The sequence below is a fragment of the Triturus cristatus genome, chromosome 12, assembly GCF_964204655.1.
Source record: "Triturus cristatus chromosome 12, aTriCri1.1, whole genome shotgun sequence".
NCBI lineage: Eukaryota > Metazoa > Chordata > Amphibia > Caudata > Salamandridae > Triturus > Triturus cristatus.
In genome coordinates this window covers 736,399,298-736,543,476 of record NC_140595.1, presented here as the reverse complement: position 1 = coordinate 736,543,476, position 144,179 = coordinate 736,399,298, and the positions used below count along the sequence as shown (strand labels likewise).

The 144,179-nt window shown below is 45.2% G+C and overlaps 1 protein-coding gene across 1 annotated transcript; it reads left to right on the top strand.

Moving 5' to 3' along the window:
• The first annotated feature begins 83,110 nt into the window (after nt 1–83,110).
• Nucleotides 83,111–126,554, top strand: LAMTOR4 (late endosomal/lysosomal adaptor, MAPK and MTOR activator 4). Its single transcript, XM_085637307.1, has 4 exons — nt 83,111–83,500; nt 92,820–92,900; nt 119,356–119,473; nt 124,827–126,554. Exons 1-4 carry the CDS (start codon nt 83,354–83,356, stop codon nt 124,922–124,924), a joined length of 444 nt encoding a protein of 147 aa, XP_085493433.1. The 5' UTR covers nt 83,111–83,353; the 3' UTR covers nt 124,925–126,554.
• Nucleotides 126,555–144,179: the final 17,625 nt, after the last annotated feature.

The following is a 144,179-nucleotide window of genomic DNA, read 5'->3' as shown; positions in this document are numbered from 1 at the left end:
CAAGGTATCAAAGCTGGCATCGATGGTTCGGAATCCTGTTCTTAGTTCTGCCATGATAGTCACCCCTCCCTCGAGCGGGGGATGCGCATCCGACTTCACCTCGCCATCTGGGTCAAGAGTTTGTCTCGGCCGGTTTGGCACGCCAGGTCTGGTAAAGGTCAGACTTCTCTGCTTAGGTTCACAGTGGCCTTATTTGCTCTGAGGGGCTGTCAGTAAGTGACACCCAGGCACACGGGAGTGGGATTCCGCTTATGGACAGGTGAGGGATGGGAGGGTGCCAGTGACATAGCAAATCATCCATAAAGGCATCTGTATTGTAGAATATTCAGGCCACGCACTTCGCCAATGATCAGGGTCATCAACCCTCCGCTTGGTGATAGTGGTGGGGGATGTTTCACAGGCACCAACAGCGCTGCAGCAAAGCTGGCACGGAGTGAAGTGATACCACTTAGCGCCCAGTGTCCGCCTAGATTTATGCTGGTCACAGCGGCAGGTCCACGCTAATGGAAGAGGTCTAGGCACTGGGGGATGTTGGTTAAGCAGTGCAGTTCAGGTTATGGGTTCAAGTGTGGTCCCTGCCGCCACGGGGCCCAGCGGCGATATTGCCCTAGCTGCGCAGGGTGCGATAGTGCAGGCCTCAGGTCCCCGACCTCATGTGAGTGCACCGTAGCGCCCACGGTGTGTTTCCCACTGTCCAGCAGTTAATGACGGTTAGTAGAGAAGGGGGGGAGAGGAGGCCCAGCGGGGCTCTGCTGCCCCAACCTCAGACTCACCCATGGTCCCTGTTTCCGCTGGGACTCTGAGGCGGACTGGGCCGACTCCTACCCCCACAATAGGCGGCCCCAGCAAAGATGCTCCCAACCTGCGCTCCAAGCGCCTCCCATCCAGTTGCCAGGCAGATGAGGGGCAGATCAGGCATGACAGGTGGGGCGCTGGCGGTGAGGGACACGCAGGGGAAGGGGAGGGCAGCTCCAGAGTAGGCCCCAGCCACCACAACCCCTCGCGCCTCCCCCACTCTGTAAAACGATGGCCACCACGGCCGCAGGTTCCACCTCCTCACCTGGGTGTGTAGGAGCACCCTAGCAGTGCCTCTGAGTGCTCGGCCACTCGCAGTAGCGGTTGAAAGGTGTGGAAGGAGGGGAAGGCAAACCCAGTGGTGCCCCGCAGTGCCAGTTCCTGATGCAGACCGGGCCGCCCCCTACCTCCACAGCAGAGGGTCCGGTCCAAGCGGTGTTTGGTCCAGGTCCCAGGAGAGCTCCATTCATTCTGGCATCAGGCAGACAAGGGACAGATCCAGAGGAGCAGGCAGGACTCGCACAAGGAAGGGTGTGCCGGCGAGAGGGGGATGGCAGCCCCGAATTAGGCCCACCCACTTCGGTCTCTCATGCCCCCCTGCTTGACAGCAGGCGGCAGTCACAGTCTCAGGCCTCTCACCTAGGGCGAGCACGAAGGGGCGCCTCTGCAATTTCTCCGATCGCCCAGCCGTCCGAAGTCCAGAGCAGAGTATGAAGGGAGGGGAGCAGAGTATGGAGAGAGGGGAGCCCAGCGGGGCACCGCAGCCCTGGCCTCAGACTCGCCCACAGCCCCAATGCCTCCAAGGCGGGCTGTGTCACCTCCCACTCCGGTGGCAGCCGGCAGCGGCCTGATGGCACAAGCATGTCATTTGAGGGCCCGTGTGCCCGCCCGGTTAGCACCAGCACAGGATGTTCACTCCATTAATGTGGATGGAAGAGGGTTTAACATGCTACCTGCAGGATACAGTTGACGGGCTCCGTAGCTTCAGATTTCCGTGCGGCCATTTTGGTAGACGGCTAGAAACCGCCCCCCCCCCACCCCCATTTGACATATTTGACTTGCATACAAGTCCCTACTATAAGGTGTACAAAATACACCCAGAGCCTGGGTGTTACTTGCCACCTGTGGATTGTGGCATCTGTTGTGCCAACCAGAGGGTAGGTCTATAAATCATGGCTTCAGGCCTACCGACATAGCCTAACTGCTGCAGTTTCAACCTGCAGTCCGTCTTGTTAAACTAACTCTTTTTGTCAAGGGAAAACCCTTTGTTTTAAATATTAATAAGTCAGCCCTAAGTAGGCGTTGAAGCCCACAAGGTAGGGTGTTTTGTATATAAATGTGGGACATGTAGAAATGTCATGTTGGCATTCCCTACAGTGAAAAGCCCCAAAACCTATTCTCACTGCACAAAGCTCTGGCTGGCCTATGAGGAAAACTAGAGTGCAAAATATTCTACTAATTCTGCTATCTTGGGTTTGGGACAAGCAAGGAAAATAGTTCAACCATTATTTTTTTTAATTAATTAAAAACTTATTCCACTGTGAAATTCGATTTTTAATAAATATTTAGGAAACATAACCTTTAGATATTTAACTTTTCCCAGGCTGAAGCTTCTGGAGACTCAGGGGCCAATTACAATTTCGTGCGGAAAGCCTCCGACCGACAGTCAGATTCTCCTAGACCGTATCGGAACCCAACTGCCCAACTCAGTCGGAAACAATTCCGACCAACCGATTATGATGCTCGTGGTCGGAAGGGGAACCGTTCGGTCATTCCGAATTGATTCCGACCAGCAATCGGAGAATCCGAGTAGGTCGGAGCCGCTTCGTTCAGCTCTAAGGACAGCGTCTCCGACTGACCGATTACTATGTTGGATTCTGACAGCCTTTCCAACTCGATCTGTCCGACACGAAAAGGCTGACTTTGGGGTCCCCTAGAAGACCTCCCTTCATCCTGAGGCCTCCGGTTTGGGGCCAGGGGGGTACCATGCAGGCACAATGGGGTGCCCGCCACAGGATGCAAGGTTTTCTGCAGAAACCCCTTTTCCCCATAGGAGCCTGTGTTCTCGGTTGGAACACAAGCTCCCATTGAAGTCAATGGGAGTCCTTCCGAAAGGTGTTCTGAATCATCGTAATCGGTTGTGCGGAACCGCTGATTGCAAGTCGGTTGGAACCGAATCCGTCAAGGAGCTGGGGGGAAAGTTTCCGCCCCACATCATAATGAGGCCCACTGTTATGTTAGCTTGAAGGCAGCTTAAAAAGGTGTGACCAGGTTTAAGGTGGTGTTTTTTCATTCTCCTGCAGGAAGGACAGGATGAATAAGTTCAGGAACTTCATTAACTTGTAAAGAACCAAGGTGAGGCCTGGTTTCTCAGATGTAAAGTGAGAGCCGGAGGAAGGCAAGCCTTTTTTCCTTAGGCCCATACTAGCCAGTAGCCAGGCTACCTCCAAACCTAATGGGCAGGAAGCTGCCCCAAAACCAATTATATAGTAGACACAAAGAAGGGGACGACTCCTTTCCCTGGCCACAAGGGTGGAATGACTCTCCCATCTTGAATTCTAGGAGTCAAGTGCACTGTCAGATTTTTTGCATTGTGGAAAACAGAATCTGCTGAAAAAGTGGTTAGAGTTACCTCTGGTAACTCTTATGCCATTGGTTAGGCAGGAGCCAGGAGTCAAACAACCCAATCGATAGTGCTAGCCATAAATGTGGCACCTCAAGGAATCTTGGTCAGATCACTTTCTGGACTTGCAGAAGATCAGAAGAGGACTGGATCCTGCTTGCAGTCACCTGAGAGGAGCTCTAGAGGACTGGATCCTTTATACTCAGGACACAAAAGTGGGCTCTAAGGGTCACTGGGCTGATATTGTGTGTGACTACAGAATCACAAGCTGGAAAAAATACTTTTTCCTGGATTACTAGTTGCCGAGTCACAATTAGACAGCCACTGACCCTGCAAAAGGCCTTTGCTGGATCAAGCCCTAAAGTTCTAAGAGCCTCCCCTGAAGTCTAGGAACCTTACGTGAAGCTGGAGTTAAATGGACTTATTTCTGTAAAGTTTTGGGTCACAGAAAAATGTTCCAGCAGCTTCAGGGTTGGGGCCAACCATCAGAGCTGATCTAGTGAAGGGGTAATTTTGCTGGACTGAAGAAACAAGTTCATCCCACTTGGAGCTTTCCCGTAACAGCAAACCCATTTCAGAGGGCCCTCGATCACAAGGTATATGGGCTTGTGGATCCCTCATCCGATACAACCTGATGCCTTGCCACGCTCAAAGAAAAAGACTTCCATTTTGAAAGACTAAGGGGCATATTTACAAGGAGTTAGCACCACCGCAGTGTCATTTTTTTGATGCATCGGAGGTGCAGTCATTGCTCCACACTGCGCTATATTTACAAATTGACGCATTGGGCCCAATGGGTCAGTTTCTAGAGGCCTGCATCACATTATACCTGCACCAGGTATAATGCATTCATGGTAGGCATTCCCACTATAAAAGCCATGTAGAACTGATGCAGTGAAATTTACAACTTTTCACTGCGTCACTCTATTACTTGACTGCGTCAAAATCCCTACGCCTTCTCAAACCAGGCATAAGGATTGATGCATGGCTTTTATCATAGGACTCACCTCTGTGTTCTGACGTATTTTTGGAGTTGCGTAAGTCTTATGACCTAATCTAGCAATGTGTAATTTTAGCGCCAAAAGATTTGTCAGAATTTCTGATGCATTTGAGAATCCTTGTGCCGAGGAGCACTGTATCCATGGTGTCGTTGAGGCATTTGCGGCAGGGGCAAGAAATCTGCGCCAGTTCTTGTAAATATGCCCCTAAGTCATAATGAGAAAATCTTGACCGGCCAAAGGCATGAAAAGTATCCTGGTGAAAGTTGCGCATCTGTAGTCTGAACTTTTCCTGTCTACACCAAGGGCTTCAGCGGAACCTCATCCAGCGACCATCTAGTTTTGAGAGGGCTTCAGCAGCTATAGCCTACAGCTTTGCCCCTCTGAAGGATTTTGACTTCCATTCTGCTGACTAATTTGAGAGGTAAAATCCTTGACTGTGCCATCCTGCTTCGTGTATCCCACGCAGGATCCATCACAGTTGGCTTCGAAGCGTGCCTAGATGTCAGTCTACTGTGGCCACAGACTATCATTGGCATTTAGTGCTTTTTTGCGCTATTTTCACTTGAACGTTTTATAAATCATATCTTCAGGTCTCCTGATTGGATTATTGTTGTTTTGGTGTCATTTTCCCTAATAAAATTGGTGTGGGACTTTTACTGTTTGGTGATTTGACATTATTGCTGTTTTAATACTGCATTAATATTTTACACATTGTTCTAAGGAAAGCCTGCCTGCTCTGTGCTATAGTTACCAGGGAGTGAGTACTGGTTAATTTAGTGCCTTTTGCCGTTCACCTTGACAAGTTTCTGTTATTATTCCTAGAGATGGATGGCCGACCTATCCCAAATAATAATCCACTTTCTTACAGATATTGTGAAAAGTGTTACAGTATAATGTATAAACCATAGAATATAACTACTCATTTTTTACTCTGGGTTACCAGGCAGATGGACAGCAAAAAGACAGAAATGCTATTCTGATACAACTTTAAATATTGCATAAGAAAAAGTATTGCAATGGACACAGGATAAAAAGTATTCAGGCTTATAACAACCCAAAATATTATTTGACGTAGACAGTGCCATGAGAAAATGCAGAGAGATGCTGTATTTTAAGGCAAGGGTGTGCACATGACCATGAAGCTGGCAGTAGTACATTACTTTGGCAATTAATAATTGTTGTGCTAGTGGGCATACCAACAATGACACACCTATACAAGGAATTTGAAAAAAAAACATAAGGTGCTTCTTGGCTGAAAAAGTACAGGTTGTGTTGCAAGAAAACCGTTTTGTTTTTTTTAACAAAATGTTGTTTCTTTTGTACATTAACCACAACAATGCATGAATTACCTTCGGAGTAAAGGATGCAAAATTGCAGTAAGATTTGGCTCACCAATTAGGCACATCATACATTAGATCAAGCCATGATATGCCAGCTATTTCCCCCATACTTCTTTGTGTTTTCTAGGGCACCCTCTGGAAACATAAATGAGGTCTCCCTGCTTGGCACACATTCCAGTGTTATTCTGGCCTAGGAGGACTGGCTGGAGAGATTTCCAGAATTTAGCAGTGTCTCTCTTGGCAAATGTTGGTCCAATCCTCACAAGGGAGTGATCCCCTATGGTTCCCCCATTGTTTTCCATAATGTCCAGCAGTGCAACTCTAAATCCTTATACGAATGTGGTTCACAAATACTGCATATATTTTGCAACTGCTTAGGAAAACACTGGTTACAAAGATTCCGACTTCTAAACAACAATTCTCAGCTGCAGCAACAATGTATCACAGTTGCCTAGGAAGGACGCTATGGTCCACGAGGAAGGGTACAAGACTGCTACCACTGTTTGCAAGTCTTTTGAGAGTCTTGTGGCTGCGTGGGACATGTAGCCCTTCTACGCCTTACTCAGGTGTTTAGTGTAGCATGTCCTACTTAGATACAAGTCTTCTGTCCATGCGTCCCCACTCTTTGGGCACCCCTCTATCCTCTTCTTGTTCTGAAGACATGCATGTTCAGGAGATTCAGAGCAGCGCATCACACACTCATGCAGCGTAAGCACATCCTGCACCACACCCTGACAATCTGCTGTAGTCACAAGCATGTGCCATTGGTCCATCAAAGCAGTGAAATCAGCGTGGCCATGGTGTCGCAGGTATTTCTTCTCAAATTATTTGGGAAGATGTTTTTTGTGGTTCTGTTGCCTTGCATGGCTGACAGTTCACTATCAACTTCCCTTCTACTTACAGATAGAGGTTATGTAATCATACCATCTGTCTAAGATTCATACTTGTTTTTTAGAATCCCCTCATGTCTTGCATGGGATGGTTTCAACATCTGGGCAAATAGTGAGCTCAGTACAACTTTGAAACTGCCCCACAATAGCATCCCTTCTTCGGTCACTTAGAGCTTATTTCACACACTGAAGAGTATGTGCACAGTATTCTTTACTGCTGGGTTATGGTACGATTGTGCCTTCATCACCCATCACCAGTTATTGTTTTGAGTATCTTTTTTTGCTATTATTAGACAATAAGTGGCAGCTGTTTTTTTCTACTGTCAGGGGGTGAGGTTTCAAGGTAAAGACGATGATGCAAACAAACTCTTCAGTTTTTGTGTCTGGCGTGGTCTCTTGCTGCCTTCTGGGTGTGATGCGATGGATTATCCATTGGATTCCATCCCTCTGGCTTGTGGACCACTTCAAATGAATACTTCTGCCGCTGGAGCATCTACTTTTCTGTATATGGAGGCGGCTTTGATGCCGAACCCTTGAACAATGGAACCAATGGTTTATGATTGGAGCATACAAGAGAGTGATTTCCGTACAAATGTATGTGAAAATGTCTACAGCCCAAGAGGATAGCTATGGCCTCCTTTTCAATACAAGAGTATTGTTTCTCAGTGCTAGCAGGTGCCTGACTGGCATGAGCCTAATGAGACCATTGGCCATACTTTTGTTGCTTAAGGAGCATGGCTCCCATCTCGGTGGGACAGGCATCAACTGACAGTCCAGTGGGCTTGGAGGGTCATAGAACATCACTGTCTTTTCTACGAACAATGCATCTTTCGTTTTCTGAAAGGCGGTCTCTTGATGCTCAAACCAGATGAAGGGGGCATCAAATTTTAGTAGGTGCTGTATTGGCATCATCAAGGACATTGGGTTTTGTTTGAATATTTTTTAGGGGTTTCTTATTCAGAAATAGACATTGTGGTTACATTCCATTAGTCTTGTCAAGAAGGTCTTTTGGTATATAGTGAATAGAGCAGCAGGTAATTAGCTAAAAAGAAATGGGAAATCAATGTACCTTATCTACAGCTAAATAAACACCCCACATTTGTTTTTCAATAAGAGTTAATAGGAGGATGTCACTCATACAGGAGGAATCAGATTATCAACCTGTTGTCAAAATAGTACAGAATATATATTCATCTTTCTCATTTTAGTTTCATACTAATCACAGATGAACAGCGAATATTCCCTGAATGTTCTATTAATAAAAATTATCCCAAATAGTGTTAAATATTTGTAGCTGACTGTTAATCTTGTATATTATCCTTTCATTGGTTGCCACCAGCGTTAGCGATTCCATCCATAGCTCGCGTGTTGGTGGTGTTAGCATCTTCCATCTTCGAAGGACACAAGGTTTAGCTATTGCGAGGGCTGTGTCTATCTGGTTTTGTGATTGTTCATCCAACAGTATCCCCAGTGTCATGTAGGACTGCCAGTAACAGTGATGGGATGACGTTTAAGCTTCTCTTGGTATGCCATATCGGTTTCCAATAAGGATTGTATGTTTGCTCATTTCCACGGAATATGAAGCATGTCTCCACTCTCTTGGTCGCAGGTCCCGCATTGCGCTGTACATGCAATTTTGCCACTCTATAATTATAGGGAATCCAAAGCCAATTCTGCAGTATTCTGAAGAAAGTAGATTTCGGACAAGCTTCTCTGAGGACTTTATGATATGTCATTAATTACTCCCATTTTCATCTGTGTATGGTTTATCCAGGCTTTCTTGCATCTGTGCTTAAGAAGACATTACAAGGGTTAGGTAGGAGTTTTGTAGGAGTGGTCCAGATTATCTGAGAGTTGGTAACTGAACAGCTACAAACTTTATGTGACCTCATGACCCTCTTGAAAGTACGCCTAGCATCTTGTATGCCTCCCCAATGCACCCTAGCTCCTGCCGTCCGGTTTCCCAATGTTACCTCTTCTACCTACTATCCCTAGTTTTCGAACTTCCCCTGATGTGTCTGGTCCTACAATGGCCAGCCATTTAACATCCGTGTCTGAGGAGGGTTTCAATATCATTGTTGTGAAAAGTGAAACAAGAGGATGGCCATGAACGTTTGCCCCAAACCATTAATTTAATACAGACACCCCTTCTGGCTTGGGGGAATTACTTTGATATTGTTTAGAACATTGGATTTTTTTGTTAACTTAGACTTTTTTTAACTCTAGAACTTAATTTACGGCCTGATTTTTATACATTGTTTTCTATTTATTTTTGTAGGCCCCTTTATATTAACTTGCTCTCTGAGATTCGTTCACATGTTTCTATTTGCTCATTCACCCTCCTGGATGGTATTTTCCCTCTGCAAGAAGACTCTATTTTATTTCCTAATACCCAAGGATAGTTCCAATTCTTGTTAAACTATTTTTCTAACAAATCGATTTTATTTATTCTATTTTAAAAAGAAGAATCTCTCAACAATGATTTATAGCATTAATGCATTTTATATCATAAAAATTAAATGTTAGTTATATAGATTTTTTAGATCATCAACAAGCTCCATAACACATAGAGTGTCAACAAAAAACAGAACATAAATAACACTTTCCTAGGATCAAACTCAATATTTGATTAATAGTCTCCTCCTTTGAACTGCACGATGATTCGTCTAGTGACCGTGGATCGCTCATCAGACTATATTTAAACCACCGGCTTTTCCCGCGTTTTCCATCCCCAAGTCCCCTGCGGGCGTTCGCGGATTACCATTTGCAGCCGATCGATGCACTGACATCCACTATCCTGGCCTCTTGACACAGCCATGTGAAAAGAAGGCGGGGGTTCTCCACCTTTTAATATATGATTGGTGCCGCTCGGGATCTTCGCTTGTTGCCGCACAGGGGGTCAGCCCACAGGACTGCGAGGACCAGCAGCCAGCAGCCTGCTAACACACACCTGTTGCCTCTTCCTCTGGGGCTCTGCCTCTCCTTCTTGGACACTACAAGACGCCTTACGGCCCCCACTTCGCGGGAGCCGCTCGGGATCTTCGCTTGTTGCCGCACAGGGAGTCAGCCCACAGGACTGCGAGGACCAGCAGCCAGCAGCCTGCTAACACACACCTGTTGCCTCTTCCTCTGGGGCTCCGCCTCTCCCTCTTGGACACTACAAGACGCCTCACGGCCCCCGCTTCGCGGGAGCCGCTCGGGATCTTCGCTTGTTGCCGCACAGGGAGTCAACCCACAGGATTGCGAGGACCAGCAGCCAGCAGCCTGCTGACACACACCTGTTGCCTCTTTCTCTGGGGCTCCGCCTCTCCCTCTTGGACACTACAAGACGCCTCACGGCCCCCGCTTCGTGGGTGCCGCTCGGGATCTTCGCTTGTTGCCGCACAGGGAGTCAGCCCACAGGACTGCGAGGACCAGCAGCCAGCAGCCAGCAGCCTGCTAACACACACCTGTTGCCTCTTCCTCTGGGGCTCCGCCTCTCCCTCTTGGACACTACAAGACGCCTCACGGCCCCCGCTTCGCGGGAGCCACTCGGGATCTTCACTTGTTGCCGCACAGGGAGTCAGCCCACAGGACTGCGAGGACCATCAGCCAGCAGCCTGCTAACACACACCTGTTGCCTCTTCCTCTGGGACTCCGCCCCATTTTCTCAGGTAGATTACAACGTGCCTATAGTCACGCAGCGCGGGACGCAGCGTGGGCGAAGCCCGGGCCAAGGGCGGGCCCGTTTTAGCCCGTTATAGACCGTGCAAGACCGGACCGGGCCACATCTCTTGGTTGTACATTGTACTTTATCTCCTCCTGTTTGTAACCTGTTCCCCCTGAGATACTTTATTCTCCCTATCTAGATTATGTCGACTAGGGAGACTAGAAGTAAAGCTCTTTCTTCTAGTACCTCAATATCGGGGACTCTGGATTGCTTTTTACTGAGAGCCAACTCTTTGATCTCAAATGAAATTACTATCCTGGAAAGGCGTCTCTCGCATGGTATTGATAATGCTAAAAGATCATCGCTTGGCCATTTAGCAAATGCGAGAACACCTGACAGCCATGAAATGCAGCTAGAGTCAGTATCTCCTAGTGATTGTTTACAGGCAAATATGTCCTTGGCCACAGTGTGCCAAAATGATAAAAACATCGATACCCTCTCCCCTTCTAACAGTCTTAACCACCCTTCTGCACTTAATCAACGGCTCTATAGTGCTCCAAAAATTAATAGCAAGCAATTCGAGAGGGGGCCGTTTCCAAAAGAAAGTGGGGAGTACAGGTTGGGGGTGGTAAAAAGAAGTCAAGGGTGGCTGATGTTTTATCCCATACTGGCATCTCTCGAGGGGTAAAAGACAAGGTAGTCTCCACTATAGTAAATGATCCAACTATCCCACCGGCTCCCCTTTTTACTCTGAGCTCTCCGATAGTCCACCCACATACTACGAATATCAGTGATGATACTCCGTTTGGGGTCGATACTCAAATCCAAGTTTCTGTAGATCTTTTGAAATCTCTTTTGAACCCTCTTATTGCCAGACTGGACCAAATAGATCTCAGGCTGGCAAATATAGAAGGGTTCACTAAGCCAAGGTCTGAAATTCTCCATACCACGCAAACTACTGAAAGGGTCACGGGTGTCACTGCACCGATAGAGTCTTCATCTATCCCCTCATCTATAACAGCTGTCTCAAGTTTGGCAAATCCTCCTCCCCAATTATTGGCTGTTCGTGAAGTATCAAACCATGTTGTTCCCCCTCCTACTCTTGAGGTGACAGACAAACCCATCTTGGACATAGAGCAAGACAATCAGGAAATCAATGGTTCGGGGAAGGGCCAAATACTACATCTCCCTCCAGAAGCAGCGCCTCTGGTAGACGTCCTAGCTGGAGTCCCTAAACTTACTAATACAAAGGATGAATCATTTGTCTCTCTAAAGAACAAAGTAGTAAGCTGGCTAAATAAGTATAGACCTCTTCCCCCAAAATATTTGGGTGAAATAATAATGGCTAGAAGGGTTTCATGGCTGGGATCGACTAAGAAAAGTATCCCCGGAGATTGTGTTGTTGTAAACCTAAGGGATTCTGGAGCTGTTTCTTTTATTCTTGGCTGCCCACATCTAGAGGAAGAGTCTCTGATTCGAACACTCCCATTGGCATTCTTTTATCCACCATATGTTAGGAATCTCGGTGAGGTCTTGGAATCAGGGTGGACTCGGGTGGGCCGGAGAAGTCATTCTAGAGGGGTTATGAGTAATTATCCTCACCCAAGCACTGTCCCGTATTTTAGGGACAATAATAGGTTTAGATGCTTGAGTGAAATAGATTGACTAAACACTAACCCACCGAGTATTCCGCCCTTTGTCCCTATGGACAGTGATAAAATTCCTTACACATATTCTAGACTTACATCAGCCAGTAAGGGTGGTTCTGAGGGCTTTGATGTTCCCAAGAATTTAGTAACTAGAGCTCCTCTTCCTAAAATAACCTCAGGAGACTTGGATAACCTTATAGTTACTGCGGACACTGTAGGCCCAACCCCGGAAGTTTCACTTACTCTAGCACCACTAACAATTTTATCATGGAACTTAGCTGGTATTGGTAACAAACTAATGTGCCCAGATTGGGGTCTGTTTGTAGATATGTACGACATATGTCTTTTCCAAGAAACTTGGGCAAGGGACGAACATCACGTAGTGGTTTTGCCTCTTTCTCGATTTCAGCTAGATGGGCGGGGAGGGGCAGACCATCCGGAGGTCTGACAATTTGGGTCCGCACCCATTTGGGTTGCCAGGCGACGGTGGTGGATACTTCATCCTTGGATGTGCAATGTGTGACCTTGGCATGGCCGAATGATCTTAGGCTCACTTTGATTAATGTCTACTCTAGACCGGTAAACATTACAGCGGAGTCTAACACCATTGATGAGCTCTCCGTATTTTTAAATACTATTCCTCAGGGCTCTATTACTCTAATAGGGGGAGACTTCAATTGTCACTTTGAGCCATTACCGGGTTTGATAGATGGTGACATCCTGGAGGAGGATGCATTTTGGGCAATACCGCCAGTGGTGGGCTTGCCACCCACATCATGGACGCCTCTTGTTGTTCAGATTACGGCCCTAACTTTAAAACACTCAATTAGGGCGTGTAACGGTCGCTTCCAATCTGATATCCCCACCAAGTGTACCTATAATAAACCTGGCAAAGAGTCTAGGTTGAACTACATATTCGTTGATACACGTGCTTGGGATAAGGTTCAGGACTTTAGGGTTGAACCAAGGGAAGATAGTGACCACAACCCTTTGATTCTCCAGCTTCTGTACCCGGGGATTCTAACTGACTCAAATATTGGAAACAGCGACCCCGATACAGGCTGTGATTTATCAAGCAACAGGCGTAGGCTGAGGTGGTAAAAGTTAGTTAACCACCCTGCCTTATTACCTGAATTATATGGAAAGATAACCCCGGTCCTTGAAGTTGTTGCCTCTCTGCCATTGCACGTGCCTACCTCTGAAACCTATAAAAAACTTGAGGACTTAAATCAGGAGCTAAATACTATTCTGGCCAATGTTTTAAATCCTATAGTGGATAAAGAGCGTAGGAGCCGCAATACACCCACTTGGTACAATACTGCTTGTAGAAAATCAAAAACAGAACTCCTTGAAGCTGTCAAATCTAACAATAACAAGGTAATAGTTAGGCAAAAACGCTGGGAGTACAAGCAATTAGTTGAACACGCAAAATCTGAGTGGGATAGTGATAAATGGGATAATCTAATTGAGGCTCTCTATAAAAAAGACTCTCGCAAATTTTGGCAAATTGTCAACATGGGCTCGTCTGAACACGCCTCGGCTGTAGCTCCTAACATTGCTGCTAGTGTATGGGAAGCTCACTTTTCCTCCCTCTATGGTAGCGTGCCCTCCACCACTGATATTGAAAAAAGGACCACACTTCCCCCAGTCCAATATGGGGACGACTTTTTGGAACAGGAAGTTCTAGATATAATTTCTAGTCTTCAAGCCGGTAAAGCGCCCGGCTTGGACAAACTCCCTGGTGATCTTTTTAAAAACGAACCAACGATTTGGGCACCGTATTTAACGGCGCTATTTAACGCAGTTCAAAAGGGTATGGCAATACCCAGTACTTGGTTGGGAGCAGAAATAGTTCCAATTTTTAAGAAGGGCTCCCCCTACTTCCGGCAAACTATAGGCCTATAAGCCTTATTGATGTTCCTCAAAAGATCTTTGCAAAGTTGATTTTAGAGCGCCTTGTGGACTGGATAGAGGAGTTCTCTATCCTGAGTCCTTACCAGGCAGGGTTCAGGAAGAACGTCTCAACTCTGGACCAAATCTTCCGCCTCATGATGTTATATTGGAAAACTGTAAAGGTCGAGGGTGGTCCTTTGTATATTGTATTTGTGGATTTACGTGCGGCCTTTGACTTGGTCCCTAGATTAAAACTATGGTCCGTATTATCTCAGTTGGGTATCCCTCCATCTCTACTGAACATGATTATTCGCCTTCATACGGGCAACTTTGCACAAGTCAGGTGTGGGAAGAATGGGGCATTAACATCTAGATTCTCCGTTGACAAGGGAGTCAGACAGGGGTGTGTTTTGGCTCCAACCCTTTTCTGTTTATATGTCAACGGTGCTTTCTCACATCTAAACAAGGTTATAAATAATGATGCTCCCAAACTTGCCGGTAAAAGGGTACCAGCGATAATGTTCGCAGATGATACGCTATTACTCTCTAAATCCCCGATCGGTTTACAGCGAGTCCTGAACGGTTTTGAATTATTCTGTTTGGAATTGGGTTTAGAAATCAACACCCTTAAAACAAAATTTATGATTTTTAACCCATCCACTACGACTCGCTCAAATCCACTTATAGGTGGCACTGCTTTGGAAAGGGTCCATACCTTTGACTACTTGGGGCTCACTTTAAACGAAACAATGTCGTGGGCCCCACATCAAATTAAGGCCCAACTGAAATTAGTCCAAGCAATTGGGGATATTATGAAATTTTTTAGTACATCAACTGCAAAACCGCTTGCCCCGCCCCTTGAAATTTACAAAGCCCAGGCAAGGGGTCGAGTGGCCTACGGAGGTGAACTCTGGGGGACTAAATGCTGCCCAGAGATTACATCCATAGAAACTAGGTTTCTAAGGCAATTGCTTGCCCTCCCCTCAAGCACTCCTTTACTTCCACTGAGACTCGATCTGGGCTTACGATCAATTGATGAAGTTCTTGGTCTCAAACCATTATTATTTTGGCGGAGGATCTGGACTACTACAGAACTCCAGGTATATAGAAGTGAACTCTCAGAAATTCTGAGCCTACCAAATGTAGGGAGACACCCCTGGTTTAGCTATGTGAAGAAGGAACTAGGACTATTAGGCCTACCACAATTATGGTCGGACCCGTTGATAACATGCTCTACTGTTCCCCGAAAGCTTCTTATCAACTCCTATTATGAAGCCAAGTTAGCAGCCCTCATTCGTAAATCTCAATCTTCTATCCTAATATATGCTTTTGTAAATTTTAAAGATTCTTATCATTTTGAGGAGGCTGTGAGTGAGATTAGACCCCACCTCGCTAGGAAACTATATATACAGTGGAGGTATGGCACACTGCCCATAAGAGCTTTCACTATCAAATGGATGCCGCTCTCCCCCAAAAACTGCCCAGGCTGCGATGCAGAATCTGAAACTGATTTACACGTACTATTTTTCTGTCCTGCTTACAAAAAAATTAGGAAATGTTGGATAGTGCCTGTTTGTAGGAATTTGGGGTTTATTCTATGCATGCCTGCCTATCGGGTCTTTAAAACAGATCTACCCACTCCTATAGTTTTTGCTGTATCTTCATTTCTTGTGTCTATGTGGAGGAAGAGAAGATCTTGTGTAACCACAGCTTGAATTTTTAGGTATTTAGTTTAGGCAAATAATTTTTTATATGTATTGTGATGTATGTGTATGTGGATCACTAATTGTACTTTTAGCTAAATTGTCTGTACTTTTATGACTATGTGTCGAAATAAAGATTGAGATGAAAAAAAGTACATACTATTTTTAAAGTAATGGGGGTTTTTAGTGAGTATTTTAAGGAAAGAATAGAGAATACTTACAAAATACATTTTGGTGGAGTTCATCCTATGACTCTGCTTACATAATGCTGGTGGTTGAGAGTGTGGTTGTGTTGCAGGTGTTTGATTTGGCAGTGGTTGACGTGGAGGAGGTAAGGATGGTTAGGTTGTAGGTGGTGTGTCTCTCATTTGTTGCAGTGCCTCTGAAGATCCAATAGGTCTGCTTGTTAATAATCTGAGGGAGTCCTTACGGACAGCTGGACAGCCCCAATGCGTGGCCGACTTAAATGACCAGCAGGATGTTCATCATGGAGAGCGTTGTCATCCAGACAGTTGTGTGGTAGAGATTGATGAAGGTGAAATAATTGTTCCTCACCAATGGTGTTCTCTCCCACAGATGAACGAGAGGAGACTGGAAATTAACCTTCATTGGAGTTGCGTGTAGGATATTCTAGAGGTATCTGCCCATTGAGGGCTTTGTAGAGGTGAGTCTTGCATAGTCACAACAAGCATTCATGGCTCTTTAGCTGAAGGTGGAGGGCTGATAAACCTCAGAAAAGAGCATGTAGGAAGAGCACTGTCTGGCCATGATGGTCCTCTGTGTGAGGGCATTAATGTCCTTCTTTTCATCTCTTTCCTCTTCCTCCTCAACTAGATCTGGCTTCTCCTTCGCCTCTTTTTCCAGTGTAGTGTTGGCACTGAGATAGTTGCTTGGAGAAAGATTGGATTTCTCCTGGATTGCCCACTGTCTTCGGGTTATAGAGGGTTCAGTATCATCATCCAATAAAATCCACCAGCAACTACATGAAAAAAAAATAAAAACATGTTTCCATTTAAAAAAAAATATACATATAAATAACATAAAGAAAATCTGTGAAGGGTTTTGAAATGAGATAGAGAAGTAAAGATCTAGGCGCAGCCTAACCTGAGACCAAAACGACCCTCTTATAGAGTTCGATAAGACCAGCTGTGCTCATCGGCCTCTTCGAGCACAGAGCATTAAAACAGACGTCATAAGAGCCACGGAATGGAAGTAGGCCACATGTTGGTATTGATGGCAGGGTGGGAGTGATGGCGCATGAACCTGTTCAATCTGGAAGCAGACCACATCGTCATGGGGGCCTAAGGAGAGGTGTGAAAGTGCTACTTCTGATCGCGATGCTATCAGATAAAACCCGAGGGACATTAGGTTTAAATTAATCACTCACAGTATGTCACCATGCCCAGGAAGCTGTGGACTTCAGAGATGTTCTAAGGCGATGATGCTGTCTTTTTGTCACAAACTTTCTTTAGTTCAGGAGTGACACCTTACAAGGTGAATCTGATGTCGCTCAACTGTAGCTGCATCAACAAAAATTGAATGACTTATTGTTACTACTCCCTCAAGGACTGAGAGTACTTCTCGTACAGTTTTGAAAAACTTGTATGGTGCAAACTATTCAAAGGTTGTGGCATTTGTTTATTCTGAGGCCAGTGAGAATATGGTGATATGTCTGGATGCCTTGTGCAGTTTAACTAATGGATTTTAGATATCCACTTGGGTCTGTTCTCCTTTGCGATCAGATCATAAACTGTCGGAGCGATATGATATTCTCTTTTTATTGCTTTTTCGGTATTCATGTGTCCACACATATCCTCACTAAACCTGGCTGTTATGTTTTTCAGACTGAGCAAAAAGGCTATGTCTGGAGAGCAGCCTGGAAATGACATTTGAAACAAAACAAACTCAAATCAGTTCTGAAGCTTTAAACAGTGGATCCACATCCCCTGTCTGTAGTGGCTTTAAGAGTGGTGGGGCATAACACCTACCAGGAGCTCACCCCATTTGTTTCAAAATTGGGCTCACACATACTCACTCACTCTCACATTTACCCTCTTCCCCTCTGTCCCTCTAACTCACATTCTTTCGCTCACTCATTCTCACTGATGCCCCCTTCCACTCACTGTTACTCTCACACAAACGCACTCATACTCACTGGTTCTCATTCTCACTTACAAAAACACTTACACAGACTCACCCTTTCACACTCACTGACTCTGGGCCCTGCTGCAACTGCACCTGCTGCACCTTTCATAAATACACCTCTGGCTAGCCTCCACTCCCGCTCACAATCTCCAATCACTCACTCTTTCTAACACACTCACACTTTTTCACTCACTCCTTCGTGCTCACTTTCACTTATTCATACTCACTCAAACTCAGATTATCACTTACTTTCACTGATTAACACTAACTCACACACACACACTCACTTTCACTGAATTCCATACACTTTCAATCACCCAAAAATACATACATAAATGAATAGAAAAACAACATTTTTTTTTACTTACCTTGCTTCCTTTGCAGAGAAGCAGGAATCTGCCGCTGGACATGGAACCAGGAAGCCACGATTCCCAAAAAAGAGCCGGCCACAGCAGCAAGGGCAGGTTTGAAAAGGGAAAGAAGACCCAGTGAATTCCTTCACCCAGCTTCTTGCCGGGACTGGAAGCATAGCCCTATAAGAAGCTGGGACGGATCCGGGGATCCTGCCTTTGCTGCTCTGTGTGGCTTTTCATTGGCCTCAGGGATGCACTGATGAGCGCCCTGACAGACTCGTTTTAAGGGAATTATGTGCTGGCAGAGGCATGCTCGGTATGCCTGCTAAAGAAAATAGATTGTGCCTGTGTGAGGGGATAGCAGTGGAACTACGCCCCTCAGACATGCACAATACAAACATCCACCTACAGAGTGCTGTGTTTAACACCACTCTGTACCTGGATAATGCCTGCATGATGTCATTCGGAGCCTAAAGACGAGGCCAAGAGGGCTGACGTGTGCACTGGCGGTGTTTATGAAAACACGAAAGTTGTATTTTCATGAACGCTGCTACATTAAATAATGCCCAAAAGAGGCAAAGTGCAGGATGTGGGGCGTCACAGGAGACAGCGCCCTGAAGACCCTGACAAGGAGCCACAGTGGCCGGTACGGAGATGAGTACAAAAAGGGACCAAAACCACCACACTTTGAACCAGTTCCAAGTTATTTTGGATCAAGGAAGAGAGTGCTCCGCAGAGTGCCCGAAGGACTGCTGTGTGACCTAGGGGCTCCTCATGAAATAACTCTTTAAACACCCTACAGAACCCATTTTTCTTGATAAACTTTATACCCAGGTTCTGAGGGACACCAGGTTGCCCCTTTTCTTTGTATATACTCCTTCATGACAGCCAGTCTCCCAGTGGTGTGTGTACATCCCCTGAAGGGTCCAACTTTCTGGAGAAAATTGGGGTCTTCCTAAGTGCCTAGAAGCCAGCCTGCCTGCTTACTGAGGGGAAGAGAGTGTCTTGTCCTGTAGCAGGACAGACTGTCCAGCAGAAGGAGCTTAGAGTGCACGGGTTCCCAGGGTATGGAATACCCAGAAGTAGCTGACTACTGGCAAGGAGCGAAGTCTGGTGCTGACCCAAAGTGTGAGGAGTTCCTTGATCTTCCGGTATGGTCCCTGCTATGAACTGCATTATAAATGGTGCACCACATTGTCATTGTGCTGTCTAGCATTTACACTACAGACTACAAAGACCTGGTGCTGCAGCTGACACTATAGGTACAGATCTGTCATGCGCCACCTCATCGGTCTGGAGGCAGAGAGAAGTGCCCGTCTGTATTGGCCTGGAGCCTGCAACTGCTGAAGACAAGCACCTGCCTGCATCTATCTCAGAGGGTTGGAGCTTCCAAAGAGGTGGGTTCACCTACATCAGCCCCAGAGACCACAGCCACGGAAGACAAATGCCAGTTTCATTGGCCCAGAAACCGCGACTGCAGATGAGGCCGCCAAGCGCACTGCTCAATCCCAGCATCTTGGAAGGCATGAGACCGGTCTGTATTGCTCTGTCGCCGAGGATGAAGCGCGTGGATGAGAATGCACAGACCGTCTGTCAAGACAGATTATTCAGGAGAGTCTGGATACTTAAACATGTAGTTCGTTGGCAAATACAAGGAGCTCAGGGCCAGCATGTCCTCGCCTTGCGACCTCCATCTGCATCTGCTGAGCAGGCAGCATAGGAACTCTCAGCGAGGAGCCAGGACATGAAAGGTACAGTCAAGCATGAACAATTCCATAGTGAGGTAAGTATGAATAGACCATTAACTAAAAATGACAAAAATAAAGGACTAAAGTAAACACACTACGCCGCCCTGGCCCAAGACGCTGATTTTCCTTGAAACAGGTATTTGCAAGACTCTACCTGTTGTAACAGAATGACTGTGCCTAATACACACAAAGAGGAAGTCTGTCACTGGAACACTAACCTTTGCCAATAAGACCTAACTAACTTTGGCCAATATGAACTTGTTACAAGTTAATATATGGGTAAGAGACAGTGATTTACCCCTGAGTCTTTGCACAGTTGTTCTGAGATAGAGGGATCTTGCAAACGAAAGAGAGAGAATGAGAGAAAGAGGAACAGTATTTCACTAGGTCCCATATGTAGATTGCAACCTTGTACCTGAACTACCATTGAAGTGTGTAACATTTTGCTTTGCTGCAAATACATTCTTTTAACTAACAGATCCGCATTGGACTGGACATTATATTATTATATTTCTGTTTGACTTTTGCGGTCTGAGCTCTTGCTCTTCACACTACCTCCCTCAGGAGCCTTTGACTGCTTACCCTCGCTACCCAGAGAGTCAAGTGCAGAAAGGGTGCATAGGGGTGTGGAATTCCTCTTAACCAATGCCCAGGACGTGTTGTTTGGGGTCATGGGCAACACGTTTTCTTTTTTATTTTGTACTTACGACAAGTATGCCCCTCACAAACGTTTTAGCCGCCAATTCACAATACTGCATTATGGATATGTGAAGGAGCATTGTCTGCAGTTAAGGTAAGATTTATATATATATGTCATTCCTGTTAAAAACTGTATTTGTGGTTCATTAATGCAAAACTTTTAATACTAAGGTGGGAGCTCTAAGAAAGAGCTGCAAGCTCAGCTTGCACTACTGACAGTTGTTCCAGTATAAAAATTAAATTTTAATTGCAATTGTATTTATATAGCATTTACTACCCCTGACGAGGCATCAAAAAGCTTTTTCAGTGAGTAGCACGCTACTCCGGAACCCAAACAGGATTAGTGGTGAATTAGGATAGGGAGATATTAAATTAATTTGAGCGGTGCACATGTGAGTTTGTTATTTGGATTGAATTAGGATAGTGGAGGGATAGAAGAGGGAAGGGTTTGCACTTGTATAGCGCTTGCTACCTCTGATGAGGTGTCTAAGTGCCTTTCGTCGGGTAGCACGCTTCTCCAGAACCCAGAAAGGATTAGTGGAGAATTAGTATAGGGAAATATGAAATTAATTTGAGCGGTCGACATGTTAGTCTGTTAGTTGGATTGAAAAGGATAGTGGAGGGATAGAAGAGGAAAAGGTCAAGAAAGTGTTTTTTAAATTTTTTTAGGAGCTCATAGCAGTAGGTGGAGGTTAAGGGATGAGTAAAGGAGAGGTGGAGGGGGGGAGTCAGAGGGAAAGGTTTAGAAAGGCTTGTTTGGGAGATCTGAATAGTAAAAGAGGTACGAGATGATGCAAGGAGGGGTAGAAGAGGGAAGAGCCTAGAAAGGGTTATTTTGTGCACCATAGTAGTAGAATGGGGTTTCGGATGAGTCAAAGATTAGTGGTAGACGATATATTGAGAGAGGTAATGGGTGAGAAATAGGGTAGTGCATTGGAGAGAGTACAAGAATGAGGTGTGGGATGAGTCAGAGAGGATGTAGAGGATATATTGAGAGAGGTATAGGGTGAGATATGGGCTAGTGCAATGGAGATGCTGAATTAGAAGTACAGTAATAAATATAAAGATACATAAGTACATGGAATGTATATATGTATAAAGAATGTAATATATGAACATTTTAGTTGTATTTATTAAACTCAGACTTTCAAGTGTTGCTGAATATATTTGCTTTGTAATAGGGGTACTATGCGTTTTAATGGTATGCGTTGTAATGACATGCGATGTAATGCCTGCGTTGTAGTGACATGCGTTGTAGTGTCAGGCGTTGTAGTGACATGCAATGTAATGGCTGCGTTGTAGTGGCATGTGTTGTAAAGGATGTTGCGATGTAATGACTGAGTTGTAAATGTAGTGCGATGTAATGACTGCGTTGTAAAGGTTGTTTCCTGTTGTCGGGGTTAAGCGTGTCCAGGCTTGTTTTCTTTAGAAATGTGCGTATGTATGACTTTTTGGGATCTTCTGTAAATATTCCCATAGTTAAGGAATTGTTGATGATTCTTCTTACCTGTGTGGCAGCAGAGGTAGTTAGAAGAATTTTTTTAAAGGTTTGTGGTGGACACGGGTCAGAAGAGCTGCTGGCAGGCCTGCCTGTTTTGACCAGGTCCATAAATTAATTGTGTGATATTTGTTGGAAGGAATGGAGAGGCTGGGTTAGTGTACTCTTAGAGTGTTTTTGGGAAAGGGTCAGGGCTGGTGGTTTTTCTTTGTTTTAAATAGGAGTCCAAGGTGTCTGCTTTGTTCGTGTAATGATTTGCCGATTTTGTCTGTGAAATCTTGAGTAAGGTGATGAGCTCCTTCTAGGCAATTTGCTTTACTAAATTCAGTGAGAATTTTATAGAATTCTTTATTTGCATATTTAGCATTTTGAATTCTGTTTGAATAGTATTTTTTCTTAGCTTTTTTGATCGCTGATGTGTATAATCTGTTACGTTTCTGTAGGTGAAGTTTGTAATGATTGGTGTTTGATTTGAAACAGGCACATTGTAGCTTTCTAATTTGCTGTTTTATCTCTTTTATCTCTGTATTTCTCAAAGATGCCTGTTTTCATGTGTTCTGTTGTGTTATTCTTAGCTGTAATAGGATATCAAAAGCTTCCTGCAGTCACTCATATCGTTTTTTAACCTAATTTATTGTGTCCAGATCTATAATGGATGTTTGTTGCATTCCCAAGTGTTCAAAATTGAGTTTGTTCCACGGTGGATAGGTGGATGCATGTAAGGCTGTTTTAGGTGTATTGCTTTGTGTTGTTTTATGTTGGAAAGCAAGCAAATGGTGGTCTAACCATGTGACTGGAGTCATTGTTTGAAAGGTAACTAGTTCTGTATTGGCAACAATGACATCTAGGACGTGTCCAGCGATGTGTGTGAGTTTGTTGATTATCTGATGTAGGTTCAGTGACTCTAGGCCAGTGATGATTGTTTTTGGATGAAGCACATTGGGTTTGTCAAACCAAATGTTTAGGTCACCCAGAATGCATAGGTTGGAGTGTAGTGTTATAAGGTTTGAAACTGTATCCAGAAATGTGTCTGGGAATGTTGCATTGCTAGGTGAAGGTCTGTAAAGGAGCAGGAAGTTACAGGAAGGAGATGGCGTAGGGTTGTATCTGGTTAAGAAGGCCTCACAACCTTTTTGGAGACGTTAATAATGATATTGAATACAACAGCTAGGCCACTTCTTTTGCCTGTTCGATTTTGTGTGATAGTTTGATAGCCCAGAGGAACTCATAATGCTTCCAGAATGCTCGCTGATCAGATGAAAATACTTGCAGAAGATTGAAAGCAAGATTGATGATGCTTAGCTTTCAAAGTAAAATGTACACAAAAAATATGCAACTAGAAAAAATGCTTTGTTAAACTGCTTCACTGTTTTAGGTGCCATTTATTTGAAGCATCCTTTAGTAAAACATGTTTGAAGCAGTCTAGTATTTAAAAAAATAGTAATAATGGAAAGTCAGTGTAAAGCCAGTTTCAGAAGGATTGTAGGAAACAAAAATAAACAAGCACTGGCAAAGCCAATTGTCTGAAATTGGTTGTCAGCTTTGTGGAATTGTCAATGTGTCTTTTGTTTTAACATGGTTTTTGTAAAACATTATTGCTGTGGGAGATGATAGGCGCTCACAAAAAAGCACATGGTGCCATAGTAGTCCCTGGCATTGAAGGAAACTACTTTGGGTGCTGTGGTGCCTCTTGTGAAAGAGCCGGATGTTGTCCCTCACAGTGAAGGTAATCATGCATGAACTTACATGTAATTTTAGTGAAAATGAAAGGTCTTCGCTAATGCCAGTTCTAATTAGTGGCCTAATCCTTAAACATTTGCAACATTGCACTCAGTATATGTCCTCACATTATTGCAGATTTAAGACTTTCATGTATTCACAAGAATTTACATAAGTTGGCCTGTAAACTGTACTCCTAGAAAAAGTTTGAACTGCATTTTAGAATGACCAAGTATACATGTTTATATTTGCTCATGTGAAAATCTCCTGAACGTTTGCAAAGTTCATTTTCCCCACAACTCCTTATCCTCCACCCTAAAAAAGATTACACCCTGATAAAAGATCGACTTCTGCCCTTGTCAGGAGTACATTTTCAACCTTTCCCGGTGTGTAAAAAGATAAGAAAAGAAGTGGTGAAAACCCTTAAACATTCTAGTGTGTATGTGTGCAGAGACTCAAAAGGTATTTCCAACCCTAGTAGCACCACTTCTTGCAACTTCCAGCCCCATTATGTAGTTTTGCAGAAAGGTGATACTACCCTGCTATAATATGAATCCTGGCATGATCAGAGAAGCTGTCAATCAGTCAATATAGTTTATTCGGCACAAGGCCATAAAACATAGGAACATGCCATACGTACAAATACATTGATGTTAAAACCATAAAAACACAATCAAAACTCCATAAAATGTAAAATATAAAACATTTAAAATGAATATATAAGCAGCTGTCTTCGGTACTATATGTGCAGTTATCATTCAATAATTAAAAGGGCATAAAAAAGGGCCCACACTGCATACAAGTGCAAGCAACTAACATGCTATTTAGATCATGGATTACTTGATTTTAAAGCTCCGCAAACAAAGCTTACAATGGCAAAGCAACATAATTCTGACTCTAGGCATAAAAGATGAGACCAGGGCTTTAAGTGGGCCAGGTCTCACGGGGTCTGAGCACCGGCAGTTTTTTTTAAGCGGGCCTCGAAACAGGTCTCTATCTGGCTCTGTTTTGTGCCCTAGCACAGGCGGTCTGTTTTTTTTTTCAGGACTGCAGTGACAGCAGGCACATCAATGTGCGCGTGGTGAGCGTTGTAGGGGAAGGGAAATCCTTTAAAGAGAGTCATTTTCTCTCTGGATTTGCCTTCTCCTTTTGACTCAGGAGCAGCAACATTGTCGTGGTGTCACTAGGGCTATAAGTGGAAGTTTTTTCAATATTATATACAAGCCATAGTTGCTGCTTATTTATCTTATGCAACTAGCAACCATTGACAAAGTCAATAGTCCTGACTTGTTGTAAGTTTGATGTGACTTCTTGTATCATATATCTGGATGCAATGACAGGAACATCAAGAGGGTGGGGGGTTCTTTTGGAGTTATAGGCTTGTTTAGAAAAGCAGATGAAGGACAATGGATCTTCCGGGCCAACCTCGACATCCTCCGGAGCCCCCATTGAATTTCGCCGCCCGACCCCAGGGTTGTGGGCTGAATGGCTGTGTAAGCAACACCCGGAGGGGGATGGAGGGCTGTGTTTCAATGCTTTGGTTTGAGATATAATGTTGGCCGATCATGTAACGATTTACTGATTCCTGCAATAAAAATAATTTTAAAAAAAAATAAAAAAAAAATGACAGGAACATCAAAATACAAGTCGGGCGGCACACTGTGCTAAACACAGATTTTTAGCTTACGTGTTTAAGCCACGCCCTTAATTACATTGATTACGTTCCTTTGAGAGACCCCCCCAGTTTTTTCACCCCACTTAAAGCCCTGGATGAGACTGGCAAATACTATGAGAGCTGACACCAAATGAGAGCAAAACAGCCCATAAAAAGAGCATTCTAGGTTGAATATAGAACCTGCAAAAGAACAAAAAGTGGGCAAGCGTTTGTTTAGCAGTACCGTTGCAGAGACAGGGCAGTAAACTATACAACCATGTGGCCTGCTGAGGGTAGGCTAGCAAAAAGTGAACAGTACCTAACTTAAATCGTATAAGGTAAACCTATGTTCTGGGTTGATTACCCAAAAAAGGTAACGTTCAACACCCATTTCTTGTTTGTGGTCTGAATAATGGGATACTGTGGCTGAGGAGTGTTGATTAAAAAGTTTCATCTAGGTTTTGTATTGAGAGAATGCAGATATAACTTGGGGGCATATTATCAAGACAGGAGATAAAATTATCACAGCCTTAGTGGCAGAAAACTGCCGCTAAAACGGCGATAAAGGGCTTGATAATATGCTCTATGGAATTCAAATTGAAGCTCAGGTTAGATGTCCTTCACATCTAGCATGGGCTTCAATTGGAATTCCATAGAGCATATTATCAAGCTCATTATCGCCGTTTTAGCGGCAGTTTTCTGCCGCTAAAGCGGTGATAATTTTATCGCCGGTCTTCATAATATGCCCTTGTTTTTTAGCACTACCAGTGATTTCATTTGGAGAGAGAACGAAATGGGGCAATCGAAGGTCAGTAAAGGACTTTTTAATGTACGTTAACTAGAGGGTTGCATGTTCTAGCTTTACACAGCCCTCCAATATCTCTTCGGAAAATTAGATGAACGGGGAGCTCCATATATTGAGCCACAGGAGCAAATGTGCAACTAAAACTGTGCCTTCAAGATAAAGGAGACCGGATTCCAAGTGAACAATTAGTATAGCTGTGCTCCTTGGTGATGTGTATACATACCCAGGCTCCTACCCTATATGTCCCCTAGGATACACATTTATATCTATACAGGATAATAAGCTAATTGATTGGTCTGTGACCTAATTTACTTGAGAATCGATGGATTGCCTCTATTTCACCCTCCATCTTACCAGCTCTCTGGGTCAGAAGTTTGTTCCATTTTAAATCACCGCACAATAGTACCCCAAGATTGTTAAAATAATGGGCTCTTATAATGGGGATCCCTGCAATGTTATGGGGATGAGAAAGAGTATTTTGGGGCCCACAAATCGTGGTGTAAAACTTTGTGGCTAATTTTCAAATTTAGCTCCCTCATAAAGGCGGTAAAAATTTCTAGTAATAATTGGAGAACATTCGCGGTACGAGCTAGTAGGACCATGTCGTCTGTGTAAAGAAGCACGGGACGACATGATTCCCAATCCGTGGTAGATCTTTGCCTCTGGACACCAGTTTGCTCTCTAGAGCATTGATGTAAAAAAGGGAAAGAAAAGGAGCTAAGATGCAGCCCTGTCTCACACCCTTATTTGAAAAGAAAAAAGGGGTACATTCTCCATTTATATCAAAAAAGACCTGTCTTCATCCCCTGATGTAATCTTATCAAGAGGTCAATTAATGCTGGGTTAACCCCAGCTTTCCCAATCATTGTCCAGAGGTTTTCCCTCATGACCAGGTCAAAAGCGCTGGACAAATCCATAAATGCCATGTGGCTCACCCCGCCCTTAGCTTGCACATATTTGCCTGAGATCATAAAGAGGTTCAATGATTGTTCCACGGTTACAACTCTTGGGTGGAAACCGAATTACACCTCGGAAAAAAACTGTGTAGCTGGCCTATTCCTCAAGAAGATGAAGGATTACCCTCCCTAGAATTTTAACAGAGGAATCCAGGAGAGATATGGATCTGTAGCAGACGGGCAGGTTTCTGTTGCCCCTTTTAAAATTGGGAATATAGTTGAGTCCTTCCAGGAAGTAGGAATCTGGCCTAACACCACGCTGCAAAAAAACATTTGTTAGAAGTGGTGCCCAAAAAACAGGACTTTGTTTTAAAACATCAATAGATACCTCATTTGGCCCTGGGGCTTTTACTGAAGAAGATTTAAGGATAGCTATTGTTACCATGTCTATGTCAATGACATCACTAAGAACTGGGATTTTGTCCGAAGATGGAAGGGCCCCTTGCATAGTGTGGGATAGGCAGACATTACTCAAAATTTCCAAAAAGTGGTGAAGCCACTAAGTGGCTAGAATGTGACATTCTATCTGGGGAGAGTTATTGCAACTAAAATAAGGCCTATTAATAACTTCCCAAAGGCCCTTGTATCTCTTAGTGTTGATGCCATAAATAAATCACCCCAGGTTCGTAACCTCTTGTTTTCCAGGAGCAACAGTTGCTTTGTAAAAAGATCAGAGCAATTTAATTTGGACTAAGTTGCGTGGCGACTCTCTGAGGGCCTCCTTGAGCTGTTTTAAAGCTGCTGTGCATTTGGGAGAAAGTCATTTCAAAAGGGCAAGAGTCCTTCGATTTCACCTGAACAACAAACTGACTAGCGGCCTGTTCACAAATGCCATCAAAGCTCTTGACCATATCGGCGGAGTTAGCATCCTCCGATAGACAAACCATGATGTCCAGGTAGCTCTGGGAGATTAGCTTTCCCAAAATTGTCCGTGGTCTATGTTATCCCATTTAAGATGGATGCTCTTATTGGTTAAAAACTTTAAATCAGAGGGGCAGTTAGTCCCTATGGGTTTTGTGGGGGTGGGGGGTGCTGAGAGAACCAAACCAATAGGATTATGGTCACTGCAAGACTGAAGGCACAGTAAAGGAATTGAAAACATGTGGGGCTATATGGGAAGAAAGGAAAATAAAATTAATTATAAAACTTCTTTCTTTGCCAGTAAATGTAGGACAGGAAGGACCAGTTTCCTTAGAAAAGCCATCACTACAAGTTAAATTAAACTTCACAATGCTTTGATTCAAGGTATACCCATAGAAGGTGTGTAAGAAGCGGGTCAAGTTCTCGTTTGACCCATCTGAGAGCCCACACCCCCTGCTCATTTTCTATGGGGCAAATATTGGAATTGGAATCGCCCATCCAGAGAATCGCCTCCCTGTTGGGATGACTCAGGAAATAATGCATCTAGATCCTTGACCAAATCAATGCGAGGATTAACAAAATAGTTGAAATAAAAATTATTCAGAAGAACATCCAAGAAACCTGGGATTACACAACGCAAGATTTGAGAGCAAGGCAATCCCATAACTTTTCAGCTTTCAGGACTCCATTTTTTAAAGAGACAAGGATCCCCAAACCCCCCTTGGCGCAGCCTGAAGTGGATGGAGAGGGCGATAGAGAAAATGACTGAAAACCTTCTATAGAAAAGTCCTCCTGAAACCAGGTCTCCTGACAGCAAACCACACTGATGTCCTTAATAAATTCTAGCCAGTCAGGCTTGTCCACTTTACTCTTTGTACCGGGAAAATCCGTGAAATAAAACGATGTGTATTCATGGGAGATGTACCCTGCGTTTGTGATAAAAAGGCTGGAGGGGTCTTCAGAGGGGGAGGGGGAGCCTGATGCTGATGGTTAAGCCAGTCATTCTACCGCCAACAACCCCTCTAAAACAGCAAGGCCGGGTGAAGGCTGAGAAGGATGTAGAGCTTCCAGTTCCCAGAGGCTTCAGTAAAGGGGGGGGCAATAGAAATAGCTCAGTGGTGAATACAGATCGAAGTTGGGCCTCTAGAGGATTTGGTATAGTTTTTAATCCTGTGTGAAAGGTGCCCTACCAAATGAGAATTTTGAAAGTTTATCAACACACAGCCCCCGCTGATCGACTTCTGGGAGGGATCGACCCTTCTGAGGAAGATGATATCATTAGCACGGTTTGTTGGCCAACCAGGGTTTGTATTGCATCAATGGACAACCTTGTTCTTCACACTATACCAACATGCCTGCCCTCCGGTCTGCTCTGGAGGAACACCCGCGAGAATAATAACATGCCGCGCACATTCCGGCAGGAGTTGCACGCGGTCCGTGCACTCCTGTCTTAGAACTGAGCTTCCTCGTGCAGGGACTAACGTGGGGGGCCCTGTTGACGGGCGTTAAGGCACAGTTCAATGAGGGCAGAGTTGATGCCGTCAAGCTGGGACTCTGAGGCTGGGCAGGCCTTATAGTTTGGGCACAGCCAGACACAAGTGGGGCATTCCCCTTGAGGTTGTGGGGGAAGTAGTAGCGGTCAAAGGCAGAGAGTGCAGTTGATGATGATTTCCTGAATCAGATGATGGGGGGGCCTCCGATCAGGGGCGCTTGGTCTTTGCCCCCCAAGGATTTAAACTGAGCAGAAATCTCATTCCGAAGATCAAACAGGAGGGATTCCAGATTGGCGAAAAAAGTTTTGCACACCTCCAACAGGGCAACTTTAATGTCCAGGACAATGTTAGGTTTGGGTCAAGGTGGAGGTTCACTGCATTTAGTACGCGTGTTCTTGGCTCCTATTGGGACTTTTGGGGTGGTGTCAATGCGCCTTTTCCTCTTGACTGGAGATGGTTTAGAGACCTGCTGATTATCCTCACTGATGGGCAGAGTATTTAAAGATGTGTCTAAGGAGATGCTTGGCTTCTGAATAACAATAACGGGGTCCAAAGGTGGTCTGGTGGAAAGTGGGACCAACTAGCTCAGATTGTGCACGTCCGCCATTGCAGAAGGACCGGTTGGGGTCTTTAGAGACAATAAGCTTTTGTACTGTGTCTATGTGGCGTTCCACAATCTCCAAATTGGAAGAAATGGTGCCCATTGCATAGGTTAATTAAGTTGCAGTTGGGGCTGTATGCGGAGCCCTTTCTTCCCTCGAGACTTCCTGGCTGCTGTGATGTCTTTACCCATGTTCTATTGCATGAAGAAAAGCAGAAATAACAGGATACGAAAACTTGCCTTGTCTTCAACAGCCCCAGGGCCAGAACTCAAAAGATTTCCCCAAACACCAGAAGCCAACAGCAAAGGCCCAGCCCAACCTCGTCCAGCTACTGAGAGGCGCAGGCGGGCCCACTCTTGGCCCGGTCTCCACCCGGGCACTTCCCGCGCTGCAGGGATGAAGAATGGCTTTATAGCGCTGATAGCAGCTACATGTGGAGAAGGCACTCGGAGCCGCCTCCTGGGGCATGAGGATGCTGGAACCTATAGCCCCCCACTGCCGACTGAAGCACAGCGCGATGAAGAACGGGTTTATAGCGCTGACTGCAGCCGCATGTGGAGAAGGCACTCGGAGCCGCCTCCTGGGGCCAGAGGATGCTGAAACCTGGAATCCCCACCGCCGACTGAAGCCCATCTGTCATTAGTGCCTCCCTGGGCATGAAGATGCTGGAACTTAGAGTCTCCCACCGCTGAAGAAGAACGGGGTTTATAGCGCTGACTGCAGCCAGATGTGGAGAAGGCACTCGGAGCCGCCTCCTTGGGCATGAGGATGCTAGAACCTAACCCCCCCCCCCCCCTCCCCCACTGAAGCACAGCGCATCCCGCACTGCGGGGATAAAGAACACGCATTATAGTGCTGATTGCAGCCAGATGTGGAGAAGGCACTCGGAGCCGCCTCCTGGGGCATGAGGATGCTGGAACCTATAGACCCCCTCCCCCCCCCCCCCCCCACCCCACTGCCGACTGAAGCACAGCGCATCCCGCACTGCGGGGATAAAGAACACGCATTATAGCACTGATTGCAGCCACATGTGGAGAAGGCACTCGGAGCCGCCTCCTGGGGCATGAGGATGCTGGAACCTATAGACCCCCCCCCTCACTGAAGCACAGCGCATCCCGCACTGCGGGGATAAAGAACACGCATTATAGCGCTGATTGCAGCCACATGTGGAGAAGGCACTCGGAGCCTCCTTCTGGGGCATGAGGATACTGGAACCTAGAGTCTCCCAGCGCCGACTGAAGCACAGCGCGATGAAGAACGGGATTTATAGCGCTGACTGCAGTCACATATGGAGAAGGCACTCAGAGCCGCTTCCTGGGGCCAGAGGATGCTGAAACCTGGAATCCCCACCGCCGACTGAAGCCCATCTGTCATTAGTGCCCTAATATACGGAGTACACTGCCATCATTTGTTACCTCACTGCATGGCATTAAAGGGGCAAGAGGATTTTTTTACAGAACAAGTAGATTTATGAAGCATCCTGTCCCATGGACAGATAGATATTTTTATAAAACTCCACACCCCTAGCGCACTTGGTCCAGTTTGCAAAGCCTTAGTAGGACAGACCCCAGGGACACCGGCGGCTAGTGACCTCAACAACCATGGTTGTCTCCCTTGTGGCCCCCCATTGGGGTCTGATAGTGATGCGTGTATGCCAGAGGATTCATGGAACATCCTAGAGTGAACGTGGCTGGTAGTGATTTCCGCTTTCCACAAGATCTCTCTACGGAATTTAGACGAGTGGCAACCTTGGATTATTTGAGTCTTCATTTTGGTCTGCCAGTTCACAGCTGCTGGCTAAACCTCAAAGTCATGCTTAGTAAGTGTTGACGGGGCCACTGGGGCCCTGGCTTGACTGTTGTCGGATAAAATGTTCACTGTCGGGGTTTGACTATGTGCTAAGTTGCCCACTGAAGGCTGCCGAGGCTCCTGGCCGGTGCTCAGCAGTCAGAACAGTTTAGAACATCCTCACCTGCGACCTGGAGAAAGATGGAGCAATTTGTTACACGGCCCCCCTCCCCTCTTTCACCGATGAAAGGTAGGTCTGAAGGCAAGATACCACCAATGAGGGAGCAGAAATCATGTCATAAAGAAGGGTGGCAGCAGCGTTGTCTAACATATAGTTGGTGGTTAACAAGCGGTTCTAAAGGAGTAATGAAAATAAATGCCTCTTTTATTCTCTTTACAGTTTCCCTTTCCTTTCTTCTTAGTTTCTCTTTTACCTCTTGTTTTTATCGGGTGTACACGGGGATGATATGGGCATAGTTGCACATTCTGAAGTTGGCTGTGACGAAAAAATTACTTAAGCGGTATTGATAGCAGGGTCATCTAAGCCAGAAGCTTCCAACCCTATCGCACATGGGCAGTACCATCAATGCAGGGAACCCCTGAAAGGGTGCATCCAGGCCAGGCACACAGGCATGTTCACAAGGTTTCCCTCCAGAGCGTGTCTCTGTGGACAGGAGCATTGCTGCTTCTGGCTGCGCCACTCCTCAGTGCTGTTCCGCCTGCTGGTCTGCTGAGAAAAGATACAACAGCCTGGTGTTGCAGCCAAGTGGCTTCTCCACTGCATCACAGGCTACGCACAATGAACCCGAGCCAGGCCTTATGACTGACGTACCTCACCAGATGTGCTGATGGGCTACTACCGCAACAAGGCAACAGCAGAAGAAGGTCTCTGTGGGCCCTCTGGAGATGATGAGAGGCCAGGCTTAGTGGGGAACAAACAAGGGGTCAGGCACTGTATAGTAGGTGTACAGTGACCTACGCGTCACACTGTTATTCATAATTCATGCACGTGTTGCTATGTAGTAGCTGATATATGTTGCATGTTATCGTTTAAAATTGTGTATGTTTAAGCTTCTCACGCACTCTGTGACTGGCCAGCTGTGAAAGGACAAACAGTGGCTTTTGCATCAAGGTTGCTAACACAGTATGAGAAACAGTTAGCACCATAGAATGTGAGGCTGGGTCGTTCATAAATTTAAGATCTACATGTGGGGCTGCAAGTTTGAGTTGAACATGGATCACAAGCGGGTGCTTCCCACTTTCACTGCTGGTTCAGGCAACAACCTGTCAACAAGACTCACTAGGCTGGTATCCAAACTCCAAGAATTTGTCTTTGTGATCAAACACATTCCAGGGGGCAAAGTTTCCTGTGGACTGCCTCTCACGCACGCCAATTGAGGTCATGGATGATGTTGCATCAATAGATGCCAACAGTAGAGCGTATGGTGCAGGTCTGAACAAACCGGAGTAGTTGTCTGCTTGTCGGAGAGATTAAACCTTGAATAAGGTCAAGGATTATATTGTCCATGGGTGGCCTGATTCTTGTTGGAGAATTGAGGTAATCTGGCCAGGTGGCAGACGACCTGTCGGTGGTGAATGGTCTACTATTGAGGGGGAGATTCTCATGTCCCTCCCACCAAGCTGTGTAATGCCACCATCACACAAGCACATCAGGGTGCTTTAGGTGCAATCTAAAACTACCATGCATATTAAACAGCAGTACTGGTGGCCGGGCAGTGATTCCCATATTAGGTTCATGATAGACAAGTGTCCTGAATGCTTTCAGACAAGCGCTGGAGGGTGCACAAAACTCAATTACATCCTGTGTCACACCCAGATGCTGCATAGGAGAAACTGTGTCTAGATTTCTCTGAGCCATACATTCTGCTATTGGACAACATGAAGTATTTGATTTTGGTTGCGGACTACTTTTCCAAGTGGATGTACTTTTCATTTGTTAAATCACCTGACACATATTCGTCTGAGGAGTTCTTGGAGCACGTATTTAGCTTAGAGGGTGCTCCCAGAAGCATTGTCACCAACACTGGAACTCACTTCACCTCTGAGTATATGTGTACTTTAAAAAAAATATTACCCATCTGCAAGTAGTTCTGTACTCCTCCGATGGTGGTCGTGAGAGGTAACAGACTTATCGAGGAGGGAGTACCAACTGCTTTAGCTTCAAATCTGGGTGGGATATATTTTTAAAACAGAAAGTGTGGTGCTATAATACCATGCCACACTGTACCACTGGGGTGCCCCTACAGCCCTCTTTCCCACCTGGCTGGAAAAGCAAGTGGGGAAGGTTGAAACAAATCATAGAGTGTGTAAGGAAGAAGCTGCTTCAAAGGTGATTTCTAACCAAATAAAAATGAAGCAGAATTGGATTAAAGTACCAAAGGGCACAAAGCATCACGCAGCAGTCCTACCAGGCTCCTGGATTCAGGGAAAGAATCCCTGCTACCTCCTGTACTCTCGCTGGCAGTCTCCCTCGCCGCCTCTTGACCAACGGAGGCCGCCGTTGAGGAGGACTACAGCCCCCAGCACCCACTCGGAGACCCGCCCACATCCGGCGGAAAGCGCGCCCGGAGGCGCTACTTCAAGCGAGGCTCCCCCCGCGTCGCGGGACGCGCGCGGACGTCGCCGGGCTGAGCCCGGGCAGAGGGCGGGCCGTCTGTGGCCGTCAGGGGCAGACAGAGGCAGGGCTGGGCCACCCCCTTTGTCTGTAACAACCTGTAGCACCCGTGGTGGAGGTAAGAGTTGCCACCTAACAGAGTACATTTGTTTGTCACGCTTTTCTGTCATGGGTAAAAATGACTCTATCCACCCCCGACCCAACACTAGACATAATAAAACAACCACCAACCCTCTCCCAAGTCTAACAGCAATTGACAGAATGCTGCAAAAGACTATAGGGGTAGTTGCTTCGGCTATAGAGTCTACCGAAAGACGTCTCTCTCTTCCAATTGGATCAGTCCCACCTATTTTACCTGAGAATGCATCTACAACTTTGGGCAACTCTTATGACTCTATGTTAATGATTTCCTACGCTGGTTTACCTGAACTTCCAGGAACTAATACCAATCTGGAGTTAAATAACCCTAATCATTCTTTGACTTTGGATCATACTCCCCCGGCAAGCAGACTGTCCATCACTCCTGTACTCCAGAAGCAGGTTTCGAGTGAGGAGGAGCTTTTGGCCAATGATAATACTGATGTTGATGGTAATAGTGCCGTCGGGACACCTATTGTTATTGCACAATCTCCTGCTATTATTTCACCAGTCAAACCAAGAGGACAAAAGGCTAAAAATAAACAAAGACAAAATAATAAAGAGCAGAAGGTATCTAAGCCTAAGGGTAAAGGTAATGGTCGCCATTCCAAAGCGGTACAAAATCTACCTGTAGTAGAGCCATGTGTAGATCAGTCAGATGTCACTAATGCCCGGCCAAATGGAATCAATGATGAGGCCAGTTCTGATGGCTTTTGGGAAAGATTAGACGTACTTGTATCAACCTTTCTAGGGCCTATTAACGAGAATATCCGGGCCCTTGAAGCTAGGGTTAATTCTATTGATCAACATGTACAGTCAATCCTACACTCAATCAAGTCGATTTCAACCCAATTAGTTGTCCCTATACCTGACCCTGACCAGAATAGGATTACGCCCACACCTATCCCTGTCCCTGTCCCGTGTGTATCTGAGGGCACTAAGGCAAGACCAAGGGGGGTAGATAAACAACTAAGTGCCCCAAGTACTTTACCTGTAAGTTCAAGTAATAGCAACAGTCGCCCTCCTGACATAGGGACTAGCAAAGGTAAAGACAAAGCTTCGATAGAAAAGGGTGTAACATCAAGGGAAGACACTGGGAAACATGGGTCCCAAATACCAGATCAATTGAAGAGCACATTCCACCTTGTAGATTATAATAATGATAATGTACCATCAGTAATGAATCTACCTCCAGAATGTGGAGCGTATGTTGCGGTCCTTTGTAATGTCCCTAGGCTACGGGAAGGGCAATTTGAGACCAATGAGACTCTGAAAAACAAAACTCTCCATTGGTTAACTAATAATTGTGGTTTGCCAACCATATATGCAGAACAGATCTTACTCACTCAGAGAGTAGGATGGATAGGCCCCACAACCAAGAACTTTAATGGGGACTGTATCATTATTAGTTTTAGATCACCATTTTGGACACATAAAGTCCTACGCAGAGCCCCCCCCCCTTCTCACTGGGAATTTAATACTACTTTGTTGCCACTCGCCTATTTTTATAGACATCCATTAGTTAACAATTATGTCACGAAACCCATTACCCATTATGCGAGTAACAATTGGCCGCCAATGGCTTCGGCAACACATCAGTTGTTACCACCACTACCATTATATAATAGGTTTCAATGTCTGACCTCAATGGAGGACACCGATTGACACACAAAATCTGTGGAGATTATCGATGGGGGGGGGAATGGGACACCAAACTTGACTCCTATACAAAGGGAGAATAGTGAAGGATTGTGTATGGATCTATTTTTGACAAACAAGTTATCGGGGGTTAATGGTGACAATGAGCCTGTTATTCCAATAGCTGGTACTTCTGTTAAGTCTATTTTGTGCACGGATGCATATATAAAATTGACTAATGATGAAGGTACATTAACTCAAAAGGGGTATACATTGATTACCTGGAATATTGCAGGTCTTAGAAATAAATTAGGAACGCCCTTCTGGCAAGACTTCATCACTTGTGGCACTGATATCATGTGCTTACAAGAAACATGGAGTACAGAACCTATCTCAGTAGAGGGTTACACCTCTTACTGTGTAAATGCGACCCCCTCCTTAATGGGTAGAGCGAAGGGTGGTCTTATGTTGCTAATTTCTACAAAACTGATTGGTTGCAAAGTTTTAACTTATTTACCTATTGACAATTATAGCCAAGTCTTACGATTATCTTTCCCGCAAGGTAAAGACTTGGTGCTAATAAATTTTTATAATAATAATTTCCAGAAAGATAGAGGAGCTTGTCTAGTGCCATTGGAAAAGGAGTTGGATAGGCTTCTAAACACATTTAATAAATTGGCTGCAGTCTTGTGGGCTGGTGATTTTAATATTCAAGCATGTCCCACCACATTCACTAATTCTTGTGGTTATTTGAAAACCTACCCAACCACTGATGGGACTAAGGATGACATGTTGCATTTCCCCCATTGCGAATATGGTCTAACCCTCAACACCTTAATGGCTAAATTCGATCTTGAGCTGTTGGATTGTACGATAAATGAGGGTCATCATAAATGTCCCACATTCACTGGTAGGGAAGCTAGTAACAACATAGATCATATCTTATTCTCTAAGAACTGCCCTTATATGAACCTTTGGCTATCCGAACAGGGGGTTAGTGATCACAATAGTATTTCCATAGTTTTGTTAGCTTGGGGAAATAGAATTACCAGCACTACCCATACAATCAATGATATCCTCCCCATTAGACCGAATGGTAGGAGATTAAAATGGATTGGTTTGGACCCACAAAAGATTCAACGGGACGTGATTGATAAATGCAGAGATAGCATTAATTATTGCCTCAGCGAGGAGGTTACCCCTGGAAAGCTATGTATGGAATTCGCCAACATTAATAATGTGATAAGAAATATCTTAACCAGGAACACCAAAGGTTCTAGACAGGATGGTAAGAAGTGGTTTGATTCTGAATGCTCCAAGATTCTATCTAATCTAAAACTAGCATTAAGGACTAAACCCCGCAATCAATCTCTTGTCTGTAAACTACGTAAAGATTACAAACAAGCTATTTTAGCACAAAAAAAGGCGTGGAGACTAGACGCCTGGGACAAACTAACCATGGCTAGCGAGTTGAACAATATTAAACTTTTTTGGGAAATTGTAAATAGCCCCTTTCTAAAGGAGGATTGTATCCCTGAGTTGATGTCTCATGTTAATTGCACTGAATGGATTGAGCACTTTTCAATTTTTTTTAATCCAGAACAGATCGTTTTAACTTTTCCTCTTTTAACAAATAATTTTACATGGCCCCTACTACCACTAACAATTAGCGTTGAGGAGGTGCTTGAAGGACTGCTTAATAGCAAAGGGGGAAAGGCTCCCCGCCCGGATGGTGTTCCGATCGATCTATATAAGGATGAAATGGATCTCTGGGCACCAATCCTTGCAAGAATTTTTAATGCTGCTGCCACAGGATATTTCCCATTATCATGGGCCGAATCTCTAATTGTTCCACTTTACAAAAAGGGTTCGCGCTCTGAAGCATGCAACTATCGCCCTTTTCATTGCTTGATTCTTCCATAAAAGTGCTAAGTAGGGTGCTTTTAAAAAGATTGGAAATATGGGCCGAAGAATCCAGTGTATTGACTCCAGTCCAATATGGTTTTAGGAAGGGCATTGGGACCATTGAACAATGTGTTAATTTGGAATTACTTATCCATAAATATACAGTGGTAAAAGGGGGAAATCTGTTTCTATGTTTTGCTGACTTGAGCAGTGCGTTCGACTTAGTGGACCATTCGCTCCTCTGGTCAGTACTACTTGAATCAGGGGCTCCAAAGGAGATTGTGTTTTTCCTAGCCAGGATATATGAGAAACTCTCTTGTAGTGTACGTTATGGACCTATGGGTGAGCGAACCCCCTTTTTTACTGTGCGAAGAGGCATTAGACAAGGGTGTGTATTGGCTCCCCTTTTATTTTCTCTTTTTATAAATCAAATTGCTGAGGTTTTAAATAATACCCCTGCTGATGCCCCCAAAATAGATAATACTGTTGTGCCCATATTGTTATATGCGGATGATGCCGTCCTAATTTCACGCACCCCTCTGGGTTTACAACGTTTAATTGATGCTTTTACTGTTTTTATTAATGACAGAAAATTGCTGATTAATAAACTAAAAACTTTTACCATGATATGTGGGCGAAAACCCAAATTATCGCGGTCCTTTTTTCTAGAAGGCTCGAAGATACAAGCGGTTGACACCTTTTGTTATTTAGGCATCAGTTTTGATGCTAATGGCAAATGGTCTAACGAGCAAGGAAACATTGGTCACAAAATGACTAGAAATTCAAATGGCATTTTCCGTTTTGCCTCAAAAATAGGGGATTATAGAATAAAAGATATGTTAACCATATATAACGCGAGATGCGTATCGTCGGCCCTATATGGAGCTGGTTTATGGGGCCATTCTCCAATGGTCCAATTGCAAATAAACGAAAATACCTTCCTTAAACGTCTGCTATGTGTCCCAGTTGCAGCCTCGTCTGATTTAATTCATCAAGAAACAGGCCTTAACTATTTATCAGATTTGGCTGCTTTACACCCATTACTATTATGGCGTTCAATATGGAACAAAAAGGAAACTGAGTTCACACAGTCTGTAATTAAGGACTGTCTTAAGTTGGACTTCCATCTCCGTATTCAATGGCTGAATTATATTATTTTTTGGTATAATATCCTATTTGAAATTAAGATCTCTAAAGATTCAGTTTGTGATATATTACCTTCTAAGAAGGAAATTAAAGACACATTCCTTCTTTATAAAACAGAAGAAAGGAATAAGTTGATTAAGACTCATAAGACTTCTGTGTTTCATAGGCAGCTTAATCAAAAAAAAGGCCTCCAGTCATATTTGGTGGAAGTGACCAGGAAATCACACCGATTTGTTCTTGTACGTTTAAGGTTGGGTATCGTACACCATCTCGTATCATTCCCTGTGATTGGGGCTGGTTCTAGCGAAGAATGCCCGTGTGACAATATTTCTAAACAAAGTTGTTGCCATTTTCTGTTATTTTGTAAATTTTATATCTTTCTGAGGAAATTTTATCTGAAACCGATCTTTTTAAAATATAACATCCGTTTAACTGCAGATGCCATGAACCTACTCTGTTCTCTCCAGAGCTGGGACATTTGTTTCCATGTAGCACTATACATTTTAAAATGCAGAGCTGCTAGGAAATCTATAACTATCTGTTAATGATAAATGTCAATTGTGCCTTGCTTTGATGTTATTGTTATGCATAAGTCATTTTATGAAAATAATCTATTTTATGCCTAAGTCACTTTACTATTATGAGTCGAACTCATTTTGCTATACATAAGTCATTTTATGTTAGCCACCTATTTTGCATATATATATTTAGTTTATCTTGTCAGTACAAGATGCCGTCTCCCATTGTGGAGGGAAACAAATGCTTTATGGTCAGGAAACTGTGTTTTATATAGCTCATATCTGACTTTGTATCAGTAACTTTATTACTGCAAGGTAACTGTATATGTCACTTTACCATGTTAAGTGTTTCCTCCACCTATATGGTGATAGCTACTGACAAAATCGATTTTAATGACCTAATATTACAATGTCTAATCTATTTTTAAGCATGTATATATACGGATGTATCAATTATGACTCACCATTCAATGCAAGTTAAGTTAGGGCTTGTATAGGAATAACTATCTGTCCTTGATTTTGTTGAATCATGTCATGTTATTTTATGTATTTTAATTTGCTCAGCTTATATGGTTGTATTCATACAAACCGAATTAAAGCTTATTTGACTTGACTTGAAGCAGAATTCTGACAGAAGGCACGTGTCCAGCCTGGATATACATAAGGGTGACTGGGTGCTTATCAAGAGTCCAGTCAAAGTGAGGAAGGGTGAACCTATTTATTCTGCTCCTGTCAAAACTTGTAAGGTGGGTAAAGGTGCAACACTACTTGGCAATAAGGGGTGGTGGACCAAACGCCATCTTCAGAAACATCTGATCAACAGACTAACATTATACTGAAGAGTGGGCCCTTTCTGGAATCTGGTTGGGCTGCATGGGTGCAACCTACGACAGCATGTTGAGCCTGCTGCTGATGACCCTTGTTTTCCATCCAGTTCAGCTGTTTCATCTGGACAGGTAAACGGAAGCCTGGGTGGTACACGTGACGTTACAGTACCAGCTAGATTCAAAGATTTCGTGATGTATTCATTGTTTAATAATGTTATGGAGCAGTTCCAATTTTATTTTGTTTGTTTAAAGAGTGAAGGGGATTGTGGTACGTTCCAAATGAAGAAGAATTCTTGGAAGCTGTAGTTGTATTCCAAAGTTAGGGTTTATTCCAGAAAAGGACCCACAGCCGCTTGCCACAGCAGTAGGATACCTAATAAGCCATAACAGTTCTACATTCAAGAATTCCCTACCACCATGAAACAAGTCAATTCTAATACATACATTCCTAAGTTTTAAAGAAACATGTAATATAAATTACACAACACCCTTTTTATAACCCAAAAAAATATCTATAAAATACATAATCTCTTATCCTAATAGGAGCTGTTCAAATTATATTACTACTCCTGTGCACACCATCACCATTTCCACTGGGAGTTTTACAAACCCCTGTACTCTGCATCAGAGACCTGGAAATGACACAGTTATCATCTCCTCTGTCACCACCAGAAATAGGAGAACCTTCGCCAGGCATAGTGTGTACACTGTTATCAGCAGAATAAGTCACATCACCTAGATCAAACCAATCATTACCCAAAATACCATTCCTCTTTCATACATTCTGTTCACTAAACCGGTGATTAATTATGGCTGCTTGTTCTTCACTCAATTTGACCAAGGCATTCCTATCCTACCACCCTTTTGTCTTTCAACAATACAGCCACTTTGGACACTTTACGTACCTTAAGCGGTTCTGAAACCTTAGGTTGTCCTTTCACTACCTTAACTGGCTTTTTGATTAACACCCAATCACCAGACATCAGGTCCCTCTCTTTCACATGTTTACGCTGATCATAATTAGGGCTCCCGGTTTTATGGTATTTATTTTTTTGCCATTTCCGTCTGTATTTATCCACATTTATTTTTGCCACAAGCAAAAGATGACGCTACAGCTAGTATTTTTCCACATTTATTTAAATTGACAATGCACACATGCGCTCGGTTGTTATTGGTCAACACTATACATTCATCTGAACACTTTGCCATTTGTAGAATGTCCCAAATATGCTTAAAAGTGCTATGACAAGCCATTTGTCTCAGAGCCTTGCAGTTTCTGTCATCCGCGGGGTGCCACATCATCTTCCCCACTGAACATCATACTACCCCACTGAGAGAAACTCACACTGCCTTCAGCTACAGCCCAATTGTGCCCCGCTATGAACACCTGGAAGAAATTCAATTCAAATTATGCACTAGAATACAGTAATATGCTGCCTGAAACAAAAGTAACAACATACTGGAAAAAAGCAAATCCTCATAGGGAATACAACTTAACGCTTTTACACAAATTATTCAGAAATCAATGAGTGTTTTGCTTGAAAAGCAAACGACATGAAAAGAAAAGTAACGCTTCACTGGCAAACTCTGTAAGGTGGCGCTAATGTGTTGAGTGTAAATAAAACCAGTCTGGCCACTTTGTGAACACTCTGTCTTGCTTTATTTAGTTATGTATTTAATGGTTGTATTTTCAGGGTGGGGGGGGCAAATAAAAAGTTCTTCGGGGGGGAGGTGGGGGGTGTAATTCTTCAGTAAACTGTCATGTTTTTCCCCTGTCAGCTCGGGACACTTTTCTCTTGGTTCCGCTCAGCATACCAGGCTCGTTATTGAACACGGGAGAGTTTTGGGAGGGCGTGTATTTTAAAGTTCTTGCAAGTTTGCAGTCCTTATGGAAATTCGATCTCTCACTGGAACTGAATTGTTAATCCTGTTCCCGATCTCTTTGCTTCGACTTCTTGCCACCAGTGTCTGGCGGAGATGGTTCATGTGTTCCTGCTCAGCCTCTGTTTTGCATTAGATTGTGTGTGGTGTGCCCCCAGGGCGCCTCAGGCCCTTGTTATAAGGTTGGCAGGCTTTTGTTCACAAGTAATTGGTCTTTCAAAGACCTGTGAAGTACTAGGGTGCGGCTCTGTATTTGCCCAAGAAGCTGTCTCAGCCCGCGCTGACACATCTTAACCCTCTAAGGAGGGGGAGACACCAGATGGTTGGGGGTGTTATTTTTACTGCCGTCAATGAAGACCTCACTCAAGGGGGGAAGCGGGGCTGGGGCATCAACAAAAGCCTTGTTACTGTAGGCTGGTCTGCTGGAGCACGGTAGCTTCGCTAAATGTACTAGTATTTTCCCGTTTTTATATATAAATACAGATAAAGGAAAACTTGTTTTCAGTCTGTATTTATATGTAAAAATCCGTTTAAACGGAAAACCGGGAGCCCTAATCATAATCTCCTTGGCAGGCAGCTTGCTTTTTTTTCACATGTTCCCGAACTTTCTGTAAACTCAAACTATGAGCTTGTCCCACTCTATCTAGCAACCACGTAAGATTTAACGTGGAAATAGGTTTTCTCCCCCTAAAGAGTACATATGGAGAAACACTGATAGTACTAGGAAGAGTAGTATTGTAACTCCAGACTATTTTTTTTGCAGAGTTCTATATAGCGCAAACTTGACCCGAAGGTATCGGGTACCAGAGCGCTTTACATAGCACCAGTTACGTTACATGAGGACACACATTCATTTTTTGTTAGGCACGGGGAGATTAAGTGATTTGCCCAGAATCACAGGATGTTCAGCGTCATTACCGAGACTTGAACCCAGTTCCCCATGTCCGAGGTCTAGCGCCCTAGCCGTTAGGCCATCTCCTCTCCTCTTTGCAGTGCAAATAATCTGCAACATTAAGTTTATTTGCAATTGCCGTTTGCACCCCTTCTTCCAACAAGCGATTTGCCCTCTCAACAAGTCCATTGAAAGAAAGACTATACAATGGCACAAGAACATGCTTGATATCGTTCTTCTTAAGAAATCTGCTTGTCTCTTCTGAAACAAAATGCACCCCATTGTCCGTAACAATCTCTTTAGAAATGCCCTCAATCAGAAATAAACGCTCCAAAAATGAGATGAGACTACTGGTGTCAGCAACCTTAACAAAAGCAAAATATGACCATTTAAAAAAATAGTCAATAGCCACATTACATAATTTCTGATCACCATCCAAAATACTAAATGGACCAGCAAACTACAACCCTATCTTTTCCCACGTACCCTTAGGCCTCTCAACAGGACACAAAGGTGCAGTGGTAGTTTTCCAATGTTTATCGGAACACAAGCATTAAGGACACCTCTCAACAAACTGTTTAACCTGACCATCGATGCCAGGCCACCAATAGCTCTGTTCAATCTTTCTGACAGTAGCTGTAATGCGAGGATGCCCTTCCTGAGCCAGTGATCTTTCCTCTCAAACCTTCAGGTGGTACAACCATGTCCTGTCTCACCAGAACGTCATTAATAATTCAGACGCTACCTGAGCAAAAGACCTGGGGCCTCATGTACGTAGCTAAATACCGGTTGGTAACGGCCGAAATTCGGTAAATATCCCGTTACCGACCAGTATTTAGGCATTTGAGATGTAGGAGTCCAAAAAGAAGGATTCGGTAAACATGAATCGGTAAATACCGATTCATCTTTACCGAATTCTAAATTACCGATTCTAAATTACCGAATTCATATTTACCGATTCGGTAAATATGAAATGGTAAAATGACACAAGAGATGTAGGTAATGTGGAAATTAACGAATTTCATGAAATTCGGTATTTAAGAGTCGGTAATTAACACTGAGTGAAAGCAGGTGGTAATCAGCCACAGTGCATAAATGCAATCCCAAAATGCAACAGCGTGAACACCATGGCCGCTCTGTATGTGATTGCAAGGCGCCTACGTCTACAGGCAGCAGGTCTGAGGATTTGGAGACGGGAGGAACGCATTTACAGACAGCGCATCACACTCTTTCAACTGACTGAGGCTGAGATACATGAAAGGTACAGGCTACACCCCCAAACCATCATGGACCTGATAAGGGACCTGCACCCACTCCTGGACCATCCAACAACAAGGGCGCATGCCATACCACCACATGTGCAGGTGCTCTGTAGCCTACATCTACTTGCATCTGGCAGTTACCAGGGGGTGATAGCTGCGGTAGGCGGGGTATCCCAGAGTTGCCTGTCCCGTTTCTTCAGGAAGTTCCTGGATGCCATGATGCAGAGAATGCAACACTACATCAGCTTCCCAAACACACAGGCTGAACTGCAGAAAACAAAGACCGACTTCTTCCAGATGGCACAGTTCCCGCATGTCATAGGCTGTATTGATGGCACACACATTCCAATCTGCCCACCAGCAGCCACTGAGCACATCTACAGGAACAGAAAGTCCACCCACTACATAAATGTGCAGGTAATCTGCGATGCTGCCAACATAATCACCGATATCATAGCTAAGTTCCCTGGCAGTACCCACGACTCATTCATCTTCCAGAACAGTGGGATCTACACACGACTGGTTGCCGGCGACTTTGGAGAAGGATACCTGCTAGGTAAATAACTGTGACACTCCCTACTACTTATCGCAAATGAATGTGTATTGAGGCATGTGACTAATGGTACTCTCTAACTCACCTAGGCGACAGTGCATATGCGGTGCGGTCATTCATCCTCACTCCCTACCTACACCCATCAACCCTGAGTGAGAGAAGATATAATGTGGCACACAAATCAACACGCAACGTGGTGGAGCGCACGTTTGGACTATTGAAAAGCAGGTTCCGCTGCCTCCACAAAAGTGGAGGCGCACGCCAGTACATACCCATCATCTGCTGCAAGATCATTGCCACTTGTGCAATGCTGCACAACCTTGCCACGAAGAGAGGTACAGAGGTGGAAATAACAGATTTTGAGGACAATGATGATGAGTCTGCACAGCCAGAGGCCAACGCAGCAGGAGTGGCAACAGCAACAGATGGGAGAGAGAGACGGGCAGAGATCACATGCAACTATTTCTAAGTAAGTAAGGGGACACAGCCAGTAGTTGGATGCCATGACGTAGTTTAATCATGCGGCACTACGCCACAACACAAAGGAAAAACTGTCCTATCAATTTTGTGCAATCAATAGTTGTAAGTCAAGGGTTACGTCACACAATTGTCTCCTGCAATTGTGTGCAGCATCATTGTCTGCGCCCACGCACTACAGTGCGGGATGCCAGTGATTGGCTGTCCTCGCTGGCTGTGGGACCAGTGGCAGCCCCATGCCGTCTGCTGCTCCTCCGTGTGTCTGGGACAGGGGGGGTAATGCTGCTCCTACTGGTGGTTTCTTCGCTGTCCCCAGCATCCACAGCACCAGTTGTAGCAGACTGGCTTGTTAGCAGCACTTCAAGTGCACTGGTGACCCTCACCATCCCCCTGGACACGTCATTGCTGCAGTGCGCAAGCCCCTCCTGCATTGCCACGGAGCGCCTGCAGAGCAGCGAAGTGGCAGTTGCCAGCCGGTTCACTGCCCTTGTGTGCTGATCTTTTTTCTGCCGTTCACGGCGCCATGCTGCTCTGTCCTCATCAATCTTTGTGCACAGCAGCATGACGGACTGGGACATGTCCCGCATGCCCGCAGCCATCTCCCTCATGCCCTCAGCCATTGCACTTATGCCCCTGTCAATGTTCCCCATTTTCTCGTTAAGGCCCTTCATTTGGCGCTGTACTGACAAGATTGCCTTGCCTTGTAGGCGCTGTATCTTGACCATGGTGGCCTCCAGCCTTGAGAAAACTCCATGGCTCTCACCCTGTGGAGGTGGACTTTGCACCCGAGCCCTGCGGCGACGTCTGGCACCTGTGTGTGCTCCCTCAGAGGCGGAGGGCACACTGGCATGGCTACCATCCAGTGGCACAGTGGATGTTTCCGCCCCCCTTGAGTCTTCAGATGAGGACTCCGAGACATTTAACCTGGGAGCAGCACGCCTCCTCGACCTGAGCAATGCAGGTGGTGTTGATGCCGGTGACTCCAGCAGGAGTGGCGATGCTGGCTGGGGTGGCGATGTTGGCTGTGGTGGTGAGGCTGGCTGTGGTGGTGAGGCTGGCCGTGGCGGTGAGGCTGGCTGTGGTGCTGATCTCTGCCCAGAACTTGTGGTGGCCTTCTCAGAGCTGTCCTTCCGGGGTGCCCTCTCTCCCTTCTCATGTGCAGTCCTGCGCAAAGTATCGTCTGTGGACAGAAATGCAACATCAGCTCAGTGTACCTGAAGCCCTGCATTGCTAGCATCACAATACATTTCTAAAACACTCTCTCATTGTCCTCTGCCTGCTTTTCGCTAATGTGTGTAACATGCCTTGTTGTTCTGTACTATTCTTCTCATGTTTGGGGTTTCAGAGACTACATCTCCCATAATGCATTGCTAATATGCAATAACACCTGTACTGGAGTGGGATTCTCATTGCCCAATTGGGGAGTTGGGATAGGGGTAGGGGGGGGCCACATTGCTGTGCATGCGTCTTACCTTGTTTGGTGGCGGCTCTGGTAGAGCTGTCTGCATCCCCAATCCCCACGACACTCTCGGGCTCAATTGTTGACTCCACAAGCTCCTCAAGCTCTGTCAGGGCAGGTGCCCAGTTCCTTCCCCCTCCTGTCCGGCTGGCCTCTTTCGTGAGTTCCCCCATCTTCCTCTTCGTGACGATACGGATGTCGTACCACCGCTTCTTCAGCACGTCTATGTCCCGGGGGGTCACTCCTATTGCATTCACCTGCACCTGGATTCCCAGCCAGATTTTCCTTTTCTCAGACTCAGGCACTTGCAGGGACTGCTTTCCGAACAGCTTCTGGTGCTGCTTGGCCACCTCCTCCACAAGTACCTGCAGTTCCTTTGGGCTGAATTTTTGTTTTCTCCTCCTTTCCCCTCCATCTCTCTCTGTCTCCTGGCTGGACATTGTGTAAGTTTGTTGTTCACAATCAGGCACTGGCTCTGTTGCTCTGCTCTGCACTACCAGCCTCTCCAGAGTCTGATGATTGTGTGCACCTGCCTGGGTGTGGCCACTTCCTGGTTGGGTGGGGTTGGCCTTGCACAGGATTGGCTGAATCCTCAAGTGATGTATATTTGAATTACCGATTCGGTAAAATCCGATTCGGTATTTACCGAATCGGTAAATACCACTTCGGTATTTACCGATTCGGTAAATACCGCTTCATTATTCCGCCCGGTATTGTGGATTCGGTATTCATTTACCGAATTTTACCGATTCGGTAATTGATACCGAATGTTTACCTACATACTATTTACCGATTCATGAATACCGATTCGGTAAAATTCGGTATTTATGAATCGGTAAATATAATTTATCTACATATGGCCCCTGATCTCTAAAGACAAATTTTTATCACAAGGCCATCCTTCAATCAAACATTTCTTAACCTCATTCAAACACTCATCCTTTCACAACACTCAGACCATGCCTTTTCAGTAATCCTAAATTCTTCCATTACATCACACACAGTTAACACAAACTCATCTTCATTCATATACATCTCATGCATATCTTCACACTCCATAGGCAAACGCAAAAGACAGTCAGTTCTAACATTTTTATCACCAGGCAAATACTTACTATCAAAATTGAATTCTTGTAACTTTACAAGCAATCTGTTAAGTCTTGAAGAGGCTTTGTTAGAACAACTATCCCCCAACATGTAAATCAAAGGTTTGTGGTCAGTAAACAATTAAAATTCTGTTCCCCAAATACACATTTCCAATTTTTCTGCTGCCCACGAACAAGCCAAGGCCTCCTGCTCTATAGTGTTATAGTTCTTCTCTGCAGCACTAAGTGTTCTAGACACAAACACTACTGTCCACTCTTGTCCCTTAACAAATTGCCTCAACACAGCCCCCAAACTTTTCGAACTTGCATCCACAGTAATAATGCTCCTTTCACCATGAGTAAAAGACCTAATAGCAGAAGCATTCACAATTGCATTTTTAACACTATCAAAAGCATTCCGTGCTACCTCGGACCACACATACTTCATGTTCTTCTTTAACAAATTTCTTAGTGGCTGCACAATCACGGCACAACCTTGAACAAATCTGGCATAGTACTCACTACGACCAAGAAATGCTCTAAGGGAATTTTTCCGCAGGAATTGGAGCATCATTAATAGCCGTCAACAGTGACAACGTTGGTTTTATACCTTCAAGTAAAAAGTTGTGGCCAAGATAATTCACTTCCTCAGTAACAAATTTGCACTTATTCAAGTTGACAGTCATACCATGTCTCCCCAATTCATTCAAAACTTTTTCCAACAAAAGATAATGCTGGTCCAAGCTTTCAGTGTGGATGAGAATATCACCACCACCAAACATCTGATCCATCACCCTTTGAAATACCCTGGCCGCTGACGCCACGTTGAACAGCATGCGTTTGTACATATAGGCTCCAAATAGTGTCACAAATGTGGTCAATGGTTGGGATTCCACAGAGTGGGATCTGGTGGTACGCTGAGTGCAAACCAATGGTGGTGAAGTACTTACTCTCGCCTAACTTGACTAGCATAGCATTAATCCTAGAAAGAGGATTACAATCAACTATAATATTGCGATTGAGGACCCATAATTCCGCACACAGATGTACGTCACCTCAACTTTTGCGTGCTATAATGGCAGCGGAAGCCCACTCAGATGACTCTACCGGTGTTATAATACCTTGAGAACCCATATCCTTCAATAATTTTTTTAGATCCTTCCTAGCTAAAATAGGGACTGGTCTAACTTTCTGTGCAACTGGAGTGAAATTATTCTCCAATTTGATAGTGTGCTGAAACCCTTTAACAGCTCCAACCTTGTCATTGAACACAGCGGCAAATTTAGAAAAAAGATTATGCACAATTTTATCATGAACATGTTCGTGCACATGCTCCACAGACATAACAGGCAAAACTCCAGGATCACTGGTTCAGAATGCCCAGGTCTAAGTATAATGCGTAGGTTAGCTTGATCCTGCCATCCCAGAATATCACGTTTATTAAGTGCTTGGTATAAATTTCTTTTCCATTAAACTTGATCACCTCTGTAAAATAACCTTTCATAACAATATCATACTCTCCAAATGCCTTCGGGTTGACATCTGTTGGTTTTAATAATATATTAGACCAAAATGTATTAAATGTGATATCTGCAAGAATTGTAATGGGCGACCCAGAATCAGCCAAGAAACCCAAATCAACTGAACCAATTTGTACTTCACAAACAGTACACTTTCATATTTTCAAAGAACCACTCAGTGTACTGACCTCAACAGTTAACAGCACATTGTTCAACCATTCACATTTTGAATCATCTTCCACTGAATTGGTTAACTTTGCACTTAGTTTTAGTAGATTTGCATACAGTTTAAAAATACCAAATTTTCTTGCAATTGTTGCACCTTTTTCCTTGTGCCGGATATGTGCTATTATTACCCATATAATATTTAGATCCACATCTGTAGCATGCTTCATTCATCTTATTATCTATAGTTTTCTTACTTTTGTTCTTGTGTAGAACAGCATTAACATCAGAATCATTCGCCTCAGCTATAGTTGCTACTTGCCTAACACCCATACCTTCTAAAGATGTACTCTTACAATCTTCAGTCAAAATTCTAGAGATCACACAACATTCTATACTTGGCGCAATATCCATGACTTCATTTAAAGATGGCTTTTTACAAGTTAATATACGTTCTTGAATTTTTTTGTTAAAACAGTTGAAAACCAGTTGATCCCGTAAGATGTATCTAAATTGGTACCAAATTCACATTTGGCTTCTAAAACCCTGAGTACAGCTAAATAATCTGCAATAGATTCCTCCGGCATCTGCTTGCGTTAAAAAAAATATGTCTCTCTAAAATGACAGATGGTTCATCCACATATTGTTTACCCATATGAGCTAAAGCTTCTGTACAAACATCCCAAGTGTCATCCCCTGCAGGTGCAACTGCTGGAGTAGGTTTTTCTTAAAAAGGTGTATACCCCCTCCATTCTTCTGGTTTGAATTAAAACGAATAATGATTAATAATGATAGTAATAATAGTTTGCTGTGTTTGTTTAATCAACATCACTAATATGAAAATATACGTGGGAATTGCATTTGCATGGCCTAATTAATACATAAACTAATTTCTGTACGCATACTAATGAAAGATATTTAGAATTTGCATGTTATATGTTGCTTTCGTAATGTATTTTGGTGAATTGTGCTTTTAAATGTGAGTATAAACCGCAATGAGTGTTGCTTTTGCTAGATAAATACACACACATAAGGGGTTTAGCGAGGGAATAACATTTTAATAGTCATTTCCATGTATTAATTACGTTTTTGTGTTTCTTTCCTTAAGTTGACCTTTCGGAGTGGCCACAAAATGGCTGCCATCCCTATTTGACGGACAGACGACGTATAATAAGTTTCTGGGTGAAGTGCGCCTGCGCTAAAAGATGAGCAACAATAACCTCGTCCTGACCCCAGGCAGAATGTACCTGCGAAGGTCACACTGGGAGGTGTGCCAACCTTCGGACAATGAACATCCGTGAACTAAAAACTGTTATAATTGACACCATGGACACAAACCCGTGTGAGAACCAAAATGGCCTGAACGGACAAGCAACTGTTGCAAAATATTAATAAAATATGAATTACATCTAAAAGAAACATCTTGCGCTTGGGAAATAAGAAAGACGACCGTGGTTTAACCAATCAGAAGGGTTTTAAAGACATATGTTGTAACATTTTGTCGGTAAATTTACTATAAAAGACGTAGTCTTGAGAGGGTCATTACTGCTAAACTCCATCATATGGCTTTTTCCAAATTTCCTGACGTTATGCTGACGGAGAGGACGGTGACACTGCAGGACAGCTGTTAGCCTGAGACTCTGACGGACTGATCGGATGCCCAATTACTTTACGGACTAATTGATCTCTTATAGGCATACAGACAAAAGATCTGAATTTGACTTAGAGGACGCCATTTAGCCAGAATAGGTAAATATGGATTAATGATTAGATCCTGTTGAGGTAGGGAAAGATAGGCGAATCTATTGCTCATTAGGGATTTGTGTATTTCCTCTCATTACAGCGTATGGAGCAGAGAAAAATCACCTCTTAAATACCACAGGTCTGTAGGGAACGAATGAATGGTGTTATGGGCCCCACCAGTGAATGAATGTATGAATGTGGTTGTAGAAATCTGTGGTCTGTGACGTAGAGAGAGATTTGGTATTCCGCGCTGCATCAGTTTTCTGGTAGCAGTATGATGGTTAGCTATTGCTTTGGGTTTAGTGACGGTGGCTTGTAAATAGCTTATTGATTATTGATTGGTATTGATTTATGTACTAACACTCTATGTTGAGATACGTCGAGTTTATGTTGTTTGCACGGCTTCTGGGATGTAGGAAGTCGGGAATTGGTAGCAGTTCCGTAGCAGAGCAGAGGTAAAAGCGCTGCTCTCGGGAAAGACGGAATTGTGGTTGCCCGTAGGTACACGGGGAAAACGTGTTACAATTGAAGTTGCACGGCGCATTGTCTGGGTTCGATTCGGTGACATCGTCGTGTGTTGCCATTAGTGATATTCTCTGTGTGAGAGAAGTGTGAATGATAGCGAAGGGTTACTTGTGAAATTTTGGTCTTAAGTACCAGGAAACCAAATGGCATACCGATAACGCTTACTACTGAAAAGGTAGCAGGTGTATTCTAAGGTTGCTAGAAGGACAAAGTAGAGGGAAGCGCTGCTTTTTTAGCGAATGTTATATTCTGTAGTAGGGCAGAGGTAAGCGCTGCTCTCGAGAAAGACAGAAATCTGTGTGAATGATCTACATTTTCCCTGTATGACAGTGTGTGTATGGAAAAGGAATTTTAATTAATGGCGAAACTCTAGTATTATTTAATATTAGAGAAGCGGTTAATTGATGCTTGTTAGAAGGGTAAGGTAGAGGGATGTGCTACTTTATCAACGGTAGTAACGATTCCGTAGTAGAACAGAGGTAAGCGCTGTTCTCGAGAAAGACAGAATTCTCGTGAGAAAGGTCTTTTGCTGTTCTTTGGTTAGCGGAGCAGACAATGGAGATGTTTTTGTGTTGTAACTAACAGAATTGTAGAAATTGATACAAAACTTACTGCGCGGATTTTGTAAAGGAGGGGTAGACGAGAGCAGAGCAGAGAGCAGAGCTGCCGCAGCGGCTGCTGACGTCAGAACGACCGCACTAGGAGTGGAGGAATACAGAGTGGCGTAAAACGCTCCTGATTGGTGCGTTAGTGTAGAGCCGCGCTAGGAGTGGAGGAATACAGAGTGATGTAAACGCTCCCTGATTGGTGCGTTAGTGTGAGCCGCGCTGAGATTGGAGGATTGTGACAGTGACGTAGACGCTCCTGATTGGTGCGTTAGTGAGAGTCGCGCTGTGAGTGGACGGAATAGCGGTACAGTTGTAAGCAGACTAAACGGTATACGAAAACCGAGAAAATGTATTACCAACCACCAGAAAAGAAGAAAACGTGGTTTGGGAAAATTAAGAAATGGTTTAAGAAAGACAAACCAGTTAAGACTAGGGAAGGACAGTTACTTCCTCCACCGAAAACACCTGCATCTATAATGATTGCGAAATACGGGTATCATACTTGTATTTGGTTAGACAATTGGGTAAAATACACCAAGGACGATGGAGTCCTGGCGTTTCCAGAACATGGTTCCTTTAATTTGGCTGTGTTAAGGAACCTTAGAGACAAAATGATGGACTTAGAGCCAAGACCTAGACTGACGCAATTTGAGGCATTGACGGAATGGGAAGACGAAATGCATGAACGAGAAAGGCAGAGAAGTGGTAGGGGTTACCGATATATGTTCGGTAGACCATACGGACATGAGACGCATGATGATCAAATGAAAAGGTGGCGAATTGCAAGCATGAGTGAAGGTGTGTTTCCTGTAAGAATGGCAGAAGAGAATGAAGGGAGAAAATGCACAGAGAAAAGGCATAATGTGGATTCGAGTGGGTATGAAGCGAATGAATCGGAAGATGATGTTCTTAATGATGTGTTTTACAAAAAAACACCACCGTATCGACCAGAACCAGAAGCATTGTCACCAAGTGCCCCAATGAGAGAAACATTGCGTACGATTAAAACAGAGACTATGTCACCAGAGTTAGGTAAAAGTAACTCTGCAAGAGAGGTAGAAAAACAGACAGAAAGTAGAGTAAATGCTGAAAATTCAGCAGAATTGGCTAAAACTACCTTAGAGTTAACCGAGAAAATAAGAGAATTGACCAAAAATCTAGAAGCTGTAACAGTTCCTGTAACGATAGGTCCAGTAATGCCCATAATTGAGAAACAAAAAGATACTGAACATTGTTTGACAGTACCGTACAGAAGCCAAAATCTAATTGAAAGCCCAGAACAGACTCACATTGAGAATCTGTGGGGACCGACAATAAATATGTTTGAACCGAGTGTTTCAAATAATCCATTTGTGAATCAAAATTACGTTGAAAAGAGTAGAATGACAGTGGAAACAATATTAGAACCACAAAAAGCCCCGGAACAAAATAACGTAGAAAACCCAGTAGGGCTCTCTGTAGAAGAATTAAGTGAATGGCTCAGAGGGCTACAGAGAAAGGACCAAGAGTCCCAGTCAATCGATGTGGTCAAATTACGAATGATAGTAGAAGAATTAATAGTAGGAACTATCACTACTGAAAAATTGAAAAACTATAAGGATGAGGAATTGTTGTTTCTCTGCAAGAGTGCAACATGGAGACCGAAAAACTTGCATGAAAGATTAGAGGAAATTGCAAATGAAATGGGAATAGATTTTGACAAAGTAAAAGCACTACAAAAATCTTATCGAGTCGATTTCACTGAAAAGGATATAGAGAATATGAATACTACAGGACGGATAGGTCAGATTAAGGACATAATCGGTTTGTTGAGAAAATGGGGAGATGTGGACAAATGGAGAAGTAAGTGGTATAAAAGACATGATAATATCACAGAAAAGACAGCTTCAGCATTTCCCGTTAGAGAGAAAGAAAAAGTAGCGACAGAATACCCCATGAGAGAGATTCCTGGAGGAGGGTATGTACATGTTCCATGGACAAGACAGGACATTTTGTCTTTCACAAATGATTTCCCTCGACTACGCGAAAAGCCCGTCGAGTGGTACCGGCAGGTAGACAGATTTGTAAAATTGTCAAAGGTACTATGGATAGATTTGAATAGTTTATTCGATATAATAGTCCCAGCAGATTTGTGGACAGAGTGTAAATTGATGATAAATTGGCCTACTCAGGAGTATCCTAGGGACCCTAAGACAGGAGCTCCCGACCCAGAAGTAATGAAGAAATATGAACAGGTTATGGCATTTCTGAAAAATAAGGTACCCCCCAAAGAGACTGATTGGGTAAAAATTGACAGAACCCATCAGGAAAGTAAGGAGTCAGTACATGCATATTATGAAAGGCTAATTCAGGCTTTTAAACAGTTCAGTGGAGATGAGAACCTGAGTGATAAAGATTTGAGCCATTTCGTATACAGATTTGTATATGGTTTACGCCAGAAATTGGTGATATGATAAAGCAGCATACGGTTGATTGGCAAAACAAGAAAATAGATGAAGTATTGAGACATGCAAAGTACTTCAGTGATGAGATTGAGGCAAACCAGCAAAACTGAAAGAAAAGGCAATGTGGACACAGGTAAAAGTAGCTGAACGACAGGAAGCACAGTTGGTAGAACAACCAAACAATCCAGGAGTAAGACCAAGATTTGGTCCAGGGAAAGGGAAAGGTAATATAGAAGAAGCTAAAAAGAAGTTCCCATGTCATAATTGCGGTGAGTTAGGGCATTGGAAATCCGAGTGTAAAAACCCTCCAAATACTAATAATGAAAATCGATCATTGAATCCACAGGTGCAGAAAGAGGTGGGTGGTCAACTGCAGCAACAGCAGCAGGTGGTTACCTCCCAGAAACAGGTGCCAAAACCACCTTTACCACAGAACAGAAACTCACAGAAGTATAGTAATGAATCGGGATTCTACAATGAAGAACAGGTAAATAAACCATCACGCGCTCGCACTGTTTCGCAGTACTGGCTGCAACAAGATGAGAGTGATTCAGAAACAGGATATTGACGGTGCCGAAAGGAGGAAGAAGAGTGCGTACTTGGCGCAACTCTAGAAGTAGACCAGACAGGACCATTTGTAGATGGGAAGGTTAATGATGAGAATATTACTTTCCTAGTGGACACTGGCGCTACTCGATCTACTGTTAGATCAGCTGATGTTAAGAATCTTCCTCTCTCGGATGAAACGATCCAAGTAGTTGGTGTATCCAACCAACAGTTAAAAACATATCTTACAGAACCAGTAAAAGTTAGCATAGGGAAATTTGCTGAAATGCACCGCTTTGTGGTGTGTGACACCAGTCCTGTGAACTTACTAGGTAGGGACCTGTTGTGCAAGATGAATTGCACTATATTTTGTACTCCAGATGGAATAGCTTTTGAAACACCAGATGAGGATGTATTGTATAAATTGACCATAGCTAACAGAGAATGTGAGAATGTTGGAACATATGCAGTATTCAATCCAGATGAATTACCTAAAGAATTGAAACAATCAGTAAAAGCAGAGGTTTGGGATTTTACCGGAGAAGATGTAGGGCTAATGAGAAACGAAGACCCAGTAAAAATTTCTGTAAAAGAAGGAGTAAGTTATCCGAATATTCCTCAGTATAGATTGACGCCTGAAATAATTGAAGGATTTACCCCAATAATTGAGAAAATGATTAAGCAAGGAATTCTAAGAGAAATAATGAGCAGTCCGTGTAATTCACCCATAATGGGCCTGAAAAAGCCAAATGGGAAGTTCAGAATAGTGCAAGACCTGAGAAAAGTGAACAAAATTGTTGTCCCATTGTACCAAATCCATCAGTGATTTTGTATCAGATTCCCCATGATGCAGAATGGTATACAGTGATTAATCTGTGCCATGCTTTCTTTTCCATTCCATTACACCACTAAGCCAGCAAATTTTTGCATTTCGTTTTGGAGACCGTATTTTGGCATGGTGTATACAGAAAGCCCCTCAATATTTAATCAATTGTTGAAGAAGTCATTGGAAAGTTTGCAAATGCCCGAAAGCTCAGTACTAGTCCAGTACATCGATTACCTCCTTGTGGCGTCGAAAACCCGTGAAGCTTGTGAGGTAGACACTATAGCCTTACTAAATCACTTGGCAGATGGAGGACTAAAGGTGTCCCCAGCCAAACTGCAGTATTGTAAGAAAGAAGTGCAGTATTTGGGACATAACATTGAAAAAGGACTGAGGAAAATAACAATAGACAGAATCAGAATCATAAAAGGAATGAGAGCCCCCATGACCCAAAGAGAAGTGAGAATGTTTCTGGGAATGGTAGGGTACTGCCGCCAGTGGATCAGCAACTTTTCGCTGATCGCAAAACCTCTGGTACGGCTAACAAGGAGTGATGTAAAAGATCCCCTTGAATTGAACAAGGAAGAATTGGCCGCATTCAAACAATTGAAAGATGGATTGTGTGAAGCCCCAGCATTGGGTATGCCTGATTACGAAAAATAATTTGAATTATATTGCAGTGAGAGAAATGGATGTGCACTCTCTGTGTTAATCCAGAAACATGGAAGACTGAGGAGACCGATTGCATATTATTCATCGATGCTTGATCCATTAGCTGTAGGCTTACCTGGTTGTCTGAAAGCAGTGGCTGCTGTTAAAAGGTAGCGGCAGTTTCAGTCGATAACCTTTCAAGTATTGCCCGGCGGTAATCGCCTCTTATACCATTCGATGTTAAACCAATAAAGAGTCTTGATACAAGAAAGAACTTCCTCGGAATCCCCACTTCGAGCTCGTTCCCACACATATCTTCAGTGGGAGTCCCCACCCCTCCTACAGTAGGAGATGGCTATCACACAGCTGGACATTCCGCCAATTCCCGGGGGTGTGTGCAACCGGTCGGGTCTCAGGGGGTGAGGGCCTTGATCTGCTGTAATCCCTTTGATGTGGGGTGTTTCCCTTACAGTAGGGGCAATAAACTGCATCCGCAGGGCTAGGTGATGGCCTGGGATTGGTTCGGACAATGGGGCGCAGAGGAAGGGGGTTATCAAAGAGATGCATGACCATGTATGGGATGTCGGTCAGGCGCGGGGTGTGATTCCATGGCAGAGTCGCACAGAAGGAGAGAGTTTATGGCCCGTGTATGAGAGAGCGGGGGTGGCCGGCGCGCGGGGGATGCTTGCAGCGCCAGTGGAACGTGCCGGCGATCGACAATGAGCAGGGAGAGAGAGTGGGGTGCCTAATATGGCGGCCGTGCGTTCGCTGTGCGTGGCGCTGGGGAGAGGCAAGATGGCGCAGATAATGTTCAGTTACAAGCTAAATTTCCACAGTCCTCCCTTTTAACATATCTCGCCAGCTTGCCTGGCCGACATTCACCTTCGTTAACCCTTCAGCTATAATACCGTTAATGTTTTTCATGCATTCCTTAAAGATACAGAGTTTTTAGGGCAGGCAGGAGTAATCTGACACATTTGTACATAGTTACATACAGTTGATAAAGTAGGCGAGGAGGTAGTACATACAAAATTACATCAGCTGTGCCGCATGTCAGGCCCAGGGATAGGAGGAGGGGAGCTTGTTTGAGCACAAACATGATACAAAAAAAAGAGAGAAACGTTTCTGGCAAAACAAGGGATATTTCGCACATTACTTAAGGCCCAGACTTCGTGTTGATCAAAAATAGTCAGTATAGTCGTGTGCATGGCTGGTGTTGTATGAATGTCATTATACAAAGTTAGATTTTCTTAACTTCTCAGTGTACAGTCGGAAGTGACTGACGCAACATCATGAAAACTCGATAGGAAGATAGTTAATATAAAATGGTGGTTGGGAGAGGAATTCAACTTAACATTAGTTACAGTCATGGAAGGGAGTTCTTCTTTCCAGTGTCCTATTAAAAGATGCCATCGCTGGTAAGCTCTTGTTGTTGTTCTTCTTTTGTTGGCACTGTTGAGCACCGGCGGTGGAGCTAAGGTCCAGCTCAAATCCAATTTCTCACGTGGCAGGGTGTGACCATTCGTTGTTCTCCGATCACAGTCCTGTTCTCTAACATAGTTCGTCATAGGTACTTTGAGACGGGGTACCCGCTTTTTGTTCTTCTGTAGTTAGTCAAATTCAAAATCCATATAAAAGAGAGAGAGAGAGAAGGGGTGAGGCGTGCTTCGGGATGCCGGGGGAAGAGGGGGTGGAGTGGGGTCGGATCAAAAAGCAGACCAAGGGGGGCAGAATCTTCCAGCACTGGGCCCATCAATCGGGCCCGACGGGTTGGGACTTCAGGCACGCTGGTCAGCGAGTAGGGGGCCTCGAGATAGCCCTTCGTTCCATCGCTTATCATTCTGATAATGGTGCCTCGTCTCACGCCCTTTTTGCTTCGTTGCTTCCCCCTTGGTCGATGTCATAGATGTTCCATGGTCCGTAGCCAGGCTGTGCGTCACGTCCGACCCCTCTCTTCCGGTGGCTGCACGTTATCTTTAAATGAGTACAAGAAACAAAATCTTAGAGAGTTGGCAGGGAAGACATTTACACACTTCATCCTCTCTCCCAACCACCGAGTAGTTGGGGAAATGCTTTTATCGGTTGCTGTATGATTGATGTCTATTAACTCTGATGTTAGTGTGCGTGTTACTAATCTATTAATCATTGCTGTGGTGCAGGTTTCTGTGGGTGTCCCTGTCCATCGTCTGGCCTGCTAGGTGTCGATTCCTGCGCCCTATAATCGTTGCAGGAGGCCTGACATCTGTTGACTTTCTGGTTTATTAAAAAAAAATTCGAACCGGCTTCTCCGGTAGAGACTCGTTCATCTCAACACAAGTTCTGTTAATACACATTTTCCTCCGAGGACTGCTAAGTTTATGAAAAAAAAGTGCGAGGTGCTACTGTCATGGGTTCACAGGTATCTATTTCGGGGAGGGACATAAGCTAAACATTTTTCCTTGCTGGAGACAATAGGTAACCCCCGTCAGCTTAGGCAATGTACCTTTAGAGAATAAGGTCATCGGCTGTTTTGTCCGAAATACTCTGAGACGGCTAGTACAGGGCTGGGGTTATTTTGGGAGAACGGGGTGCTTAGACATTCTAGTTTGGGGTAATTGGGTGGAGGCAATTCTGGGCGGTGGAGATGGTGTTGTTAAAGCTCTAAAACGAAAACCACTGACATATAGTCCCCGTGATGAGGGCCAAATTGGGCGACATCAGTCGTCTTACCTGTCCTTTCTTTCTCAGCCAATTAAGCTCAACATTTGCAGAAAGGAGAGGTAGTAACGTGGTAAAGTACGGTCGTTTTTGTTTCTGTCAATTTGTTCGAACACCACCGTGTTTCAGGCCAATTATACACAGACTGAGGAGGTATGTGTCGTTAATTTATTCAAAAAGAAAGAGGGCAAGGAAGCCTTTAGTGAGGGAGGGAGAGAGAGTGAGAGAGAGAGAGAGAGAGAGAGAGAGAGAGAGTGAGAGTGAGAGAGAGAGAGAGAGAGAGAGAGAGAGAGAGAGAGAGAGAGAGAGAGAGAGAGAGAGACGGAGACGTATGCATCAAGTAGGCTATTTGGCATATGTACGACACAAAACGAGAGAGAGAGACATGTGTACGATAATAGGCCACTTGGTGCACACACAACATGGAGTAGCATGGGTTTGTTCTATGTAAGAAAACACAAGCGGGGGAAAGACATAAATTTGGTGATCACGTACACACGAATACCGGATAGGGTGTGACAGTACATGCATCAAGCGCAGAAACTTAAGACGGAGACTCAGGGCTACGTTGAGTATGGGGACCTCTCCTTTCCTGTCCTCTTTCCTATGCATGCTGCGTATTTTCAGTATTTTGTAGTTTATCTTGGGGGGGGGGGGTGTCGGACCTTTTACTCTCCTCCCTTTGATCGATGGACGAGCACTTCAATCATACGATGACGCTCTCTTCAAGCGACCCAAGCATGAAATGCATACACATTCATACCGTATAATCGTAGCACACACGCACAATCATACCATACAGTTTTTCATGTTCCCAATGGTGGTCTGCACTTTACGCGCTATCCCACAACGTTTGTCTATGTTTTTCCCGATATTGAACACGGTGCGGTCCATGTCCACTCCATTCTTCAGTCGGAACTTCGTCGTGACCTATAGAGAGGGAAAAGAGGGGAGGGGATGTGCAGTATTCAAAGTACCTTAGCGCGCGTAGACACGAAAAAGTTCTACTTACCACGTACCAGGCTAGCCGCAGGAGTGGGTAATACCACAGACCTATTATTCTTTTCTCCGGAGACAAAGATGCTCTATTTCATTCATCTCCTAAATTCGGGTTCCCTGGTCGTACATGCATTTCTCAATCGGTCGTGTATTATGGTGCAAGATACCATACCTTGCATTCGGCATATACCTTAAGCTATGGTTGACCATTTTCTAACAACTCTTGGAAAAGACAGGTGTGACGGGCACAAATTCCGTTAATCAAAAAGATTCATGTAAATGGGGTCTGCATTATCTGTTTTCTATTGATTGGGAGTAACAATCGTTTATTCAAAAGAAAAACCTTTACCAACCTAGATGATTTGTCATGACACTGATTCTGTAATCCCTTTAAGAAGCCCTTTATTTAAAACAATGTCAGTATACAAATACGGGCCTACAACCGCTATAGGCCGGCCACGGCGTGAGAGGCGTCGAGTATCATGAGCAAAACTACTTTAGCATAAAATCGGTACCCTCCCCGTCCCCCCGACCATCATGTGTGGAAACATCGCATACATATCTCTTTTTTAACATAAATGTCAAGTAATCGGGATGCCATAAGGAGCTGCAGGCCCCTCCTACATTGGCGCCATTTTGGGGCGAGGTCGGGTGGGTCCAGTGCACAGTCTAAGTCTTTCCACTAACTAGCTGCTGGACCAGAATCCCTTTCGGTAGTTCGAGAACTTTCGTTAGCGTCAGCTTGCGTCAGCATGGCGTCACCGCGATCTTGTAGCAATGCCGTGGTCCGTTCTTGGGGCGGGGCAGCAGGCGGGTTCTTACGCCGACGCCTTGAATCAGTCTTTCTTTTACGACACCAAACGGAGGCAAGATGGCTGTCGCCCGGGGCAAAGACGAGTTAATGTGGAATAAGCAAGCAAATAGCGGCGGTTGCCCCCACCGGAAGTCCGCGGGAGTCGAGTGCCAATGACTCCCGCAGACTCTGCAAAGCTGAGGGGGCGTTTTGTCAAGGGTGGGGCCCACGCCCAAGCAGACAAGCTTTCGAGTCCAGAACCGTCTCACGGTGGGCTAGGCCTGGATCCGAAGAACCGACCGCCGGAGTCCAAAGGCAGCAGCAGCAGCAGCTCTTCGGTACAGCCATCGGGGTGGGTCCCCCGATCATTCTGCTGCGGGGACCCACCTTTCGAGTCGAACGTAAATGGCAATATTGGTGCAGAAAGGAACCCGCGCCTGGGCGGCTGTCCGGCAGGCAAGGCGTAAATGGCTGTCTTGCTGCAGCTGGTCGGTGAGTGCAGGGGCGCCTACTCAGCTGAACGGCGAATGAAGTGGCAGGGTGCAACTCAGCTGGCCGGCGAGTAAAATGGCAGGGTGCAACTCAGCTGGCCGGCGAGTAAAATGGCAGGGTGCAACTCGGCTGCCCGGTGAAAGAGACGGTTGGGGTGCCCTCATCTGCTGGCGAGCCTCCACCTGGGGAGGTGGGGGAGGCCCGTCCGCGTCTCTTCCCCCCGCCAGGGCACCCTCCGTTATTGAAGGAAGAAGAGAATGGGAAGATCCGCACAGCGTGGCAGACTCCGCCTTGGCGCTGCCAGAGCTTCGGCGCTTCGTGTAGCCTCCGGCCTATTCGCACAGTCGTCCGCCACTGATGTCAATGGATTTTTGCATGGCTTTTATAGCCCAAGGCCGACTAAAAGGACCGCCCAAAACAGGCCAATGTTGCAACTTCGAGGAAGGAGAGGCGAGGACGGTGTCACGTGGACGTAAATGCTTTGGGATGCAGGTCGCAGCAGACTGTCATGTAAATAGTTGTTTAAAACGTGTTTTAACCTGTTCATCTTGTCGGAATGTTGTTATACCTATAAGTTATTAAAATGTTTAATCATACTACTTTGTTGGAGTGTTGTACATATTTGCAATCTAGTTACAGTGTAATCGGAAAATGGCATAGTCCAATTGTGCGTGATCCTAGTCAAGTTCGGTGACGTCGATGGTGGGTATCAACAGGCTTTCGGTCGTGTCTACTGGGCGGGGTGGGTGGTAGGGCAGACATGTTTAGGCAGCGAGAGCGATGGAGCCGGGCTACCTCGTGGCCGTCTTGACCGTGAGCTTGGTTCCTTCCCCTAGTTCCATATATCCCACAAAGGGCTATTTCCTAGCGTTTCTTTAGTTTTGTAGGGTCAAAAGGATCCTACCAGTGGCCACTGACTCTCGGGGTCCCCCTTTGTATATTTTATGCCATAGCTTGCTATAAACTACGGCGATTAGTTCGTATTTTAGTGAACATGTCCTTATTAGGGGTGCCTTCCAGAGGAGCCGGATGGTTCACCTCTAATAAGCGGTCCGGGCAGAACCAACTACCAATCAGTGGGGAGAAGATAGGCATGACGGGTTTCAACGGGGACAAAAGTCAGCACTACCTATCTTTTCACTGCTTGCAAAGACTAGACAGAATATCTCTATTCCTCGTTATTTGTAAGCAGAGAATACCTCCAAAGAACCAATATCGAACAACTAGTGTTCGGACAATCAATCAATCAATGGGGAGATAAAGATAGGCACGACGGGTTACAACGGGGACAAAAGTCTGCGTTACCTACCCTTCACTATTTGCAAAGACTAGACAGAATATTTCTATTCTACGTTATTTGCAAACAGAGAATATCTCAAAGAGCACTATTCTTCAAAACAATCAATGTTCGGACAATCAATCAGTGGGGAGATAAAGATAGGCACGACGGGTTACAACGGGGACAAAAGTCTGCGTTACCTACCCTTCACTATCTGCAAAGGGAGAGAGAGAGAGTATTTCTACTCCTCCCCGTTTGTAGACAGCGAATATCTCAAAGAGAACAATCAATGAGCAATACTAGTATTTCAGTCAATCAATCAATTATTTCGCAATTTGTCGTGTTTCACGACCTTACCCGGACCGCGTGGACAGTTTCTCGTCTTCCGCCTCCAGCGCCCGATCGTCCTCTACTCTCCGTATTTGCCGCGGCACTCCTGATGGTTCCCAGTCAGGACCGTAGATCACTCGAGAGAGGTCTGCTCGGAACCAGTGAAGTTCGGATGATCGGCTGCCAGACGAGGGTCTATCGGGCAGGAGCTCTCCCGATCGTTGCAGTCGTTCACTCTGTCGTCGGGACCTCTCCCACTGGATCCAAGTGTCGCTGATGGGCCCCACGCTTGGGACGCCAATTGTTAAAAGGTAGCGGCAGTTTCAGTCGATAACCTTTCAAGTATTGCCCGGCGGTAATCGCCTCTTATACCATTCGATGTTAAACCAATAAAGAGGCAGGCGCCGGAGACTGGAAGGCAGGAAACAAAGTTTTATTCCGTCGGAGCAGAACACATCAGATCAGACAGCAAGGTATCGTCACGAGGTGCTCTAACTGCATCTCTGAGGCCTGGCCTCTTATACACAGGTTTATGACTTTATTGCAGGTTTATCACACATGGCACATTCTTGAGATTGTCTTGATACAAGAAAGAACTTCCTCGGAATCCCCACTTCGAGCTCGTTCCCACACATATCTTCAGTGGGAGTCCCCACCCCTCCTACAGTAGGAGATGGCTATCACACAGCTGGACATTCCGCCAATTCCCGGGGGTGTGTGCAACCGGTCGGGTCTCAGGGGGTGAGGGCCTTGATCTGCTGTAATCCCTTTGATGTGGGGTGTTTCCCTTACAGTAGGGGCAATAAACTGCATCCGCAGGGCTAGGTGATGGCCTGGGATTGGTTCGGACAATGGGGCGCAGAGGAAGGGGGTTATCAAAGAGATGCATGACCATGTATGGGATGTCGGTCAGGCGCGGGGTGTGATTCCATGGCAGGGTCGCGCAGAAGGAGAGAGTTTATGGCCCGTGTATGAGAGAGCGGGGGTGGCCGGCGCGCGGGGGATGCTTGCAGCGCCAGGGGAACGTGCCGGCGATCGACAATGAGCGGGGAGAGAGAGTGGGGTGCCTAATATGGCGGCCGTGCGTTCGCTGTGCGTGGCGTTGGGGAGAGGCAAGATGGCGCAGATAATGTTCAGTTACAAGCTAAATTTCCACACCTGCGACATGTCGAAGCCTGGAGCAGAGTGAAGGAATTGTGATGGGATATTCTTTGAAAGTGTTTGTACCTCATGATGTGGCGATTCTCTTAACAAGGAGTCGTACCCAATATATGACACATAGTCGGCTGACTAAGTATGAAAAGGTTATCCTAGGTGCAACAAGTGTGAGCCTTGCAAGATGTGTGAATGTGAATCCTGCAACACTATTACCTGATGGTGTAAATGTGGAAGTCAGAGATGAAGCAGACCATGATTGTTTGGATGTGCTTGAGTATTGTACGAAACCACGACCAGACATAAAAGATGTACCTTTGCCAGAAAACGATTATGTAATGTTCGTTGATGGGTCATGTTTGAGAACTGAAGAAGGAGTGCTGAGTGCAGCATATGCGGTGTGCACGGTTGCAGCAGTGTTGGAAGCATCTTATCTAAAGAGAGTAAAATCTGCTCAAGTAGCAGAATTAGTGGCCCTGACTCGAGCATGCAAAATTGGGAAAAGTGTGAGAGTGACTGTGATAACTGACAGCCAGTATGGCTTCGGAGTTGTCCATGATTTTGGCCAACTGTGGCTACAAAGAGGTTTCATGACCTCAAGTGGAACTCCAATAAAGAATGCTGAAGTGGTTGGAAAGTTGCTTGAGGCGATACAGCTGCCTAGACAATTGGCTGTGGTGAAATGTGCTGCCCATAATCAAGGTGAAGATTACGTTACTGTTGGCAACAGATTTGCCAATGACATGGCACAGTACTGTGCCAGGAATCAATATTCAGTCAATCGGGCAAAGGAACGAGAGATGACTTCCTATTCCTTAATGTTTACTAACGTTGTAGGGACATGGGAAGAAGTGAGGCAACTGCAGGAGGAAGCATGAGAGGAGGAAACAAGGCAGTGGGTAAAAGCAGGATGTGCACCAAGGGAAAAGGATCAGGTGTGGGTCTATCGAGATGGAAGACCAGTCATGCCTGATAGCATGTTGTCTACCGTGGCACGGATGTATCATGGCCAGGGACACATAGGGAGAGATGCCATGATCAGGTCGTTTAAACAGACCTGGTACAACCCAAAATTCAGAATCATATCAGAGAGTCTATGTCAGAGGTGTCTAATTTGTCAGCAATACAATCCTGGAAGGAAGACAGTGGTGAGCCTAGGAGTTATAGGCCCAGAGGGAGGGCCTTTTACCAGAATGCAGATAGATTTCATTGAGATGCCTCCTTGTAACGGACTGAGGTACGTTCTGGTTGTAGTCTGCCCATTCTCCAGGTGGGTAGAAGCATACCCGACGAGGAGAAATGATGGATTGACAGTAGCAAAACTGCTTTTGAGGGAATTCATACCCAGGTTCGGGTTCCCAGTGACCCTTCAATCAGACAGAGGAGGGCATTTCTATAATGAGATTGTAAAATTGGTCAGTGAAGCATTGAATGTACAACAGAAACTGCACTGTGCCTACCGACCAGAGGCTTCTGGTGTGGTTGAGAAAATGAATGGTACAATTAAAAACAGAATTGGAAAGATGTGTTTAGCCACAGGAATGAAATGGCCTGATGTCTTGCTTCTAGTCTTGATGACCATACGTGCAACCCCAGATAGAACTACAGGGTTAAGTCCTCATGAAATACTCATGGGACGTGCTATGAGGCATGCTTTTATACCAGCCAATAAACTGATGACAATTACTGATGACATGGTGTTGGAGTACTGTAAAGGCCTGGCTGACGCAGTTCATTCTGTGTTTCATCAGGTTGGAGCGGATGCCACCACCCTTGAAAGGAAGCCAGCCCATGATCTGAGCCCAGGAGATTGGGTGAGGATAAAAGTCCACAGAAGAAGAAACTGTTTGGTTCCCAGGTGGGGAAAACCAAGACAAGTCATTCTGACTACGACAACAGCTGTGAAGTGTGCTGGACTGAAAAACTGGATCCATGCCACCCATACTTTGAGGATACCGAATCCAGTGGATTGCAAGGAGAAAGAGTACTATGACGAATCTGAGTCAAGTACTGAATCAGACAACGAAGAACCAAAAACACGAGCAAATCCTGAAAGGGGGGGGAACGAACCAAATCAGATTCTGGTCCCCAGAAGTGTCTCTCTGAGAAGAAGATTGCAGATTTCGGACAGCTCAGATTCTGAGGACGAGCAAAGAAAGAAAGGTCCTGGAAAGGAACCTAAAAAGAAGGAAGGAAAAGACAAAGAAGAAGCAGTAAAAGAAATTCAAAGAAAGCAAGTCCCAGATGAAAAACTGAGAGAAATTCCACCTGAAATAATAGATTTGAGTGAAGAAGGGACAGGTACAGAGAGAGAGGGACAGATTGCGGAAGACCCCCGAGGAGGTGTAGGGAACTGCAACATCCAGCTAGGTGAAGGGACAAGTAGCCAGCAGGAAGATTGCGTGTCGGAGACCCGAGGAGGGACAGAAGTAGGGAAACCAGAACAGGTGGTAAATAAAGAGACTGGTGAAAAAGAAACGCAAGTTGGGACAGAGTCAGAAGAGAGTGAGAACGAAGTACCTGAAGGTCGAGTTCTGAGAAAGAGAGCTTGGAGAGAAGAAAAGAATGAAAAGAATGTCAAAGAAAGTAAATTGAAAAGAACTGTAAAACCCGAAGTTTGGCCGAACAAAATAAAGAGACTGAGATATCGATTGACTCGAGTGAAACCACCAAGAGCTGAACAGGTGAATGAAGTCACGAGTCAGCAGAAATCAAATGAAGGAGAAACAATTGTAACAAAAGAGTCTGGAAGAATAAGGAAACCTAACCAGAAGTATAAGTTGCCGGAATGGACGTATGTGGCCCTGCCTGAAGAACCCCAAGAGGCAGACGGTCAAGGAAATCCAGAGGAGGCTTTACTGACAGTGGAAAAAGAAGAAGAAGAGTCAGAAATCCCGAGAGTTCTCTTGTCCGACATTGGAGAAGAAGAAGAGGAGATTCAGGAGATTCTGTACCCTGATTCGGAGAAGGAGGCAAAGGATGTTGAGATGCCAAACTGAATAAAACAAAGAAGCTGTTGATGTGGAAAACAATAACTTGAGTAAAAGTAGAAATTGGTAGAATCTTGTAGGTGCTTAGAAGTCTTGGGTTGGAAATTGGTCATAAAGTAGAAGAGGCTAAGTCAAAAGACACGGTCCATTTAGTAGAGATGGCTAACATAGATGGTAATAAAAGTAGATGTACATTCATGAAAAGATGGTGTAAAACATGTTGCTGTTGTACAGGATTATTAATGCTTCTGTGGACCATCCTTGCTCTAGTAATTTATTTCAAATTTACAATAGATACAATAGAAGGATATGGTCAAAACAAAACTAACATAGGTAAAATTTCAAAGGTAGTACCGACTGTAAAAACAAATATTCACTTGCAGAAAGATAGGTCTATTAACGATTTTTCTAATAATGTTTTTTCAAAATTGTTGTATGAATATGTAAAGACTATGGATGTAAGGGACTGCTACGTCTGCATGCAGTTACCTGCTTCAGTGGCAGAGGGAGTGACTTATCATCACCTTCCAGCTACTTATGGAATAACATGTAGTGTAATAGCTAGTTTGTTTTATCAGACAGGGAAATTAGAGTATTACTTTTCAGATATAGATAACATTTTTGCATTAATACCTGCTAATAATAAGTTGAATAAGGTAAAACCTGCTAAAGTTTTAGGTGAATTTTTCTTAGAAACTAGTGAACTAACATTAGAAGCTGTGTTTAAATATAATTTGACATGCAGTTTACAGAAAGAAGAAAAGACATTTTTGAATATGGTTGAGGAAAGAAGGCACAAGATGCACAAAAAGGCATCAGAGGGAAAAGTTGAGAAAACAGCTTGGGATATAGAGATGGAGAAACATCTGACAAAAGGAGAGACTACACCAACAATAGCTCTAGATAGGCCTCAGTAAGGAAAATGTTGTATAAGAAGGAATCAAACTACATATGATAATCTTTTTGTAGGTAATAGTGAGTGCCATGATACATACCGAATCATGGGTGGATGGGGATTTAAAGGTGGAAGAGATCCAGTATTTCCTGGACTATATTTTATCTGTGGGAACAGGGCATATTATCTTTTGCCAGACCATTGGTATGGCACATGTTACGTAGGCCTGGTATTTCCAAAGATCTTTCACATGGACAGAGAAGAAGGTGGAAATAGTTTAAATAGTCATTTAGTGCGTAGAAAGAGAGAATCTTGGGCAGAAATTGTGGGTGACATCTTTAGTGCATTGATACCAGCAGTGGGAATATCTCTGAATGCAGGCAAAATTAGAAAATTATTGACAGTAGTGGATCGCTTGTCTACAAGCACCGCTAATGGATTCTTATTGGTCAATACTGAAATGGTTGCCATGCGTGCTATGGTGATGCAAAATCGACTTGCCCTTGATATCTTATTGGCAAAAGAGGGTGGAGTCTGTGGAATGCTGAATGTTCAACATTGTTGCACTTACATTCCAGACGAAAGTAAAGATCTAAAAGACTACATCAAAAATATTACTGAATTGCATGATGAAATTGTACCACTGGAGGTTGAAGATGTATGGACAAGAATGGGAAAGAAAATAGCTGCTATTAAAAATGTCTTAGTTAAGATAGGTAGTACATTTATAGGTAAAATTTTGTTTCCCTTAACATGTGTGATAGTTGCATTATTAACCTTAAGATTAGGGTGTATGTGTTGTAGAAATAAGAAAATAAATAATAAAACAAAAAGAGAAAATTGAAAAAGAAAAGAAAGGATTGAAGATATAGAAATGGAAGAGATAAGATTAGATGAATTAAAAGAGAGTATGTATAAAAAGGCAAAGAGAGAAGAATATGGAGAAACTGATTTGTGAGCTATGAATAAGAAGTCATTTCAAAATTTTCCGTAAAAGGGTACTAAATTTGGGTGTTGTGTGGTGATAAAATCACCAAAGGGGGGATTGCTGGAGTGGGTTTTTCTTAAAAAGGTGTATACCCCCTCCATTCTTCTGGTTTGAATTAAAACGAATAATGATTAATAATAATAGTATTAATAGTTTGCTGTATTTGTTTAATCAACATTACTAATATGAAAATATACGTGGGAAGAAAATATACGTGGGAATTGCATTTGCATGGCCTAATTAATACATAAACTAATTTTCGTACGCATACTAATGATAGATATTTGGAATTTGCATGTTATATGTTGCTTTCGTAATGTATTTTGGTGAATTGTGCTTTTAAATGTGAGTATAAACCGCAATGAGTGTTGCTTTTGCAAGATAAATACACAGACACAAGGGGTTTAGCGAGGGAATAACATTTTAATAGTCATTTCCATGTATTAATTACGTTTTTGTGTTTCTTTGCTTAAGTTGACCTTTCGGAGTGGCCACAAAAGGGCTGCCATCCCTATTTGACGGACAGACGACGTATAGTAAGTTTCTGGGTGAAGTGTGCCTGCGCTAAAAGATGAGCAACAATAACCTCGTCCTGACCCCAGGCAGAATGTACCCACGAAGGTCACACTGGGAGGTGTGCCAACCTTCGGACAATTAACATCCGTGAACTAAAAACTGTTATAATTGACACCATGGACACAAACCCATGTGAGAACCAAAATGGCCTGAACGGACAAGCAACTGTTGCAAATTATTAATAAAAAATGAATTACATCTAAAAGAAACATCTTGCGCTTGGGAAATAAGAAAGACGACCGTGGTTTAACCAATCAGAAGGGTTTTAAAGACATATGTTGTAACATTTGGTTGGTAAATTTACTATAAAAGACGTAGTCTAGAGAGGGTCATTACTGCTAAACTCCATCATATGGCTTTTTCAAAATTTCCTGACGTTATGCTGACGGAGAGGACGGTGACACTGCAGGACAGCTGTTAGCCCGAGACTCTGACGGACTGATCGGATGCCCAATTACTTTACGGACTAATTGATCTCTTATGGGCATAGAGACAAAAGATCTGAATTTGACTTAGAGGACGACATTTAGCCAGAATAGGTAAATATGCTAACAAACTATTGAATGCTTTATGATTTCCTTATGTTTTATTTTAGATAAATATTATAATCCATTATAAGAACTGTGTCGGGTTATTATTTGAGAAATGTATTGATGTATATTGTTTAGAGAATTAAACGTTGCTCTACCCAGCAACTCAGCTGATCCATGGCCTATCCATGGGAGGAATTACTGGATTAATGATTAGATCCTGGTGAGGTAGGGAAAGATAGGCGAATCTATTGCTCATTAGGGATTTGTGTATTTCCTCTCATTACAGCGTATGGAGTAGAGAAAAATCACCTCTTAAATACCACAGGTCTGTAGGGAACGAATGAATGGTGTTATGGGCCCCACCAGTGAATGAATGTATGAATGTGGTTGTAGAACTCTGTGGTTTGTGACGTAGAGAGGGATTTGGTATTCCGCGCTGCATCACAACCACACAGGTAAATTACTGAAAACCTATTGTCCTGCTTCCTCCAGATGATTGAATAACAAAGCTTTCCTTCTAACAGCTGAATATCTAGATGTATCTATTGCCACTAAATCATTTTCAAAAATCCTATATACCATGTATGCCATGCCATTAATGGTTTACCACAATTTGGTAGAAACGGTGGAAGCTGCACCACATTATTAGATGTAGCCATATCAATCAGAAGCAGAATAAACAAAAAAAACAATACCTTAAAATACCAGTCTTGTGTAAAAAGTATTTATAAATGTATGCCTGTCACAGCAAGTAGATAGTCACGAAACAGGCAATAAACTACCACAATCCAAGGACTCAGCTTCATAGACTTGAAGAAACACTATGAATTGAAAGAACATATTACTCAACGTGTGACCGTCACGGAAGCAGGCTACATAAGAAGGTTGGGTGTCCTACGATGAACAACGTTTATGCCTATGAATAAATGAGGAATTGCCCAATGAGTCAAAATGGCTGCCGAAAACGTGTTAAGCGTGTCTTTCTGTAGGAAATATAAGTAACACCAATGTAGATTTAGGAGCTCTGACAGGGGCGTTAACGTCGACCAACAGCAATTCAATAGCAGTGTTGATCCAAAGTAGGATGGCCACGCTCACCACGCAGTCACGCTCTGCACAAGAGAACAGGTAGGAGTGTTGTTAGACTTGCCATCTTTTGGCGTGTTTCCCCTGAGATTTTTGCTTTCTGACCTCCCCGTTTTGACTCTGTTTTTGCTGGCGTAGTGTTTCTGCACACTTTTCTCACTGCTGATCAGTGGTAAAGTGCAAGTGCTCCTGTGGTAAATTGTGTTATGGATTGGTGTTTCCATGATTGGCCTTTTCGATTTATGTGTCAGTCCCTAGTAAAGTGCACTGTGTGTGTCAGGGCCCGTAAATCAAATGCTGTTGGTGGGCTGCAGCACTGGATTGTGCCACCCACGCAAACAGCCCGTTAAGTGTAACTCTGGCATGGCATTGCAGAGCCTGTGTGCAGTCTGGGACTGCCATGTCGACTTGGCAAGTGCACCCACTTGCCACTCCCTAAACATTCCTTTTTCTACATGTTAGCCACCGGTAAGGTAGGCCCAAGGTACCCCTGTGGGCAGGGTGTATTGTATGTGAAAGGTAGGACATGCCCTGGTGTGTCTGACATGTCCTGATAGTGAATTACAGCCAATTTCGTTTTTTCCTATTGCAAGGCTACCTGTTCCCATAGGCAAGAATGGGAAGTTTGATTATAACATTTTATAATCCTAACTGACCCAGGGAATAAGGTAGAAAAACGAGTTTAGTATGCCAGAACTCAGAATGTTAAAATACATCTTTTAGTGAGGGTGATTTTTAGGTCGAGGACTACCGGTCTGCCGAAGGCTGAACCGGAAGTCGGAGATTTAATGTTTTCTAGAGTGGCTATTTAGCCCGCCTCTCTTTTAGCTTCTCCTCCATTGGCTGGCTTCCTAAACGGAGGCCAGCCGTTGGAGGAGAGAGCCGTCCCTCCAAATAGGCTCCGTCTTTTTCAGATTCGGGGGCGTGTTCCTTGCTGTTCTTTCCACTTTTTAGCCACGCCCTTTTTCGAACAGCAGGAACACGCCCCCGAATCCGAAAAAGTTTGGAAGCTCCCATCCGCCATTTTTTTATCCATCGTCTGGCCGTGAGGATCTTCTTGCTGTTGCTCTCTCGTGCTGCCCGCCTAGTTGGTTTGTTGACTCGTCTCGCGTCTACCGCGACATTTAGGTAAGTTCTTTCGTCAACAAATATAACCTCGTGGTTTACGGATCTTAGTCACGTTAAACCACACTGTGTTCAGGGGTGACAGAGGGTGAACAAACAGCGTTGTGGCGACTCTGCTTTGTCGCCTTTGTACATCGATGTTTGGTAAGTGTTTATATTCCTGAGACGTGACTAAAAGAGGGTCGGTGAGTCGACACCCGAGTACAGAGCTTAGAGTTTATTTTTGTCTTGTCATATTCCAGTGTTATCTGGTGTAACTTTCGCCTTTACCACCTCTCCCCAGGCGCCGTTGGGTGTTTAGGGGACAGGGGGCATCGAGCTGTCTACAAATACCTGCAGGATGAGGAGGATGCCGTCACTTCCCACCCACCCTCCTTCGACGAGCCTGCTTCGTTATGTTTTTTTTTGCTCTGTTAATTAGCAGCTGCAGTAGTTCTTCTCTCATTTTGTCCCTGGCGGCTTTTTGTGTCGAGGGTGTCGCACCTTCGTCACACTGCAGACGCGCAGAAGAGACGGAACGTCTCACCTCGTATATCAAACTGGCGCGCTTTAGCGATGCATACATTAATTTCTGGAGAAAAAAACAATTTACATATTTTATGCATTCTCTTAATCTCTTCCTGCGGTGCGTTATTGTACTATTTACAACTCTACATGCACCCTCTCAGACGTTCTCTTCTTAACAGTCGAAATGTGTCATCCACTATTTTGGATTTTTTTTTTCTTTTGCTGTCGCAGGCGCTTTACCCTGTCCTTGTTAATGGTTGGTATCAGGACAGGGTGATTTATTTCCAAGTGATTATGAGACCTTTGATTGACAAGTAGTGTGGGGAGGAAGAGCAATGCTGGAGTCATGTATCGGCAGTCAGTATAGCATGCATGCAATTAGCATCTCTTGGCGTCCTCACAGGGCGTGTTTCAAGGGTGTAGATGGGCCAACATGTAATTTTGGTTGTTCCCTGCCAGGAGCTGCTGGTGACGATCGCATTTCAAGTTAAACGTAGTTTCATGGTTTTCCTAATTCTCAGCTTTCACAGCTCGGGATCCGAGAGAAACGTAAGTGTTACAGCACCTCTAAAATTGTCGAGATGGTGAGCTCACCCTCTATTTCTGCTCTAGAAACCGCCTCCCTCCGCCGGAAAGCTCCACGCAAGGCCGCATGTGCCCTGCTTATCAGACGGATGCCGATTTCCCCTACCTCGGCTTTTCGGACCTTGGCCCATGTTTTAAGCCTTTGACTTACAGATCGGAGAAGCGCACATTATTTTCAATTTCCCCTTGCAGATTCTGTTCTCATTCTCATGAGTGCTATAGGTCGAGTTGCTTTCCTTCCAACAATTTCCATGCCAAGGTTCAGTTAAGATATTTGATTGAGTAATTTACTCTCTTCATTTTGGGGGCTTGGTTTAAAGCGAAATATTGGGAATATAAGAATGTTTTCATTTTAAAACATAGGAACTTTGGTTGAGAATTGTACATACCAACTGGTAATTCAGGAAAATGAACATTTTCCCCTTAAATGATTTGTCTCGGGTAAAGTAGCAACAATAGTGTTGGGGGTGAAATTAACAAGACTTTTCAGGTAAGGTTAGTGTTCCCGCAGGAATCATTTATACAAAGTAGGATCAGGTTAAAGGGCAGGAAGTGGTTCTTAGTATATATTCACAATTATGAAAGGGGCAGAAAGTGTCAAGCATGTTATTGTCAGCCATGCCCTGCTTTTCGGGGTTCACACCAGTATATTTCCCCTAACCCCTATATTTCGTTTCTGCCTTTGCGGAGTGAAGGAAATTGGACAGTTGTTTCCTGACCCCTTTCCTGAGTTGGACTTTTTAGTGGTGATGATATATTTAGTTCTAGACAACATGACATAACTCTCTCTACCTCACTACTCCACTCTATCTCACTACCTCACTATCTCACAACTTCTCTCTCTCAAAACATCACTACCTCACTCTCTAGCTCACAACTTCACTCTCTCTCTCACTACCTCAATCACTCTCTATCTCACTACCTCACTCTTTCTATCTCACTAACTCACTTTCACTCTCTCTTTCACTACCTCTCTCTATCTCACTACATCACATCACTCTATGCTTATATATCACTACCTCACAACATCCCTCTCCCTCACTACCTCACTCTCTATCTACCTCACTCTCTATCTACCTCACTCTCTATCTACCTCACTCTCTATATACCTCACTCTCTATCTACCTCACTCTCTATCTCACTACCTCACTCTCTACTACCTCACTCTCTATCTCACTACCTCACTCTCTATCTACCTCACTCTCTATCTACCTCACTCTCTCTCACTACCTCACTCTCTATTTCAATACCTCACTCCCTCTCTCTATCTCACTACCTCACTCTCTCTCTGCTAATGCAATAGGTATCACATATGCAAACAAAAAGCTAATGCCAATAGAAATGACAATGCCATTTATTTAGGATACAAAAATGATTAAAAAAACAATAAGCAATACCAATAGCTCTACCTATAATATTGCCGAGACCATTGCATTGTAAATGCTTGTTACATTCTGTGTTTGAAAATACCACTTTTAGAAAGTAGGTATTTTCTTGCCTAACCATCCAATATGCCTCTGCTAGGTTGTGTATTCCATGTCTGGTTTGTGAGTGACAGGGGGCTGGAGAGGGCCTTGGCTCCATCAGTCTGATGGGTCAGGGCTGGGCTGAATAGGCCCTGCACTGAATAGAGAGTAGGGGGAGATTCCCTTTCAATTGCCTGAGCCTTACTAGAATAGAGAGTAGGGGGAGGAGTTTTCTTTTCAGCTACCTGGGCCAGGTCAGTATCCTCAGGTCATGTTAATATGTTCCCTTCATTCTGTACCTAACTGCTCAGCCAGTGTTAGTGTTCCGCGTAGAATGTTAGTGTGGGTGGAATGCTTGGATGCCTGTGTGGGACTGAGACAGTTGGGAAGATGGGCTGAGCAGCTAGGATGCTGCTCCTGGTGGGGTCTATTCTGGGGCCTATTGTGGAGCCTGATCTGGGCCTGTTCTGGGTTTACTACTTCTACACCTAAGATCCTAATAAACTTCATCTACTCCTACCTGGCCACGTCTACAGCGTCTACTTGTACATCCTGCACACGTGGGCCCAGCCCACTACATTTATGGCGACGATCTGGAGCTCATCTCACGCAAAAAGTAGCCTGATGACAACTAAGAATGAGGAGTGGAGCAAGATTACGTGTAGGAAAGAACCCACGAAAATTAACTTAAAAAAAAAGAAACAAGCATCAATAAATTTAAAGAAAAGAAACCTGTTTAGCGACGCAGCTGATGTCAAAGAAATATGTCAAGCATGCCTGTCTGCCCCACCAGTGTCCATCACACCGGACAGCCCAGTCCAGGTATGCTGTGCCTTCATCTCGTCATCTACATCAGTAAATACGGTTACAAGCCAGTCTACATCTGGAAAAGAAATTATGCGTCTACTGTGCCACAACCAATGATTTTGGAGCAACAAGTAACAAGGTAATCAGTGGCTGTTTGTGACTTTGTCAAAAGGCATCCGGTTTTAAATTTGTGGCTGTGCTGAAGCTATAGACTTTAATATCCCATGGGCTCTGAAAGTGTGTTCTACAGCTTCGTGTGTTTGGACTTGTGTAAATCTTCGTCTGCTACTTCGTGCCCTAATCAGCGGTTATTGAGGTTTCGTTTATTGACTGGAACTGTGTCATTTTAATGGATGCGATAAGATACTATCTGCCAAGTTTTAAGGAAGTGGGCGATGTACGGAAAAAAATGTGACCTCATTTTACTTCTTTTTGGTTAAATTGCCGCTAAGCCATCTGTGTGAGGAAAATACATTTTTTTGAAATGGTTAAAAGTTGTCACGTGTTCTCTCTGCATGGCTGGTGAGAGATTACAGTTGCACTTCATTTTAAAAATTCAAAAGTGGCTCGTGAACCGCACCTGGTCTGTGTGTCGCGCGAAGCAGCTCCTGATCTCTATGACGTCTTTTCTTTCGAATGTACGCATTGCTGCCTATAGACGTATTTATGCTTGGAGTTGCCCGGAGCCATCCGGGACAGCGTCAGACAGCGTGCCTCCATCTTGCAATTGGTGAAGTGTGCTGTTTCATTCGTCCGGTATTTTACAATTTGCCAACCACGTTCAGCGTCTTCAATAAAGTTAAAAAAAATTACAAGAATGCCGCGAAGAGAAATATAACTTGTTTTTCACCTGTCGCGCATGTTCGCATGGAAGAAAGAATAAGCAAGTATGGTTGGCAGCCATGGTTTTGTTGTTCTAAGTTTACTCACAGTTCACAGGTAATTTATACTTCCGCTTCCAAGATTAGAGATTTTCACGCTTCTCTTTGTCTTTGCAATAACTTTCCGCATGATGTGTTGGACAGCATTGTGTTTTCGGCCCAGCGTAAGCGCAACAATTGGCGTTTTCAACACTTGGTGATGGTTTAGAGTTCTCTCTGGTTCAGGCACTGGACACAGATACTATTTTCATTTATAGTGCTCAATTGTTCCTAGGAACGCCTGTTCCTCATCATCGCGGTGACAGGCACACCATTGTTTTTTTTGGAAATATGACTTTGTGGTACATGTTTTAAAGATTTAACGCAAAAATGTTTTTTTTTCACAAGAGAATTAATTTAACACAAAAATGTTTTATTTCACAGATGAGTGAGATTTCTTATTACAGTGTCTTGTATTTGTTGTATGCCAACGTTGTTGATTCGCTTTATACACGTTCTTGTTTTGTTGGCATGGGAGTGGGTACTAGTCCCATGTCTCTTATTTACGCAGTTTCTCGTTTCAAATTTTGTATCCCTGCCTAAGGGATAGGGGTGGGTGTTTAGTCCCATGACCCTTATTTCAAATGTTTGATCCCTGCCAATGGGATAGGAGTGGGTTTTAGTCCCATTTCCTCTTTAGATAGTTTTATCCCTGCTTAGGGATGGGAGTGGGTCTTTAGTCCCATCACCCCACGTTCACAGTAATTTATATGGGAATGGGTTTTAGCCCCATTTTTTTAAAGGGGGTTTTAGTCCCACCTTTGTTATTTTGAGTTTGGGTGTCAGTCCCATTTACTCTGTTATAGGGGGTTAGAGACCCACCTATTTAGAGGGGGTTAGAGTCCCACCTATGTAATTAGTAATGGGTGCCAGTCCTATTTACTAAGTTTAAAGAGGGTTTTAGTCCCACCTTTTACGTTTGTGTTGGGTTTTAGTCTCTTCATTTACGTATTCGCTGTCTTGTGTGTGGGTAGCCATCTTTTGATGCCACACGGTGCTGCATGTTGGTTTTTCATGCTGCACATGTCAGTGGGTTTTAGTCCCATGTGACGTATTATGTAAAAATGTGGGTGTCAGTCCCAATCAATGTTTTTCTTTCACGTGGGTTTTAGTCCCATAGTGTCCCTCACATGAGGGGTGGCGTATTGGTTTGTCGCCACAGTCTTCTCACGTGAGACGTACTTCCTTGGGTGTCATTCTACCCATAGGTTTTCTACCCGTAGGATTTTACTCTGGGTATCATATTCATTTGTCGTATGTGAGCTCTTATTTCACTCCTTAAATTTTTCTTTGTTCAGTTTTAAGGGAAGGGGATAGTGTTAGTGTGTTGATCTATGCTTGCATCTTTCTCTTCTCCTTAGTGTGTCTGTTTTCCCTCTCGTGATGTATTTCTTCATGCATCCCTGGGTTTATGGACTCATCATATCTATTGTACATTACTGTATTTATTTGTTTGCTTATTAGTTTGGGTTTATTTTAGGTTTTATTAATTTTCAGTGTAAAGGAAGAGGATATGTAGTATCCTCAGGTCATGTTAATATGTTCCCTTCATTCTGTACCTAGCTGCTCAGCCAGTGTTAGTGTTCCGCGTAGAATGTTAGTGTGGGTGGAATGCTTGGATGCCTGTGTGGGACTGAGACAGTTGGGAAGATGGGCTGAGCAGCTAGGATGCTGCTCCTGGTGGGGTCTATTCTGGGGCCTATTGTGGAGCCTGATCTGGGCCTGTTCTGGGTTTACTACTTCTACACCTAAGATCTTAATAAACTTCATCTACTCCTACCTGGCCACGTCTACAGCGTCTACTTGTACATCCTGCACACGTGGGGCCAGCCCACTACATTCTGCTTTCAACAATGCTGTCTCTACCTCCTGCCAGGAAGCTGTACCAGGGAGGACAGAACTGTTTTTGGCCAGGTACAGACACTCTCTGCCTTCAGAGAACAAAGGATTTGGTGGTATAAATATTGGGGCCCAAACCCCAGAACTTCAGAACTCTTTTGGACTAAGAAGACTGCCAAGAAGAAGAGCTGCAGAAACTGTAAGGAGGAACTACCTCTTTGCTGTGTGCTTTGCTGTGTTGGCCTGCAGTGGCTGCTTCTGCCTTGAGCAGTGAAAGGACTGGACTGAACTTTCTGCAATCTACTTTTGTGAGTTTCTCCAAGGGCTTGAGGTAGAGCTTGCCCCCATTCAAGAAGTCTCAGGAACAGCAAAGACTTCAAGTTCTTCTGTCCTCAGCACTGGAGACTGTGCGTTTTGTGCTGCAACAGAAGAAAAAGCAACCCGAAGCCGTCCATGACGCCGCTTCCGACTCCGTGTCCTGACGGCACTGCAGAGGGCACCGCCGCACCGCGACCCTGGTCTCACCGATGACACCTGCAGACGCTGCCATCGATCCGCTGCTCGCACCGCGACCTGTGGGCACCACACTCCACACCGCCTCGCTTCACGACGATGCCTTGGTATCCCCGATGAGGACGCTCCATGCCGAAATCGGCACCGGTGCTTGCACCCTGGTTCGGGGGCACTGCTCGTAACGTTACACAACACAACGCACCGCCCTCATCCCGCACCACAGCCTTGGCCTACCGACGCCGGTTCCATCGACTCCAGTTCATCAGCCGACGACAGCGCTTCAGCAACGACGACGATGCTGCTTACACCGCGACCTGCCAGCACCGCATTCATTTCACACCGCAACCCTGGTCTCACTGACGACGCCATCCGACCCTGCCACCGAGCCACGCTCGCACCGCGACCTGAGGGCACCGCATGCCGCACCGCTGCACTTCGCGCCACAGCACCCGATGCCTGCCGACGCCAGCACTCCTGACTTCAACAAAGAGGAGTTCGACCTGCAGAGTGTGTGACTTTGGGCGCCCAGACAACTCCTGCACCGACCTCCAGAACCGACGCCTTGCTTTTAGAAGCTCAACGAGAGGTCGCCGATGATTTGCATCTCTAAAAGGTACTGTTTGTGGGTCTTCCCGACACCGTAGCTGGCCTGCAACGCCACGGTCAGCCAGAAGTGTTTGGATTTGTTTGCTAACGACGCTGTGATAGCCCCGGACGGAACTATCGACATCAAGAAACTGTTTTTCAAGGTTATTTTGATAACTGAAGATTTTTAAGTACTGTATTGTGGATTTTTATCATTTTTGGCTTTGTCTTAAGTATATAAAAATATTGGATATTTTTCTAAACTGGTGTGGTATCCTTTTGTAGTGCTTACACTGTATTACTGTTGGTTATGTGCAAATGCTTTACTAGAATAAGCCTGACTGCTTGTACCAAGCTACCAAGGGGGTGAGCAGGGGTTATTTTAGGAGTGTAACTCCCTTATCCTGACAAGGAAGAAGGGCCCCTATTTGGACAAAGGTGCAACCCTTGCCAACTAGAGACCCCCATTTCTAACAAGTTTGTTTTGAAATATGCGGCACTGCGCGGGCGAACACGAATATGAAGCAGGATGGCCACACTCACCATACAGTCACGCTCTGCATCGCGAGCAAGTAACAACTCACAAATCCAAGCGGAAAAGTTGAGGTCATATGTTATGTTATGTTAGGTATATTTGTATTGCGCGCTACTTTAGTGAAGAGGCGTCCCGGCGCTTGCGGCAGTGAACAGTGGAAGCTAGGGCTAGACCGTAGGGAAAAGGTGGGTTTTAATGGCCATCCGGAAAGATAGAAGACAGTCAAGCCGCCGGATTTGGACAGGGAGGGAGTTCCAAAGTTTAGCAGCAAGGAGTCTGAATGACCGGCACACTGCTCTAAGACGCTTCACCCGGGGAATGGATGCAAGGAATTGCTCAGCAGAGCGAAGCTGGCGTGTGGGCACATATAAGGCTAGCAGATTAGAGAGGATTTCGGGAGAGGACTGTTTTAAGATTTTAAAAGCTAGGCAGAGTACTTTGAATTGGATCCGTTGGGGGACGGGTAACCAGTGTAGGCGACGCAGGGCTCCTGAAGCTGAGCAGGTTCTGGGGAGCCTTAGTAGGACACGGGCCGCAGCGTTCTGAACTCGCAGGAGGCGGGCGACCTCGGCCTTGTTGGTGCCTAACATAAGGGAGTTGGCATAGTCTAATCTAGACAGGATGGTTGCCTGGACAATCAACTGTCGGGTAGGGGGGTGGAAGAAGCTCAGCATGGGCCTCAAGCCCCGCAGGAGACCAAAGCACGTGCCAGCGGTCTTTTTGGTATGTTCCCGGAGCCCAAGGGTGGAGTCAAACCATATCCCAAGGTTCTTTACTGCCGATTTAGGAGTAGGTGCAGGGCCCAGGGACTCCGGCCACCAGCTATTACTCCAGAGCTCCTTGTTCCTCCCCACTAGTAACACTTCTGATTTACTGCCATTAAGTTGAAGGCAGTTAGTGGTCATCCAGCGCGCAACTGCTGCAAGGCCACTCCGAAATTGCATGGCTCCCTGAGAGTAATCATCGGAGAGGGCTACGACTAGCTGCGTTTCGTCAGCGTACAAGACCATGGTCAAGCCATGATCTCTAGCCACCGCTGCCAAAGGTTGAACGTAAAGATTGAACAGTACGGGGCTTAACGCCGACCCCTGGGGAACCCCCTGTTTGATGGCATGGGCGTGTGAGAGGAAGGGAGGGGCCAACACCTGAAATGATCTGTCAGAAAGAAAGGAACGGAACCATTCTAAGGCCAGACCCACAACCCCCGCCTGCCTATGCAGTGGTGCACGGGTGATCGTGAGCAAGTAACGACTCACTCACAAATCCAAGCGGAAAGGTTGAGAAGGATGGGGAATTTTGCACATAACACTCACGAGTGTAAGAAAATCCCGAAATCTTCAAGACGAGGTCCTTTCATAAACGTGTCTTTTATTTGAAGCAAATGTTGTCAGTGGGTCCCCAACCTCCTCAATGTACCAATAACTCGTATAACTTGTAGTCATATAAATGTGGTATGGTCCAAATAAAGAATACTTCTTGGAAGCTGTAGCTGTATTCCAAAGTTAGTTTATTCCAGAAAAGGACCCACGACCGCTTGCCACAGCAGCAGGACAGCCAATGAGCCATACCAGTTGTACATTCCAGAATTACCCACCAACATGACTCAAGTCAATTCTAATACCTACATTCCTACGTTTTAAAGAAACATGTAATACAAATTACACAACGCCCATACTACAATGACGTAGTAGGTGTTTTCGTGATATTCATAGTTCATACGCCCGTTGTTATGCAGTAGCTGCTACTATCGTTTAAAATAGGTTTATGTTTAAGCTTCTCTCGTGCCTGCCGGCGGTCAGCATGGATTCATTCCAACAGCAGTTGATTAATTCAGTGTAGGGATCGCTACTGGCCGGTCGCAGAGCACCCTGGGCGTTCGATGCTGGAATAAACACTTCTTTTCTACATCATGGTGCACCGCCTCTCATTACACACTGCTTGAGAAGGTTGCTTAACTTCTCCAAATACCCAGCTTCCTTAACTGGTCCAGACAGCCACGCATGCTTTGTAAAGTAAAACATGACAGCACGAGCAGCTTATCACGTGAACATGAGCTGTCGTTAAGGATCATTCCTCTAATAGGAGCTAGCCACTACCGTAATTATTAGCTGAGAGGCGTTCCGCAAAGTTGTAATAACGGTCTATTAATAACGAACAACGAATCTCGGGGGAATTCTAAGCCGGTGACCGTAGCTTGGGCGCACGGTTGGGCAAAGCGCAGAGCCAGAACAAGCAATAGTTATAATTATGGGGAAAAAATCAGAAACACGGCAAGTGTCGGTGAATTGTATGTGGGAGACATAGAACCCAAAATTGTTTATGATCTGCCTCCATCTCGGAGCCCTAGTCCACCATGAAAAGGTGGCGGCTGCCCGGGGGAGAACCTCCCAGACCAAGATGGCCGCCCGGCTCTCAGCGAGCGGGGCGGGATTACAGGGCCTTGTTTTCCGTGTCCGACGAGTCAGGTGATACGCCCAGCACGGAGAGGAGGCAAGACATGGTGAGGGGCGCCGTAGTAGAAGGAGATGGTGCTGGTGGGGGTGTAGTGGTTGCTGCAGCAGGGGGTGTAATGGCAGGGTTAAGAGAAAGCTTTAAGCGTAAGGGCTGTTAGGGAAATAGATGTGTAAAATACGGGGTACTGGAGAAGTGCCCACGGGTGGGTGGAGGGTCATTAAGCGATAGTGAAAGGCGCTGAAACACCAGTGGGATTTGAGCTGAAGCTTCTGTGTGCCAGAGCTCGAGGCACTGAAGTTATAGGGGATGCAGCACTGATTACTTTCCTGCACCAAAAGGTTCAGTGCACATTTCTTACATTTTTTATTTTATTTATGCGTTTTTATATAGCGCGGACATTACCGAGAGGTGTCACGGAGCTTTACAATAGAGCGAAAGAACGTTACATGAGATATTTAGAGCAACATAGCAGAGGCACCCCCCACCTAGTCGCCCAACCCGGATCCCAATAAATTCAGACCACACCAAATTCACGTTGTATGGAAGAATTGAGGCCACAGTTTTTAGGCATTTTTCAGCTTACAAGCGATCCTTTAAACTCCATTTAACTTATTAGGCGAGCCTGTGACCTTGACCCCTAAGCTCAGCACTGTGCCTTACATTCAGTGAAGCCTTACATTCAGTGAAGGTCCATTTGCCCAGGTGACCTATCACCTCGGGACGCAACCCTTCACTTTCACTCCAGCAAGCTTCTGCTTCCAGCCCGACTGGGTAACCTTTTTACTTCCGGTTGCCACTCACTCCCCTTGGGTAAGCGTCTGCTTCCAACCCAACAGGATGATTTTCACTTCCGGTGTCCACACACACTTCCCGGGTTAGCATCCGCTTCCGACCCGGCCGGGTGACCTTTCACTTCCGGTGCCCACATATTAAGCGTTTGCTTCTAACCCGACAGAGCGACTATTCACTTCCGGTGTGTCTAAACTTTTGTTATGTGGACAAGCATGTGCGTTTACAGCCTGCCAGACCCTGGTTGTATGTTCCCCCCACCCATCTCAGCGAAGGTGACCCAGTAACCGGTACCCAACTTCTTCCATGCCACAGGCTCTGCCCTTAATTGTCTACATAATATTTTGCTTCCGGTTCTCGTGAACAAAGGCCATTGGGGAGCTTGCCAGTACCCCCTGACTGTCCCGGTCTGTCCCCGTTTCGCAACCTGTCCCCAACCTCTGATACCAAAGGACCTTCTGCAAGTCAGCTTTGCCTCTGGGACAAATGTTCCCTGCTGTGCCCCCCCCTCTACTTCCTGTTCCTGGGTGGGTGGGTCTTCTCTTGTAGAAATGCCCAGGAGAAAAAGGGACCTGTGCCAGGCACCTACGATTAAATACCCCCCACCTCTTTGCCGAATTCCTAAGATTAAATTTATGACTGAGCTGACCCAGCGCTGTTATCTTCTGGTCCAGCTCCTTCCCTGCCTCCATTCTCTTGTCTCCACCCAGTCGCGTTCGGGTTCTTGGGGGTGACCTCCACTAAGGCCCCCGGTCCAGCCACTATCCCCCTCCCCTTGGGGAGTGGGGGGCCTAACCAAGGGGCATAGCAGAGGCACCACCCACCTAGTCGCCCCACCCGGTTCACAATAAATTCAGACCACACCAAATTCATGTTTTATGGAAGAATTGAGGCCACAGTGTATTAGGCATTTTTAGGTCTCGCCTACGCAGCGCGCATGCGCTGCATAGGAACGAGACCTTTTGAAATCGCTCCAGCTTGCAGCCAAACACGTGCACGCGTTCCATTGCCTTCAATGGCAACGCGTGCACGTGAGGCGATTTACTTGCGCGAGCGCCGCCATATGGTATCAATTATCGCTCCCCCAAGTAAATCGCGCAGGCCCCCCTCCTCCCCCCTGCTTCTAGCGCGCGCATGCACACACACAACTCCAGGGCTTGGTTTTTGTTTTTTAACTTGTAAGCGAGAGGCGCGCGCGTGGCCAATGCTTGTTGCTTCTCGGCTCGATCCGAGGCTGTATTCCTCGTCTATGTAATTCTCCTCCATGATACCGTCTGTTGGGGGTTTCGCAGTCGCCACTTCCGGGCCCTTGCAGCGTTTGGCATGATCCAGTGCAATGTAAATGAAGTAAAGTTCCCTGGCATCAAAAGACAGAAGCAGCCCATCTACGAGTTAGGCTTATCGACCAAGCTGCGTCTTTTCACATGCATTTTCAGTGTTTACGTTTGTGATAACGATTATCGGAACTGCATTTTCTCGGTTGTTTAAAAAAATCCATATAATTTTGGGAAAAATATGCTGGATACAAATTTATAAAGGAAGATACATACATTAGGGGAGCTGTCAGGTTGTTTTCGTCCTTCCTTGGAATGTTTACGGTTCCCACCTAGCTAGTAATTTACCAGCCTGACGTGGATTTTCATGTCCTGGCCGGTTAAAAAAGACAGCAAAAACTTAGGAAACCTAAACAAAAAAGTAAATTCAAGGAAGAATTCCCTTCAGAATGTTTCTGTTGGGTTATGTGTAGTGAAGGGATGTTGAACACCAAAATCGGGTAAGTAGCGGATTATTGAAAGCGACTTGGGCACCTGAACCGCCCCCCCCCCCCCTTCAAACTGCCCATAAACATTCTACTCCAGCACATCTCAATCCCTAGAAAGTATGCCTGATACCTTAACGTACTATACACTACAACATCCTTCCACTCCCCATGGTTAATCAAACTTAAGTCGAAATATCACGTAACGAACACATAAAAACAAAGGTATGTGGCCAAACAAGGTTAAGACTTAATGATCAAATGCACCCCTTCCACCTCCGTCAAAGCATCGAGCAGCGCTCACCGTGCGCCTTTATTTATTTACTTATTGACGGCGTCTGTATGCTTATTTTTCTTGCCTTGCCTCATAAGCAGCACGGCCCAACCTTTCAACACAGCATCAAGCAGCATTTGCTGTGCACCTTTATTTATTTATTAACGGCGCCTGTATGATTTTTTTTTCCTGACTTGCCTGTAAAGCACACCCTCCCACCTCCGAAACAGCATTGTGCAGCGCTCGCAGTCCACCTTTTATTTATTTATTTATTTATTAACAGCATCCGAATTCTTTTTTTCTTGCCTTGCCTCAAAATTAGATCCCTCCCACCTACCGCACAGTATCGAGCAGCACTCACAGTGCACCTTTATTTATTAATTCACTGCGCATATATGTCTTTTCAATTTTTGCCTTGCCTCAAAAGCACACCCCTCCCACACAGCATGGTCGTGCAAAGTGCTGCTTTCACTTTTTATCCGTCTGCTTGCAGTGTTATTTGTGGAATTTCCTCCAAAGCAGACCACCCCCACCTACCGACACAGGATGGCAGCGCGCCTTTATTTATTAACAGCTCACTTTTACCAAACATTTGCATGTAAATAGCTTTACCTGTTTCGTTACTGCAGTGCAAAAAAAAATAAGTTAAAAACATTACCATTTACAATGCCAATAGCTCAAACTTTCACAAATGCGAGACCTATTGCATTGCAAATGCTTGTTCAACTTACAAGCGATCCTTTAAACACCATTTAACGTATTAGGCGACCCTGTGTCCTTGACCCATATGCTCAGCACTGTGCCTTACATTTATTGCTGGTCCATTTGCCCAGGTGACCTATCACCTCAGGACACAATCCTTCACTTTCACTCCGGGCAAGCTTCTGCTTCCAGCCCAACTGGGTAACCTTTTTACTTCCGGTTGCTACACACTCCTCTTGGGTAAGCGTTTGCTTCCAACCCAACCGGATGACCTTTTCACTTCCGGTGTCCACATACTCCACGGGTAAGCATCCGCTTTGACCCGGCCGGGTGACCTTTCACTTCCGGTGTCCACACATCTCCTTCCGGGTAAGCATTTGCTTCCAACCCGACCGGATGACTATTCACTTCCGGTGTGTCTAAACTTTTGTTACATGGGCAAGCATATGTGCTTCCAGCCCACCAGACCCTGTTTGAATGTTCCCCAACCCATCTCTGCGAACGTGACCCGGTACCCAACTTCTTCCTTGCCACAGGCTCTGCCCTTAATTGTCTACTTAATTGTTCTCTTCCGGTTCTTGCCGGAGCTTGCCAGTACCCCCTGGGTCCTGACTGTCCCATTGTAGAAATTCCCAGGAGAAAGAGGGCCCTGTGCCAGGCCCCTACGATTAAATATCCCCCACCTCCCTGCCGAATTCCTAAGATTACATTTATGACTGAGCTGACCAAGTGCTGTTATCTGCTGGTCCAGCTCCTTCCCTGCCTCCATTCTCTTGTCTCAACCCAGTCGTGCTCGAGTTCTGCTCCTTGGGGGTGGCCTCCACTAAGGCCCCCGGTTCCAGCCACTATCTCCCTCCCCTTGGGAAGTGGGGGGGCGGGCGGAACCAAGGGACATGGTAGTAGGTGACTATACATATGGCTATTACAGTTATTCATGGTGAGAGTTACGTATTCACAAATTACATATTTATAAAATGTAAAGTGATTAGGGTTACATAAATACATATTTACAGAGTTGAAACAGAAGGGTCGTATTAGCTCTTGAAGGTGTCATGTAACAGTCAGGGTCGTGTCATTAAAAGTGAGGGGTATGTCTGGTGGGTAGCTTGGCGAGGAGTGTTAGTGAGAAAAATTTATTTTTGGAAGAAAAGAGTTTTAAGGTCTGATTTAAATATCCTAAAGGAGGTGGTGGTGCGAAGGTTTGAAGCAGTGAATTCCAAATTCTAGTTGAATTATCTGAGAACGATTGCACCATGAGTCTTTCCCTTTTTACGGTGGAGGTTAAAGCAGCAGATTTTCAGCATTTCTGAAGGTCTAGAGCCACCCGATATCTTGAGTTTGTTTACTAGGTAGCGAAGGGTGGAATGGGTGATACAAGCAGTCCTATATATAGTCCTGGTTTTAATATGAAGCTGTCGATGAGTAGCAGCACAGGTGTGATATGGTCCGTTCTTTTGGCCCTGTAGACGAAATGCGCAGTCAAGTGGAGGATGGATTTTAAAAGAGATAAGTGGGTCTTGGGGAGGCCTGAAAGGAGAGAATTACAGTACTCCTTTCTGGAGAGTACCAAAGACCAGAATAAATGTCAGATTGCCCAGAGAAAGCACAGTTGGAAGCATGCATTCTGGGCCATGGTGCTGATTGTAAGAAAGTGCCATCTTTCTTGCATGGTATGCCCCCACATTTTGCTGAATTGCTGAATGTACTTTGACTGAGTGTGCCCTGGACTCCTGCCAATCAGGTGCCCAGGGCCTATGTTCCTTCCCTAAAAACCTAAAACCCAAATTGGCAAACCCTGGCCACATGTCAGCCCCCGGTAAATGGTACCCTAGGTACCCAGGGCCTTGTGACCAGGGAAGGCCTGTAAGGGCTGCAGCACTCATTGTGCCACCCTTAGAGTCCCTGTACCCTAACACACACACACTGCCCTTGCAGGCTGAGTGTCTGGGTACAGGACAAAACAAAGAGTCGACATGGCACACATCCCTGTGTGCCATGCCCACCACCTACACTGCCCTGGCATACATCAGCCACCCCTCTAGCTGGGTGCCCTATGCCAGTGGTGTGGGCACAGGAGCAGGAGCCCTGTGCCCCTACAGTACCCAGGTCCATTCCTGGGCATTGTAAGTGCAGTGCTGCCATTTAAGAGTACATGGTGCTGAGAGCTCGTCAAACACGAACTCCACAGCACCATAATGGCAACACTGAAGACTGAGAAGTTTGGTATCAAACTTCTCAGGACATTAAACCTGCACTGATGCCAGTGTGGGATTTAATGTACCAAGCACCCCAGAGGGCATCTTAGAGATGCCTCCTGAAACCTAACCTACAATCCACGTCTGGTCAGAGAGGCTGCCTAGGCTGCCACACAGCAGACATGTTGCTGGAACCCTGGGTAGGAGAGCCCCTGCTCTCCTGGGTCTGCAACAATGCACATCCTGGGCGAGGTGCTAGATCTCCTCCCCCAGGATCGGCGGAGGGAAGCTTCAAAGGCATGCCGCCTCTGTGAGCTTCCCCAGGCCACTGCAACCCCCCACTCTAGCGGGAAGCTTGGTCGGAAACCCCAAATAACGAAAAGGGATGTGCCAGCCTGCCAACCCCACCCCTTAGATGGGGGAGGCGAGGTGAAGCACATCTCCGGGCCCTCGCCATCTTGAAGATGGGGAGCCCTGCTCAATCAGGACTAGGCTACTGCCCCCCTCCCACAGGAGAGAGTCAGGATAGGGGGTGTACCCACCCCAGGACAGGGACCCATTGGTCCCTGCCCTTCACCTACCTGTAACGCTCCATAATCTAGTATTTAGGGGCACCCTGAACCTTCCTTCCCCAGATTCCAAAATACAAAGAAGAGCAAGAAGAAAGAAGACCTGCCCTGCAGCTGCTAAGAAGAGGAAGACACCAACTGCCTTGGCCCCAGCCCTACCGGCCTGTCGACCCTCGAACCTGTTCCTGCTCCAACCCGGCATCTCTTGTGGCCAGCAACCTCACAAACCCCGGAGGACCTGGCTACCTTTTGGGTCTAAGCCCCTGGGACTCCCATGAGTAGAGGCTCTACTCAAAATCTACTTCTAATCCCTGGCATCAGCTCGGAACCGCGAACCCTTCACACTCTGCACCCGCCAAGCCAGGCCTGTGCCGGAGTGAACAAACACCACGAGGACGACCCCACGGCGACTGTGACCCCGAGTCCGGCACCCAAGGACTTCCCTTGACGCTCCTGAAGACGGCTGCAGCCTCAGAACCAGGTGTCCCCCCCCCCCCCCCCCAACCGCGATCAACAGAGGGTAAGATTTCCCGACACCAAAAGGCACCCCTGCACCCGGCACCCCGCGGCCTCCTGTGCCCAATCCCGGGGTACCTACCTATCCTCCAACTACGCAACTTACCTCTCGAAGTGGTGGTGGCACCTGAAGAATCTTCGTCCCGAGCTTGCAGTCTTTTTCTAAACCGGAGCTTTCCCATTGAAATCAATTCAGCGCCCAAAGGCTCAAAAGCGCCCTGCACCCAGCCGCCGAGTGGCCCTGGCAGTGTAACCTCTACACCTATCTACTTCCCCATTTGCCCTGAGCAAGTGACCAGAAGCCCAGCTCCCACAGCCGCGTGGCCTGCTAGTTAGCAGCCACCAACCAAGGCCCCCTTACCTCTCATAGGATAACATTGGGTCTAACTCTCTCTGCACCCGGCTGCCTCTGTGCCGCTGAGGGTGAGTACCTACCTGACACTGGGAGACCCCTGAGTCTATGCCCAGAACCTTAACTCTGCCAGTCGAGTACTTACCTTTAAACCAATTACTCAATTTTCTCCATAGGGTAACATTGACTGGTTTCTTCTGAAATTTTTTCTAAGTGTGGAGTTTTCAAAACATAAAATATTCACCAAAAATCAGCCGAGTAACGAAAATACTCACCTGCTATTAGGTGAGCTCCCAGTGCTGGATCTTGATGCCCAGCACTGACTCTGAAAAATACTTACAACTGTACTTACCAGTAACCCAATTTTCACCCATAGGAAATCATTGACTGTTTTTCTGTGAAATGTCTTCTAAGTGTAAATTTCTGCAAACTTTAAATATTCTTTAAAAATCGTATAATTTCTGAAAATGTAATTACTTACTTGTTTTGGATAAAGGTCCCAGTACTGAGTCTAGGCACCCAGTACTGGATTACAAAAGCAACGAGAACATACTATACCTGTAACTTGAATTTTCTTCCATAGGGAATCATTGACCGTTTTCTATGAAATTTCTTCTGTCAACTTTTAAAATAGCAAAATATTACTTAAAAAATCCTAGGAGTAACTAAGTCGACTTTTATCACTTGTTTCTAAGTACTGTCCCAGGACTGAATCTAGGATCCAGTCCTGGAATCCCAAAAGTAATCCCGAAAGTAATGTATTGCAAATAACTTGAAACTTCCATTGAACTCAATGCATTATTGTGCTTAAAACTGTGTTGCCTATTGCAACAACTTGTAACTTTCTCCAAAAGCCAATTGCCTATTGCAAAAGTATTTATATAAAGTATCTCATTCTGAGAAAGTAGATTTTAATTCCTATTGTTGGTTCTAAAATAAAACAGACATATTTTTTATATAAACCATTAGCCTAGAGTTCAGTTATTGAGTGTGTGAAATCATTTTGCTGACTGAGTGTGTACAACAAATGCTTTAAACTGTCCTCTGATACTGCCTTACTGCTCGACCAAGTTACCACTTTAGAGAGTAAGGTTATATCTAACTTTAGCCTCTGCCAAACCTCTGGGGACCGTGGACTCTGTACACCCTGTACCTATTTGGCAACAGTATATATAGAGCTACTTTCTCACACTGATTTGGTATTGGAGGTTGTCTTTTGTCCAGGATGACGTCTATGGATTTGGCACTGTCAACGATGTTTTACAACCTCATATATTCTGGCAGTTGTAGTTGGTTCACTTTAGTTCATCCAGTTATACAAACCCACTTCAAAATGACAATTTGTAAAAGAAAACCCAGCAATGAAGCATTTTATCCTTGCTGGTATGATATATAATGTGGTGAAATCATAGGAGGGGCTCCGGGTGCAACCTCAAAGCTTCATGTGGACCCATGTCATTTGTGACACCCTAAAGTAGCCATAGCCTTTTAGAGAACGCTTTATGTTCAGGCTTATACATTTGTTCCATTAAAGTAATCTATATTACTCCTCATTGTAAAGTGCCTTGAGACATCAGGATTGGTTGACTGTCACACATTACTTGGGCCTTTTGGAGCTATGCTCGCATAAAAAGTACTGAGAGTGTTAAGTTTGGGGGCGAAATGGGATTCCTGAGCTGGCACATGCATCACTGGGGACACACACAGGTGCTGGCAATGCTAACCTTAATGAGGCACTTGGGACATACTCTGGAACAAGCACTGTGGTCAAATTACCAGGCAGGCAACACAAACTAAAGCCAGCTTCAGCACACACTGAGGGAAGGGTGTAGAATCAGACACAGATGGTTGTAGACAACCAGTGGGTGTTCCAAACTGGTAACTGACTTTAAGTGAGGAGGCTAGACTGTTTTGCTATAGGATTGTGAGGGTGTTGGGTGTGACATGACGAGGGTTGCCAGTTATAGAGTGTTGCAGCATGTCTGTGCTCTTTAAGGGGTTGCCAGTCTGAACGCACATCTCTTGAGGAGATGCAAACTGCAATCACTCTTGATTTGTGGCAATGCAAAACCCAACCGACTGGAACATTGAAATAGTGGCACAAAGGGAATGGGACAGTCACAGAGAGAGGGATTTTCAGAACTTATTGTGGTGCCAGAATGTGGAGCTACTGAATGCACTTTAACCATTTTTTTCTGTTGTGTCTAAGGCTTCCACGCTTACTCTTGGATTGGAGCGCATTCCTGACCAGCAGGGCTACCTGATCATCAATGAAGAAGGGGTCATAGCTGTAAGTACAGAATCTCAAGGGGATGGGGCTGTTTAGGAGACCTGACAAGAGGTAAGTCAGGGTCCCAGTGGCGAGTGGGAAGCTGCTCATATGTTGTCAGTAGTAATCACTGTGAGACGCCCTTCTCAAATATTGCGTTTTATTTAGGGAGACAGGGATGCAAGCCACAGCCCCAACTTATAAATGCTTGGCATCCTCTTCCCCAGTTTACATCCTTCTTTCACTACAGGTCAACACTGCATGATCCATTTTTAGGTCGAGGACTACCGGTCTGCCGAAAGGCAGAACCGGAAGTCGGAGATTTAATGACTTGGAGAAGAGGGGCTTGAACCCGCCCCTCTTCTCCCCTGTTCTCCATTGGCTGGCCTCTTGAATGCTGGCCAGCCATTGGAGAAGAGGTCAGTCATTCCAAACAGGCCCCGTCCTTTTCGGATCGGGGGGCGTGTTTTTTGCAAGAAGTCTCAAGGAGGAGACAACAGCAAAACACGCCCCCGAATCCGAAAAGGACGCTACCTTTCTCCGAGGCATTTCTGCTCTGCCTCGGAGAAAGGCGGTGGTGTGCCTTTTGCTCTGCCTTGGGCTCTCATTGTACAACTCGTAACAGCCCCACCCCCAGACTTCCAGATGTCGCTTGCATTGGTAACTACGGTGGTGGGCAAAGCCAGGCCTTGTCACTGGCTGGACGTGTATTGTCTGTCTTGTAGCGTTCTAACTCTCTAGACCCCACGCCATCTCCCTGAATTAACCGTGGACTGATCGACTTCGCTTGTAAGTGCTGAAATGGTATACTAGAGCAGAATTTTGAGCGCAACAGTACGGTTACGTCGCGGGGCACCAGTGGCACCAGACTGGTTCTCTGAGACAGAGCTCAAAAGTCCCCAACATGATACATCCGTAGTTAGTCCGGAACTGCGTCAAAGAAAGCACTCCCAGCTCCGTCCACAGAACCGTCAATGAGTTCTGGTTCCAGATGGCGCGTGGGACCTGCACTTTGCACCTCCTTCGAATTTCACTTCCAGCTGGTCCGATGAAAGTTATCCAGGCTTGGAGACGCGCGTAATTTATGTCACCAGAGAGTTAACACGGGACTCGGGAGCTGAACACGGACGGTGCTCCCCGGTCTCGGTGATTGGCTGCAGGAGGCGCCGCCGGTGGTTGGCTGCTGCACTGTAACTAAGAGCCCTAGGAGGGAGACTGTTAGATGCAGACAGGAGCGAAATGAGAGAAAAAAAATACTCCCTCCCTGAACGTCAAAGCTATTCATAGTGCTGCTGCTGCCAAACGATCATTAAATAGTAAACAGTAAAACGAGCAGGGAGGATTAAATCCATGCAGTGCGACAAAATCGCACTGCATACGCGTCCATTTCGGCATATTAAAAAAAATAGGCGCTGGATAGAATCTTTATCATAAGAAAAGCACGGGAACTGCGCAACACAGCCGCAGAGTATTTAAAGGGACAGTAACCGCACTGTGCTCCAAGGACAGCAACGCCGGAAATACACCTCTGAGAATCAGCGCCATTAAAGGGACAGTAAGGGCTTTAAGTGGGCCGGGTCCTGCCGGTGCTAAAAAGCAGGTGATGAGAGGAGTCACTATCGAACTCTCCTTTTTTGCCCTCATCCTCGGGGTGGGAAAAATACAACAACTCTGCAGCAGTACCACCCTTTGCTGCGTTTTTAATGTAACTTCAAAGAGACTCGTTATAGCTCTATCACAGTCTCACTGTTTCAGAACTGAAGCTTTTTTTAATGTTATCTACCAAGGCAAAGTTGTTGCTTATTTAGCTTTTGCGCCTAACAACTGACTTGTTGTGCGTGTAATGTTACTTGTTGTATTATTTATCTGGATGCGATGACAGAAGCAGCAAATTTACCTGTCCGGCGGCACACCATGCTAAACTCTCCAGAAGCAGTCAAGGGATTCAAAGCAGCACAGGCCAATTGATCACTCAAGTATATATCACAACAAGCATTTACAATGCAATGGTCTCGGCATTGGTAAAGTTAGAGCTATTGGCATTGCTCATGACATTATTTTTGTTTATGTTTTTGTTTTTAAAACATTTAAAGAAACTGCATTGTCATGAGCAATGCCAATAGCTCTAACTTTAACAATGCCGAGACCGTTGCATTGTAAATGCTTGTTCATGTTTATATGCATATTCATCATATATCTGAGAAACCCATTCATACAGTCAGGCACCTGGATTTCCACACAGCCTTTCACAATTTTTTTAGATCTAGGCTTCCAGACAGTACTAGCTGACTGATTGAAGAAGAACTTCTATAAACTCAACAAAAACTTAGTGGGGTTACAATCCGCCCATTATTTATCACTGGTTGACTTTATTCATTTACTTGTTTCTTGTTAAGTGGTTTCCCTGCCTCTCCTTGTGTTTGTCTTCCCCTACCCCCAAAATAACATAACATCTTCACCGTCCTATTGATTGGCTGACTTGTGTCCTTCCATTGCTCACTTTAGGAAACTACTTTTTAAGGTCTCGCCTGAGCCAGCGCATGCGCTGCTCGGCGAGACCTTTAGTATGTGGGTTTTCAAAGTGCTACCACGTGCTTTTGGCAGGCATAGTCACCACAAAAAAAGGGGGGAACCCTACTCACAACGGAACCAGGGTACTAGTTATATATGAGAAAACAGTGGTTCCAGTGAATAATAGGAAAATTATTTAAGCAATGAATATGCACAATCGCAATAGGTGTGTAAAGGACCTGGTAATGTCAGATGGCAAAATGAAATTTCTACACAGTTTACTCAATATAGTATATACACTGCTTTAAGTCAAAAGCGCAAAACTTTGTGCATAGTTTTCCCAAGTGAAAGTTGGAACCAAAAAGTGACTGTACACTGTGAAATATTTTGTAAAAGGTTTCCATAAGTTATAAAGAACGACCATTTAAATACACATTTTTCAACAGTCTAAGTATACAGTGATACAAGCTGGGTGATGTTTTTTTCTGTGTGCTTGTCGACGGCGTTTCGACCCTTCTGTGAATGTAGGGTCTCTTCAGGACTAACGGTGTAGGGACATTTAAATTAATTATGGTTAGCATAAGGCCCATATACCGGCACAGATGCGAGAAACCATGGCGAAGGACTTCAATTGAAGGTTGTTACCTGGATAGTTAAAAGGGCGCAGCATTTGTGAACGTGAAGTGCCTCAGTGTAAGGTGAAAGGAAAGAACTCACGTGAGGACCCAGCCGGGTTCTTCAATGGTGGGTTCGAAAAGAGGAAAAGCAAATGGTAGATTTTTAGCGCTGCGTGAATGTGTGGTGGCGAATCACTCTCATATTAGATTCATAGTGGTAACGGATGTTTAAAAATTGAAGGTTACCTCACGGTGAGGAAGGCCGGCTCTTAAGGATATGGATAGGCCGGTAGGCTCTTCAATTGTCTTGCTACAGCCGTAGCAAAATGCTTCCCATTATGGAGCTGGGTTCAAGATAGCAATATTTTCCGGGGTACTCTGTGTAGTAGTACCGCAAGTGGATTGCTGCAAAAATAAAGGAGTTTATATCAGGTATTGTTGGTGGAGGGGAGGGGTGGTGAAGTGGCACTAGCGAGCAGTGCGCGAGGGTACTTACTTGGGAAGAAACGAGCGGACGAATCTCCGCGTGTAGCGCTGCTTCTGCCTGGATCTGCTGCAATCTAAGCGTGCGAATGGGCTCCTGGTACGATGACACCGAGCGCTGTCTGTGCACTGAGTTCTAAACAGTGATTCCCGCCTTCTCTGCCCGCCGTACGGCAGGAAGTGGTGTAGAGCACTGATTCACCGTGCGATCCGGTGATCGGTGAACTGATGGCATGAAAACCGAAGACAGACTTGCCTCCGTGGAGGAGGAGGTCTGTTTTGGGAACAAATGATGTGCCTACGGTGGGGATGCAATGTATGCATACGTGCTTGGTGTACAAATATTGAACCAGGAGTGAACGCGAAAGGGTGATGCCGATCTAAATTATGTGATGTGCCGTTAGCCTGTTAATACAGTACGGCAGAGCATCATATGATTGATTAATGCAGGTGTCTCAGGACTACACCTGAGGGGTGTATTGTAATTGTATATACGGTGCTTTCCTATGACCTGTTTTGCCCGACATTAGATGTTGATCATAGTGTTCATGACAGAACGACATGTGGCAAGATGGTAGTTACACCGTGAGATATCGACATGTTCAGCATTGTACATAATATACCTCAGCTATAAACTTTGCATCTGTCATAAACCCCCCCGTTTTGGAAGATTCGTGCTCACATTCTATATATTGACAATTCTTCGTGGAGCAAGCATATACATTAATATTGAAATGGTGTTATGCATAGCGTGATAAGTAGAGGTGTGTAATGTACAACAGGTGTCACCGCGGCAGATAGGAGAGTGAATTCTGCGTGGGCACAATTCTTGCCTTGGATGAACAGCGTGTGATTGGAGTCTGAGCTTTTGCGTAGGTAGTGTGCACAGTGTTGTGGTGTATGGCTGCTGAGGGGGTGCTGAGTTACAGAAACATTCATGGGTTGGACATCAGACCGGTGGTGCACAGATGGTGCGTGTGTCTTAATGTAGTGTAGTTACATAGCCTCTCCATTCTTCAGCGGAATTGAGGCCCTCTTCAATCGAATTTACCCTGTCTTATATATCTGCATTCAATGCGCTGCAGTATGTTTATTATGTCACCTCCTCTCTCTGGTAGGGAGGCGATGTCAATCACTTGCCATTTCAGTTCATCGGCAGTGTGGTTTTTCTCGTTATAGTGAGATACCAGGGGGACATTGGGAACAGATCTGCAAATGCGGCTTCATTGTTGGCTGATCCTGGCCTTGACAGGTTGTTGAGTCTGGCCTATGTACGGAAGGTTACACGGGCACCAAATGCAGTACACGACATTCCGTGTGTTGCAATAAGAAACGTTTTCTAGGGTGTGTTTAAGGTTGCCATGTTCAAAAGTGGAGGTGTTGAATGTGAACTCGCAGGACACGCAATTGCCATACTTATGGTTCCTTTAATTTTGGGTAGGCCCCATGCGCTGGTAAGAGTATTGGGCGAGTTAACTTTTTTGTCAGTAGCGGATCTTACGAGATGGTCTTTTATGCTTTTCCCTCTTTTATAGGCAAAGTGCGGTGTTTCAAAAAGTCTGGTCTATACCCCTGATAATGCTCCAGTTTCTTGTTATGAGGTTGCGTACTTGGTTTGTGTGCGTTCCGAAAGTAGTGACGCATTCTATTTTCTCCATGTCGGGTTTCTCTTTGGTTTTCAGTAGTTCTTCTCTTGGACAATACCAGGCCCGTTTGAGTGATCTTTTTACTAGTCTGTTAGGGTAGCCTCTGTTAACTAGTTTGACTCTGAGTATCTCTGCTTCTCTCATGTAGTCCGTTTTATGAGTACAATTGCGGCGGATTCTGAGAAACTGCCCGAATGGCAGGCCGTCTCTAAGGACCCGTGGATGGTGGCTACGGTATGATAGCAATGTGTTCCTTTTTGTGATCTTTCTGTGAAGGGAAGTGTAAAGTGCCCCGTTTTCATGATTAATGTTAAGATCTAGAAACGCTATGGTAGAAGCATGCGTGGTGTATGTGAATGTAAGATGCGTCTGGACTGTGTTCAAATGAGTGACAAAGTTATTGAAATCGGTGTCAGTACCTGTCCAAATAATAAAGATGTCGTCGATGTATCGCTTCCAACATTTGATGTTGGAGCGGTACATATTGTTGTCGTTGAGGGCGAACTTATGCTCAACGTGGTCCATGTAGATATTCTCCTGATTTGGAGCAAAAATTGCTCCCATGCTTTTACCAGAGCACTGTTGGTAGTAGTGACCTTCTGAAATGAAATAATTGCTCTGTAGAGCGATGCGTAGTAAACTAATGATGAAACTGGTTGGTACCTGTATTGGCCTAGGTCTTTTCTCTAGGAGACTCTCTATGACCGCTATGCTCTCTTCCTGAGGAATGTTAGTGTAAAGTGAGCTTATGTCCAGGGTGGCTAATAGGTCACTCCCTAGGTTAAACAGCATGCCAGCCACTAGATTTATCATGTACATTGTGTGACTCACGTATGTGTCTTGTAGAGGGACAAAGTCTCTAATGAAATGATCTATATATGAGCCTATAGGTTCCAACACAGAACCACAACCTGACAGTATAGGATGGCCAGGGGGATTGGTGGTACTCTTATGTATTTTTGGTATGGTGTTGAGGACTGGGGTCCTAGGGTTGTCAGCATTAAGAAATTCGAATTCTTTCTTGGTAATGTAGCCCTTTTCTCTTGCTTCGGTAGTGACCAACAGGATATCTTTGCAAACTTGGGGAAGAGGATTAGCACTGAGCTTTCTGTAGTGTTTTTTTCTCATTTATTCGTTTGTGAATTTCTGCCTCATAGTCTTTACGGTTTTGTACTACAATGCCGCCCCCTTATTTGCTGGTTTCAAAATTATGGAGTCATTGTTTTTCAGGGCCTGGAGAGCTTGCCGCTCTGGTAGTGTAATGTTGTATGGAATGTACGATTTCTTTGTTTTCATGCTGTCAATGCCTTGTGTGATCAGTTTTTCAAAGGCTAATAACTCGGGTGGCATCATCCCATTGGTAGGGTAAAAGTTAGAGAGGGTCTGAGTCCTATGCACGAGCCTTGGACAAGAGGCTCCTTAGCTCTAAAAAAAATAGTTTTAGCCTTATGTTTCTTAAAAATTGAAATATCTCTGTTTTTAGTGTAAAGAAATTGGTTTGTTCTGTGATGACAAAAGAAAGACCCTTGCTGATCAGCGAGATTTCTGCTGATGACCGTATGTGTAGGGATAGATTGAAGATTGGGATAGTCTCTGATTGGTTGCTATTGTGTGTTAATATGGTTGCAGGCCCCAGTTTAACTGCTGGCATGTTTCACATTTCTTGAATGCAGCATGACATATACGGAGGTTTCCACCATATCGGAAGTGTGTTGAGTTAGTTGATCACTATTAATTTTTTCATGTGGTGCTGCCATGGTTGGTAATCCAGCTTCCTTTTGCGCTTCATTTCACTGAGATTAACAGTTCCCCTGATGAAGGGTCAATCCTGCACGAAATACATTGGGTCTGATACATTGTGATACCAGTATGCATGTATTATGTTTTGCCATGTGGAACTGAATTTATTAATGCATTTGTGCATAACAAGAATACCATGAGGATGACAACATTTAATCCTTCATTAATGAAATTATCCAGATTGATTTTTGGTTTGGAATCTATTTAACGTGATAAATCCGTTCATTTGGACATATAAATATGGGGATGTCTCCCTGGTGGGGAGACGCTTTTTCTTCATTTGTCTTCACACGCCCGTGGACCAGTGGGCAATACCCTTTATGCACGCAGATCTTGGTTAACATTTAAAACAGAATACAAAGGCGTGCAAGTACCACTCTTCTCATTTCATAAAGTATTTGTGCAACACTTCAAACAGTAAAGCAGTAAATACGCCACACAAAAAAAATTCCACACAGGATTAGAATGACTCGCTCTCGCTGACTGACTCGCTCTCGCTGACTGACTCGCTCTCGCTGACTGACTCGCTCTCGCTGACTGACTCGCTCTCGCTGACTGACTCGCTCTCGCTGACTGACTCTCTCTCGCTGACTGACTCTCTCTCGCTGACTGACTCTCTCTCGCTGACTGACTCTCTCTCGCTGACTGACTCTCTCTCGCTGACTGACTCTCTCTCGCTGACTGACTCTCTCACTGACTGACTCTCTCTCGCTGACTGACTCTCTCTCACTGACTGACTCTCTCTCACTGACTGACTCTCTCTCACTGACTGACTCTCTCTCACTGACTGACTCTCTCTCACTGACTGACTCACTCTCTCACTGACTGACTCACTCTCTCACTGACTGACTCACTCTCTCACTGACTGACTCACTCTCTCACTGACTGACTCACTCTCTCACTGACTGACTCACTCTCTCACTGACTGACTCACTCTCTCACTGACTGACTCACTCTCTCACTGACTGACTCACTCTCTCACTGACTGACTCACTCTCTCACTGACTGACTCACTCTCTCACTGACTGACTCACTCTCTCACTGACTGACTCACTCTCTCACTCTCACTGACTCACTCTCTCACTCTCACTGACTGACTCACTCTCTCACTCTCACTGACTGACTCACTCTCTCACTCTCACTGACTGACTCACTCTCTCACTCTCACTGACTGACTCACTCTCTCACTCTCACTGACTGACTCACTCTCTCACTCTCACTGACTGACTCACTCTCTCACTCTCACTGACTGACTCACTCTCTCACTCTCACTGACTGACTCACTCTCTCACTCTCACTGACTGACTCACTCCCACTGACTGACTCACTCTCTCACTCCCACTGACTGACTCACTCTCTCACTCTCACTGACTGACTCACTCTCTCACTCTCACTGACTGACTCACTCTCTCACTCTCACTGACTGACTCACTCTCTCACTCTCACTGACTGACTCACTCTCACTGACTCACTCTCTCACTCTCTCACTGACTGACTCACTCTCTCACTCTCTCACTGACTGACTCACTCTCTCACTCTCTCACTGACTGACTCACTCTCTCACTCTCACACTGACTGACTCACTCTCTCACTCTCACTGACTGACTCACTCTCTCACTCTCACTGACTGACTCACTCTCTCACTGACTCACTCTCTCACTCTCACTGACTGACTGACTCACTCTCTCACTCTCACTCACTGACTCACTCTCTCACTCTCTGACTGACTGACTGACTCACTCTCTCACTCTCACTCACTGACTCACTCTCTCACTCTCACTGACTGACTCACTCTCTCACTCTCACTGACTGACTCACTCTCTCACTCTCACTCTCACTGACTGTCTCACTCTCTCACTGACTGACTCTCTCACTCTCACTCTCACTCTCACTCTCACTGACTGGCTCTCACTCTCACTGACTGGCTCTCACTCTCTCACTGACTGGCTCTCACTCTCTCACTGACTGACTCTCACTCTCTCACTGACTGACTCTCACTCTCTCACTGACTGGCTCTCACTCTCTCACTGACTGACTCTCACTCTCCCACTGACTGCCTCTCACTCTCTCACTGACTGCATTGGCATAGCCAATAGGTCTCGCCTTTGGGACCTTATAAGTGTTTAGCCATGCAACAGTTGGTGTTGTTGCACTAAGGATATTGTGCTGTATAACTAAATACTTATATGGTCCCAAAAGCGAGACCTATTGGCTTTGCCAGTGCTTGTTCCTTTTAAGTTGGGTACTTCATGAGAGTGCATGCATTTTCCAGCTCTTCCATGTACTTCCCCTGCCAAATAACCTCCCCCGTCCTCTGTGTTTGCTCTTTCCTTCATGTGCTTTTTCCTCTGCCCCATGTTGGTCTATCTTTCATGTGCTGCTTCTCCCCTCCTCTCCCACCCGGTTCTATTTTTAGGTCTCGCGAGCCAAAGGCTCGAAGAGACATTTTGTATATGGGCTTCAAAAAGTGCTACCAGGCCAGCCTAGAGCTACAGTGCATGTGCGCGGGCGCGCGCTTGCACTGCTTACTTTCACTTTCTCGGCCGCTTTGATCGCGATCACGATCACTTTCACTTTCGCGGCTTTGCTGCGCAGACCCAGCCTCCTCTGCCGGCACACCCACTGTTTTCATTGATTCACCTTCAACGCCACTTGTTGCTTCTTACTTTCCTACCCTTTCTCCTCTACCTTCCTCTCCTTTTAATCTGCCTTCACCGTATAGCCTTTGCTCTCCTCCCTTCCTTCTTTACAACCTTCCTTACTTTTTTCATCTTTCCTTCATCCGCTTTCTCGTCTATGCCTTCCATTCTTAAAAGGTACGCAGAGTCTGCGCAGTGTCTGCGGGGCTCATGCGCTTCGTCCTCTCCAGCATCAGAGCGGTCTGCTTCAGACGGAGAACGGCTCTCACCCTCTTTGTCCACCTCCATTATTGTGCGTGGTTTTTGACATCCGCGTCGCCACCCATTTGGCGATTCCTTCATATTTATCCTTGGATATCCCTTGTTTCCCTTTGTGTGTGTTTTTTTTTTGGGTCAGTCCCCCCAGGGCACAAGCAGGCATCCACTTCTGTCTTTTTTGCTCCGATCAGCTGTCCTGACAGAAGTGGATGCCTGCTTGTGCCCCGGGGGAACTGACACCAAAAACCGTATTTGGTCAACTTTTTGATGAGGAACGGGGAAGGGGCCTTTCATTGCTGTTATGATGTATGTTACTTTATATTCTCTGAGAAGATTCGACATTTATTTCAGGGAATGCAGAGATTTTTTCGAGGAGAAGTTAGCAATAACACCGCTCCTTGTCAGTCTGTAACTGGGCGTTCATTATGAAAGAATTTAGATTATCCAGTCGCGATTCTATCTTCTTCACGTTCTTTGCCAGGGACTGTAATATTACAATCCGAGAGTCCATTTAGTCAGCATGCACCATTGCCACCTAGCCCATGGTTGTTAGTGTGGTGTCAATGACCGACCACCAGTTCTGTATCTGTAAGTTCATGACTGGTGTGTCAAAGGTGGACTTTTCGTTGTTAACCACTGAGCCAGGGTTATCCACCCTATCTTTCTGTACCAAAGGGGCTTTGTTGCACCTGAGAGATTCTGAGTCCAAGCGGGATCTAGGCTCCTTCTGAGACCCTCAAGTGGGTGAGTGATGAGATTGTTAATTTTTCCGTTTCGTTGTTTTTAATTTATAACGTTCATGACCACTATTACTTGACTGGAGGCCTAGTGGGTGTGTTACCGATAACAATTCTTCATCTCTTATGTACGGTTCCTCAGGTCTAATGAAACTAAAGTCTGTGCCATTGTGTTTTGATTAGGATTGCACGCACACACACACAACCACACACACACAACCACACACACACACAACCACACACACACACACCCCCACACACACACACACACACACACACACACACAACCACAACACACAACCACACACACAGAGAACCACACACAAAACCACAAACACACACAAAACCACAAACACAACCACATACAACCACAACCACACACACAACCACACACACACACAATCACACACATACAACCACACACACACCCCACCACACAACCACACACACACAATAACACAAACACATAACCACACACACAATAACACAAACACAACCACACACAACCACAACACACAACCAACCACACACACAATAACACAAACACAACCACACACAACCACAACACACAACCACACACACACACAACCACACACACACACACAACCACACACACACACAACCACACAACCACACACAACCACACACACACACCACTCACACACACAACCACAACCACCCACAACCACAACCACTCACACACACAACCACCCACAATCACCCACAACCACACACAAACCCCACAACCACACACAACCACACACAAACCCCACAACCACACACACAAACCCCACAACCACACACCCACAACCACACACACAAAACCATACACACACAAACCCCACCACACAACCACACACACAAAACCATACACACACACAAACCCCACCACACAACCACACACACAATAACACAAACACATAACCACACACACAATAACACAAACACACACACAACCACAACACACACAACCACAACCCACCCCCCCCCACACCCACACACACAACCACAAGCACACACACACACACAATAACACAAACACACAACCACACACAACCACAACTACACACACAACCACAACAGCACACAACCACACACACACACAGAACCACAAACAAAACCACAAACACAACCACTTACAAACACACACAACCACACACACAATAACACACACATAATCACACAAACACACACCCAACCACAACACACACCCAACCACAACACACACCCAACCACAACCACACTCAACCACACACACACAACCACACAAAACCACACACACACACACCACCACACACACACACACACAACCACACACACACAACCACACACAACCACAAACACACACAACCACAATAACACAAACACACAACCACACACACACAATAACACAAACACACAACCACACACACAACCACAACCACACACAACCACACACGACCACAACCACACACACCCAACCACACCCACACACAACCACAAACACAACCACACACAATAACACAAACACACAACCACAATAACACAGAACCACACACACAACCACACACAAGCACACACAATAACAGAAACACACATCCACACACACAACCACAACTACACACGCAACCACAACACACACACTACTACACACACAATCACAACACCCACACACAGCCACACACACAACCACAAACCGTTTTCTGGCTGTCAGCATAAATACGCTGTCACCAAACACGATGAACACTTTGGGAAAGTTTGTGAAGTCACCCCCAACTTTGAAACCCCTTGTTGTAGCGGAGTGTGTGCTGTACACATGGCAATACCTTGACACAGCGGACTGTTGCAAGGAATGCTTTGAGCCTCGGAGGCTGACAGACCTCAGTCTGTGCATTAGTTCACCCCGTCTTGGCACTGCATAAAAACAGGATGCCCACTGTCCAACATGAAGTGAGACATTGTGATCGGGGCTGGAGATGCTGTTTAGCAATCTGCTTAGAACATTGTGTTTCATTTAGGGCATTAAACATAAAGGAGCACTGGCAATGCTGATAAAATGGATTTCATTTTGAGTAGTGACTAAAACTTTTTAAAAAGTCTGCTGTACTGAAACAAGCATTTGCAATGCAATAGGTCTCGCATTTGCAAAAGTTTCAGCTATTGACATTGTTCATGACAATGCCTTTTTAATCTATTTTATAAAACAAACACATAAATAAATGCCATTATCATTTACAATGCCAATAGCTAGTGTTGCATTATTATTAACAATGCCAACTGCTCACACTTTTATAATGCGAGACCTATTGCATTGCAAATGCTTGTTATTTTATGCCACCCCACCCGCTGTTCCTTGACCCTCCTTTTATACATATATACTTATATATTGTTTATTTTATAGGCCCAGGCAGCAATTTGCTGCCAGCCCATCTGCCTTAAAAAAAACATGTTGATACTCACTGTTTTTGTTTTGTTTTTTAGGTCGAGCCTGGGCAGCGCATGTGCTGCCCTGCGAGGCATACTGTATTGAGGTAGGGACTTGAGGCTCCGCCCACATTTTTCATTGGCTTGTCATTTTCCACTGTAAACTGTGGCTGTTCATTGGTCAAAAGGCTTAGCAGTGCCTCCTTAGTACCGTCTCATTTTTTTTAACCTCCCATGGCGACACCCACTCTTGCGTGTGCGTGTGTTGTTGCTCGGTAGGCTTTAATTACAGCTTCTGAGCACTATGTTCTCAAATAGCTTTGTCATGCCTGCTGCTGCAGGCAGGACATGCTCTCTCCTAACGCTTTAAAAAAAAATGTATAGCACGCATTTGCAATGCAATAGGCCTTGCATGTTCGAGTGTTTAAGCTATTGGCATTGTAAATGACAATGCCTTTTATTTATCTGTTTTAAAAACAACACATCAGTAAAAGGCATTGTCATTTACAATGCAAATAGCTCAAACTCTCATAAATGCGAGACCTATTGCATTGCAAATGCTTGTTTAAGTTACTGATCACCATCTATCAGTAAAAAAAAAAAAATAACGGAAATGTGGTGGTCAGTGTGCTTTTTGTATTTTGCACAGTATCAGCAATGTCATTTGGTCCAAAAGACTAGACCTGTTTGCTTTACCAGGGATTATTTTTATCTGCCAACTTTAGGCAACACCCTTCTATTGGTGCCTGGTAGCTTCTCGAACATAAACAAATGATTGACTGACTGCACTTCTATAGCACTCACTACCCCAGAGGTGTTTCTTGGTGCTGTTTACCAATCAAACTGTACTTTCACTCTTTTGTAAAGACAGTAAGTGTCTTAAGTCAGTTGGGAGACTTCCGGAAATGAGGAGTTTGGGCCAAAAAGGAGCAGCCATGTCACGTTGCGAGACAAAACCTTGAAACTTCTAGCAAACCTTGATTATTGCTGCAAGGGTTTTTGAGTGGTGCATACTCCTTCAATTGGGTGGATAAATAAACTGGGACTAATTGATTGAGACATTTAAAGCCTATTTTGGAAGCAATTTGTGCTACATGCAGAAGCCAGTGGAATGATTCCTGACAAGGTACACCGGATCTTGCTTTCTCTGGAAAAAATAAAAACCTGCCATCAATGTTGTATTCTGTGCTAGCTGTAACTGTCCTGTTAGAAGACCTGAATGTAAAGGCATTACATGAGTTCAAAAGTTAATGTATCAATTTTCCGACCAGAGCTGTAGTGTTAGAGCTCAGGAGGGGGAATAGAGCTCAGGAGGGGGAATCCATCTGATCTTTTTCAGTTGCAAAGAAGCACAACAGATGTGATCTTGGGAGGCGGGGACATGTCAGCAACTAATATAAAGCCCATGTTTTTAACTTTGACTTCAGGTAGTAGAGTCCGACTGAACGTGGGACTGCTGGGTTTGGAGGCAGTTGTTCTACCTCCATCACTAAAAGAGATTACAATCTGTTGGAGAGCATTCAAATCCATCAATAGTTTGATTTAGCAGGGAGTACAGTGCTATAGCAGATCAGAGTTTCAGCACAACTTGATGTACTGATGGATATCATTGATTTAGGATTGTACGTTGACTCCAGAGTCCTGGAAGAGTTTAAAGAGTGGATATAGATGCTAAAAAGAACAAGTGATGAGGGATCCCGGAGGCACCTACTGACCTGGTTTATCTCTTCGAAGAAGAATGGGCCAAGTTTGACTTGTTGAATCCAGTCCTGCAAGAATGAATGAAATCAACTGATGCTGGAGGTTGAAGCCTTTGGCATGAGGACAAGGGATGCAGTATAATGCTGTGGCCTAACGTATTAAAGGCTGCTAACAGGTCTAGCATGACCAGTATCACTGTCTTTCCTTCAACTGAAAAGTTCAGTGTGTCATCCCAAAAATCTAGAACAGTAGCGGTCCATGGAGGGAGTTCGGTGGGGCAGTGAGGCGGGGTGGGGGAGGGGCAGGATGGGAAAATGTAAACACCGGAATATGGATGAACGGAGGTAAGTACACATTTAAATAAATTTAAAAAAAATTAGTTGCGCACGCTGCATCGCAAAATGCAACGAAATTCGTTTTATTTATTTAAATGTGTACTTACCTCCGTTCATCCATATTCCAGTGTTTACATTTCCCCACCCTGCCCCTCCCCCGCCCCGCCTCACTGCCTCACCGAACTCCCTCCACGGACTGCTACTGATCTAGAAGATAGTCTCAGTTCCATGCTTGGACCTAAACCCAGCTTAATTGGGGATAGGAGATGGTAAATGTCTGTCTAGTTAAGTTGTTGGGTTACCAGTTTTTCTGAGATTTTTGGCAGATCTGGCAAATTAGTAATGGGCCGATAAGATTCTTAGAGGGGTGTGAGTAAGTAATCTTACCGTTGCCTTGGAATGTATCTATCATAAAGGGATACATTGATCTGGTGAAGAAAGATAGAAATGAAACCAGGAGCGTGTTTTACGAGCCAGGACAGAACAGGACCTCCAAGTGAAATGGTGAGTTTGAGGTTTTTGGGCAAGGGTAATGTGTCAATTTTTACAGGTCCAAGCGTAAATACACCTTGTTCTGAAGGTATCTCTCTCTGGGTAATCTTAGGCTGCCTGTAGGGTGCTGCTCTATTTTTGTTTTCTTGACATATAGAATTTGTTACATCATTTAAATACCTTTTTGTAACTCATTGTGTTGCGCTAGTAATAGGTTGGGAAGGCAAGCCCCACTAGGTGTTGGAGAAAGCTGAAGTTGGAATTAAAAGTTCATTGGGAACACATGACAACAAAACTTTGTGCCTTCAACTTTAAGTGACGGGGATTAGATGCAGCAGTCTTCTTTGTCTATTTTTTTCAGTGGGTTCCCAAATGTTGGGAATTGCTGGAAAGGATGTATGTGACAGGGGTTCTCTTGTCCCTGAAACTTCAGAACAGCAAGAGACTCCATCTTTTGGGATGAGCTGGCTAACACCTGAGGCCCCCCTGGCTTACCCTTCTCAATCCTGTCTCTCATCTTCTTCCTAAGCAAAACTACCTCCCTGCCTGTGGTGTGAACAGGAAGGCTTTACTTATATAATGGACAAGGGATTGTAGAGATGCTCTGTTTCCAGAAGACTGTCTCGGGTTTCTCTACCAGCCCTTCTCATCATCCTCTAGCTGCCTAGGGTGGAAAACTGTCTTGCTCTCTCTATGCGGTTTCCCCTAGTTTATAGTTGGCCATATCTTTGTAATGTCGACTTTGTCAAGGACACCGTCTTAGGAGAGGTGATGTGCCCACTTTTCATCACCTTTCTGCGTTTTTGTCATCCCCTGCCTTTGTGGCGGTCCCCCTCTGAGGCACATTTTGCTCCTCGTAAGCAGTGTTAGGACTGTAATACTGTCTGTAGCATCAGTACTTGCTAGTGTTCAAGGTTTAGGCTGGCTACTCCCTAGTTGTGTGTTTTTTATTTTTTACCGAATAAAGACATGTTACTTTTTTCCTGCCCTATAATTTCCTCTACTTCAGTGCAAGTTAAAGGAGATATTAGATTCCTCTGTTTTGTTTCTTCTTAATCTCCCTCTTAACCGTTCTTAAATGTAAGCATGTATTGCGTTGGAATTTGTATTGGTCTTTTTACCCTTAAAATACCCAAAGCTCCAAGACCACCCACAAGCTATGGTGTCTCCATAAGTTCCCTCGGCAGAGCATTGACGGACATGAAGCTCGATGGAAGCCAATAAAACAAAAGCGTCTTCATTAGCATGGTCTTACCTCTTTTGAGGGCGTACCATCGAAACAATTGGATTGGTAGTTTAATTTTAATTAGTATTTGCCAGTAAGGTTGGATCAGTAGCCAAAACAAAGTATTTACCCAAGAAGTATTTTAATGGAAATAATCTCTACCCCATTTACAGGCATGGCCTTCTCCTCTTCTGTGAATTAGGACTGCTCTCTGGGAAAGACCTTTAGAACCTAGACCGTCTGATCCATTAACATGTGTAGATAAAACAGCAAACAAGCCTGTCATTGAAACATCAGGCTTTATGATAAAAGCCTAGAATTAGTCAGTCTGCCTCCTCATAGAGGGCATATTAGAGATCTTGAAACACTCTATTGGGCGACTGTCAATTTTTTAGAAACCTCGTCTCCACCGGAGGGTCTTTGAGTCTTTTGCTCAGGAAGTCTTGCAATTTAACATCAAAAACAGTTGCATATTCCTTTCTTTTTTCAAGTCTTTCTGACTGCGAATCTGTTATCCTGAATTTTATCTTGGCTCTGGCATCATGTTAATCTAATGTGTACAGAAGCTTAGGCTTGCCTCTGACAGTGTGAGGCCCAGGACCTGGCCTGTGCCCTGGAAGGGAAGCACCAAGTGAGCTTTGTTAGTGGACGAAGAACGGCTGTCCCCATCCTGGGTATAACACATGAAGCGGTGGTGGTTATGTATCTTGTTTTGTGATTTATTGTGTTACCAGCCTTTTTTCTGTGGCATTGCGAGTGTGGCCTACTGACCCATCTTGTGTACAGGTCTTCTGTTATGTCGTCCAAGACCCATCATTGACATAGTGCGTTTACAGTGAGCGTGTGATACATGCATGATAGTAGGCCTCTGTACGTGTGAGAATGAGCACTGTAGGCAGTGGGATCCATTTTGGATGGCCGGCCCTGGTTTAGCATGGAACAAGATGGAGGTTAAGAACAGCTTCCCCAGACAGTGTATGTGTACTGCCTGCATTATTGTAACTAGAGGGTGGAGATCCAGATACCAATTATGAGGAGGGCTACCTTTAGACATTCCTTGCACAAAGACTTTGTCTTCAGGGGGATGTTGATTACTTCTTCCTAAGCACTGACATTTGGTGGATGATGAGGGTAAAGTGTGGGACTGCAGTCTGTTGCTCAAGGCGAGGAAGTTTCTGGGCCATGCCTGTTCTTTTATCTGTTCCTCATTACTGCTTTAGAAAGGCTGCTGACAGCCAGGTGCAGAGATCTCGCACTTTACTGTGCCCATGCTGTAAGTGCTCCTCTATGAGAAGCATCACTTTGCACAGTGGCTGTGTCTGGTGATCATCATAGATGAGGGAGGGAGGGAGGGAGAGCAATCATTGGTGGTCCATTGTATTGTCCCCCAAATACATACAGACACAGTACTTATGATACAACAGGACCATAGGTTAAGGAGAATATCGAAAAGATGGATTGTTACTGAATTTACTTGGGATAGCTAGATACATTTTGCCTTGTAGATTTTCCTGTAGATAAGACACAAGGACCTCACCCGAGGAATGGCATGCTTCATATAATGGTCTGGTTCTCCCTCAGCTGATAAGTTTTCACTGGGTGTGCTCAGACAATGGCAGCTCTTGATGGAGTTCTTTTGTAGAAACATTGCTGGTAAAACAGGGTGCTTCCATCTAAGACTGCTAAAATTACCTGTAGGTAAATGTTGTTCTTCAGCTAGGCGATCAAACTGGTTCCTCTGTTCATTGGCACTTCCTTCAGGAATCCTAATCCAGCAAACAAATGACTTAAAGCATTAAGGGCAGGAGAGGTAGTTGTTTGAAGTAGAAACCACGTGGTGTAGTTGAGTACAACTAAGATGAATTGAGATTTGTAGTCTGTTGAACTCCAACCCAGTAGAAGCACTTCAACATCTCCTCAATAACTTTGAGATCCCAAATTAGCTCTAGTTAACATATCCAGTACCGGGAAAAGGATACAGGTTCTGAGGATCGAAGATCAGAAGGACCTGAGAACAGAGGGAACAGAGTCTGGGTCACTTGCCAGTGACCAGGGGCACGATAGACAAATGCCCACCGATGTTGTGATTCAGGTGCGAAGAGGTGAAGCTTAACTCTGCAGCCACGAGGACCAGGGGGCGTCGTTGACGACCAGGAGCTAGATTCGAGATGTCCCACGAAGGATATCGAGTGCTAAGGTGTCGATGCTCTGATTGAACACAACAAGCCTTGGCAACAGCAACCCACTCAGGAAGAGTAAAGATGCTTCGGTGCGAACCAGCAAGGTCCTGGGGACTCCCCAAGCGATGGAGAGTCAGGGCACGTCTGGAGCAACCAGGTAAGCCCAATTAAAGTTACCTTCACAGGGACCCACCAGTCAATGGACTTGGGATCGCGAAGGGACCTCGAGAGAAAACACAAAGGGCCAGCTCACGGAACACTCGTGGAGTGTAAGCAAGCAATATTCGGTGCAAATGCTGCTCGGGGTCAGGGCTACAAGTAACCCAAAGCTCAGCTTCAGGAGTCGTTGGAAAGCTGATGGTTCTGCAAAGTGACGCGGTGTCCAGGGGTTCGGGTTGCACGGTCACCAGGAGGGATACGGGCCTCAGACTTGCTGTGGGCACTGATCGACCTCTAAGACCACCGAAACCCACCTCCTGTGTTGAAAAGTTCATAGGAGTCCTCCGGAGTTTCGGAGATGCAAACCGGTCAGATGCGTCTTTGGCGCCTGCCTTCCAGGGGAGTGACTCCTTTACTCCAAGGGAGATTCTTCAGGCATCTAGTTCAATGTAGATGGTCGAAGTTCCAGGATTCAGTATCAGTTTCATCCAGGTGTAATCTAAAGTCCTGTAGCCAGGGATTCCTTTCTTATACCCAAGGAAGGGGTGGGACAAACTCTAGGGACCCACCTATGGAAGGGTCAGGAAAGAGGGGTGGCTACACCTATTTCCTTTGTCCAGTTTCGCCCCAGAGCAGGGGCTGGTAACCCCTGCAACCGGGTTGAGCAGGACTATGCCCAGGGACACCAAATGTGCCCCCAGTGCTGACTGTTGGAGTGCACCCACCCAGCCCCAATACACTAAAGCCTGTCTGGGAGGTGGTGACACCTCCCTGTGACCGGAAACCTATTGTCCAGGCATTCCCTGCTGGAGTTTCGTCCAGCAGCAGGAGGGCAGACTCGTGTCTGTGGCTGGCAGCATCCATTTTGTGATGCCAGGGCTCTGATAGCTGGTACCGGGTATAACATGCCTTCAGGATTAGTAAGTCCTGCCATAGGGGTGACTGATAGGTTTACATGTGCAGTGATATTGAGAGATATAGTGAACCTATATCTCAGTAAGGGGTGCATGCACCACCTTACCCAGGCTGCAGTAGCAGTCCTGTGGTCATTTTGGAAGGCTTCCCAGGGGTGGCATAATACATGCTGCAGCCCCTGGTAGGCCTCTGGGGTACCTATGCCCTGGGTATATAGTATACCATATACTAGGGATTTATAAAGGTACCCCAGAATCCAATCTGGAGTGTACCTAAAGTACTGGTAATCAATTTAGAGAGGAAGCAGCTAGGCTGGGGTCCTGGTTAGCAGTGCCCCAGCCAGACTAAAGCCGAAAAACAGTGAAACCTCAGCAAAAAGTGGGGGTAACTATAAGGAGCAGATCCTACACTCCTACACCTTGTTAAAAGGTAAGATGGGCTCAGTGGAGTTTTGTCCCAGCCGAAGGGCCTCTGTATGACCATTGGTCCTGACCTCTAAGATGCAGAACAGAAGGTCAAGGACTTCTTCTACCCTGTGCATGACCATGGTGTAGGAAATAGTCCCCTCAGTGGCTTGACCACGGGGTGGGGTAAGGTGTCAAGGCCAGTAGCCTCTTGCAACTTGTCTACCAATTCGCCACATGTTATGGCTGGCCCTTGTCGTAATACAGAGAATGCACAGAGTAGGTGTCCTCTCAGTGAAGGCTCTGACAAACAAAGCGGTGCCTCGACAGAGGTCAGGCGGGCCTCAGTCAAGCTCAAACTTACGCTGACTCGGAGTCACAAAGTACAATAGGTACCTCATCCTCTAGCATCAACGGTGTCGGTTCCAGGAACTGGTGTGGATGTTGGGGGTGAAGTCGGAAATGGAGTCTGAGGTCTCGGAGGGGGGCTCGGAGTGTCCAACTGGTACACAGGTACCAAGGGTAAACTTGCCAACAGTATTCCAGATGGAGGGCCTCTTGGTTCCATGGTGCCAAAGGGAGTCCGCAGGAATCGAAAGGCAGAGCATGGCCTTGTGGAACTCTTCAATCCGTTGTGGCATGGCGGACGGCCCCAGAAACTCATGCTGTGCAGGAACAAGTGGTGTGATCGGTTCCAAGTGCGAGCTGGAGATGTATGGTGCCGTCCCCACACCTTCTCAGGAGAATGTGAGTGGCAGAAAGGGTCCGATTTCAACATGGATTTCATGGATTTTTTTTCCTGTAACCCGACAACTTTGATCAAGATGAACATAGAGTACTGGAACAACACCTGCGACTTCGGGATATGGAAGGGTTGAATTTTTGACTTGGAGAGGTCCTGTCGCGGAGTCTACCAGTGCTTCGCCTTTTGGTCTCGAATGGCCTTCGGGTTCTTCACCATGCAATCGCTGCAGTCCATTGTCGTGTGTGTTCATCAACTGGCATCTCGGAAAAAAGAAAAAGAAATCCCATTAAATATTCTTTACCTATTAGTGCACATATTTTGTTATATGCTTTTTAAAAGATAATTCACTCTTTTAGAGCCTAGACCTTTTTTCTTTGCCACTGCTAGTTACATTGTGGGATTTCCAGCAGTAGTGAGACTTTGCTTATGGAATGTTTCAAACTACCCAAGATTTCTATTTTTGCAGCCAGATTCTTTGTTGTGTTTAGTTCTTTGTAGGTCAGATGAAGTAGTTTGGCTCGCAGGTGTAGTTAGCATTATCAAGTCTTTACTTCTGAAAGCTACCTAAGATTTCTCTATTCTCATCCAGGTACCTGGACATTCCGAGATGTGTGGTCTAGTCAGTCGGATACAGCACTTACATTGAAGTCAGGCCTTTCTGGGGCAAAGGAACACTTCCATCTCCTCTCCTGTCAAAAAATGGGAAAAAGAACAGTTGCCCCCATATGGACCTTAGGGTTTCTGTGTACCAGTCCTGACGTTTGGATGCTGCGAATTGTGCTGAGTGGGTCACAGTCGAGGTGGCAATAAAGTGTATTGTTGCTTTAGCTGGTGTTTGATGCATTTCCTGTATTATAACTTTTAAAAGGGAATGTGTAGGTGAAAGCACTGCATGGTGAAACATGGAAGCAGGACTTTTATCCCAGCGTTTCTAGCTAATATACTTTTGATGAATTTGTGTGCCTTTAGTCTAGTCTATTATGGGAGGACGGAAAGGATATGGTGTGAGTGAGGGGTTGGAGGGGGCAACATAGAGAGCACGGAGTGTGAGATGTTTTTGGGGTTGAGAACAATCCCATTTAGGACATCGGTATTCCTAATGTTTGTACATCTGGCCCCAGATGACTAATTTCCTGAATCATTGGAGAGTTCTTTATGGGACATGTGTAAATTTATATTGCATTACACTCTCCTGTTCCCCCAAGGACGGCGATCGTTTTGTGAACTGTTGTTCCCAGAAGGGTAAGTGGAAGCACGTTTTCCCCAGTGAGAGATGCTCGTGACCAGTGGTCAGAGTACAAATTATCTGTGTCGATCCAAGATATTTAAAGTGGTCTTTCTCTATTTGCATGCAAATCAGCGTCTGAAGAACTTTGTCCAACTTATGCAGAACCGAGCTCTCTTTTGTATGTAGTAAATATTTACACTAGTCTTTCTAACGTTGCTTTAGGATCCGATGTATAAATAGACCATCGTTTTTATGTACAGCGTTCCATGCTTCTCCCAGTGGCAGCTCCATTTCCATCCATCCTTTCACCAGGTCATCTCCATATCCGTTCGATGAGGGGTTGTCTTGTAATAGTGAGCAGTGTATGGGAGTGGACAGCCATGTCTCGTTCCCTTTTGTATTGAAAACATTCTGGAGTGCCTTCTATTGCCCCGAACACTTACAAGGGGTGCCCAACTCGATAGTTTGGTTCCAGGTCTAAAGCAGGCCTCAATCCCCATAGTTTCAAACGGCAGAAACAGAGCAGGCCCTCAATGGAATACAATGCTTTGTAAGCATTTAGCAATACTTCGGCTATTCCTCCGTGACTAGCTTGGTTTAAGACCTGTTTTTATGTTGCCACTGTAGATTTAATCTAGTCGACTTGCCAAGCACAAAACCTGACTGGCCCAGATGCATCACACTTTATCACCTGAATCAGATAGTTCTCTATTATTTTAGCAAGTATTTTGAGTTTAGTGTTCAACAGAGAAATGGGGCGGTACAACCAGCAGTGTTCTCCCTTTACAGTGTTTGTAAAGCAAAACAGAGGGTCATTTTAAGTTGAGTGGTAAACTATCCTGCTGCCTTCAGCATATCTAACAGCAGTTGGGTGTTTAAATTCATTAATCTCCTATAGAGTTCTTTTGTTATGGCATGTTGCATGATTGCATTTTCAACTTTGTCAAGAGTCTTTGTCAAGTTCTAGTATTTGTTCCTCAGATATTCGTTCCATTTTACAGTCTGGTACAAAGTTCTCCAGTTCCACCACATCACAACTCATTTTAAAGTCATAAAAGTGTTAAAATGATCTGCAGAAGCATCTGTCTTTGAGTGTATGTGACCTGTATTGTCCTCTTCTCTGCTAAGGCATGCTATTAATTTCCAGCTTTTTTTGCCCGTTTCGTTAAGGTGTTTTGTGGCCTAAGGTAATTTGCCCTGACGTGTTAATATTGAGTTGTGTTCTGTCCATTTTGCGTGGAGTTGTTTTTTGTGTGAGTGACCCCATGATTCCTTGGGTAGGTTTGTCTAGCTGTAATAACTCTTGTTCTATGTCTGTGCAGTGTGTTCGGTTTTTGTACGTATTGTGGTTGAAATTGGGTGATCTGAGAATCACTGGTCTGTATGCTTCTAACACTATAGTTCTAATTGACACTGATCCTTTATTCCTTAAATTTGCTTTCTCTTGCCAGTTTTCAAAACCGCCTGTTGTTTTGTTGGGTTCCATCTATCTAGTTTCAACTTCCCTTTGTGTGTGTCATGTGCACCTGAGTTAAAGAAGAATGCTCGGTCATTTACATGTAACCCCTTCCTGGTACCATGTAGTGGCATGGCCTGGATACACTCCTTCAGTTTGGTGGGGGGTGGGTGGATGGATTCTGGTCCTGTCGATAGTCGAGCCATCAGCTTCTTCTATGCCATGTTAAAGTTCCCCCCTTCCCTTGCAGTGTTTGTATCGTCAGTAGAGTCTCCATCATTACCAACATGTTAGATTTCACATAGTTTGGGATTTATATGTTAACCTAGATTAGAACATGGGAATGTTGAGCACTCCATTGTACAAAATAGAGTGCACCAGTCTTCTACTGGCCGGTAGAAGCCTGGAGAGCAACATTCCAGTCTTGTTTTCCTTTCAAAGATGCTGCTGTGAACAAAGGCCTCCTGGAGCCTGATGGGATTTAAACCCCCTCGGACTCCGAGAGGCCTTTGTTTTTACTAATTAGAACATTCTGCCCTTTAGCGGTGGAATGTTCCAATAGCCTTAGAGCCCCTCTAGCAGGCCTTTAACGCTGGAGAGGGCCTTTAATGGACAGTAGAGTCCACTAGGTCGGGCTCTAAGGCTATAGCATGCTCTTATCTTCCCAGACTCAGGCCAGTTCTTACCTGTCAATTAGTTTCTTAGAGTAAGAACACATAGACACTACCTAAAAAGCAGGCACCAAACCATGCTCCTTTTGAGGTTTTGCCTAGACTGAGCATGCTTTGTTCTCTGCAAGACTTTTGTTTACATACAGTGGGCTTGCATTTGTTAGCTTCAACGTCGCACTCATTTCCTTCGTCCACATTTGTCACGGCATGCAGGCCTCTTATGTCCTCTTTTTGTGTGGGGCCCTCTCCTGGAGAATGGCCAAGTACTTGTGTCCATCCCCTGCTTACGTTTTTGGACCTACTTTTTGTGTTAAAGCACTCAATACGAGTGCTTGCGTTTTCAGTTTGTCCATGTATCTTCTATTCACTCCCACCCACTCCCCTTCCGTGCTGGATCTTTTCTCTCCTACCCCTTACCCTGCACTCTACGTCACTGCACTCTACTTTGTACCATTCTACTCTGCACCTCTGCGTATCTGCCACTGCACTTTAGACTACTCTAATGCACCCTCCAGCACTCTAATCTACTCTACACCTCTACATTGTATGCCAGTCCTCTACTCTCCTCTATGCTACTCTATGCCACTCAATTGTACGCCACTCTGCCACTCCACATAGTGCCATGCTACCTTACGCCACTCACCTCTTTGCCAGTCCAGTCCACTCTACTCCACTGTAAGCCCCTGTACACCACTCCAAGCCACTCTGCTCCACATCACTCTACGCCGGTATGCTCGCCACTCTACAACCTGGCTAAAAGACCTTGGCAAACCCTATACCTCTCGCGTAGGTGCAACCTATTGGCTTTGCTAGTGCTTGTTTTATTATCTTATTACCTAGGCCATAGCCATTCCATGCCTTGCACTGTAAATATCTTGCACGTGTCTGGTAAGGTACAGGTGTCCTGGTGCTACCTGTTTGTACTCCCAAAACTTGGATCAATTACAATCCCCCACCCACCTACCTTCCACCTCACACTGTTGCACCATGAGCCTTGAACCTTCCACTATCTCGGTGTGTTATGTATATCACCCCTACTAAACATGTTAACTTATTAACTCTAGCTCCATTGGTTAAAGTGTGCAGAGCCCGTTCTAGGTCCAGTGCTCGAGGGAGTGTTCTGTTAAGGTCAGTGCCAGCCCCAATCCGGTCACATGCATTCCAGTATTGCGACTCATTTGTTGGACACGGAGTTACCCTCATGGACCCATCTCTGCTCATAGCACATTAACCACATATTCCATTTATCTTCCTGAGAAGGTCATCCAGGAGTTGGTCAGCCTCTTCCCCGGTGTCAGATGTTCTAGTTCACATTTACAGTTCTGGGGCGCGTGCCGCCTGTCTCCTCCACCGGTCCTGTAGTTGTCGCTTAAAACATTCTTGATTCTCTGTTGTGGATAAGAGACTAATAGGAGGCTGAGATGTTTGGAGTGATCCATTTTCAGTCTCACAGAATGTTAAACCTTGGACGCTGTACACCAGCCCCATGTCTTTATAGGAGCAGCACAAGATGGGGTTGATCCATTAGAATGTAAACTGGGCTGCGCCATTCAGACTTTGTAGCAGTGTCAAGTACAGTCAAAGCCAGCAAGCAAAAGTGTGTAATGGGCTGCCAGCATGCCCAACACCACAGGAAGCTTCATTGATTCAGCCTTTTAATTATTGACTTCTCTCTGAATATTAGAACCATCAGTCATAACTGATGAAGAGCCCAGGACTGACTTCTATTCGTCTCCTAGAGCTCTTACTGCCACGCGGTACCTGACCAGGTACGAAGGCAAGACACTGTTTGCTTTTCTTGAGTGCAGGATGTATGTTTCTACTGACATCGCTGTACCCCATTCTCCCTACTGACCTGTTTCCTGCTTCAGTCTGCAGGGGACCTCGAGAATGATGAACGCACCGCCGCAGTGATCATAGAGATGGTGAACACGGCCAGCAGCTTCCGCATGCATGGCAGCAAGGAGCTCCCCTTCAAGCGCCTGTCTGGTGAGTGCGCATCAATAAAGGACTGCGTGGTACAGCAGAGAAGGAGTGAGGTTCATTGCGCTAGCTTGGTGGGTTCTGAAGCAGCAGCAGTGATGCAGTGTGACATGTTAGCAGTGCTGTGAGTGGTTTGCAGTACGTACGCCATGTTTGTTTGGGAGGCGGGATCGATGGGTCCTGCTGTAAAATAAAAAAATTAAAGAAACAATGTATTATATATATTTTTTAATAAAATATTGATAGACCAGGTTTGTAGCTGGGCCAGGTTTCCGACTATGTAAAAGATTACACTATGTACTAATTGTATTTAAATCTGTCTTGCGAATAGCCTGCAAATCTGGCATGGCTATGGCATTATTTTCAACATTGGTGGACACTGACACTAAGCGCTAACTTGTCAATCCTCACTCAGTGCATGGGTGCCATCAACTTGGAAGCCACAAGTGTTCTTTGACTTCTAATGTCTTGGGGGCAGGAAGCCATGATATTTCTTTATATTAACTGCAACCCAAGAGGTTACCTGCCATCCTTGTCAGCACATTGGTGCTGATTTTAAAATCCCTTTTAACCTGCCCCCTAATTAAAGAAGCAAGAAATAAGTCCATAAAAAGTTAGTAGAAGCTGTGTCTAATATATCAGACACAGTTACCAGCCTAGCTCTACCCGTAAAAGAGGCTCTTTTTCCTTCATCTGAGGGAGGCACTACCTCAAACACTATACACGCAAATCTACAGGAACAGTCCTCAACTACAGCGACACATCATTTACTGCCAGGAGATACATTACCCCCAATTCCACCTGTAATACCTGCACCTACTACAGAAGAAGTTATGGTACAGTTTCTGGAAGATGCGGCTCCATTAGTACTGGTATTGGCTAACGTCCCCCCACTAGCCCCAGACCAATCAGAATCCCCCCCGGCAGTAACAAGTAAGGCCCTGCACTGGTTATCAGGCAATATGCAGCTGGCCCCGTGGGGGAAACAACAGCTAGCTGGTGACATTAAGTCAGCCAGAAGGGTCCCATGGATAGGTCAAAACCCTAAAAAATTCAAGGGTGACTGCATTATTATAAATTTTGCCAATTCTACAGTTTTACCAAACATCCTGCCAAATATTTTGCCGCCGCAGCGCAGAAGAGGTACCATCATTCCTCTCACCCTAGAATTTTTCGGCAAAAAACAGCGGAGCATGTCCTATCCTAAGCCTACCCATAATTTCACCAGGCCTATATGGCCAGCGACATCTAATGGCTGGGGTTTTGAGGTACCAACTAATAACTGGGGGTATAGTCAGGATAGAAGGGAACGTCCAATACGACCACCCCCTCCAGATCAATATTACTCTACTCATTTTAATAATCACTTTAACATCCCCATCTCCAATAGGTATGGCATCTTCTCAGATGAGGGGGGACTGGATGGGGTGGAATGACTACCTGACACATCTTCTAACCTCCTCCCCACCGACCGATTGCCAGAAGTTACAGACTTTGGAGATATTCTACAAGGGTTAGAACCGCAAGGCAGTAAGGATGGGGGTTTGGTTGGCTGGAATCAAATAGATATACCAGGTTTACCCACTGATATAAACCCAGCCTGTCCTCAAGCTTGTTCTTCGGCTAATCCCGGGACAGATGGGGTACGCTGCTGTACAGGCTTAACACCTATCACTCAAATTGTATGTGGAAAAGTGGCTATAATACAACATGAACCAATTAAATATAAGGAGGGGCTATTATCCTGGAATATAGCTGGACTGCAGGATAAATTGTTTAATATAGATTGGTTATCCTTTGTTAAAAATTACCCCGTTATATGCCTCCAAGAAACCTGGGCAGTGGGGAAAAATATACACATTGACGGTTATGAGAGTTTTATAACTTCGGCAGTTCCTTCACCTAGTGGTAGAGCTAAAGGGGGTTTGGCAATCCTTGTTAACTTATCACTAATATGCCTTAAAACTGTACATCACTCTGGCAATAATAATATTCAGGTTGTCGAATTTAAGAGGGGCAGTACAAGTTTTGCTCTGATCAACTTTTATAACGCAGTGAGTCAGTCTGGCGATTGCAATATGGAGTCATTGCGTGAATTCCTAAGGGCCAAAGATGATTCCCTTCCCCGCCTTAAGATAATAGCGGGTGATTTCAACACTCATTTATGTGGGAATCCTAGCCTGAGTCCTGTTGGTCATTTGGGTTGTAACAATCTGGAAGGAATACACTTTGATCACTCGCGAAGGGGTTCATGTTTAAATGACTTAATGAATGAATATAACCTTTTCACTGCTATGTCAATAGTTGAGGAACAAACTGTATTTTCAACCCCTACTTTTAAAGGTCACGCAACAGGGTCATATATAGACCATATTCTATTATCGGCAGAATTTGTTAATTTTGTTGGGGATTTTTCGATTATTTCAAGCATTTTTAGCGATCACAATCCTTTATGTATTACTATGGGTGTGAACTTACTCGAAAAACATAACCCTCGAGAGGACTGTGGTACCACTAAATGTATTAATGGTAAGCGACGCTTAAAGTGGTCAATGGTGGACTGTAAGCAATTTTATTTTTCTATCAACAATGTATGCCATCATGATCTGATAACATGTACATCTACTGCTTCAGCACCATTACAAATTCTGACGTCTTTTAATGAGATTGCTAAAAAGGTGGAGTCACTTTTAACGTTACCTGCTAAGAGGATAGCTAACTCATCCAATAATCCAAAATGGTTTGACAGCAACTGTTCGAAGGCCAGTCGCGAGCTCAAGAAAGCATTAAAAACAAACCAGAGAGATCCTTCAACCATCAGGGTGTTGCGGGCTGAGTACAAAAAGTCTCTTGCCATTCGCAAACGTGCTATTAAGAAAAGCGTTTGGGAGTCCTTGTTAGATCCAGAGATACTAAAAAATAGCTCTAAGTTCTGGGAGATCATTAACAAGCCCTTATTTGATCATCCCAGTATTTCAAGTACAGGCACCAAAATCCCAGAAGAAGTTTGGATTAACCACTTCAGTTCCATTTTTAAAGGTAATGGTTCCCAGGTACAATGCAGTCTAAAAGAAATTAGTGAAAAATCCCTGTTCTTCACAACTGATGAGGTAATAAAGGGCATAGAAGGCCTATCAAACAACAAGGCCCCAGGACCTGACGGTCTCCCTCCTGATCTTTTTAAATCTTGTATAACACTCTGGGCACCGGTCCTTACAGCTGTACTTAATGCTGCTGTGCTTTGTGGATGCCCAAAATCATGGGGGGTATCCACTATTGTGCCTATTTTTAAAAAAGGAGACCGCAGTAGCCCTGCCTGCTATCGACCAATATCTTTAATAAACTCCGTGGTTAAAGTTGTGGGAGGAGTAATTTTGAACAGATTGGTCAGATGGTCAGAAGAAAATAATATAATATCTTCAATCCAGTATGGATTCAGGCCTGGTCATTCTACGATTTCACAATGTTTAAACTTATACCTCATCATCGCGAAGTATACTAAGGCTCGAAGAGGAACGATCCATATGGCGTTCATGGATCTTTCCTCGGCTTTCGATTGTGTGAGCCGGGGGAAGCTCTGGGACGCCATGCTAAAAATGGGTGTGGATCCAAACTTAGTTGATTTGTTAGATGATATGCACTCGGACACCAATGCAAATGTCAGATTCACCCAAGACCTGAATGTGACCAAAGACTTTGGGGTGCATCGTGGTGTCCGACAAGGCTGCATCCTGGCCCCATTCCTTTTTAACTTATACATAAATGATCTGGAAGAGCATCTTTTAAGCACCAATACGGATTATCCGTACATAGGCCGTAGGGGGCTGCCAGTCCTTTTATATGCGGATGACGCAGTTCTTCTATCAAGAACAGCAAACGGACTACAAATCTTACTAGACTCCTTCCATTCTTTCATGACCTCAAGAGAGTTAAGCATTAATAACTCTAAATCATACATAATGAAGGTCGGACAGGGAAATAAAAAAGTAAACTGCCTAAATGTAAATGGTGTACGTATTCCTACTACACATACATTTTCCTATCTCGGGGTCCTCTTTGACAGTCAATTAAATTGGGGACCCGTGATTGAAAAAAAGAAGGGAGAAGTCACTAGGGTAAACGCGGCAATAATGGACTTTTCTAAGAAAGTGGGCAATAGTCCAGTTGCCGCCTTGCTCCAACTTTACCAAGCAAAAAGTGTCTCCACAGCGTGCTATGGAAGTGAAATTTGGGGTTATGTTCCTCCGGATCCCTTACAGACTGTTGAAAATAACTTCTTGAAATTAGTATTAAGGGTTCCCAGGGGCACGGCCAACTTCTCCGTGCACGAGGAACTGGGGGTTTCCTTCGTAAGTGACAAGATTGCTGTTAATCCCATGTTATGCTGGATGAATTGTTGGTTAAATGATAACATTCCACTAACCCAGCTTATTTTAAGAGAGTCACTCACATGGGACAACAGGATGAAGGTTCCCTGGTTAAAGTATCTTTTTAAGTGCTTTGCTGATCTAGGTCGCCCTGAACTCTTTTTATCCCCTGAATCGATCACTAAACAGGATGTTATAACGGTCAAGAAAGCTTTTATTGATCTTAGAATCCAAGATAGGGAATCACGTGAGCTAAAAAAAGAAAGTGTTCGTAATCATGTATTAGTAAAAAGCACCTTGCTCATGGAACCCTATTTATCCTGGCAATTGTCCAGTTATGACCGTTTCTTACTGATCAGGTTCAGGTTTAATCTGTTTCATTTTCTGCTGGCTGTACCTAGGGGATCTCATCGTGGACAAGTGTTGCCGGCTTGCGGCTGCGACGATATGTCTCCGCAAGACCTGGCACACTTTCTTTTCTTTTGTCCCTTTTATACTGTACCGAGGAATCTATATTTAAAACCCTGTCTGAAAAAACTAAATTTTATACAATATCGTCCTGCACTGCACTTTCTACAGCTATTAAGTTGTGAATATACCTTGTATCTATGTAGTTTTTTAAAATTGGCAGTAAAATTTAGAAATAGTATGGAAGGATAAAAATAATATATGAATTGCTATTACCTCTTTTTTATAATGGACTCCACAAAATACTCTGAATGCTTGTTGTATATTTGACTTCACCTGCTTATCTTACAACTGTATTTTATCTTTATGTATTAATGTGTTTTTTTTAAATGTAGTGTAAATGCTTTTATGGTTGTCAATTCGCACAACCGAATAAAGTTTATTGACTTGACTTGACTTGAAGTCCATTACAGTGAATGCTATTCTTTAAAGTCAAGAAAAAAGGTGCCTTTGTGTTTTTGGAGTGAAATTTGTCTTGGTTTGAAGCTGATTCGTCTTTTCTTCCTTCTGCTTTCCCTCCTCAGTGGTTTTCGGCGAGCAGACCTACCTGGTCACCGTGTCTGGACAGAAGATCTTTGTGGTGAAACGGCAGAACCTTGCGCGGGAACCTGTCATTGTCTAGGGTGTTGCATTGGTCAGTTTTGATATAACGCGCACAACGGTCGCCCACTTCAGAGGGCTGAGTGCCCACGTTTCGACTCCATGGGCATGTGACGTGCCTATGCCTATATGTCTGTTGTTGGCCAAGTGTAATACCAGCTATGAGAGTTCGCAAACACAAAAGACTGCGCATTTACGCCAAGGGATCCCTACACCCCATTATTGTGAGCCACTGGGATAACCGCAAATGAAGGAGATAACTTGGCTTACTAACGCTTTGAAGTGGCAATGTAAAAGTGGTGTGTGCCTTTGACTTTGAGAGGGCAAAGCCTGAAGCGCCATAATGTAAATCCAACACCTGCGTACCACGTCTCAGCCACCTTTGAACGCTATACTGCTTTGGTTTAAAATTAAATTGCTGTGATAAAAGGTTGTCTATTTTGTTGAAATTAGTAAGGTACTGCCCACAGAAGATGTCAACACCTGTGTAAAACCGGTTTCCCTCCCCCTTCATTTACTTAAACCCACTTCCAGATCTATGAACTAGGCCAGCTGTTACCCTGGGCAGACCCCCACATCTAGGAACCACTTGCTCATTATGCACATTGCATAATGTAAGTGCCTCAATACGATGGACTTTGAGAATCAAGACATCAGACCTTAAGATGAGAAGACATTCAATTTCACATTTTCGTGGTAAAGAAGGCATTATTTCCACCCTGTTCGAATTGCATTCAGATATAGCATGGTTTTATTTCATCTTGCAAACGACTTCCCCAGTCCATCTTTTGGGCACATTCATACTGCCTAGACAAAGGTGTCACCTTATTTTTGTTGGTTTAATACGTTGGAACATTTTTTTTTGTTGTCATCTGCAAATTATGCAGCATAAACTTGAATATGTAGCACGTGCGAGTCACACTACCCGTGGTTAATTGGTGGGTACTTCAATGCATTCATGGATATAAACCGTTCCCACATACAGAGACTCTGGGTTACTGTGAGAAGTTGGCCTGGTATATGCTGTCCACTAGTTATAGTGGGCACCTTGCACCAGTCCAAACAACCCTTATTGATGATTAGGTTAAAGACCACCTTTATTGAAAGCTATCCTAGTAGTAGCTATGGAGAGCAGCCTTCAGGCTAAGTCTCAAAGGAATGTAAAGCAGCTTGGTTTACCAGATTATAACCTCCTGAATGACCAAATGAAAGGAGAACCACTCAAGGTATATATAAAATATATGTATGTATTGCTAAACACTCTCTACTAACCTCTTTATGAGATTAGAGAACAAGATACACAATATTAAAGCACTAGAACGACAGTAAACAGCATAATACACAGTGGGCTCCAGGGGAGACCAAACCATATACTAAGAAAGTGGTATAACAACCACAACTTGACTAGACACAGTGCCTAAACCAAGCACCCTGCCTTCAGGAATGATAAGGCCCGCCATAGGGGTGACTGATAGGTTTATATGTGCAGTGATAAGGATAGATATAGTGAACCTATATCTAAGTAAGGAGTGCATGCACCACCTTACACAGGCTGCTGTAGCAGACCTCTGGTGTCATTGTGAGTGGTCTCCCTGGGGTGGCATAATAAATGCTGCAGCCCCTGAGAGGCCTCTGGGGTACCTATGCCCTGGGTATATAGTATACCATATACTAGGGACTGATAAGGGTACCCCAGAATCCAATCTGGAGTGTACCTAAAGTACATGAACAACCAATTTAGGGAGAAAACAGATAGACTGGGGTCCTGATTAGCAGGATCCCAGTCAAAGTAAGTCGAAAACCAGCAAAACACCAGGCAAAAAGTGGGGGTAACCATGAAGTCCGATTCCACCTTCCTACAGTTACTAGAACAAGAGATGCTATTGGATGATATACATGTGGACAGTTTGCAGGAAGTCCGAATTAAATATGCCGAACTCCTTGAGCACCTAAGGGTTATCGACTATGCTGCATAAATAGAAAAATACATGCGGAGGGAGACCCAGCAAATGAGCTCCTGCCGCGCAGGTCAGGCCGCCACCTGCGTTTGTTTCATCTGTTACCTACGCATACTTGTTGCACCAATCAATTAGATATTGATGAAGCCTTCTGTGAGTATTACACTGAGTTATATACTGCTCACCCCCTCCAGGACCCTGACATCATGGACTCCTTTCTTAACAATATACAACTGCTTCAGGTATCTGCTGTGGATCGAGAGCTCCTCTGACACCAGGCAAACTTTGCCATGCTATTGACAAGCTTGCTCGTAATAAGATGCCCGAATCAATAGGATACCTATTGGATTTTACACTACATATGCTTCCCGGCTGATTCCACAATTGGAATGGCTCTATAACGCATCCTTAGAAGCAGGCTCACTGCCACCTACCACACTACAGGTTTTGGTTAAATCTATACTAAAGCCAGGCTGCAACCCAGAAGACCTGTTATCTTGGAGGCCTCTATCCCTCCTAAATACAGATTACAAAATATTGAGTAAGGTATTGGTGGGACGGTTGCTCCCTCTCCCCCCCCACTTCCCAACTGAATAATGCTGATCAATGTGGATTTGTCCCACTATTACATTTACAGCACATGTGTCAGGTCATGGATGTAGCACAAGAGCAATACCCTGCTGCGGGCTGCCTCGCCTTAGACCTACACCAGGCATTTGACAAGTTGGGATGGGATTCTATGCTCTCTGCCCTGGTGAAATTCAATATTCCTCCTACCTACATATGCTGTCTCAGGCTATTACACGCTAATCCCACCGCCAGAGCAAAGACAGGTGCACATATGTCATCACAGTACCCAGTGTTCCGTGGCAAGAGACAGGGATGCCCGTTATCACGCCTATTATTCGTTTTGTCTAGGAAGCCTGTTGGCGCAATACCTCAGGCAGACGGAATTCTCCTGGGCTATCTCATAGAGACTCATGGTCCATACTGTCTCCATGTATGCAAATTATACGATTTTATATATCCGTGACCTCTCAAAAATATTTGACACCTATATCTGACCTACTCCATTTGTTTGGTGACCTGTCAGGCCTTCATGAAAACCACGGTAAATCCCATGTGTTCTCATTCCAGAATGACACTGAGCATGACACTCTGCCCTTTGGTACATATAAAATACATTGGCACCCCACATGTTTCGATATTTGGGCAGTCAAATATATATGCAGTCCCTGACATGATCAGGTTACCTGTAAATCTTATTTTTAACAGGCAGACCTTTCCCCAGTGTCCACTTCACGAGTGCACCAGGTAGTCTGACTTGGAGTCAGTGAGAACATTTGTCTAAACTGGCTGAGAACTTTTCTGCAGTCAGTTTGTTGCTGGACAGCGAGGCTGCCTGCCAAGGCTACACCATCTACTGATCCATCATCCGGGTTCTGAGAGAACAGGTCAGGGAGTGGGTCACTCTCTTCCTCCTGTCCATCATCAGTTGCCATGAGCAAGCCCATGTCAGCCCTGTTGACATGGAGCACCCTATGGGGGGCTCCTGGGAGTTCCTAGGTCCACCAGGTAGGTGACCTCTACCTTCTGCTCAAGTATTGTATGGGGGCCACTCCACTTACCTTGGAGGGCTGCTGGGGCTACAGGCTCCAACACCCATACTTTCTGCCCTGGCTGGTAAACAGTCTGCACAGCCTTTTGGTCATGCCAGGCCTTTTGTAATTCCTGGCTAGCCTCAAGGTTTTTAGTTGCCTACTTCATGTACTCAGCCATCCTGGAGCGAAGACCAAGTACATAGTCAACAATATCCTGTTTAGGGGGTTTTGAGAGGCAACTCCCATCCCTCCTTCACCAGACACAATGGACCCCTAACTGGGTGTCCAAACAGAAGTTCAAATGGGCTGTATCCAACTCCCTTCTGTGGAACTTCCCTGTAGACAAACAGAAGGCAGGGCAAATGGATGTCCCATCTACACCTAAGCTTTTCTGGGAGACCTTTAATCATGCACTTTAGGGTTTTGTTGAACCTTTCAACTAACCCATTGCATAGTGGGTGATAAGGGGTGGTACATTTGTAATTTACTCTACAATCCTTCCACATTGCTGTTAAGTAACTAGACATTAGGTTTGCACCCCTGTCTGATACTACATACTTAGGGAAACCCACTCTGGAAAAGATTCCAAGTAGGGCCCTTGTAGGAAGGTGGAATCTGACTGCATGGTTGCCCCCACTTTGTTACTGGTGTTTTGCTGGTTTTTGATTTAGTTTGGCTGGGATCCTGCTATTCAGGACCCCAGCCTATCTGTTTTCCCCTTTAAATTAATTACAAGTACTTTAGGTACACTCCAGATTGGATTCTGGGGTACCCTTATAAGTCCCTAGTATATGGTATACTACAAGGGCATAGGTACCCCAGAGGCCTACCAGGGGCTGAAGCATGTCTTATGTCACCCCTGGGAAGCCTTCCAAAATGACACCACAGGTCTGCTACTGCAGCCTGGGTAAGGTGGTGCATGCACCCCTTACTGAGATATAGGTTCACTATATCTCTCCATATCACTGCACATGTAAACCTATCAGTCACCCCTATGGCAGGCCTTAACAATCCTGAAGCCAGGGTACTGGGTTTCATGTGAGAGGGTGCCCATGAATGAGCAGAGCCCCTCTGCAGCTTTCAGAACCTTTATTCCGGGGTTGTTAGTGATGCTGCCTGACCATATACTCTTAAGTGCATTATAACCAAATGGTAAATGCTAACTTTGGAATGGGTGCATGGTAACATGTCGTGTTTGGTGTCAAACACCTTGGAATCGTCCACCACACCAGTAACTGGTGTGGGAGTATGACCCCACCCTTCTAGAGGGAGACACATGACAGCACCAGTATACCCAGTACCAGCTAACAGAGCCCTGGCATCACAAAATGGAGGCTGCCAGCCACAGACACGAGTGTGCCCTCCTGCTGCTGGACGAAACTCCGGCAGGGGAGGCCTGGACTATGGGTTTCCTGTCACAGGGAGGTGTCACCACCTCCCAGACAGGCTTTAGTGTATTGGGGCTGGGTGGGTGCACTCCAAGAGTGCTTTGAAGTCTGCACTGGGGGCACATTTGGTGTCCCTGTGCATAGGCCAGCTCAAACGGTTGCAGGGGCTACCAGCCCCTTCTCTGGCGCGAAACTGGACAAAGGAAATGGGTGTCGCCACCCCTCTTATCTGATCCCTCCCATAGGTGGGTCCCTAGAGTTTGTCCCACCCCTTTGTAGGTATTCGATACAGAACTTTAGATTACACCTGGACAAAACTCTGATACTGAATCCTGGAACTTCGTCGATATACATTGAACTAGATGTCTGAAGAATCTCCCTTGGAGTAAAGGAGTTACTCTCCTGCAAGGCAGGCACCAAAGACCCATCTGACTTGTTTGCATCTCCTGCCGGATTCTAAGAATTTTGCAACACAGAAAGTAGGTTTCCGTGGTCTTAGAGGTCGACCAGTGGCCACAGCAAGTCTGAGCCCGTATCCCTCGTGGCGACCGTGGAACCCGAACCCCTGTACACTGAGTCACACTATGCAGAAGCATCAGCTTTCCAACGATTCCTGCAGCTGAGCTTTGGGTTACTTGTAGCCCTAACACAGAGCAGCATTTGTACCGAAGATTTCCCGCCTACACTCCAAGAGTGTTGCGTGAGCTGGCCATTTTTCCCTTCACGATCCCTGGTCCGTCGACTGGTGGGTCCCTGTGAAGGCAACTTTAATTGGGCTTACCTGGTTGCTCCAGATGTGCCCTGACTCTTATCGCTTGGGGAATCCCCAGGACCTTGCTGGTCCACACCAAAGCATCTTTTCTCTTCCTGCGTGGGTTGCTGTTGCCAAGGCTTGTTTGGTGCAATCCGGCCACTGACACAGCAGCACTCGACATCCTTCTTGGGACATCTCGAATCCAGCTCCTGGTCATCGTCAACGCCTTGTGGCTGCAGAGTCAAGCTTCACCTTTTCGCACCTGAAACACCCGACTTCGGTGGGCATTCGCCTATCGTGTCACTGGCAAGTGACCCAGACTCTGTCCCCTATGCTTTCAGGTTCTTCTGATCTTTGATCCAGTCTTGGATCACACTTTTCTCCAGTCTTGGATCACACTTTTCTCCTTCCCGGCAGCAGCACTTTGCAGCAGATCGCCATTGAAATCAACGACTATTCCCGACACCCATTTGACACGTATGCATCCGGCTTCCCTGGGTGAGGTAACTAGAGTACTGCGGTACTCCCAAGGATGCTTGCCCTAGAATCCCCTAAGTCTAAAGGGGTTTGCTCAAAGTCCTCTCCTAAGTGTCCTCAACTTCTAAAATTCCAACCGTGACTTTCCCATAGAATAGTACGGGGCTCGCGCCTGTGTTTGCACGCGTCCCCGTGGGTCTCCTGTGTCACTACCTTGGGTGGTTCCTTGGGGTCCCAGCGATTCTACTTGCTCTAGGCACTGTCTAGTCAAGTCGTGGTTCTTATACCACTTTCTTAATATATGGTTTGGTCCGCCCCTAGGGCCCATTGTATATTGTGCTATTTACTGTTGTTTTAGAACTGTATTATTGTGTATCTTGAACTCTAATCTCATGAAGGGATCTGTAGTGAGTGTTTAGAAATAAATACACATGTTATATATACCTTGTGTGGTTCTCCTTTCATTTAGTAATTCAAGAGGTTCTAAACTGGTAAACCAAGCTGCTTTACACTCCTTCAAGGATTAGCCTGAAGGCTGCTCTCCATAGCTACCACTAGGATAGCTTTCAATAAAGGTCGTCTTTAAACCTATCATCAATAAGGGTTGTTTGGAGTGGAGCAAGGTACCCACTATAACTAGTGGACAGCATATGCCAGGCCAACGTCTCACATTGGTGGGATTCAAGCTTGCTATTGCTTTACCAGATAATCTCTTTGAGTGACTAACTGCAAACCGCTATAGGTACATATAAATCAAGTCTAGAATAAAGTAACTTGGGTTAGCAAAGGGACCAGCACACCCCTTTCCCCCAACTCAAGAGAGTCTAGTAGCTCACACTAGGTTAGGTAGGTGCAACACCCCACTACACTAGTATGTCTTCAAGACCTGAAGCCAGTGGCTCCTTCTCATCCAAGTATGACCATCTCACATTCGTGGAATTGAGAAACGTGTACAGCTAGAAGCAGAAGACGGGGAGGAGTGAAAACACTCAACGCCTCATGGAGGCTTTTCTGTTAGATGATCTCAGAAAGACCCCAGGGTCTGATGAGATAGGCAGGTTGGGTGGGGCAGCAGAAGAGGAAAGGCCAGGAGGTTACAACACCTATGACCAGGACTCTGAAGCTCAACAGGAGGATCAAGATGATTCTAACCTGGAAAATCCAATCCATCCTAAGGGTGAGGGAGAAGGCCTCAGTGGCGCTCTCTATACCCCGCCTGGAAGGGTTGGTGGTGTGCCAAGAAGATCAAGATCTCCTTCTCTGGAATCTAATCATTCTGGTGCATCGGGAGGGACCTCTGTCTCTCATGGACCATTTTCCCCTAGAAGAGGGAGTCCTCTTATGAGAGAAAATGCAGACTGATCCAGTTTGAGGAAGTTAAGCTTAGGATAAAGAGGGAACAGTTAGCATTGGACAGGGAATCCCTGGAGCTCCAGAGAGCTTCACATAGATGGGGCTAGAGCCCCATGGTGGCAGCAACAGTGTCCCTAGAGGTAGAGATCATACTCATGACCATAGGAATCTGAACACGATTGTCCCTCCCTACCAGAGTGGGGATGACATCCACAAATGGATAACTGCACTGCAAAGGGCCTGTAAAGTACAGAGGGTCCCTCAAGGTCAGTGGGCAGCAATCTTGTGGCTCTCCTTTGCAGACAAAGGTAGAGACAAGCTCCTCACTGTTAGAGAAGAGGATGCAGACAATTACAAAGTCTTGAAGAGTGCACTGATAGATGGGTTTGGCCTAACCACTGAACAATACAGGTTGAAGTTCAGAGATACCCAAAAGGCACAAGAGTGGGTTGACTTTGTAGATTGTGCTACTAAGGCTCTGGAGGGCTGGTTACTTGGCAGTAACATGTGTGATTTTAAAGGATTATACAGTTTGATTGAGGGAGCAGATCCTTAATAATTTTCAAAATCAGCTGTTGCATCAGTACCTGGTGAACTCTGATCTGACCTCTCCCAAAGAATTGGGTCAGAAGGCAGACAAATGGGTCACAACCAGTGTGAGGCAGAAGGTTCAGAACCAAGGTGGTGACTCCAAAAAGCAGGATTCCAAAAACTCTAAGGGTAGGGACAATGGTAAGGACCAGAAGTCTTCTCAAGGGCCCCAAAAATCTACATCTGGTGGGGATTCCCGATCTAACAAAGGAAAAGGCCAAAAGAAACCATGGTGTAAAATCTGTAAACAGAAAACCCATTGGACAAGTGATTGTGCCAAGTCCGAAGACTCAACTCCAACCACCATTGCACCCAAGGCAACTGTTCCCCCTAGTTCAGCTCCCAGTGGTGGTACTCAGAATAAGGGTGTAGTAGGGTTAACCCTGGGTTCTGAGGTGGACTCTGGCCTAGTCAGAGTTCCCACTCAGGCTGTACTGATCTGTGATGGAGGCATGGATACGTCCTCCTTTGTGAGTCCCAGTAATCTGGTCAAATACAGACAGCAGCCTTTAATCAATGGAAAAGAGGCTTTGGCATTCAGGGACACAGGAGCAATGTCACAACGGTGACAAAAGATCTTGTGGCTCCTGAGCAGATCATACTTGGTGAAATGTACCAAGTGACCAATGCTAGCAATGTCAGGACAGATCATTCCTCGGCAGTTGTTAATTTCTCCTGGGGAGGGGTAACTGGCCTTAAAGTTGTGGTCAGTGCAAACCTCCCTGTTGAATGCTTGCTTGGCAATGATTTGGAAACCTCAGCTTGGGCTGAAGTGGAGCTCAGGACTCATGCAGAAATGCTGGGAATTCCTGCACATGTGTTTGCTGTGACCAGGTCCCAGTCAAAAATGTCAAAAGCTGAACGGGCCCTGGAAGAATGGACCAGGCGCCTCCCAAGTAAAGGAGCAGCAGGGGTAAGGCAGTGTCTTTCCCCCCCCCCCCCCCCCCCCTGGATCAGGAAGCAGATCAGTCTCTTGAGGGAGATGATCTCAGGCCTGAAGAAGGAACTGTCCCAGATGAGCTTGAACCTGACCAGGTTGAGTTCTTGGGGACAGGGGGCCCTTCCAGGGCAGATCTGAGCCAGGATCAGCTAAGCTGCTCTTCTCTTGAACCCCTAAGAAAGCAAGCTGCTGATGAGGCTGCTGGGAATGCTAGTGGAACCCATAAGATCTATTGGGATGAAGGACTCCTGTACTCAGAGTAGAGACCCCAAGCCTGGTGCATCCAGGAGGTTGATTATACCTCTGAAGTTCAGGGGCTTCCTATTGACACTAACCCATGATATTCCCTTAGCAGGACACCTGGGCCCAAACGACTTGGGACAGAATTGTCCCTCACTTTCATTGGCCCCACATGTCTGAAGACACCTAGGAGTTTTGTCGCTCCTGTGTCGCCTGTCAAGCCAGTGGTAAGGCAGGTGGTACAACAAAGGCCCCCTTGATACCACTACTTGTGGTGGGGGTTCCCTTTGAGAGGGTTGGGATTGACATAGTTGGTCCCATGGATCCTCAGACAGCATCTGGGCACAGATTTATACTGCTGGTGGGTTATCATGCCACTAGGTACCCAGAAGCCATTTCCTTTAGGACCACTACAGCTCCTATGGTGGCAAGGGCCCTACTTGGAATCTTTTCCAGAGTGGGTTTCCCTAAGGAGGTAGCATCAGACAGGGGTGCAAACTTCATGTCTAGTTACTTAACAGCAGTGTGGAAGGACTGTGGAGTAAATTACAAATTAACCACCCCTTATCACCTACAATGCAATGGGTTAGTTGAAAGGTTCAACAAAACCCTAAAGGGCATGATTAAAGGTCTCCCACAAAAGCTTAGTTATAGATGGGACATACTTTTGCCCTGCCTTCTATTTGCCTACAGGGAAGTTCCATAGAAGAGGGTTGGTTACAGCCCATTTAAGCATCTGTTTGGACATCCAGTTAGGGGCCCATTGTGTCTGGTGAAGGAGGGATGGGAGTTACCTCTCAAACCCCCTACACAGGATATTGTGGACTATGTACTTGGTCTCTGCTTCATGATGGCTGAGTACACGAAGAAGGCAACTAAAAACCTTGAGGCTAGCCAGAAATTACAAAAGGCCTGGCATGACCAAAAGGCTGTGCTGACTGTTTACCAGCCAGGGCAACAAGTATGGGTGTTGGAGCCTGTGGCCCCAGCAGTCCTCTAAGACAAGTGGAGTGGCCCCCATACAATACTTGAGCAGAAGGTAGAGGTCACCTACCTGGTGGACCTAGGAGCCCCCATAGGGTGCTCCATGTCAACAGGCTCAAGCCATATGTTGACAGGGCTGACATGGGCTTGCTCATTGCAACTGATGAGGGACAGGAGGAAGAGAGTGACCCCACTCCCTGACCTGCTCTCTCAGAACCCTGATAATGGATCAGTAGATGGTGTAGCCTTGGCAGGCAGCCTCACTGTCCAGCAACAAACAGACTGCTGAAAAGTCTCAGCCAGTTTAGACATAGGTTCTCACTGACTCCAAGTCAGACTACCTGGTGCACCCATGAAGGGGACAGTCTGCCTGTTATAAATAAGATTTACAGGCAACCTGATCATGTCAGGGACTGAATCAGGGCTGAAGTCCAGAAGATGTTGGAATTGGTAGTCATTGAACCCTCAGATAGCCCTTGGGCTAGTCCAGTGGTCTTCGTGCCCAAACCTCACACCAAAGATGGCAAGAGCGAAATGAGGTTTTGTAGACTACAGGGGTCTCAATGCAGTCACTAGGACTGATGCCCTTCCAATACCAAGGGCAGATGAGCTTACAGATACTTTGGCCTCAGCCAAGTTTGAGCACATTGGACTTGACAGCTGGCTAATCAGACTAGCTGATGATGCAAAGCCAAAGACAGATGTTTCTACCCCCTAGTGGGCATTACTAATGTGTGGTGATGCCCTTTGGTTTGAAAAATGCCCCAGCCACTTTCCAAAGGTTGGTGAATATAGTCCTTACAGGCCTGGAAGCCTATAGTGCAGCATATCTAGATGATATTGCTGTCTTTAGGTCCACCTGGGAGAATCACCTGGTCCACCTGAGCAATGATTTGGAGGCCCAGCAAAAAGCAGGCCGAACTATCAAGGCCACTAAGTGCATGATAGGGCAGAGTCAGGTTGTGTACCTGGGCCACCTTGTGGGTAATGTAAGGAACACTTTTATAGCAGGGTTGTCGCCCAACGGGTATCCTGGCGCTGGGATTACAAAAAAAACTGAGTTAAAAACATCTAGGGGTTAGTCTCTAGGAAAGAGTCTAGTTTTCAATTCCTTACTAAAGCAAGATAGTGTTCGTTTGTCTAAGCTCAATTGGCAGGGAGTTCCAGAGACGGGAAAACTAAATGATCTACCGCCCAGTCGAGCTCTATTGACACGGGGACTGCATACTAGATTGGCTGAAGAGGAACGCAGGCTTCTGGCTGGGGAATACCATTGTAATTTCCTCTAACAGTTTAGGCCCCATTTTATGTATTGCCCTATAGACAATACACAGCGCCTTAAACTGGAGACTCTGCAAAATGGGCAGCCAATGAAGCTCTTTTAGGGAAAGTGAGGCTCATGCACTGCGTTGTCTATTTAATGCCAGCTTGGATGCCATAGTCTGTATTCTCTGCATTTTTTTCAGCAAATAAGCTGGCGCTCCTAGGAGTAAGGTATTGCAGTAATCTAATCTGCTCATAATAAAACTCCTTACCACTTGGGGTCTAGCTGAAGCGGGTAGAAAGGGGGAGTATTTTTCGAAGGGCTCGGAGCAGAGAAAAACAAGTGCTCACGGTTTTATTCACTTGAGAATCAAGTTGTAGATTACTGTCAAGTAGTACTCCCAAATTACGCGCTGTAGTGGAGGATTGTTAGTCGGGATTGACCAGAAATCTGCTTGTAGGGGACGAGGGATTCTACTTGCGGCACAGCAAAGTACTTCCGTCTTGTTCCCATTAAATTGTAATGAATTATCTCCGAGCCAGCCTGCTGTTTCTCGCATACAGTTATGGAATTTCTCCAGGGAAACTGCATTGTTGCCCTCAAAGGAGAAGACAAGTTGGGCGTCGTCCGCATAATTTAGGACATCAATGCCAAAGGATTTTATAAGAGAGATGAGGACACAGATATAGATTAAAAAGGATTGGACTAACCGCCGAACCCTGTGGAACCCCGTGTTTTACGGGGGTATCTTGGGAGAAAAATGGTATCAAAGTCACTCCCTGCTGTCTATTTAAAAGGTAAGACTGCATCCAATTCAGTGCCTGGCCCACAATGCCAATCTCCTCAAGCCTCCTAATCAAGATCTTATGGTTGACCGTATTGAATGTGGCTGACCTGTCCAACAGCACTAGAATGGCAGTTTGGCCATTGTCAGCCCGCATTCTCAGGTCATCCAGCACTGTCACCAGAGCAGTTTCGGTGCCATGTCCTGGCCGAAACCCAAATTAGACTTCGTCCAAGAGATTGTTTTCCTCCAGATATTTAGAAAGAGATTTACTCACTACTCTTACTAAGATCTTGATTGGGTAGGGTAACCTGGAGATAGGTCTAGAATTAGAGGGGCACTGAGGGTCCAGCGTAGCTTTCTTTAGTAGAGGGGACACAGCTGCCTTTGTCCAGCAGTTAGGTACTGTGCAATTAGTTAGAGATTGGCAGCAAATTTGGTAGAGATCAGGAAAGAGTTCTGTCCCAAAGACTTTCCACATCTTATGAGATACTGGCTGCAATCATATTAAACTCTTCTTGTGAAGGGACATGGAAGCACTCCAGTGCCAACATAGCCTCCCTAGAGGAAGTTACATCCGGAGTTCCACCACTTGGTAAAGAGTGCATATCAGCCTCTCTATCCAGTTCAGTATCCCTGGAGGAATTTAGCCCAGTTAGAATTTTGTTAATTTTTTTCCTCAAAGAATACTGCCAGATCGTCACAGAGAGCTTGTGATGCTGGAATCTTAGTCTTTGCACAATCTGGGTTAGACATATCTCTTACTAGGCTAAATAAGGTTTTGGACTTTTTAGATGATAATAAGATAGTCTCCTCAAGGTGCTTAGCTTTGGCCTTGCCTAGCATTTCTTTATAGCTATACAATAGCTTTTTCAAGGCTGCCTTGTCTATCTCCTGGTATTTCCTCCTCCATCTCCTTTCTGCTTGTTTGTAGGTGGTCTTCAATGCCTTCAGTTCCTCATTATACCAGGGGGCGGACGGTTTCTTGTTAGTTTTGACTTTCTTCAATGGAACCATCAGATCAAGTGAATTTGTGATCTGATCGCATAGAGTCAGATAATTTACATCCACCGAGTTATAGTCAAAGCTGCTACTATCGACAAGCCATGGGAGTTTCTTTAATTGTAAAATTTTAGAGCATTCCCTACCCGGTCGAGCATTAACTGGCTGTGGAGTTTGTTCATATGGGGCGGGTGAAGGCCAGGTTCAACCATTGCAGAGCAAAATGCAGACCATAATGGATTGGGTTGCTCTAACCACCCAGACTCAGGTCAGAGCTTTCTTGAGCCTGACTGCGTACTATAGAAGATTTGTTAAAGGTTATGGATCCATAGTGACCCCTCTTGAATGACCTAATTTCTAAGAAAATGCCCAAGAAAGTTCAGTGGACAGTCAGCTGTCAAAAGGCATTTGATGACCTAAAGCAGGCCATGTGCACTCCTACCATTCTGTAAAGTCCTAACTACTCCAAAGAATTCATTGTTCAAACAGAGGAATCTGAGTTGGGGGTTGGGGCTGTGTTATCACAATTGAATGATGGTCGGGATCAGCCAGTAGCTTTTATTAGCAGAAGGCTGACCCCCAGAGAGAAACGTTGGTCAGCCATTGAGAGGCAGGCCTTTGCTGTGGTTTGGGCTCAGAAGAAGTTTAGGCCATACTGGTTTGGCACTCACTTCATTGTTCAGAAAGACCATTAGCCCCTTGTATGGCTAAAACAGATTAAGGGTGAAAACCCCTAACGTTTGAGGCGGTCCATTTCCCTACAGGGGATGGACTATACAGTGGAACATATACCTGGGAGTACCCATGCCAATGCAGAGGGACTCTCCAGATATTTCCACTTAGAACATTAACACTCAACTGGTCAAGGTTAGTTTAATGTCCTTTCATTGGGGGGGGGGGGGGAGGTTTGTGTAGGAGAGTAGGATCTGCTTCTTATAGTTACCCCCACTTTTTGCTGATGTTTCACTGTTTTTCGACTTTAGTCTGGCTGGGGCCCAGCTAACCAGCACCCCAGCCTAGCTGCTTCCTCTCTAAATTGATTACCAGTACTTTAGGTACACTCCAGATTGGATTCTGGGGTATCCTTATAAGTCTCTAGTATATGGAATACTATATACCCAGGGCATCGGTACCCCAGGGGCCTACCAGGGACTGAAGCATGTCTTATGCCACTCCTGGGAAGCCTTCCAAAATGACACCACAGGTCTGCTACTGCAGCCTGGGTAAGGTGGTGCATGCACCCCTTACTGAGATATAGGTTCACTAGATCTCTCCATATCACTGCACATGTAAACCGATCAGTCACCCCTATGGCAGGCCTTAACAATCCTGAAGGCAGGGTACTGGGTTTCATGTGAGAGGGTGCCCATGCATGAGCAGAGCCCCGCTGCAGCCTTCGGAACCTTTATTCCGGGGTTGTTTGTGATGCAGCCAAACCATATACTCTTAAGTGCATTATAACCAAACAGTAAATGCTAACTTTGGGGTGGCTGCACGGAAACATGTTGTAACTGGTGTGGGAGTATGATCCCACCCTTCTAGAGGGAGAGACATGACAGCACCGATATACCTAGTACCAGGTAACAGAGCCATGGCATCACAAAATGGATGCTGCCAGCCACAGACACAAGTCTGCCCTCCTGCTGCTGGACGAAACTCCGGCAGGGGAGACCTGGACAAAAGGTTTCCTGTCACAGAGAGGTATCACCACCTCCCAGACAGGCTTTAGTGTATTGGGGCTGGGTGAGCGCACTCCAAGAGTGCTTTGAAGTCTGCACTGAGGGCACATTTGGTGTCCCTGTGCATAGTCCAGCTCAAACCAGTTGCAGGGGCTACCATCCCCTGCTCTGGCGCGAAACTGGACAAAGGAAATGGGTGTAGCCACCCCCCTTTCATGACCCTCCCATAGGTGGGTCACTAGAGTTTGTCCCACCCCTTCCTTGGGTATTCGATAGGAACCCCTGGCTACAGGACTTTAGATTACACCTGGACGAAACTCTGATACTGAATCCTGGAACTTCGACGATCTACATTGAACTAGATGACTGAAGGATCTCCCTTGGAGTAAAGGAGTTACTCCCCTGCAAGGCTGGCACCAAAGAAGCATCTGACCGGTTTGCATCTCCGAAGCTCCCACAGGACTCTGAAGAATTTTGCAACACAGGAGGTGGGTTTCCATGGTCTTAGAGGTCGATCAGTGCCCACAGCAAGTCTGAGGCCCGTAGCCCTCGTGCCGACCATGCAACCTGAACCCGTGGACACCGTGTCACTTTAAGAAGCATCAGCTTTCCAACGACTCCTGCAGCTGAGCTTTGGGTTACTTGTAGCCCTGACCCCGAGCAGCATTTACACCGAAGATTGCCCGCCTACACTCCACGAGTGTTCCGTGAGCTGGCCCTTTGTGTTTTCTCTCGAGGTCCCTTCGCGATCCCTGGCCCGTCGACTGGTGGGTCCCTGTGAAGGCAACTTTAACCCCTTCGACGCTTGTGACGGAACGGTTCCGTCATGCACGTCGGTTGGGCTGTGCTTATGACGGAACCGTTCCGTCATGGCCCCGCCCGCGCTCAGATCCTTCAGCACTGCGCGGGAATCCGCGCAGCGCTGAAGGGGTTAACTTTAATTGGGCTTACCTGGTTGCTCCAGACGTGCCCTGACTCTCCATCACTTTGGGTACCCCAGGACCTTGCTGGTCCGCACCAAAGCATCTTTTCTCTTCCTGCGTGGGTTGCTGTTGCCAAGGCTTGTTGGGGTCCAATCCGGGCACCGACACCACAGCACTCTACATCCATCGTGGGACAGCTCAAATCCAGCTCATGGTCCTCGTGGCTGCAGAGTCAAGCTTCACCTCTTAACACCTGAAACACCCGACATCGGTGGGCATTCGTCTATTGTGCCCCTGACTCTGTCCCCTCTGCTTTCAGGTTCTTCTGATCTTCGATCCAGGTTTGGATCACACCGGACACTTTCCCCTTCCTGGCAGCAGCACTTTGCAGCAGATCGCCATTGAAATCAACGACGATTTCCGACAACATTTGACACCTATGCCCTTGGCTTCCCTGGGTGAGGTAACTCGAGTACTCCGGTGCTCCCGTGGATGCTGGCCCTAGAACCCCCCCCCCCCCCCAAAGTCTAAAGTGGTTTGCTCAAAGTCCTTCCCTAAGTGTCATTAACTTCTAAAATTCCAACCGTGACTTTCCCATAGAATAGTACGGGGCTTGTGTCTTTTGTTCTCCCACTGCACGCATCCCCCGTGGGTCTCCTGTGTCACTGCCTTGGGTGGTTCCTTGGGGTCCCAGCGATTCTACGTGCTCTTGGCACTGCCTAGTCAAGTCGTGGTTCTTATACCACTTTCTTATTATATGGTTTGGTCCGCCCCTAGGGCCCATTGTATATTGTGCTATTTACTGTTGTTTTAGAACTGTATTATTGTGTATCTTGAACTCTAATCTCATAAAGGAATTAGTAGTGAGTGATTAGAAATAAATACATATATTTTATATATACCTTGTGTGGTTCTCCTTTCATTTTGTAATTCAAGAGATTATAATCTGGTAAAGCAAGCTGCTTTACACTCCTTCAAGACTTAGCCTGAAGGCTGCTCTCCATAGCTACCACTAGGATAGCTTTTAATAAAGGTTGTCTTTAAACCTATCATCAATATGGGTTGTTTGGACTGGTGCAAGGTGCCCACTATAACTAGTGGACAGCATATGCCAGGTCAACTTCTCACACCGAGTGCCCCTGCAACCGGTTTGAGCCGGACTATGCACAGGGACACCAAATGTGCCTCCAGAGCAGACATCAAAGCACTCTTGGAGTGCACCAACCCAGCCCCAATACACTAAAGCCTGTCTGGGATGTGGCCACACCTCCCTGTGACAGGAAACCTATTGTTCAGGCCTCCCCTACCGGAGTTTCGTCCAGCAGCAGGAGGGCAGACTCGGTCTGTGGCTGGCGGCATCCATTTTGTGATGCCAGGGTTCTGTTAAGCTGGTACAGGGTATACTGGTGGTGCCATGTTTCTCCCTCTAGTAGGGTGGAATAATACCTCCCACACCAGTTACATGTGTGGAGATATGATTCCAAGGTGTTTGACACCAAACACAACATGTTTCTGTGCAGCCGTTTTAAAGTTAGTATTTACTGCAAGGTTATAATACACTTAAGAGTATATAGTATGGCTGCATCACAGACAACCCCGGAGAATAGATTCCGAAAGCTGCAGAGGGGCTCTGCTCATGCATGGGTACCCTCTCACATTAAACCCAGCACCCTGCCTTCAGGATTGATAAGGCCCCTGCCATAGGGGTGACTGATAGGTTTACATGTGCAGGGATATGGAGTAGATACAGTGAACCTATATCTAAGTAAGGAGTGCATGCACCACCTTACACAGGCTGCTGTAGCAGACCTGTTGTGTCATTTTGAATGGTCTCCCAGGGGTGGCATAATACATGCTGCAGCCCCTGAGAGGCCTCTGGGGTACCTATGCCCTGGGTATATAGGATACCATATACTAGGGACTTATAAGGGTACCCCAGAATCCAATCTGTGGTGTCCCTAAAGTACATGCAATCAATTTAGAGAGGAAGCAGCTAGGCTGGGGTCCTGGATAGCAGGATCCCAGCCAGACTAAAGTCGAAAACAGTGAAACATCAGCAAAAAGTGGGGGTAACTATAAGAAGCGGATCCTACTCTCCTACAGATACTATTGCTCTCTTGAGTCTAACGCCAATTGGCCTGCAACGCAGTATGAATGCCCTCAAAATCTATGTTTAGCAAGAGCTAGAGCAAAATAAAACCAAAATGGTCTGGTTAGTCGATTCCAAATTTAAGTTATTAACCTGGTTCTTAGATGGCAAAAAGTTTTAGGTTGCTAATACATATAAATAAGCATGAATTTGGAACATCCAATGACTTTTAAACATCATTTAGCCGCTATGCAGGCTAAAGCACAGCTGATAATTTTGGGGTTTAAACTGCTGAAGAAGAAACTGAGCTGGCCGTTATTTAGCCATCTACTTACCATAATGTCTGCACAGCTAATGGCAACGGTGGCCGACAGCACAGAAATTATCCACGGATGTGAAATAATTATATTTAACAAGATCCAAACAAAAGTTTACCAAACTGTGTTTTTGTTCTAAAATCAGCTTTGCCAGCCCGGCATTTAAAAAAAATCAAGCACTCCAAAGCAAGGGTGCCTTTGTCAAACTGTGCTGTAGACTGCGTGCTTCTGAGAGGGGCTCCATCGACAACCTATGCTGGCTAGAAATTAAGGAACAGCAGCACAGCAATCAAAAAGGCTCATGAGGTGAATACTTAAGCCAGGCCATTGAGGAACTAGGCATGCAAGATGCATGGGCATCTAGTACGGGAAAATCTGCTTTTAATCGAGTTACCACCGCCTCAACCCAATTCCTTCTTGTCTCACTTAACAGATAAAAACTTCTTTGCATGAAGACGACGTGCCTTGTCTGTGATCAACTCGTACAATAAGTTGGGTCCCCAGGAGTATCTCTCAGCTAATTTTTCCCAGACCTTAAAGCAGCAGTTTATGTTACATCAACTCGGGATGATAGATGCAAAATACTTTATTGCAGTTAGGAAAAACCAGTTGGAAAATCAAAACTGCCCGCTTTGCCTATGTCTGGCAACTTGGGCACAAACAACAAAACTGCTGAAACCACTATTTGTAAATTTGCAAATTCGCTCATGCAGGCAAGCAGTAATACCTAGGTTAAGCGGAGCCTCAATACCCCTAGCCTGCAAGGGGTCCAAGATTTCTAAAACCTTTTCTACAAAAATGGAATCAGTGAATAAGTAAGGCGAGGTTCCTCTTAGGATCATTCAGCAGCATAATGTCAACTGCACTTTAAAAACAGCTTTAAGTAGACAACAGTCAATAGTGCCTAGAAAGAAAGGTTTCTGCTTGAGGAAA

What these genes read in the sequence shown, in the direction of transcription:
- LAMTOR4 (XM_085637307.1), top strand. Translation starts at nt 83,354, where the DNA reads ATGAAAAGGTGGCGGCTGCCCGGGGGAGAACCTCCCAGACCAAGATGG. An exon ending in CGGAGAGGAGGCAAGACATG is followed by an intron (nt 83,501 to 92,819) that starts GTGAGGGGCGCC and finishes GTTGTGTCTAAG; the next exon opens with GCTTCCACGCTTACTCTTGG. An exon ending in CCCCTTCAAGCGCCTGTCTG is followed by an intron (nt 119,474 to 124,826) that starts GTGAGTGCGCAT and finishes TTCCCTCCTCAG; the next exon opens with TGGTTTTCGGCGAGCAGACC.